The sequence below is a fragment of the Syzygium oleosum genome, unplaced genomic scaffold (genome assembly GCF_021117445.2).
Source record: "Syzygium oleosum isolate NSW1041296 unplaced genomic scaffold, Sole_v2.1 Sole_v2.03, whole genome shotgun sequence".
NCBI lineage: Eukaryota > Viridiplantae > Streptophyta > Magnoliopsida > Myrtales > Myrtaceae > Syzygium > Syzygium oleosum.
Genome location: NW_026607487.1, coordinates 10,760,836 through 10,882,731, shown reverse-complemented (window position 1 = coordinate 10,882,731; position 121,896 = coordinate 10,760,836). Strand labels below are relative to the sequence as shown.

Genomic DNA, 121,896 nt, shown 5'->3' with positions numbered 1-121,896 from the left:
TACTTCTCTCTCTTTTCCTTCTTTACTTTTTTTTGGTACTATGGCCGGCAAGAGTTGCCGCTCGCCAGCCACTGGGCGAGGGTTGCACGGCCCTTGCTCGGCCTTGCCCAGATCTGGGCGAGGCCATCATGCCGGCGAGGCTAGGGCAAGGCTACCTCGCCCAAATTTGGATGAGGCTGCGCGAGATCCTCGCCCGCAACCGGTGAGGGCGTCCTGGCCTCTCACAATAAGAAAAAAGTAAAGAAGGAAAAGAGAGTGAAAACAAAAAAATCGAAAATATATTAAAATATTATAAAAAACTATTAACGTCATCGTCAGCCATGTCACATAGAACGGTCGGCGTCCACTTCAACGATTTCTAGATAAAATTGGTCGGATTGACTCAATTGGCACAATTAAAAGTTTTAGGGCCGAATTGGTAAAAGTGCAATAGGTTTAGGATTTTTCTGGACAATTTTCCCGGACTAGGCATAACTGGCAGTGAAATAATAAGTGGGATGCAAGTTGGGTGCTTTTTTCAACCTGACCATATGTCGGGGTGGTAGCGATATGTTCATGTGCTGAGGGTCTCGTGTGGTGCCTGTCACAAGAGAGAGAGCAGCATGAGTCTCGAGGGACGCTCGGAGCAATAGCGACGGCCCATGAACTCCTTTTTATCCTTTCGCCTGTTGTTTTCTCTTCTCTCTCGTTTCGTTTTCTCCCATGAAACACCATCTCCTTTTGACCCTCTCTCCCCCTCTCTCTCTCTCTGCTTCAAAGACAATCACTACACAAGCTGGTGTGCTGTGTGTTCTGCAGTTGATGTTAAATCTTCTGTGAGGCGAACACTTCAGCTAATGTGACGTTTCAGCACCGGCATGGCAATGTCGCCAAGCCAAGCCCCATGAAATTTGAACCCCCCCCCTCGTGACCTTACACGTGTGTACAGATCGTGATGCCAAATGAAGCGGAGGAAAAAAGATCGTGAGAACAGGAAATACGAAAAGAAATTTTCGCATCTAAATTCATAAGTCGTAACATTAGAACTACTTATGGTGTGAATGGGGTCTTGAAATTGTCAAACTACGGAACGGGTTTTGGTGGCTAAACCAATGCCTGAATCCCTTCCCCGTTTTGATCACGGAGCTATAAGCACGGCTAAAAGTTTATTTCCAAACTGATTTTTCATATAGACAGTGCGTGCAATCACTTTATTAGATAATAATAAACAGATTCTGTAAAATGCTCTCTTCTCATTCTCTAGATGTTTGATAAAACTAACTTATAAGGTACCTTCACAGGGCGACCATTGTGACCTTAGTTCATGATCCTTCCTCTTCAACCAACGACCAAGATCGGTCTTTAGTGAACGTGCACTAAGAAAAATTTCTAAACATGTATTCGTCTTGGTATCCAACTTACAAACTTCACCGCCCAGGCTAACAGCTTGAAGACCCGTGTTTGTGTTCTTCTGTCGTGTAACTTTAGTCCCTCGGGAGGGGGAAGAACAGCAGAAGTGCCAAAAGTTGTGTACGGAGCTCACTTTAGTGCCAAAAGTTTCAAACGGATCACTTAAGTGCCAAAAGTTATGAAAAAAGATCACTTAAGTGCCACGTCGCCGGAAATCCGACATGGTATTTTTTTATTAATTTCTCAAGCTGATGTGGCTCGCCAGAGGCTAATGTGGCATTTCTTTTCTTTTTTTTTTTCCTTTTCTTTCTTTTTTCCTTTCTTTTCTTTTTTTTCTTTTCTTTCTTCTACCATGGCTGGTGGCCGGAGGCCAGCCACCGGCCATGGCCGGCCTCGCCGGGCGTCGCCTTCCTCCGGGCGAGGGCCGGCAAGGCCGCCGTGGCCTCGGCGAGGGCCGGCCTTGCCGGATCTGGCGAGGCAAGCCCAAGCAAGGGCTTGCCTCGCAAGATCCGGCAAGGGCCACGGCGCGCCCTCTCGGGCCTCGCCCGGAGGAAGGCGACGCCTCGGCGAGGCCGCCGTGGCCTTGGCGAGGGCTCGCCTCGCCGGATCCGACGAGGCCGGGCCTCGCCCGAAGGAAGGCGACGCCTCGGCGAGGCCGCCGTGACCTTGGCGAGGGCTCGCCTCGCCCGAAGGAAGGTGACGCCTCGGCGAGGCCGCCATGGCCTTGGCGAGGGCTCGCCTCGCCGGATCCGGCGAGGCGGCCCTCGCCGAGGCCACGGCGGCCTCGCCCGAAGGAAGGCGACGCCTCGGCGAGGCCGCCATGGCCTTGGCGAGGGCTCGCCTCGCCGGATCCGGCGAGGCGGCCCTCGCCGAGGCCACGGCGGCCTCGCCCCGAAGGAAGGCGACGCCTCGGCGAGGCCGCCGTGACCTTGGCGAGGCTCGCCTCGCCGGATCCGGCGAGGCCGCCGTGACCTTGGCGAGGGCTCGCCTCGCCGGATCCGGCAAGGCCGGCCCTCGCCCGGAGGAAGGTGACGCCTCGGCAAGGCCGCCATGGCCTTGGCCAGGGCTTGCCTCGCCAGATCCGGCGAGGCCGGCCCTCGCCGAGGCCACGACTGCCTCGCCGAGCCTCGCCCGGTGGAGGGCGACGCCCGGCAAGGCCGGTCCTGGCCGGTGGCTGGCCTCCGGCCACCGGCCATGGTAGAAGAAGAAGAAATAAAAGAAAAAAGAAAAGAAAGAAAAGAAAAAAGAAAACAAAGAAAAAAAATCAGAAAAAAATATTTAAAAAATTGAATTATACACGTAGAAATGCCACGTGTCATTAAAATTTAAATATAAAATTCACGTATTAAATTTGATCGAAATTTCTCGCCGTTGGCACTTAAGTGATCGTTTTTTCTCCGATTTGACACTTAAGTGATCGTTTTTTCTCCGATTTGGCACTTAAGTGATCGTCGGCGTAAACTTTTGGCACTTAAGTGATCCGTTTGAAACTTTTGACACCAAAGTGAGCTCCGTACACAACTTTTGGCACTTCTGCTATTCTTCCCCCGTCCCTCGGGCTACTTAACGTCAAGTTCAGAAGAAAGAACGAATTTGAAAAGACAAGGGAGAAAAACATCAAGCCGTCGACGCCCGACACTGCCTATTAATCCATACACACAGCACTTTACATAATACGGCGCATCTCGTATTCCGGATAAAACTTTCGACCTAAGGCTCCGTTCGTTTGGCAGAAAATATTCTCTCGGAAAATATTTTCCGGGTTTTCCGGTGTTCAGGGGGCGGAAAACGTTTTCCGTGGGAAAATATTTTCCTTCCCTCCCTCACAAAATAGCCTAAGTCTGCGGAAAATGACTTCCGCTTCTTCAAAAGCGGAAATCATTTTCCGGAGCTTCTTCTTCTTCTTCTTCTTCTTCACTAAGGTCGCCGACCGCTGCCGCCGCCGCCGGTCGCCGACCACAGCACCGCCGCCGCCGGTCGCCGGCACACACTGCCGCCGCGCTGCGGTCGCCGGCCGCCGGCGCCGCCGCCGCCGGCCGCCGGACGCCGCCGCCGGACGCCGCCGCTGCCGCCGATGAAAAATATTTTCCGAAACTTTTTCATATTAGTGGCCGAACACAGGAAAATTATGTTCCGGGAAAATATTTTCCAGGAAAATGACTTCTGGAAAAATATTTTTCAAAAGGAGAATATTTTTCGCCAAACGAACAGAGCCTAAGTGATGATTGAAGCATGAGCTTTCGATTCCGGGCTTCGAGATACTGAATGGACAGGAGGAGGAGGGGTAGATTAACGGAGGTGGTGGCGCATGAAATGGATGAAAGAAGGTGGGGTGGGGGGGGGGTCGATTGTGAAAAATCAAAAAGTTACGAGGGCAAAAGCACAAAAAACAGAAAAACGAGAAAAGTACGGACAGACAGGGAAAGAAGGGGGGTGGTGGGGCTTAAGATGCAGCGCCAAAGGCGCAGGCGAATTGATAGGACGGCTCGCCCACGTGACTCCCTCCCCCTCCCTCCTCGTCGCGTGCACTTCATTCACTCGTCAACGGCTCTTTTTTACCCGCCCATCTTCTTTTTACTTAGGATTAATATCACTAAAAGCTTAAAATAATTACACAAATCACAAATTTATCCTAAATTAATTTTTCGTTCGCCAAAAACCCAAAATCCGTACATTCATGATAAATTTACCCTTCGTTAATTTCCATCGAATTTTATAATCAAATTGTCGATTTTATCAGGTTAAAGTTTTTCGTAGTATTAACCATTTTACTTATTACTAATTTCTCCCTCGTTGCTCTTCTTTTTTTCTCTCATTCTTTTTTTTTTTACCTTGGATGATGCGCCGACGATGTGAAAAATCATCTCACAAGTAAGAATTAAAACCGACAGTGTATACAGCTTTGAATCTAGACATTATCCTTTGATAATAAATTTGAGGAAAAAAATATTTTATATCGTCGGTATGCCTTGAGTAAATCATGTTTTGTTTTTTTCCTTTCGGAAAAAACTCATGCGTCCATTCATTCATCAAACACGATTACGACATATGAGACACATGAGACGTAGATAAAGCACTCCGCTGGCGATAGAGCTAAGCGAATTAGTTATCATGACCCATGATAGTAAACCCAAACTAGTACATTTGTGACAAATTTACTCTCTGTTAGTTTTCATTAAAATTTACTGTCAAATTGCTGAGTTGGATGACACATGGCAGTTAACAGATGTAGCGATTTGGGGTTTTACTCCTCTATATGTCATAAGTTTATCAAATTTGTGATTTTTCGTGGTATTGATCTAATTTAACATGGGATAAATTTGTTACAAGTGTATCGGCTTGAGATTTTTAATAGTCAAAAAATTAATTTTGGATAAATTTGTTATAATTGTACCGGTTTAGGGTTTTTGGTGGTCAAAAAATTAATTCGAGGTAAATTTATCATATGTGTATCTTTTCAGGATTTTTTGTAGTATTAACCCTAAAAAAATATATCTTTACGGAAAACATTTAGACGCACGAATGTGAAAGAGATTTTTGAATAGAAGACTACAAAACAATCAAAAATGGTAAAAAGTAAAAGTACTTTACAAGGCTTTTGCGTGGAAAGCTTGTCAGGGCCTCATTACCATTCGTTTTCTTGAGGAGCGTAATCACTCCATAAACTTAACGCATTTTGTTAGCTTTATCTGAACAAGAACAAAAGCGTTTTCTTCTTAGATTCTGAGCAAATAATCACGGGATGTGTTCTTTCTTCCACTACTATATCATCCAACTTCCGGCTCCATCCATTGGCTCTTTCTTGATGTCCGACAGCTCTCTCGCTCCAGTTGATGCAGCTAATCATATTTCCGCACATAAAATATTGCTAATGCATCTTCGTTGATTAGAATACTTCCATTTGGTCATCTAACTGTGATAGTTTTACAGCTATTTCCATTTGTTAATTGCTTCAAAAGGCGTCGAGGGACATGGGAAAAACGGAGGCATCTCATTCCTTCCATTATCTTCAGATTCTTGGCCTTGTCCTGCTGACTTAGGAGCTCTCAAGGCCTCAGCTGAACGAGGTCTCTGGCCTCGAATGGGAAACACACTGAATAAGTGACTACCAATTAAGAACGAGGAGAGAGTACAGAAGATGGAAGGAGAAAGGGAGAGAGTGTGTTTCCATCAACGCGCCTGGAGGAGAGAGTGAGAATGGTATCTGTAGATATACAGAAGGAACAAAGAGTGATGAGACAAGAGATGCAAGAGAATGGACTGCTTGGGCTCTGAGTCACTGAGTCCCAACAACTAACAACACCACCCCCCTCACCCCACCTTAGTTGCTGCCAAAACCCCTCTTGACCCCACCTTTTCTTTTGTATTCAATATTAACATTTAACTCTCTCTCTCTCTCTCTCTCTCTCTGTTCTGATGTCTTGAAGCCTGGACAGAAGAGAAAAACACACAATTACCTTTATTCAAAATGGTCCATTCCTTGGACCAGTTTCTTTTTGTGGCCATTTTAAGTGGATACTTCTATGATGCCTTCTTTTGGGCTCTAAAGAATGGAGTTTCAGCTGTGGTTGGTTGGTTCCAATGCAGTTGAGGTTGTTATTTAAATGAGAGAATACTTTGAGTTCCATAAATTCCCCCAGTAGAATTAGTTATATGTGACTTTCTCCATGCTGGGAATAACTTAAGGAAAAAAAAATCTAACTTTTGTTGCATTGAACGAAAACCAACCTTTTGTTTTGCCTTTGTGGAAAGCTTAATGAGTGCAGTCACAGGAAACAATCAAAAGGGTGGGAAAAAAAACAAAAGAAAAAAGTTGTTATTGAGCATGAAAAAGGAAAAGTTAAAGCTAAGGCAACAAAGCAAAGTAGTGTGGGTTCTGTACTGTCCTGGCTTTGTCCCCCCACTGAACACAGTCTCTCTCTCTCTCTCTCTCTCTCTCTCTCTCTCTCTCTCTCACTCTCAAATTGGGCTTTTTATTTATAAATTAAAGAAATTCTTTTGGCTTTGTTTGGTGCTTCCCATAGATATGTCTGTCCGCTGCTACTTCTGCTCCCTCATAACAGTACCTGCAAATGGAGGAGGAATCCCTCTATGAGTTCCTTGTTATTATTTGCTTCACCTCCTTTTTTCCCTTCTCATCTTCCACTTACTCATCTTTGTCCAAACACTTCACTCCTCTTAATCATGATTTGAACTCATTTCCCAGTTTCACGCCCTCCTGATTGCTCAAAGGTTTCATCTTTCTTGATGTTCCTCTCTCCTCTCAGCGAAAAAGCTGGATTTTTAGTTGAGCTCGTGTTGAACATCAATTGGAAGGAAAGTGGGTGTTCATGGAAATTGATCTAAATCATGCAGTGAGTGATGTAGAGAACGGCGGCAATGCATGTTGTGATGGACATTGTGAGAAAGGCAATGGTTGTCTCCACTGTTTGTCTTCCACTTCTTCAAACTCTTCATCATCATCCTCCTCATCCACTGTGCCTTGCTCAATCTACTCTGAGCTCTGGCATGCTTGTGCTGGACGACTCACCTCACTGCCCAAGAAAGGGAATGTGGTCCTGTACTTCCCACAAGGCCACTTGGAACAAGTTGCCTCGGCTTCTCCTTATTCGCCCATGGAGATGCCCACCTTTGATCTTCCGCCACAAATCTTTTGCAGAGTTGTGAATGTTCAGCTACTGGTGAGTGCTCCTGTTTTTGAAGTTATCTGGCAGCTGCTAAACTTTGCTTCTTCATGTGCCTCTTGCCAATTGCACTTTGTGTTTCACAGGCTAATAAGGACAATGATGAGGTATACACAAAAGTCACATTGCTTCCTCAACTGGAGGTATGCGTTTCATAAGCAACCCATTGGTTAATCATCTGTCATTTACTTTTCGTATTTTTGGAGGTAGGGTATATGATGTATAGCTATACTATAGTAGGCTCTATAGTGGGCTTTCTGGGTAAAAATTTCGTTTGAGGGATTAAGAGCAAATGTATTGCTATCTTGGGTACGGCACAAATTTTGTTTCTATTGTAGATGATGACACTGTCATTTACTTTGTAGCTGGTAGGGTTAGATTCTGAAGGCAGAGCTCTTGAGGAGCTGGGGGTAGATGAGAATGATATTGGAGGATCACCTCCAAGATCAACTCCTCACATGTTCTGTAAGACACTCACAGCTTCTGATACTAGCACCCACGGAGGGTTCTCTGTCCCGCGTCGAGCAGCTGAAGATTGCTTTCCCCCTCTGGTATTACCACGATGTTCTGCTTTACCGTCTTTGTTACTAGGTTCCTCAGTGTTTTAGTAACAGCTCCTTGTACAGAAGCTAAAGCCTTTAGGTTGCAGGACTATAAGCAGCAAAGGCCTTCTCAGGAACTTGTCGCCAAGGATTTGCATGGAGTCGAATGGAGGTTTCGCCATATTTATAGAGGTAATGTCTCGAATCTCAAGGTGTAAATTTGATTTGATGTCTAAGTTGTTAAAGGTTGGTGTTTGCTTTTCCTCAGGCCAGCCAAGAAGGCATCTGCTTACCACAGGATGGAGTGTTTTTGTGAGCCAAAAGAATCTTGTTTCTGGGGATGCGGTGCTTTTCTTGAGGTGCATATGCTGATTCTCTCGTATTACTGTATTGTTTGGACAGAATACTTAGCAATAGTCATGTTACTGTCACTTGTAGAAAGTATGAAATATGCGGTACATAATTTCCAAATAAGCTAACAAAAATAATCAAGTTCCTGTCTTTTGACTATATGTCCACTGAATCATTTTAGGGGAGAAGATGGCGAACTGAGATTGGGGATAAGAAGAGCTCTCCGACCAAGAAATGGTCTTCCTGGTTCAACTGTCGGTGACCAGAATCTGTACCCTGCCGTTCTTTCAGCTGTTGCAAGTGCTGTATCCAGCAAAAGCGTTTTTCATGTATTCTACAGTCCAAGGTAATTGTAACTTAAGAGATATTGGATTTGTTAATTTTGTAGTCATGACCCTGGACCTGTTTGTATCAGACCTTCAATTGAAACTGTACAATATTTAACTCACATAAGACCAGCTTATTAAGAAAGAGAACGAAATGAATTACATGCATATACAGTCTAAAATGTTGTTGTGATGCTAAAACTGAGTACAAGCATTTGAAATTGAGAATTACTTTGTCCATCAACACAGGAAATAGATCAAAAGGGTTTCATTATTGACTGTGTGAGAATTGTATTATGGGATGTTGCTCTTTATGAAATGCTGGTTGAACAATGGGCTAGATTTTGATCCCATGAGTCTACTCCAACCTCAGCCAAAGAAAAAGATCGAGCAATGAAAAGTGAAGGAAGATTATGGAGTTTTGTACTATTCACGATTACTGGGATTGTACTTGTAACAACAGGACAGTGTAGTTTCACGTTGAGAGTCACTCAGCAGTCTTATGACACTGCTAAGATTTTACATATTATATCAACTTTTGACCATTGCAAGAACTTGATAGTGTTGCCAACATGGCAGTGGCTGATTATATATATATATATATATATATATATATATATATATATATATATATATAGAGAGAGAGAGAGAGAGAGAGAGAGAGAGAGAGAGAGAGAGAGAGAGAGAAATAGTGGCAGTCGGTGAATTTACAGCATCAACCATAGCTGTGTGTTCCACTTTTAACTGAGAATCCTGAGGGTGAGAGATCTCACGGCCTCACATGTGATCAATGCCTAAAGTCTGTGCTTGGAATAGTTCGTCATATAAGTTCCTTTGAAGTCTCATGGACACGGCTCGGGGACTGTGGTTGATCTCTTTCAGTGTAGTTGAATCACTGGATTCTAAGTACTACTTGACGAGAGTTCCATGTCTTATCATTCAAGTGACATGCCTTACTTGGCTGTAGGCCTATAACTCTGCCAATGACTGCACAAGGGTTTTATGTTCTTGAAATATCAAATGGGAACCTGTCCTCGAATTCTCTCTTCTTCATTTACACTTGACTCGTAAATGTGTTGACCTTTGAGAACACTCGACTTGTAAATAGGTGCACAACTTGAATGGTGTATACTTCCTTTCCACGCAACTATATTTGCTTTCTAATAAAATGGCAAAATGCAGGGCAAGCCATGCAGAGTTTGTTGTTCCCTATCAGAAGTATGTCAGAAGCATCAACAACGTGATATGCATCGGGACAAGGTTCAAAATGAGAGTTGACGTAGATGATGCACCGGAAAAGAGGTTTGTCTATGGCTATATCGCATGGCGGAAATAATCTCTGTTCTTCCTTTGAATGCCACCTTGTCTATCTGAATGCCTATCCTGTTTGGTTGTTTTTTTAGGTGTACCGGTGTAGTGACTAGGATAGGCGACTTGGATCCTTATAGGTGGCCCAACTCAAAATGGAGATGCCTAATGGTAAGCATTTGCTGCCAGAGATATGGTTGGCTGAAACATCAAAGTTTACTTCCTTTGTATGGATTGCCATGTCAGCTGTTCTTTCTGGTGATGTGATTTTGCCATTTTTAAGTTATCTCAACTTTCTTACTTCTGGCTCTTCTCTTCAAGTCGGACTCTTACTTTTTTCCTTTCTTTATATAGCTACTTCTGCTGCTTTATTAGTTGAAGAACATGAATAATGTGTCTGTTAAAATATCTCTCAGATAGTTTGATCCTCTCTAACCTTTTCATCTGTAGCTTTGAGGCCAATTTTTTTGTTAACAAACTTCGGTTTCTCTTGTTTGATAATGTCCATGGCAAGCTTCTGTATTAGTGCTCTACATGGAATTTGAATTGCTCGAGCATATGTGTCCTTGTATTTAAGGGGTTGACTTTCCTGGAAACTGGGTCCGAACATTATGTGCTTGCAGTAGGATATGAAAAATCTGCTGAACTTGTAGTCTCATGAGATGATAATGTTCAATGACTCAACAGGTTCGGTGGGACGATGATATCATGAATGGTCATCAAGATCGGGTCTCACCCTGGGAAATTGATCCATCCGTTTCCCTCTCACCTTTGAGCATTCAGTCCTCCCCAAGGCTTAAAAAGCTGCGGACTAGTCTGCCAACAACCCCGCCTGTCAACCCTCTCACTGGTAAAAGAAAATGAAACTTGAGATAGTAGAAAGGATATCCTATATATTTTTTCCTTACCTGTTTTCGTAATCTTTAAAGTGCTTCCAGCTGGAGGGGTCGGGCTTTTGGACTTTGAGGAGTCTTTACGATCCTCTAAGGTCTTGCAAGGTCAAGAAAAGTTACATTTGGTATCACCTGTCTATGGACGTGATGCCCTAAACTGTCAGGTTGATTTCGAGAAATCCCCTGCACATCAGGCTCTAGCATCTGTTGGAGTAGAAAAGGTCAACAATATCAATGAGTACATGAGGGCTAATGCCCCCAGTTATGCAGGCTTTGTGGAATCCGATAGATTTCCAAGGGTCTTGCAAGGTCAAGAAATATGCACACTGAAGTCCTTAACGACGAAACCCGAGTACAACCTACGAACTTGGGGAAAATCCAGTCTTTCGTGCAGCTCTTTCGGTGTGTATCAGGCACCCAAGTACCATTTCGACCCAGTGAAATCATCCGAAAGCCTTCAGAAAATATATTTTCCATATAATGACATTCTCAAATCCGGCCAAGATCGCACAAGGTGTTCCGATTCGACCAACTTCCTCCAAGAGGCTGCCTCCGTTAGGTCATTGAGGGTTCAGAATGAAGCGATTGAAAGGACCAAAGCTGACATCAGGAATCTGGAGAGCATATGCGCTTCTCCCAATTTCGGGGACAGTCAAAGAGCTCAGACAAATGGGAGTATTGACAGCCTCTTTAGTGGTTGCAAACTATTCGGTTTTCCCTTGACTGCAGAAGCGCCTACATCTACCCTGCAAAATTCTGGTAAGAGGAGTTGTACCAAGGTAAGATGTTTTTCGACATTGATTCTGTAATGTGGCTTTCAATTGTATTGTCTCTTGCTAATGACATGAATTAATTTTTAAGGTTCACAGGCAAGGAAATTTGGTGGGACGAGCCATTGATCTCTCGAGGCTGAATAGTTACGAAGACCTGCGAAACGACCTGGAGCGACTGTTCAGCATGGAGGGGCTCCTGAGAGATCCTGACAAAGGTTGGCGAATCTTGTACACCGATAGCGAGAATGATGTGATGGTTCTCGGGGATATACCATGGCAGTAAGGATACTCCTGTTAAATGTCAATTTGTGGTATAATGTTATTTAGATGCAGCACTTGCCCGCATTACGTGCCTAATGATTCAGCATTAGAAATTTTACACCTGAGAATTTTCCTGCCTCGATTGTCATCAAAAGTTTATAGAACTCTATTAAGATGCTTCAATTCCACTGCACATGTATGACTAGAGGATGTGGATTTGATTTCAAAGAATCGCTTACAAAAGAGGCTGATAGACAGTAATGAAACACGGAGGAAATTGACGAATATGAAATAATATCAACTTCCTGTCCTCTAAATCTGTCTTGTTGTAAATGTCATTCTTTTCTGTGCAGTGAGTTTTGCGATGTGGTGACCAAAATACATATCTACACCCAGGAAGAAGTGGAAAAGATGACCACAGGGATGATTAGCGACGATACTCAGAGCTGTCTGGATCAGGCACCGCTGATAATGGAAGCATCAAAGTCATCTTCCGTGGGCCAGCCAGATGGTTCACCTACTGTCGTTAGGCTTTAATGTCCAAGGTTTGCTGTCTTCCTATGTATGTCTAAAGTAGAATAAGCTTGAGATGCTGACCCTTTGCCGGCATAAGCACAATACAACGACGTCGAGTTCCGGACCAAAAACTCGATTCAGCCTCTTGACTATGTTGTGGTACTTGGAGCCATTCAGGCTCGGTATTGGTAATCGATGTTTGTGCGTGTATCTTTTGTAAAAGCAGTTCTTATTGATTATTGCACCCTCAAATTCAGCCAATGCACGATGCGCAACAAAAACCATTAGTCCCTCGTCTTACCTCATGTTCATGTAATGCAGACTGATTTAGCTCAAAGAAGGTCGTTACTGAAACTGTAATGCAGACTGATTTAGCCCAAGATAAGCCTGCTGTATAAGAACTACTAATATAAAATGAGCATTGGCATTGGTGAATCGACCGTGATTCTTGAAAAATACCATTTATTTAAAATCAATGAGCCCGTCCACAACCATGATAAACATCAAGGCAAGCTTTTCCTTTGAGAGAGAGATGTGCAACTATAAATGGGAGGGGAGAACGATCCCTCAGCCTCCACCAACCCAGGAAAAAAAAAGCGGAACAGAAACATTTTCCTCTCATTGCTCCTTGAAGAGTTCGCGGCCAATGATCATTCTTCTAATCTCGCTAGTCCCTGCGCCAATCTCATACAATTTGGCATCTCGAAGGAGACGACCTGTCGTGTACTCATTTACATACCCATTGCCACCTAGACATTGTATTGCCTGCGAAAGACATACCAATCTTTTATAGGCTTCTTTGTACCCCATCTATCCATTAAAAAAGGGATTGAGAGTATGCAACAATGTTTGTTTTGAGTTTCCCGTGAACTATAACTTTCCATAGCTTTTGAAACTTGTTAGAAGATCAGACACAAGTAAGAAAAGATGAGTGATGTGTCAAAAGAATTTCAGTTTTGTATGGACAGACATGAATGACAAATTCAGCAGCATCACTTCACCTGCAAAGCAACTTGTGTGGCTCTTTCGGCAGCCCAAAGTATGACTCCAGCACAATCCTGAAAGTATTTTTAAACAGACATTACAATTCTTATAAAGTGAGAGCATTACATGATACTAGCTTGAAAATCTTGCATTTAACTAGATTTGGCAAAGAAAGAGCAATCGATCCCCAGCACAGATAAAAGAGTTATCATACAAAGAATAGAAGTGATTGGGGCTAATAAAGGTCACAAAGTATGACAAACATAAAGAAAGGGATGCACCTTGGGATAAATTTTTCCATTGTCGCAGCTTGTTGCCACAGAATATACATAAGACCTGAGAATATAAAAATATAAAAATTGGGCCAAGAGAATATGAAATTAAATAGCGCTTTGCCACTAAAATGTACCAAAAAAGTGGACCAAAGAACCAGAATAATTACCTTGAAGATTGCAAAGAAGTATACATATCGGCAATTTTTCCCTGTAATTCCATATTTAATTCAGTGTTAAGAGAATCAGATTCCGCAAATCAGTCGGAAAAAGAATGAAACAAAACCAAACCTGTATAAACTGAAATTCCCCGATTGGACGGCCAAACTGCTCTCGCTGTCGGACATAAGGAAGAGCAACATCAAGACATGCCTGCATTATGCCTAGAGGTCCAGCTGCCAAAACAAGCCTCTCCAGATCTAGACCTGACATCATAACGTATACACCTGAAAGGATCGAGGTAAATGCCAAAATAATGCAACGTCAGTGACGTGTGAGATGAAGAAATTATTTCTACTGAACATATGAACCAAGATCCAATCATTATATAGCATTTTAAAACTGACGTTCAGAATAGACCAAAAAGAACCTACTGCTATTCTTGATCATCTCAATACTTAAGCTGGATAGTTTAGCTCGCTTTTATAGCAACAGACTTATAAATCAATCTCCTTAGTCTATCTAGAAGCAGAAGGTTCTGGTGAAGGTAAAGGAACAAAGAATATGTCAAGGTGAAACTACTAGTTCGTCTGACGTTTCAAGGTCTTCAGAAGCCATTCTCACGACACACACAGGCTAAATTTATACCATTCTAATTCTTTTAGCAAAAGCACCTCGTGCAACTCATTGACAATTTGCTCAGCTTCAGATGATGATTTCAACTAATAGTTCTTCAGATTCAGATTGCTCAATTCTGCCATTAATAACTAAAGATCTCTCACAAGAAGCATATCGGTGTCCAATCTAACTAGCTATCCACAACTAAATCCGGTCACTTTCTATCAAAGAACAATTGTTTATAACCAAGTTTAGCAACACCTTTTCCTTCCTGTCCAAGAATGTTTTCTTCTGGAACAAAGCAATTCTCAAATACAAGCTCACACCTGTTCAGAGCATCAGTGTTATGAGAAGAAGAACAAAAGAGAAGGAGAAAAAGGTACAAGCACAAGAGAAATTCCATTTCAAGAATCGCATGCTTACGTGTCACTCCCACGCATCCCAAGCTTGTCCAATTTCTGGGCTGTGCTAAACCTGCAGCAATAGATAAAAGCTTCTTAAAGAATGACGAACACAGGTCTTCTGAACCTATTCCTCCAGTACCTCCCATTCCTCAAAGCGAACAGTTAATCTAGGTAGCTTTTTCTGTTTAAAAGAATGCTATTTAACAAACTGAATGATTTTTCACCAGCTTAGTTGCATTTAACATCCTTCCCACCCTACGCAAGCAGCCAAACCAAACCGTGATGCAATTGGACCGTGCACTTGATGTTCCATGATGCATGCATCTAAACATGAAGTACTAAAGCATATTGTTTTGTCATTTCTACTAATATCATCTGCAAGAAATGTTGTACAAGCTGGAAAATTCAGACAAGAAATCAACCAACATGCAAAGTTCCATATGAATAACCATATTCTGTTGAATAATGATATTTTGTTCTTTTCATTTCCAGATTCCCTAAGGACTTCCCCATTATAATTTTGTGCCTTCTACAACTAATATGATTCAACTGATATGCTTCATCAAAAGTACCCAGGCATCCCCTTCTCGATGATAAAAGCTGTAATGCCTTTTGATCCAGCTGCAATGTCTGTTTTGGCATACACAACCTGACCAAAGGTTGACATATCAATTAATGACATATGAAAAAAAACCTAATGCACACAATATCATACAAGCACAGCCAGGAATAACCAGGCTAGAAGTGGCATTCAATGGAGACACAACGGCAAAATGGTGCAAAACAGAAGGAAAAGAAAAGGAAAAAAAGAGAATCAACAATGTATAGGTATACCAGTGTCTGAGCAACAGGACCATTCGTGCACCACATCTTATTTCCATTGATAATATAACCTCCATCCACACGATCAGCTTTGCATTTCATACTGACAACGTCTGAGCCAGCTGCAACAAACATACTAACAAGATCATGACTAATCTCAAGAAACATCATGTTTGACAAGCTTAAATACTAATGCGCATGCCAAGAGAGACATATGAGAAGATACCATTGGGTTCACTCATTGCAAGAGCTCCAACATGTTCACCGCTGATAAGCTTCACAAAAAGAAAAACTTAATCAGTGGAGATTACCGCAAAAGAAATCCGCTTACCTCTGAACAGAACTCAAGGAAACATCATTTTGAGATAGCTATAAGCAAACCGAAGAGAAGAGTACAGAGGCCAGGAGAAAGGATTGTTATCTAATTAACATAAACCAAAATTACAAGAAGGGTCTTGTTAATGAATAACCCAGAGCATTTTATTCGTAATAGGGAATGTTTCGATTTACAAAGCGTAGGTTCCACATAATACGGGATATATAATGCAGTAAAAAATTGCACACTTTCATTAAAAGGCTTCTTAACAAGGGCCCTGGGGGCACTTTTTCACCATAATCCTTATGAAAATGGTCGTTTTCCATTTCACAGTGACAGGTACAAGAAGCTCGGACCTTCGGCAGGTACTTCTGTTTCTGAGCGGGACTTCCATTCCTTACCTACAAAACCATAACCCATGGGTAAATAGTGAGCAGATTATGATGTGTTATGACAATTGCTTGGTTCCTATTCTTACCAACTGATTAAGGCACAAGTTAGAATGAGCTCCATAGGAGAGGCCAACCGACCCTGAAGCGCGGCTAATTTCTTCCATGGCTATACAATGATACAAATAACCAAGACCAAGTCCCCCGTACTCCTCTAGAAACAATCCAGAGTGAATGTTTGGACAGTGTGAGATTAACTCAGGTAATAAACAAGAATCTACAGCGAATTTAAAAGAGAGCTAGGGACTAAAAACTTACTACTCCAACAAAAAAGGACTGTACTATAGAACACAAAGAGTTAAGTGCGAAAGCTTCACGAAAAAACAAAATCTACATAAGGAATTTACCTGGTGCTGTGATCCCATGGAGATTAAAGTCTCCCATGAGCTTCCACAAGTTCACCTCCTGGAACAAGAAAGCGAAAAGCAATCACCACTACTACACTAAGAAAATATTACCAAGGAGAGAGAGAGAGAGAGAGAGAGAGCAGTGATTGATCACAACCTTTGGGAAAGAATTTGATTGGTCAATCTTCGAAGCATGAGGGGCAATGTTTTCGCGTGCAAATTGCGCTACACTCTCTTTGAACTGTCAAACATTCGAAGCACAAAGCCACCATCAGAGAAGAACAAGATGGTATTTAATCATTCAAGAACCGAATCGCAAAGAACACACCCAAAAATAAAAATAAAAAGCAATCAAAATCGGCAAACGGGGGCTAAACCACTCATTCTTCCATTTCTTGCAATCAAATACTTCAAGCAAACGAGGCCGACCCAACAAAAATCGACGCAACAGGACCCGCACCAGACAGCAGATAGACACTCCATCACGACCCACACAAGAGAGAGCGAACAACAAGATCCTTATTCGTAAAAGAAAAAGTAAAAAGAGTGACAAGCCATGGATTTGTCGAGGGTTAGTAAGGAAAGGAGGAGCAAGAACCTGGAGCTGGGTGTCGTCGAAAAGGAGGGATGTGAAGAAGCGGGCTCGCTGGCTCCGTTGTCGGAACAGAGAAGAAGAGAGGGACGTCGCTGCGAACAGTTTTTGCATGCTTTAAGCGCAGAAGAACAAGAAGATGAAGATGAAGACGATGAAGAGAATCGCGAGTAAATGAACCTGCGATTCGAGCACATGACGAGTTGCAGTTCTGTCCTTATATATGTCGCGAAGCCAAAGTGAACGCAGTAAAAATTCCGTTTGCCTCACGAAAATAAATTATTTATAAAATATTTTCCTAAATAACGATGGCTCGCACCGTAATAATTAATCAATAAAAAGTATTTTTATTTTTTATAATAATTATTTATTTATTTTAATAAGTGATATTCATTTTTCACGAAATAATAATAAATGTAATCGCTTTTTTTTATCCAGTGCGATTATTGATAAAAGGCAATTTGGTGGGAACTAAGCTTTTTGTTTGCACAACTTCACAAGTTCATCAAACATGTGTTAACAATGCTGTCATAGAAAGATGACGACAAGAGCCCACGTTTCTAAGCGTTCGATTAATGGTTTGACTTGCCAATAGAAAATTTGAGTCATTTTATAGCATATTTTTTTACCTTAGTTTCTGGACATCGTTGCATGATTTTACCCCGATAACGATAGCGGCTTGATAGAACTTTGCGCAGATTGTAATGAAACAGAAAAAAAAAAATAATGGGGAAAAATTTCCTACTACAAAAGCTTTATGTGACATGAATATCATAACATTTTTGCTCAAACCTTTCGCGTAATATATACCGAGGCTCTGAATTATTTGAAGAAAAATAGATGTCGACCTTAAGCGGATTTTGATAAATATGAATATAGTTAGCATGTCTAGTATTAATAATTAAGAATAAACATTGTTGTACTTAGTTCCCCACAAGAGATAAGCTCGGCCGATGTTTAGACAAGATCGACTAAGCAAAAGGGAAAGATTGAAAGAGTGACGAGTACCATATAAAAAATCATCGACCGTGATTATTGATAGCAGGAAATCTCGTGTTTTAGGTTGCATTTGGTTCGGCTTATGAATAATACTGAGCTGGGGAACTTGGGTAAGGATAAGTCAAATGACTTGAGGAGTCAGCATTCTCACCCATTTTGAAGAATTGGTGATTGGGTTCCCACGTGGGTGGGTGATCATGTCATGTCCTTTACGATCCATACAAGATACGATTATTCCACATATCAGTTTGGGAAGGAACCAACGCTGTCCTTCGCCCCCATCAATTACTCAGTCAAATATTCCAAGTCTTGATTTTGAAAGTCATGAGTCGCAATTTATGATTTTCATGATATATCGTCGATCTCAAAAAATCTCGATATGTCTATAAAATACGGGTTCGAACATAAATGTATCGCTAATCTCGAGCTTCGTTGCTTGCACTAAATGGGACTGCGATGACAGGTTCGTTCACAAGACAATTAATGCTTTGTTGATGCCTTAAACTGAACAATCTAGCGATAAGTACGGTGGGCACTAATCTAATTTGGGCCAAACCTTAGGTTTTATAAGAAAAAAAATAATTAATATATCTTTTCTCGTGAATTATTGACCTATACAGGTGTTGCATGATTAACTTTGAAGTCTCCCATTTTCCCATAGATATACACATAATACATACATATATGCAAGAGTAAGTAACAAAGAGGCTTACCCGTTGCATTCACGTTGCATCCCCGTGGTATGCCTACTCCAGGTCATGTTGTTGAAGAATATTTAAGAAAATCAATTGATCAAAAAAAACAAAAAACAGAGAGAATGCATTAAAATCTCTACGCGGCCAAATGTGCGAACATTATGGAACTGCTTTTTAATTGTGCTTTAATAATGGATAATGAACTTAGTCAGGAGACTATTTTCGAACTTAAACAAAAAGAAGAAAAGAGAATATAAGCAGACTTTTCTTTTTTCTTTTTCTTTTTTCTTTTTTCTTTTTTGTCGAAGAAGATAAGCAGACTTGAAGAGGATAGGAGAGACATTTTGTTTCTTGGATAGAAATGATTAGATGTGTCATGCCGAGATGCGAAGACAACAAGCCCGTCTAGCTCAGTCGGTAGAGCGCAAGGCTCTTAACCTTGTGGTCGTGGGTTCGAGCCCCACGGTGGGCGCATCCTAACCTTTTGAGCGATGATTAACCTTTTGAACCTCAGTCACCTTACCAATCCGTACATCCTATCCTCTTTTTTAATCCATCATACCGTATCCGAAGGTGGAAAAGAGCTTTGACATACGATTAATCCATCGAGCAAGATCACTGATTCAATCCCTCCAACTTCCATTCCTGTGCCCGATGCGCCAAATGATGCCGCACACGGTTAGAAACAATGAGTTCATGAATATTGAATGAATCATCGCCTTGGATGGTACGATCATTTCTCTTCTGAAGCACGTGGACACGCGACTGAACAACGACAATGCGAAAGCCAGAACCGATCGTTAGAAGCAAAAGTTACTATTGCATCGAACAACCGTGCCCCCGGCGATTTTGACCAACTCTGGGCAAAGCACGATTTTGACCAACTCAGGGCAAATCACGGTACGAGCCGGATTCATTTCGACGAATTTAAAAATGCTCTTCTGACACAAATGCTTCAACGAACATGGTTTCGCTTCCGCGACTGCTTATCACCAGGTATAAAAAGCCACCGATGCAGGGAAGAAAGAGTCGGGGTTGCCCATAACTTCAGCATCGAACATCCAATGCGATAAATAATGTGCTTGATTTACATACATCGTCGTCTTTATACTAATGTTCTGATCAAATGTGAAAACAGACACTCCATGTACACATGTACTTGTATGAGAGAGAGAGGGAATAAAAAGATTCCTCTCATTGCCATCAACTGTCATCAAGACCACCATTGCCGAACTCTTTCTTGGTCTGGCTTGCTATAATTCTACTATGATCAACTCCCCTTGTGCACCGACACAAATTTTATAGAACAAAACAAAAAACTAAGCAATCGCATCCAATTCATAAAGGACTACATATGGCCAAAAACGGATGGGCAATACAGGCAGGATAAGTCAGTTCATCATCTTTCTCTATTACTAACCGACTGGAGAAACATTTACAAAGCTAACCTGCTTTCATCACTAAATGAACGGCGAAACATTTATGCTGCGGGCTAATCCTATTAATTTCAATGGATGGTTCCAGAAAGTATCCGATTCAAATGAGTATCCACTGTACAGTTTACCCGAATATGAACTGCAGATCTCGTTGGTATATGCAAGAAACCTGTGCCACAAACAAATTTTATCACTAAAGGCTAGACCAGAAAAGAATGACTTCAAGATCAACTAAATATTCCCACAACTCACCAATTTAAAGGTACTTGTCAGGTGCCAGCAAAAATTTAGTCAGAACAGCTTCAGCTTTGCCTAGCTCTGCCGTATGCCTCAAGCCAAACCAGCAAAATACAAATACCAAACTGCTAGCACTATTCAAGTTATTGAGGACTAAATTGGACCACTAGAGATCCTTCACCACAATTCTTCAGCAAATTTTGTATGGCCGAAACTGTCCAAGAGGAGCGAGAATCCTTTGATATCCAGGATCAGTCTATCTAGTCGGAATCTGAGTCAATAGAAAGGTACAATCTTGGTCTCACAGAACGTTTTTGTCGAGGAAATGAGAAGGGGCTACCTGATCTCTGCCTACTTGCCTTCTCAGATCTACCTTCATTCATTCCCAGAAGCAAAGAAGCTACATGAGATGGAAGGACATCTTGGAAGTTAGACCAAGAAAAGATTCAACACTAGTTGTAAACAGAGATGAATACGATCTGGAACAAACTAATTTACAGACACTCTTCGGAGGCCTCCGCATTGGTGTTGGCCACGTGACGGACACACCGACACATGTCCGACATGATCCAACACGTGGTCAACGCTCCGGACACGCTTCCGACACGCGAGTCGGAGCATTTCGAAACGCCATCCGACAAGCATGGGGTCAATTTTAAACATTTTCAATAAATTAGGGGTCAAAATGTAAATCTATCAAAAAAAAGAAAGAAAAGGGAGAAAGAAGAAACCCTAGTCTTCAACGTGTGGATATGAATCAAATTAAACATTTTCATTCTAGGGTCTTTTTTTATTATTTATTTATTTGTGGATTTGAATCAAATTAATTTGATTGAAATAATCATAAAAATGATAATTTATCATGTACATACAAAAATATACATTTAATATACGTGTCCCAACGTGTCAAAATTCTCTATTTTTTGAGAAATGACATGTCGGTGTGTCGTGATGTGTCGGTGCTACTTAGACTACCAATGATGCCACATAAGTTTTCATTTGGCCTAAAAGCAAAACATAAGTTTACACCAGAGTAGGAATACAAACCTGTGTCAGCCAAAGTCTCCATGGACCCTTCTCCAGAAGGAATTTGCTGTCCTGGGGTGAATCCATTGGCAGTAGGAGGTTCACAATGACCACCAGTGGCACCATCCCCAAGTCTCAGAGATATCCAATCCTCTGTACGAAGGGCATTTGACATGTCAGATTGATCTCTTATGTTAGGCTGCAAAGACGCAGCTGAGGGCCTAGTCGGAAGGAAAATCTGGAGGGAGGGGTCATCCCGGCCAATTGCCAAGGGATTATCAACTAAATTATCATTTAAACTATCATCAGCATGACCAACTGAAGGATCTGGAACTAGAGCAGTGGATTCTGTCGTAGTCACTGGTGCCAAAGTGTAGCCATTCGTCGAAGGGGTACAACTCATTGAACCATGCTGCAAATCAGCCAGGGCATCAGAAACATCACCGTCTGAACCAAATAACTGAAAGGCAGGACATCCTTGAGTTCCTGGTGGTAATGACCAGAGGTGCATATTTTCAAAATCATCAGTGCTGTTATTAAAAAGCCCCAAACACGAATTCGCCCCAGTACCAAGAGCAGGATCTTCAAATGAATCAGAAATCCCAGTATGAGGCATGGGAAAGTTAATCCCACTAGGCTCAGACTGATCATTCTTGTAGATATTTCCAGGAGATACTAAAATGTCATTCTCTTCATCAGAATCACTAAGAACGATAATTTCTGCATCACCCATTGGAGCAGAAGGAAGATCGGCATATCCAAAAGCGGGGTCTACATTCAAAGTAATTGAATCAAGTTCAATTCCATTGTGGGCAGAGAAATCAAAATTCCCCCCACCTTCCTGGTTAACACTAGCATCTTCCCCATCCCTACCACTTCCAGTGGCACTGCTGCTCATTGGAATGACTTTCAGTTCATGGTCTCCGAATTTATCATGCAATCTGTTACTGGAAGAGTTGTTCAACTCATCAGGTTTGCTGACTTCCCAAAATCCATCGCGGTTCTTCCTAATTCCAAGTTTCAAACCAGTATGGCCGTCCGAAACACCTTCTTGCTTAATCTGCTTCAAATACTCTGCATTAGGTGGAGTACTCTCTTCTGCCGAGAGACAAAGAGTACTATCAGGAAGGTGCCATTGAATAAGATTGCCCAGCTCTCTCCGTTCACTTTCGGTTTTGGTCTTAACACGCCAAGAACCATCAGGTTTGACCTCAATTTCTGTCACGTCTTCTCCACAACACCTCATCTGAATCACATAAACATAAGATGTCAAATATACAGAAAAAAATCTGACAACTATTGAACAATGCAATTTACAAGGGCAGAAGACATACCAGATTAGTCACGCGATTAAAGTAAGGGTCAATAATGATATTCTCCAGTGAGTAATTTTTCAAACATATAGGACACTGCCACTGCAATGACAATAGTTCAAGTTTACTGACAGAAAATGATTAAAGCCAAAATAGAAATTTCCTCGACGGTTCATTACCTTCCTGGATCGCTGATTCATTTCCACAAATACCTCCAGATCAAAACATCCCATGTGAACACAAGGTTTAAACCTACCAGCAATCTTCATTCTCGAACCACTCATCTGCAGTCCATAATTAGAAAGGTAAAGTAATTAATCAAAACCAGAAATGAGTAGCTGCAGTTTCAATTAATACAAAGGAAATAATTTTCCCTCATGCAAAGCCTTTTCCTTAGAACAGCCTATGATAAAGAAAAAAAATCAAATGAGGTAATAGTATTATTCATCGGTGCAATCATTGATAGGGTTAACTTCAGATTAGCTCCTCTAACTTGTAGTCCGTCACTTCTTTTTTTGTGAAATCAAGTACTTCAATTTGCTCAATTTGTGCAATCTAAGTCGTCTAGTCACCTGCCATCGCTGACTCCATCAAATTGTTGACATGCCTTATAGAATGTGTCAAATCATCATGACAAATTCCACGTCAGCAATTTAACAGAGTTGCAGTCGGTGGCAGAAGGATTCCATTCCCAAGATTGGACAAGTTAAAGAACTTCCTTTCAAAACAAGATAGAAGACGGAAGTGGAATTACGGTTGGTTAAAGGACCAAATGTGGATGCGACCAGTTGGCTAATGGTAACCGCTTCACACACTTATTAACTGAACGAAGAGAAATCATCACAGAAAATATCTTTACCAGACTTTTCCTCACGCTTACACAGAATACAAGACTGCTTGGATTTCACAAATTCCATGACGCAACTTACAGGACATCGGAGATTAACGGCGAAGGAATCTGCTACCACTTCCAGATCACTATCACTATCAGCTTCGGTTGCTCCTCCACCCCCGACGCAGCGACAAACACGAGCAAGAGCATCTTCAAAAGGTTCACCATCAGATTCTTTTGGAATCAGATTGAGAATCTACAAAACAGAGTAATGGAGCATTAGTATAACACAAATTTGATTTCTACTATGCATCTTTTCCTCCATTTCAATGGGTGTCACCCCCCTGAAATTTAACTACAAAAGTCTTTGCAAAGCAGTCAAGCCCACGTTCTCTTAGTACAAACAAAAAAGAAAAAGATTCAGGTTTCACAACTATAAAACATACAGCGCTAACTCTGTCACAGCTAAAAGCAACTTGAACAACAGTTAAAACTGTCCCAAGTACCTCATGAAATCCTGAACAACAGTGATAAGACCAGCTGGGCAGTCACATAGACATCAAACAGAAGAAGTACATTTTAACACAAGCATTTACTCCAGCTTTCACAAGGAAAATAAGAAACCGGATGAATAATTAAACTTTGGGACAGCACTAGACTCGCTAAAGAAACTCTAATAAGAGCTACAAATAATTTGCTTAGCTACCTGTTGAACACTGCGCCTTTTAACGAGTCTGACTCCCAAACAGAAAATGCGAGCATCACACCCCGTTAAGCTGATCTTATTGATTCCATCTTTCGCGCAAGGCGTTATCTGCCACAGAAAAGCAAAAAGCTAAGAGAATATACTCGACAGCCAAGCTCACAAAATGAAAATATTTTAAGTGATATATGCATCCGGCACTTAAAAGAGTCATACAGACAAGCATTGAATATGTAAGTACTGCTAAGCAAAGAAACCGCATTCATCATAGAGGAGACAAATGTAATCTTTTGAAGGTTTAACTCACGATGGGACCATCATCACGACCATTAGCCCCTAGCAGCTGTGAGCCAGGCCTATTAATCGCACGAACGGGCATACCTGTGGAACAACAAAAAAGAAATTAACAAAAATCCATTTCCAAAACCATGGCCTGGTTATGACATGAGCATAACTGACCCTAAAAAATAACAATTTCAAAACCGTAACTGGGAAACAGCATTTCCATGATCAAAGCAAACAAGAAACAAAAAACTTTGAGTGCTTCAGTTCCCAACAAAACAAAATTTGGATGGAGGCCTTGAGAAGAAAAAAATATTTCTGATTTTACACGCTAAGTGCTTGCAATTGTTTCATAAAAGATGTGGCCTACAAAGGGTCTCCCCACCAGTATTCAAGTAGAAATATCTACGACAACTTACCATTGACCTGTAGGTCTGCATATTGTGGCCAATGCATCCTAAACGGAACCTTGTCATTCAGAAGCATACACCAAGCCTTCACGAAGACATCATCACACACAAATCATCGAGCTTGAATCAAATTAGTCCCACATCCTATTTCTTGCACATGAGGTTAAAAGTAGTTAAACTAACCTGAACATCATACTCTTGCTTCACTAAAAGGTCTTTGTCTGCCCTTGTCAGTTGAAAAGTTCTCTCAACACTCTGTACTGGATTAGTACTGCGCATGCACACATCCATTAGGACATAATAAGAATGGCAAGTAAAAAAATCCACCTCAAAATTTTTTTGCTCATTGCAAAGCATTTGACAAATGCCAATAGATTATGAAATATCGAAAATTCATCCACGCCCAGAATAATTCCAAATCACCTTGTACCAAAAAAAAAAAAACCACAACCACAAACAGGAAAGCACCATCGCATGTTAGCATAGAAACGAAATTGTACAAACAGGATACTTGCATGTTTTACAGAGATAAAAGCAATAAGATTACAAGATCCTTTTAACCGGAAAAAGAAACGCTACTAATGCACCAGGGAAAATAAACCATTCCAGGTAAACCCAGTAGAGGTAATAACAATGCAACATAGAGAAAGAATAACCATCATGTAAACTTATGCAAAGCCAAAAGAACTCACCCATCAGTTGGAATATTCGTAGTAGTCATCTTCACAGGATTCAGAGGATGTGCCATAGAAACCCAAAACCTATGAAAAAAGGTAGGATCAGAACTTAATGAGAAAAGAGCTTTTATTTTTTCCTTTTTCGAAAGTATACGAAGAATTGAATCCAATTCAAAAATTCAAATCAAGGAAACCAAAAGAAACCAATGGCAAGCTAAGAATGTATTAAACAAGATAATCGCTCCCAATACCCAGATCTATTTAGAGCTGCAATGCTCACGTCAAAGAAAACTCATACAACCAAGTTAAGAAGTGCATTTCTGCTTAGCAGTGTCATTTTCTTGTAACAGAAAGGGGGGAAGCAATTCTCGGTCCAATTGACGGACAAACAACATGGCATCAGCCGGACAAACTTCTAATTTATATGAATAAGCACCTTTTCAAAAGTAGAAACCAATTTTTGTCAGTAACAAGCAGAATAATATCTGCGCAGGTAACACTTGTCATTTGACCTAATGAAATTTTCCTTCTAATTATCTGGTATCGATCCAATTTATAAGAACGCCTTCTCTTATAAGAACACCTACTATAGCACTTCCAGTGATCAATTTAATGATCAGATGAAACTAACTAAAAGAACTTAAGAGCTAGGTTATTGTTTTGCATGCAACAATATATAAAATATCTCAAGAGGGATGTCAACATCATTATTCCATACAAAAAGCCACATCTGTAGACCAAACATCACATTTCCCAGTTGATATATTGATGAAATATGAAGGTTTGCTACTATCAGATACGTACGGATCAGCACGACTAAGACGGCATAGCTCACAATAATAAATTTCAGGAACCATTGGACTGCCCTCCCCAGGTTTTTCAGGCAACAAGACACAATTTATGTGTTGCCAGACATGGCATCTTGGGTCCTCACACTGCCAACAAAAAGAAAAAAAAAAACAAAACATAATTAGGAAAAAGAAAATAGGCAAGAGGGTATAATCAAAATGTCAACGCAAGCAGAAATGATGGTATGACATGAAACTACTCACAGTTTCTTTATTTTACAAAAATGACATCCATTACTTTCAAAAGGTACACTTGCAGGTTCTAAAAAGTCAGCGGACTACTAATGAAGAGTGACGACAGGCTTCACTTTCTAGCCACATTCAAAGCACGGGTAATTTTTCACCCAAATATCATACCACTAAAGAAGAGAGATTGGACTTTTAAAGAACCGCAAGAAACAGTTTCGACATAACAAAAGAGACTGTTTAAGGAAAATCGAAAGACAAGAAATTGGACTAAGGGTGAAGATGCAAAGGGGCAAGTGCTGGCTTCAAGGTTTCTCATAAACCAATTAACTAGTAACAATTTCAACAACTGTGATAAAACATGATTGGGTAGCTTTAGGATGCATGAAAACCAAGTAAAAAACTAACAAGCACTCTTTTCTTTTCGTCAACAGCTAGGACAGAATAAGAATGTATCCAAATGCAAACACTTGGCACAATCCATACCTTGACCATTGACTCCGTCTCCAAAGAACTTCCACAAGGACATCTGACCTTTGTATCTGACCGATATGGGTCATCAATCTCTCCTTTAATTTTGATATTACTGCAATCTGAGGCACCCTGACCATTTGAAGCTAAATCATTGGCCCCAGAAACCTGCATTTTTCTGTAAGCTCAAACCAGAAATATCTGTCAGATAAAAGGGGGAGTGCAAATCATGACCAATGATACCGATACCGATACCGAGTAATAAACAAGAAGAGACCTGTAAATGTCGTCAACTAGTTTTGCAACATCTTCCTTCCCCACATTCTTCTTTGCCCACATCTTGGACACTATAAAACAACCAAGAATTAGCATTCTAGCCCACGTTGCAGGAGAGCCACCCATTAACAAAATGCAATCCCATTCTGACCAATTAAAGCACAAGAAGCCCAACCATGAGAGATGAGCCTTTGGTAATCAGGTTATCCACTAATATTGTCCACTCTCTTTGATAGACAATTTAAGAATAACAGGAGGGAGAGAAAAACTCGAAATCAGCTTATGGTAAGAGAAGCATCGAGGCAAACAAAGATTCCGACAACTTCATACCTCTATAGACAGCAGCATATATCAGCATAAAGAATATCTTCGATAAGGGGCACAAAGTCAAAGCTATTCGCTCATGCAACTTTGGGGGACATTTCTTTAAAAAAAAGGTAAAAGAATGCACTGTCACAGGAAATCAGCAAACGACAAATAAAAGAACACTGAATAATGTAAATTCCCATAAATTCCATGAATTCCTATGTTACAACGTACAAGATTGCGCCAAAACTCAAAAGGGATGAATAAAGCCCAAACAATCACATTCGTCAATTGAAATAACTAGAATCAATTTATAATGGGAGAAGAAAATCATCATGTACCTTGATCATCTGAAAGAGCTGATAATATCCGATCTACAAGATCCTACACGAACCAGTAAAAAAATGAATCCAACAGTTTCCCCAGTCAAGTGGCAAAGCCGAGAACAACAATGAAAATAATCGAACAAGATGGATCCCAATGCATGGCAGAGAAGAGAAAACGGCCATCATTCGTAGGGGCAAGTGATTCAAAGGACTATTTGCAGAACAAATTATGAGTACAAGACAAAAGTTCTGCGTGAAGAAAAACAGTTGTGACCCAATACGCACAGTATGAGTGCATCACGAACTGCAACAGCTCTAAAAGCTCACAAACAACATTCATGCAAACAGCAACATTAAAATCAACTAAGGATCTAACCTGCTTCCTCCCCTGCTTTGAAAGCCCTAGCTGCGTCAAGACATCCTTCAGTTCCTTTATTCGAAAATACGCTAGTTTGTCCTGTGCATGACAGGATCCATCGGTTACAACAACTAGACAGCCGGGATTGACCTCAAATGGAACATTGGTTGAAATGACAATAGCAAACGTTAGACAGGCCTCCACATAGAACTTTGTGTTTCTTGCATAAGGGAGCGCAGGAATTTCGTAGAGGGACTATTACAGGGAAGGTTAGTACGCCTTCCCACAAGAGTAACCCATGATATTCATGCAAATAAGGTATGATCAATACTGTCCTACTTATTTTTTTAAATAATATTGGTATATCGGAGCAAGCAGCCGACAAGGAGAAAGAACCACCAGAATATCGATCGTGCAAGAAGAGCATCAAAATGCATGACTCTGTGCAGCACCTAGCACAGATGGAACTTACGGATTCAATTATTCTATGCACTCCTTCTCCTACCAATGAAAGACACAAAGATTGCTTAAGCAATGTGAAAGACAGGATCATTTTTCATAGCAAAGCACCGTGCTAAACACAAATAGAATTGTGGAGAGGGAAGGGAGAAGGACTAAAAAGAGCTCCAGGTCATTTCCTGAAGTAATCTGCCCATCCTTCCTCCATGACCTTCAAGCGATACGCCATGACAATTCACGAAACCAAATCTCGAAATCGAATAATACCCAATCAAGAAGACGGTCACTTATTACAAGCACAATTAAGCCAAACAGTATCATTTGTTCGTTCCTAATTTCCAGACTAGTCAATAAAAATATATAACGATGTCGGTACACATACAGCCACAATAGTCGGACCATTTGGAACTGACGTGCAAAAAATCCTAAGGATCACTCAATCACGAAAGCAGCAATAATGAGAGGACTGACGAGACCGTGCTCAAATAAAAGTTAAAACTACTTCCAAATATTTTATTTCCACCAACACCAATCGCCGAGTATACACAAACGAGGTCTCAGCAAACAGGAATTGGCCGAAACTTGATCGCATGCCACGTCCCTTTCTGACGTATAAGCAGCATTACCAAATTCGCCCAATGCATACTCGCGTCGAAGCTATCGAACGCATTCATGACGCGATCAAATGGCAACAAAAGGTCGGGGTAAGAATAGCATGTCCTCCCGGAAATGCCGACCGCGCCGAGCAATCCCGTTCCTCCATACGAATCACGACGCGACAACACCCGCCCAATGACATACAAAGACCGAGATAATTACGGTAATCGCAACTCGAGACTCCTAAGGACTGTAAAACACCAACACCGCCGCCGCCGCCGCCAGAAAATTCAGCAGTCAGCTAAAGACCGGTACCTTGCAGCTAGTTACCAAATCCATATCCACCTCCGCCAGCAGAACAGGGAGAGAGCGACCGGGAGGGAGCGTGTGCGGGACTACGCGGCCGCGAATTCCAGGGGATGATCCGATCAAAACTGCGAAGCAAAACACAATCGGCAATCGAGCTCAACCAATACCGCCAACGGACCTAAAATTAAAAGAAATGAAAAAAAAAAAAAGAAAAATTCGGCGACGACCGAGACGGTCTTCCCCCCGCGGCCGCCGCCGCCCCCCGCAAATCGAAGCGCCGAAAGCATCGACGGCGGCGGAGGAGGCGGCCGCGGGAGGTACACTCACGCGGCGATGGATCGAGGCCGATGGCGCGCGAGGGAAGAGGGAGAGGCCAATTAGGGTTTCGCGAGCGGACGCCGACTTCTTCCTCCTCCTGCTCCTCCTGTGCTCCTGCTCTCGCTCTCGTGTGATTGCGTTTGCGCTTCTTCTTTTGACCAGAGACCCACCCCCTCTCTCTCTCTCTTTCTTTCTCTCTCCCAACAAATGCCCCGAACCGGAGGAAAAAAGGGAGAAGAAGTTCGGGGGATCCTCACCCTCTAAAAATTCCACAGAAATGTCCCCCGGACGTATCGGCGATTATGGAATCCGGTTTTCTCTCGACCGGGAACAAGTCCGGGCTTCGTTCCCCTGCGCTCACGTGCACCCTTCTGCTGCGACTGGGAGGGAGGATGGGGAGGGGGAAGGAAGGGCAGGGGGCGCACGGCATCGGGAATTCGCGGCTCGGATCGTTCCACGTCACTGGAGGAGGAAAAAGGGTCAACACGATGGCGGTGCGGGGTGTGGGCGAGGCGGCTCCTTTTTTCGTTCAGTAGAAAATATTTATGTTTTAGAAAAAAGAAAGGGGATAATGACACAAACAGTCCCTGAATTTTAGCTTAATTGTAATTTGATTTCTGAATTTTTAATTTGTTTAATGTAATCCCTGAACTTTAACCCAATATTCAATATGATTCCTGAACTTTCAATTTGTTCAACTTAATCCCTAAACTTTTAATAAATGTTCAATTTAGTCCTTGAAATATATGAAAATATACAATATAGTCCATGTACTTGAATTAATGGAATGACTATATTGAACATTTTTATAAAGTTCAGGGATTATATTGAACATGTACCAAAAGTTCATGGATCACATTGAACAAATTGAAAGTTCAAGGATCATATTAAACATTGAGTTAAAGTTCAGGGACTAAATTGCATATTGAATCAAAATTCATGGACTATTTATGTCATTTTCCAAAAAGAAAAGGAACGGATTATTATACTGCGATGGTTGGGAGCTCCATCCAACCGCTTTTGCTTTGGGGGCGAGCTCGATTTCTCGTTTTTCTTCTGTTTCTCTTTTATTTGTTACTGCTGCCCCTTTTTTTTTTGGGTCAAATTCTTTATTACTGTTGCCAAAAGATAAAAGAAAAGTTCGAATTTCACCGAAATGCTAGAAATTTAAAACGTCGAGCCCTCGTCATTATGTAAACCAGAAGACATCCGTGGTCATAAGTGATGCTCGCTCCGCCTGCCACATCAGACGGATTTGCGTGTCGCGATTCGATTTGATAAGCAGAGGGTACGTATATCGGTGCTGATCATCTCTCGCGGCAAATTTATTTTCGAGCATAACTTAGATTGTCCACTAAATATGTTTTAATTTTTTCTCATGTAGTGAAACAAGGTTACGTCCTTGCTATTACGATACCACTTTTAAGACGTTTCCTTATCCTAAAAGTCCGATTTCATAGTTAGCCATCTTTCCATGCCCAATAACCATATTGGTAATAGGACAAGTGAACATGCAGTATATATATAACACAACCTACTGTCAAAATGTGATAACTGTACACATTCACCTACATAAATTACCTCTGCAAAAGAATCAATTTAGTTTCGACTTAATATTCTTTTTACCGTCCAGAAAGATGGGCACGTGTACACAGCGATGTCGGGATGACGATGATAGAAGCATCCGTGCAATTATGTTAAAATCACTAATATTAAATCCCCCGAAACAAGAGTCGAAAACTTTTTTTTAATGCTGGGTTATTCGAGAAATTTCGAAATCAATGTTTTTTTTGTTGTTGTTGTTTTGAAATGTTTGTGCACTCAAAGGGACTTTGTTCTAGAACTCAAATGATTATGAGTAATTCAAGACTCCTCCTGACTTGTTAAGCTCCTTGGGCTCATTTTTGGGCCAAGAAGGAGGATTTAAGCAGAGGTGAGGTGGGCTGGACTTTAATATTGTAGGCCGGGCAAGTTCAATGCATCTTGTCTTCCCCCCACCCCAAAATGCAAAAGCTCAATGGGTTTTTTCCTCTATTTTTTTTTTTTTTTTGATTTAGTTTTCGACTTTCACTTTTGCTTTAATTCACAGAATATAAAATATTGCATTGTAAGCATATCTATTAGGCGAATTTATAACACGTTGCATTGTAAGCATATCTGTCGATTAATGCCGGATCTACTAATTTGATATGTATATGTTGTTATTATCGGTTTTGTACTGGAATGTGGAGTATCGAAATACTAGGCCTTGTTCATCGGTGTGAATTTTTTTCATTGGTGAATAGGATGGAGTTACTAGGCGATGTTCCCTGCAGTGTTGTCCAATGTCCAGGCTTTTCATCTTTTTACTAAAATGCTACCGATGTTCCGTTTCTTAAGATGAACCTTGAGCCATCAAAGCCTTTTCTGACTCGGCTTGCCCCGGTCGCCTTACGCAACTGGCGCTTCAAGAGGCGAAACTCTTGTCGTTGTTCGGTGACTAAGGGGTGAACACCAATCGTTATCCAAGGGCAAAGACTTTGAAGTGCGTGAACACTTAAACCGTCGAGCAGACATGCGGAGCTCCGGTTGCACGCACCTGCCAATATATTTTACAAATCGCATGAAGTATGTTTCAACCCATTTCACCATGTATGCTATATTAGTAAAATATATAACAAAATTTTGTAAATTACATACCAATCGTACATAATGTGGCGGAGTTTTCAAGAAGAATAATGTGCTGCAATATCTTATGACATGTTATGCTGGACATGTACTCGAGACTAAGTTATCTCTACACCTGAACATTAAATTTACTAAAACTTGTAAGTCTACATTCTTTGTATTTACTTTAGATGTTTCTGCGTAGAAAATGCCAGTTTGATTATAGCATAATTGGAGATTTAATTCGATTCTCGATTTACAATTTATGAATTTGAGATTTTGGTTTAAGATTGCGTACTTCGATTGAACAATTATTGCTATAATTCTTTGGTAATTTATTATAAACAAGAGTGTTATTGCTCTGTGGATGAGAATGTGACTCGCAATATAGAAACAAACACTCTCGATCTATAAAGTCAAGCCAAAAGCGAAGTTGTTAACCACGCGGAAAGTTCTCCCCTTTATTTTATTTTTCCTGGTTTCTTTTAGGTCGCAAGTAGTTATCTATATCAATTATATCAATAAGTTCCGAAATAATTGTCATCGAGTTGTTGACTAAAGTAGGTTTCTTTTTATTTTTCTTTCTTCTTTTTTTATATCAATAGGCGATGAGAACTCTCTTTTCTTGTGATGGAAAAATGACATAAACAGTCCCTGAACTTTGACCCAATATGCAATGTGGTTCCTGAACTTTAACCCAATATGCAATGTGGTCCTTGATCTTTTAATTCGTTCAATGTCGCCCTGAACTTTTGGTGCATGTTCAATACAATCTCTAAACTATATAAAAATGTTAAATCTAGTCTTTTGGAGGCTACATTGAACATGTACCAAAAGTTCAAGTACCACATTAAACAAAATAAAAATTCAAGTACCATATTAAACAAATTAAAAGTTCAGGGACCACATTGAATATTGAGCTAAAATTTAGGAACTATATTGAACAAATTAAAAGTTCATGGACCATATTATTTGTGTTATTATCCCTCTCGTGATCTTGAATTCAAACTTGCAAGTAAGAATGTACCAAATCGATATGAAGAAGTTATGCCCTTAAAATCGCTCGAAAAAGCAGACCAATCGAACCATGCGAAAGCCTATCCGATATCATCTGACCGCTTAAACAAATAAACAAAAGAAAGAAAATTCAATATAACGTTGCGTCGCCCCGACAGTATGCATTGATGGTGAATCAAACAACAATACAGTACAGTACACAGCCAATAGCTGAAGCCAGTTCAGTTCTTGCCAGATGATGATGAACCCGTCAACCTGAAAACAGCTCATAACCAAATTCTTTAAAAGACCACATGGAAAAGGTGGAGCGCCGGTCGTACACATTAGTCGGCACAAGCATGAAATAATCAAATTATTTCCCACAAACAAAGAAGAAACTCTTATGTGATCCGGGTGCTCGTAAGCTCGGAGCCATCAGGATCTTTCACGTCGATCGGTCCCGGCGGAAGCCGCATGAACAAAGGAAAGGGATGTATCGGGCTCTCGTGACCCGACGCACCCGAGAACGTCTCCAGATCGACATCCTACACGCTGTGCCGGCACGCTTTAGCAGGCTTCATTCGGGATGATGCCGTCACGCCCGAAAATTGCAGAAATCATCTCTGGGGAATCGACGGGCGTGAAGATTCAGCATAGGCTCCGACAGAAAACTGCATGAATCTTCATGTCGTTCGGTCCCGGCGGAAGTCGCACGAACTAAGGAAAGGGATGTATCGGAACTCACGTGACCCGATGCACCCAAGAACGTCTCCAGATCGACATCCTACACGCTGTGCCGGCACGCTTTAGCAGGCTCCATTCGGGATGATGCCGCCACGCCCGAAAATTGCAGAAATCATCTTCGGGGAATCGACGGGCGTGAAGATTCAGCATGGGCTCCGACAGAAAATTGCACGAATCTTCATGTCGTTCGGTCCCGGCGGAAGCCGCACGAACTAAGGAAAGGGATGTATCGGAACTCACGTGACCCGATGCACCCAAGAACGTCTCCAGATCGACATCCTACACGCTGTGCCGGCACGCTTTAGCAGGCTCCATTCGGGATGATGCCGCCACGCCCGAAAATTGCAGAAATCATCTCTGGGGAATCGACGGGCGTGAAGATTCAGCATGGGCTCCGACAGAAAATTGCACGAATCTTCATGTCGTTCGGTCCCGGCGGAAGCCGCACGAACTAAGGAAAGGGATGTATCGGAACTCACGTGACCCGATGCACCCAAGAACGTCTCCAGATCGACATCCTACACGCTGTGCCGGCACGCTTTAGCAGGCTCCATTCGGGATGATGCCGCCACGCCCGAAAATTGCAGAAATCATCTTCGGGGACGGGTGTGAAGATTCAGCATGGGCTCCGACAGAAAATTGCATGAATCTTCACGTCAGCCTTCCTGGTGGATCCGTCGTTGCATGGAATGCCCGAAAGAGCTCTCGACAGCAAGAGAAAATCATTACGGATCTGGACAGCATTTCCTCATCTTAGCTCAGGCCAAAGGCCTGCTTTGAAAGCCGCTCACAGTCCCAACCTGAAACTGAGACACGAAAAGTCCATCGTCCTGAAAGGGGAACGCAGATCAATCAACACACTGACCTTTGAACTAGCCGTCGCATCTCTGCGCTGCAAATCTTCCTCGAAACCGAGCTCGTCGCTGCATGTGAACGAAGGTTTGCTGCGCGGGAGAAATGGTGCCGGCGGCCTGATCTCGTTCGCGCGAAAAGTATTACACGGAGCGACTCCATCGACAGAACAAACCCGTTTTGAATTTTCAAGAGAACTCATTCCGATATGGAACTCCTCTGTAAACACGACACATCTGTCCGGACCATCAGCCAGTTGATTTCCCGGCAGATACACACGTACATCGAACAGTTAAGGTTACGTTCAACCGGGTGGGTGACAGACGTGACTCAAAGGCAACTCCAAGTAAGAGAGAATCTGTGATCGCGGGCATTTCGAGCAAACCCTAGGAGACATGCAACGGGTATCTAAAGTTCGCGACGCCGACACCTCCCCATGGTTTGTTCTAGCACGTACACCGAAAGACTCTCCATGTAATACCCACTCACCGAATTGCAGAGGACAATCATGGCCGACGGCGCCATCCCTCTTGCGAAGCGAACCTTTGCCATGCTTCTCTGAGGAAGAAGGCGGCTTGACTGGAGATCGAGAGAGAGAGAGAGATGGAGCTCTGGGCCTGTCTCTCTCCTGCAACCTTGGGATCGTTGGCTACATAAAGGGAATCCATGTCCCCAGATTGATGCTTCTGCTTGACTTCTTGGTGGGTCGATCTTACATGTGGCTTGGATTTCCTCAAATCTTTATATCTGCTTCAGCGTCGCCGGTGATGTCATTCTCCCTTCGTCAGCCGAGTTTAACTTGACGAAATAGACAAAAGAGCTTGATGTGGACGTGTTAGTACTGTAGAGCTTTGTATGGGCATTCTTATTAGCGATATTATCCACATCCGCTCGGCTGGCAAGCCGGCGTGTCCACATATCTATGCTCCGTCGGTATCGCATCTTCGAAAAAAAAAAGAATTGATAATCTAAGTCACGAGAATTTATCTACAGTTCAATTAGTGGAAAATATATATATATATATATATACTTCGTAAGTATCGCATATCGCCCACTGGTATGACGATAAAAGTGGGTAAGACACATTGACTTGACTTAATATGTTCTTTCTCGAGTCAAATGTTTTCGATTAATCTTGAACGATCCGATAGTTGTTTACTAAGCCCTAACATTTGACAATAATTAACCAAAAGAGATGATTAAAGCAACTTTGTCTAGGATTCAACTTTGTGTCCTATCTCCTTCGGGTCTACTGTGTCATTTGTCCTGAGAATCATCAAAAAAGTTACACATCATAGCATTTTCAAGCGATTAAAGTGAAAGACGACCTTCGACCAAAAAAAAAAAAAAAAGTGAAAGACGATAATGCACGGCAGCTCTCCTGGGCAGGGGTCGCGTTCTTGGCAGCTTTAACACGTAAAATGACATTTTTTTCTTTTGTCTTAGTTATGCAACTTTCGTGGAGTTGCGATGCTGGACCAATTATTTGAGGCCGAGAACGTACGCCCCCACCACGGACCCTGATTCCGGTGTGAATGATTAAAAGATACCTGACATGTTGGAACGTTTAAATACATTGAATTTTCGACGACATCAAATTGACGACATTTCAAACAACCCTTAATTCGCGTCAGAATCTGATTAGACCCTTCTCTCCCTTCTAATTTTCTTCTCTCTCTCTCTTTTTTTTTTTTGTTGGGCAAAAGAGGAAGCCGCACACGGTATGTGTTGAAAAGACTGGGAAAATTCAACTGAAAGAAGCACATGAATTAGTAGTGGCCAGCGTTGTTTGCGCATTCTATTTCTAGCTCTTTAAGAATGACTCATTCACAGCAGCGAAAGCGCATGACAGCCGTGCGCGCGATGGCATCAGAGCTCTGAACCAGGGAAGTCGCTGGATAAGGCCATTGGTCGGGTCCTTGTCGTGGGACCCGACGTCGTGCTCACAGCTCATCATCCCTACCTTGAGTGCGTCGGTGCAGTCGGCCAAAGACTTGGATGTTTTCAGGGTTTACAAAAATCAGGTTCTGACAGAGTGAATAGAGGGAAAGCAGCTTGACTTTTCTTACCTGTACCTCACAAAAGTGCGTGATTGAGCACATGCCGGTTACGTCGCACCCGAAACAAAGGGCAAAAATACAAAGATTCCTGTCAGAAAACTCTCCAGTGGGAGAAATATCAATCTCAACCCAAAAGACGAAAGTTTGATCGTCGATGTTTTCACTTTTTCCTGTACATGTCTATGTCGCCCAAGCATATAAACAGTGTCCGGGGACTCGATATGTCTACCCCATGAGATGCAGACTCTTCAGTCAAGGTTTCTATTTATGCCATATGGACAATGGGAATGAAGAGTTGCACACGATTATGAATAAGATGCATCATAAACCAGCTGTTACCACCATACAAGGACCTTGTGCGACGCCTTTTGCTTACGCTGATTTGGAATCGAGTGGGTATATATAGATTGCATTTGTCATCCATTGTGTCTTTTGGCGTTAATCTGGACCAGTTACCAAAGCCTGCAACCTGAGCGACAAATATTGAAGCATGAACAATAAATGATAATGTATGAGGCTGAACAATTGACGATCAACGTACGGGACTGATGGTGGGTGGGGCTTACTGGTTTGACCACTTTCTAGACATGCCTGCTCCAATGATTTAAAGGCTTTTAACTCTCGGAAAGTGTAGAGAACTGGCAAGCCCAGAGACCATCTGAAAAGAACATCTCGTATTAAAATACAGATTCTGCTTGGTATCTCTTTTCACTTGCTTGGCTCAGCATGCTTCAGCTACTAAAAGCTATAAAATCACCTAAATTATTCAGCTGACGGATAAAGTCGTCGATTATAGACGCATATGAAGTATGTGACATTAACAATAAAGTGACGTACAAAAAAAAGGGAAGTTCAATACAAGGACAATTCCTCAAAACTTTTGAGCCGCCTTGGAGAACCAAAGCACCTCGACCAGCCAATCAATTCACATGCCAATGACTCAGATTATCAACAGTCTCCACCACCGCCTGTAGAGCACCCAGTGCTGCAAACTTCTGTGGCTTGAAGGTGCGTAGAGAACAACGCTATACGACACGGGATAAAGCAAACAATGAACCAACAAGAACGCAAATTTTTTAAAAAGACTGCCCCTTTAGGAATGAAAGTTCCATCTGCTATAGAACCAAGATGAGCCTGCACAGTTCATTTTCCACCTTTCTTGGCAGCAGACTTGGTCACCTTGGCTCCACTAGGATCCTTCTTCTCAACACTCTTGATGACTCCAACAGCCACGGTCTGACGCATGTCCCTAACAGCAAAACGACCCAGTGGAGGGTACTCAGAGAAAGTCTCCACAACCATAGGCTTGGTAGGAATCATCTTCACAAAACCAGCATCACCATTCTTCAAGAATTTGGGTTCCTTCTCAAGCTCCTTACCAGAACGCCTGTCTATCTTAGTCAATATCTCAGAAAATTTGACAGCAATGTGAGAAGTGTGGCAGTCGAGGACAGGGGCATAGCCATTTCCAATTTGACCTGGATGATTCATGATAATGACCTGAGAGGTGAAATTAGCAGCCTCCTTGGCAGGATCATCCTTTGAGTTAGAAGCGACAAAACCACGCTTCAGATCCTTTACCGCAACATTCTTGACATTGAAACCGACGTTGTCACCAGGCAAAGCCTCCTGGAGGGCTTCATGGTGCATCTCCACAGACTTAATTTCAGTTGTCAATCCAGAGGGGCCAAATGTGACAACCATACCAGGCTTGAGGATTCCAGTCTCAACACGTCCCACTGGGACGGTACCAATACCACCAATCTTGTAGACATCTTGTAAGGGAAGGCGGAGTGGCTTGTCTGTGGGCCTCTTGGGCTCCAGGATCAGGTCAAGGGCCTCAAGGAGTGTAGGGCCCTTATACCAGTCAAGGTTTGTGGACCTCTCAATCATGTTGTCACCCTCAAAGCCCGAAATGGGGACAAATGGAATCTTGTCAGGGTTATAACCCACCTTCTTCAGGTAGGAAGAAACTTCCTTAACGATTTCATCATACCTTGCCTTGGAATACTTAGGGGTAGTGGCATCCATCTAGACAAAAATAAAAGAAGAAACAGAGGTTAGAGTCATCGAGCAGCAAATACTTTAATGCTTAACTAGCCATAGATTGCCAGGAATTTACCTTGTTGCAGCAACAGATCATCTGCTTGACACCAAGAGTGAAAGCGAGCAAAGCATGCTCCCTAGTCTGGCCATCCTTAGAAATACCAGCTTCAAAACCACCAGTCGTAGAGTCAATGATCAGAACAGCACAGTCAGCCTGTGAGGTACCAGTGATCATATTCTTGATGAAGTCACGGTGACCGGGAGCATCAATGACGGTACAGTAGTACTTGGTGGTTTCGAACTTCCACAAGGCAATGTCAATGGTAATACCACGTTCGCGTTCTGCCTTGAGCTTGTCCAACACCCAAGCATACTTGAAAGACCTCTTGTTCATCTCAGCAGCTTCCTTCTCGAACCTCTCAATAACACGCTTGTCAATTCCTCCAAGCTTATAGATCAAGTGTCCGGTGGTGGTCGACTTCCCGGAGTCGACATGGCCAATGACCACAATGCTGATGTGCACCTTCTCCTTACCCATAGCGAAACTCCAACGAACTAACTGCAGGGAAAAGGAGAGTTTCGCTCGTTAACAAGGAGGGAGTAACACACACCAGCCGCCAACCATCAAAATTCATTCAAAGTAGTAAACGGAAAACAGAGATCGTGATTGATTAAGTGCAGGACAGGATGAAAATAGATGGACAGTCTCAAAACACGATGTTAGCGTCACGAGCAGCACTGGCATTAGAATTCACCAACCCAAAATGACTAAAACATTCCATTACCAAGAAAAATCCATTGAAACAGAGCCTAACGAATCCCGACAAGGTCAAGCAACATTTCCGCAGATACGCAAGACATGACCAAAGTCAAGATATGCCAAGCCAGTAATGGAAATGAATACCAACCCCCCACATATGAAGAGAAAGAATGAAGCAGAATCCTTTGCCAGATAAAAAAATTAACAAAATCAAGCTTCGAATAGACAAAATTCATGTCAAGTAGACACCCACGAGCACGCCAATTCATTCACAAGGCAATACAGCCGCGCTTTTCGATCAACACTAGCCGGACAAGTAATGGCGAAAAAAAGGACAGTCCTCCCCATCACCGGGCGAAAGCAATTCCGGAAACACCAGATCACGCGCACGAACTCGAAAACGAATACGCGGATTCAATCGAACCAGGCCACCCAGCGACACTCGGCTTACAAGCCGACCGAGAATTCCGGCAATCAACTACGAGTGATTACACTCCAGAAACATCACCAACAGGACACTCCAGACAATCACGCCCAGGAATTAACAAAAAAACGAGAAGCAAGCAGCACCCATCAATTCAAGCAAAACGGAAACGGAGCGCAAAGTCAGTTCACTGATCGACTGTGAAGTCGTGCAGCGATGAAATGAAAACATCAACAGAGCCGATCAAAGGATGGGACTCGCCTCGAAGAAGCGCGAGGCCTCGGGATTCAACCGAAGCCGCGAACGGGGAGATAGCGAGCCGGAGAAATGAAGAGTTGACGCTGCTGGGGAGAAGGGTTTAGGGTTTGCGCTGTCGACGAGATTCTCGTGCTTTATAGAAGACGCGCGTGCGGGTTACGCAGATTCAGGCGTCGTGATCGTACGAAGACTACCGACCGGTTTTACGTAATTATCCCCGTGCTTGCGCCTGAAATTACCGTACAGGCCCGGGAGGTTGCCCTTTGCCCAAGCGTGGACGAACTGGACGACGTCGTTTTGTTGGACGACGGTGAGAACGGGGTTGGTCTACGGAGCCACAGGTACCGTACGCCAGGCCGTTGTATCATGTTAGGAAGATCTTGGCCATTGAAAATACAAATCGCTTCAACCGGTCGCCGATCACGGGAGCCTCCACCGTCGATTTTATCATTGAAAAACATTAACAAATCGCCAACGGAGAATTTGAGAAGAAAAATATTCGGTCGTTCCTTCTCACCACGTCATCGACTGATGTGGCGAGCATTTTTTTGCTCCCACCCAATTACAGCTCGACACATATATGTTGATGTGGAATTAAACACGAAAACTAAAAACTTTGTTTCTCTCTCTTCCTCCATCATAACAACTGCCGCCCCCATCGCCCCAGCACTCCATCCTCTAAGTCCTCTGCATTGTCGTGGCTGTCACACCCGGTAGTGAGTTTTCACCCTTCGCCTTCGCTTTCGCGAATATGCTTTAGCCGACCAAATCTAGAGCCCTGGCGAGACAAAGGTGACCGGACCTGAATAGTGACCAACGAGGCGAGAAGACGAAGCAAACGCACAGAGGAAGGATAATCCGAAGATGAACATAGGAAGATGAAGCTAAATACCATATCTGAAGCCCTAGTGATGGCGAGAAGACGAAGCGACCAGATCTAGCGGTGGCCAATGGCCAAGACGAATATAAACAAATGCAAGGAAGAAGACAAAGTCGAAGATGAATAGAGGAAGATGAAGACGACTGCGAACAACCACTTCTAAATCCGGTGACGAACGAGCCTAAATGCGAGTAACCACGAAATGGTGGCTTCGCCATGGACGAACAACGACTCGAGTCGTCGCAACTAAAATGGTGGCTCAGTCGTGGACCATGGCTCTAGATTTCACCTTGTCAAGTGTGGACCAGCGGCGTCACCGGCTTGATCTGGTAGGCTCCGTCTTTCCATGGTCGCCATGACTCCGGCTAGATCTAAACCGTAGCAACGAAGGGAGAGGGGAGGAAGAGAGAGAAAAAATTATATTCATATTCGTCTAATTTTATGTCAGTGTAAGTTCTAATTGGATCTGGGTAATTGCTGATGTGGCGCTTTTAAATCACCGAATATTTTCTTGAGTTTGAGAAACAGGATCACGCCATACGGGACACGGGCCCACAAGGGAGCACTCCACCCTATCAGCGAGGTTAGGCAATCCTTTCTCAGTCACGAGGCAAGTTTAAATTTTTTTTTATTTTCCATCTCTTTAATTTTTTTTTTTAAAATTTTGTGACGTGACATTACAAAACCACGTGATTTCGTGTTAGAAGGTTTATAAAATGCTCAAAGGAAGTGTAGGAACGGAAAATTTATACAAAATCCGAGGTAAGTTTTTAATTTACTTAAAATCGACGGAGTTAATGAAATGGTTCAAGTGGAATCGATTGTTAAGTGCAACAGCATTTTTTTTTTTTGGCCGCTTAGTACAACGGTATAACTTTACATAGTACTAAAGGCCAAAATCCTAGTACGTTCTTTTTGAAAACAATACGACGTTTTATAAAGATGTACGACCTAATATCGCGTCCTAGCAAAATAGAAATTTTATTTAATGTGATTGACGTCGGTCCGGTGCTCCAAGCCAAAATCATCACGTGAAACTTTTTATTGTTGCACGACTTCTTACCACTTCAATCGTACTCGAGACCAATCATTGTAGTTCCTTTTGATATTACACGACATTTTGCCATAGAAAGTTGGTACTTATATAGTTTTCTTTGGGCTCAATTCCCAAAAAAACCTTCAACTTTACACTTTGTCCCAAATATACCCTAAACTTTTTTTTGTCTCAAGAAAAACCACCAACTTTTATCTAAGTCCCAAATCTGCCCTCCTGTTAAAAATCTGTCCAATTAACGTCAAGGAAAAAAAAAAAAAAAAAAAAAAAAAACAGAACAGAGAACCGGCAGCTGCGGCGGTGGCCAAGCCTTCGCCAGTGGCCGCTGCCACAGCCGCCGGGAAGGAGCGGCGGCCCTCGCCCGGCCTTCCCGGGGCGGCGACCCTCGCCGCCCCGGGCGAGCCGCCGGCGAGGGCGCGCGCCCCGATCTGGGGGCGAGGGTCGCGCCCTCGCCCCCAGACGGGGCGCGTGCCCTCGCCGACCCTCGCCCGGATCGGGGCCACGCGCCCTCGCCGGCGGCTCGCTCGGGGTCGGCGAGGGCCGCCGTTCCTTCCCGGCGGCTGTGGCGGCGGCCACCGGCGAAGGCTTAGCCACCGCCGCAGCTGCCGGTTCTCTGTTTTTTTTTTTTTTTTTCTTTACGTTAATTGGACGGATTTTTAACGGGAGGGCAGATTTGGGACTTAGATAAAAGTTGGTGGTTTTTCTTGAGACAAAAAAAAGTTTAGGGTATATTTGGGACAAAGTGTAAAGTTGAGGGTTTTTTTTTTAATTGGGCCGTTTTCTTTGCCAAAAGAATCGGTATGCTATCAAATCACCCGTAGCTTGTCCGTATTCGGCATTAGTTTCCACGCGCATGCTCGATTATTTTTCATTTTTCGTGCAACATCACAATTAATTAATCATGAAATAAGTAACTTTAATTCGATGGAGAAATAAAATATTTATAATAATTGCCTTTTTTTTAACCATTATACAAGGATTCTTATGTAGAAAATAAACTATAACTAATGTTTTGCTATACTTTCAAAAAGATAAGCAATTTTGGGAAAAAGAAAATGAGAGGAGGATTATTCGGAGGATAATGCGTATAAAGAAAGTGGGTGGTTACTTAATAAGTAGGTATTATTTATTAGACGATTATTTTGAAAAATAAAAAGATGAGATAAATGATGCTTTTAGCTCGATAACATAAAAAGAAGGAATATATAGTTATGGATACTTCGAGAAAAGATTGTCAATTTGTCCACATTTGTAGCCCATTTGACCAAAATGGAGGTTTATGTGCCTCCAAGATTCTATTGTTCTTTTCGAAAATGATATAGACCATGAATTTTAGCTCAATGTGTAGTATAGTCGTCCATAAACTTTAGTATAACGTGCAACGTTATCTCTGAACTTTTAAATTATTTAATGTGATTTTTGGATTTTTGATACATGCTCAATCTAGTCCCTGAATTATATGAAAATGTTCGATGTTGCCCTTTCATTAATTTAAGTTTAGGAATAATATTGAATATTTTTATATAGTCTAGAAACTAAAGTTCAAGAACCACGTTTAGGAGCAAATGAACAACAAAAAGAACCGCTCGAATTCATTGAAAACCCTGCAAACTCATCATGGATGGACGATTTTTCTCGAATTGATGAAAGAAAATCAACAAAACAAAATTTGAATCGAAGGAAACTTCACTAAGCAATATCCCGTTTGCTCTTCCATCAATCCCTTCTTATTCACCGGAGATCAAGCAAAGATTCAGAAGTCCGTGATCAGATCCCCGTCGAAGCCCTTCTCGAGATGGCCCGCCGCCTCCGGCGAGGGCAGTATCACGGACTCCCTCTGCGCGCGGAGCAACCCCTCCAACCTCTTGTCGCTCACGCCGAACGACGTGGCAAGCTCGGGCCCGCCCATGGCCCGGAGCACCGAGTTCCGGCCCGCCAGGAACTGCGGCCTATTCCTGCGGGCGGAGGTCGTGAACCCGAAGAACTCGAGGGGTCCGCTCTTGGAAGAGATTTGGCAGAAGGGGAAGTATCTCGGGATCCAGAACACGTCGCCTTCTTTCACCTTGGCGTTCATCGCCGACGACCCGTTCGGGTACCCAATCTGGACCGTGCCGGAGCCGCTCAGGACGATGCCGTACTCGGTTGCGGTCGGATTCACGTGCGGCGCCATCATGGAGCCCTACGGAAATTCGATTCCATGACCAATAAAAAAAACTCGCAAACTATGAAAACGATACAAAAAATTCAGCATCAAATTTCCCTAAGACCTTATGTCCATTTAATTACCGCGGATAAATTAACGAGATAGATGCCGATTCCGGAGTGCCTGAGAGGCTTGTAATCGGACTCATCGAGCGCGATGCTCCATCCGTAATCGTTCCTGAAATCGGGGCTCCGGTCGTAGAGATTGCACGAGTCGGGCGCGTGGTGAAGTCCCCATTCATCCCCGCTCTCCGGCCTCCTGCGTCCCAACACCGAGTCCAGCAGCTTCCTCCACGACCACTTGATCGGCTCGTCCTCGTCTTCGCCCCCGTTCTCTCGGACCACTCTCTGGAGATGCTTCAGCCTGTCTTGCTCCTCCAAGTCCATGAACTTGGACCACACGCTCGGCCGGTGCGAATCGCTCATGTGCACGATCGGACCTTCTCTTTCCCTGGACAATATCTCCTCCACTTCTCCCTTTGAAACCTGCAACGGCCACCACATTCGCAATTAGGGTCGCATTGTATCGCATAAGAACGTCGAAAAGTCGAGCAATTTCATCAACAGGAGTGGTATAATTTGTCTGCTCACATTAAATGCTGTGGCCAGTGTCTGCGGATCGAATCCAGTGAGTATCGATGCAGGTTTCGGCCCTCCGCCAAGGAAGAAAGACTGCTAAATCGCAACGACACGTTAGGAAACGCTAGTCGAACCGCATCGTTTCAATCTCTAGGAATGACTTTCGGACAAATTACCTGGAAATTCCTCATTGGCAAGTCCTCGGACGCGTCCATGTCGATGCTGCAAATGACGTGGAGCGTCTGTTTCTCTCCGGCGTTCACCAAGTAGAATGCGGAGCCGGCCGGAACTCTATACACGTCCCCGTTTCGCAGAGTTCTCTCGACTGCGTCATTTCTGTATATCGTCCCGAGTCTCGCTTCTCCTGCAAGCAATCAAACCGAGCCTTTCGAGTCATGCCCGTCACAATCCAAATTGACAGTGACCCCCACATGGCAATCTGATCAACGATCAAAGCCCAAGTTTGTTTGAAGCAAAGCGACAATTGATAATGCAGTCAGACTTGCCTTTGCGGACGAAGAGGACCAAGCTGGAATCAGTATACTGGGGGATGAAGAGAGTGCAAGGTTCCATGGTGACGAAGCCGATGCGCGTCGTCCTCTCGGCGCTCCTCCCACCCCTGAAGCTCCTCAGGACCTTCATCTCGCCGGCGTCCGTGTGCACCACGCGCTTCCAGTCCCGCAGCAGGAACATGCTCTCTCCTCTCTCCTTCCTCTCTACTCTCTCTTCCCTCTCTCCCCTCCAGTCTCCTCCTCCCTCCTCCTCCTCCTCCTTGTGGCGGTGGCGGTGCTGATGAGCAGCAGCCACGCACGTCAGGCCGTAGCATAGCACGGCGATGAGGAGCAAAAGGGTCGCTCTAGTTCCCATTGCCGAGTTGCTCTGTACACACACTCGATCAGTCTATCGCGCGCTCACGCACCAGCTCGCTCCGCCGGTTTCTTGCTGTGAAACTTTCTGGTAGCGAGCTGGACCGTATATATATATATATATATGACGCGGGGGATCGAGAAAATCAAGGTTCGGCGACGCGAGAGTTTGTTTGGTTTGCTGGGCTCCTCGGGATGGAGACACGTCCGTCGTCTGGCGAGAAATATACGACGATCGGTTTGCGACATGGACGAAGTCTTTGCTCTCCATGCGCGCATCAGTTTCCTCCTTCCATCTCTTCCGCTGCTGCCTTCGTTCCCCGGCTCCTTTCTCGTCTCCTCCTTCGCCACTCGACTTATCAATGGACGGGCCTCATGGAATTGGGCCTACGAAATCCTTACCCAAACCCGTTAATCCAAGCCTGTCCATTTTGACCATGGGGGGCCTGAGCTGCCCCGTCGAGACACTAGGCCCATCGTCCAGTCCCGAACTTTGGATCAATGTGTAATATGATCCCCGAGCTTTAAACCAATATGCAATGTGGTTCCCGAACTTTTAATTTATTCAATGTGGTTCATGAACTTTTGGTACATGTTCAATTTAAAGTCCAAAGATTACATTGTACATTGAACTAAAATTCAGGGATTATTTGTGTTATTTTCCTACACATGTAAATGTTTTTTTTGGTCGGTACTTCATAACTTATTTAGCGGATTAGCAATGGTATAGAATCCATACCCAAAATTAAAACCCTTGAATATGTAAATGTAATTTTTTTTTTTTAATGCTGAAGATGTACGTTTTGAATTTTTCGTAAAACGGTTCTCGTGCCGTGCGAGGACGGGGAAAAATGGAAAAGAACAACTGAAGCGAGTTTGACTAGACAAGCTCTAGACGAAAAGCCGAAAGAACCCCCGGGAGGTGGCGCACACAAACCGACGCCCGCTGGGGCACGACGGGAATTTCGCACATCAGGCTTCAAAACCACTGCCCCGTCCTCCTCCTCCCGCACAAGAGAAGAAGAAGCCACGATCTCACTCAACCTGTACCCCCGCGCCCCCACGAAACGCCCAACTTCCCGGCGATTCCAACGGTCAACTCCCTCCACGACGCGGGGCTCGGTCGCCCCGGTTGCGGGAAATGACCGATTCGCCACCCGAGCCCGCGCCCTATAAAGACCCCGAGCACCGCCGCATCCTCCCCCACCGCCGCGCCGCTCCTCCTCCCGAGGAGATCCCGATCGAGATCGTGAGCGACGACGAGATGGCGCTCCTCGAAACCGCCCTGGCCGCCGCCGCCGCCCGCGTCTCTCTCGCCGGAAAGGCTCTGTCCCCTCCCGGGTTCCGGAGGAGCGCGCGGTCCGTCGGGTCCGTCTCGGCCGTCTCCGGGAGGGGGCCGTCGGGCGGGTCGGAATCCGACTTCGAGGACTTTGGGAGTCATCGCGGAGGTCCGACGGGGAAGGACGGGGAAGGAGAGGCTCGGTCGTTGTTGGAACGGTTCAGGAGGAAGAAGGGCTTGTCTGTCACTGATATTACCCGCACGGTACTTTCCAGAAATTTCCGCCTTTTTCTTTCCCCGTTTCAGAGGTGACATCTCGTGTCCTGTCATCATGTTGGCGTTCTTGTAGCTTAATTTGCGCCACAGTCAAAATGCCTCGGGTTTTAATGTTTAGTTTAGACGAAAGTCGTTAATGGGCTTTGCTAACGTATCGGTCTTTGGCCCACTTCGAGTAACAGCGTTGCTGTGAGCCACAAATTTTTGAAAGAGTAAACCTTATAATAATTTTTAATTATTTATTATTCATTTTTATGTAATCAAGAACAGGCCGTTAATCTCACGGTCGATTAACGGTAGTCTAATAAGTATTTCTCTTCATTAACTGTGGTTATGTCTAGTTTGTTGTGTCCTGTTTGTGCCGGTATGAGCACTGTTCGGGCATGTTTGTGTAGTCTCTATGTCACCGCTGATGTTTAGAGGTATTCGAGGTCATGGCTGCTTGCAAATTTCAAATGTCGGCGTGTAGTTAACATGGCGACAAGTCAGTTTAGGTTGCAGGGAGATGAATACGGATATTGGGTTATCCACTCTTGACTGAAAATGGGCAGTTGCAATCATCTGCTTACTAGTTGTCTAAATACCCTGCCGTGCGATGTCGCTGTGAAAGGCTGAGTTGCTTTCTTTTATAATTCAAATAATGTATGGAATGGCTCGTTTTATAATCTATCGTCCTTACGTCTACTCAAGCTAAAAGCATGACTCTCCTAATTATGGATGTCGAACTATGTTAATTATATTTGCATAAATGGCAGGAATGGTGTGAAAAGCAGATGGAGTTTGATCTCCTTGTTGGGAAGAGGAGAACTACAAAAGCTATGAAAGCAGGTACTGCTCGCCATGAGAAGCTTGAACAAGAGGTATGCGTCTTAGGTTGCTTCCTCTATTTGCAATTTTGCATGCGGAAAAACGTGCTTGGACTTTTGGAACTCAGCCACAAACAGACACAACATCACGTCGAGTTTGTCAAACTTTTACTTGATAAACTTAAATTTATCGTGTATTTGCAGGTTGTTAAAAAGGTTAAAGTTCGCGTAAAATCTCCTGAAGATAGTTGGGCTACCAGATTAATGAACTTTATAACAGGTGTAAATCAACTGTTGTTTGAAGGGTTAACTCGTGAATTGCCAATGTGAGTCCATGTGCCTGCATATCCATTTCCCTCTCGGGCTCCTCTCTTTTTGGTGGTTTGGACAAGCATATTGCTGCTGCATCTCTAACTAACTTAGTTACGCTGAAGAACATGGTCCTCTTTTATAAAATATGTCAAGAAAACGGTTCAATAGAAGAGGTAAGCGCAATCAGTTTGTTTGCTTATTCTACTTAGGTTTTGTAAATAGAAAAGCCTAAATAAGGTCAAAGAATGTGCAAATATGTTATAGAGTAAAGTATGAGCATCAGATATATTTTGTTGACTTTTAATTGAGTGAGTAGGCAGTGCACCGCTCTGATCACCAATTTTGATGATACCGAATGTTAGAGTACTTAAAATTGGGTTAACCCAGATCACAATTCACCAAGGTTGTGATGGTAGCGACGGCTATGTGATGGCATCATTAACTGCTAGGAGGTCCAATCTTCATGCTTGAACTAATCTGCAGCTGTATAGTACATCTTTTTGCCTCGAAAGATAATATTTCATTGGGGAGAACCCAAATGGCTTTAACTTAGTTTTATTTGTTAAAATTAACTAAGAATTCTGTATTGGGTCTTTGAATTATGAGTTTGTGTATGTATATGTACTCCTTGCTAATGGGTGATTGTTGCTTATGTTTTCAGAATGTGCTTTTTACAAGATATTTGTATGGTGGGAGTGATTGATGAGGTTCGAATGCCTGTCTGTGGAACCGAGAGAAACCCAATACTGGTGGACATCAAAACTCGTGTCCGAAATTCACTTCCAGCTGAACCACAGAGAAGAAATGGACGGTTTGTAACTTGAGGAATTATGAATGAATCCATTTGAATCTTCTATGCAAGTGTGGAAAGCTCATTTGACTTGGAGTCTTGAGTTGAAGTCATTAAACACCTTTCTTTCTACTGATATTTGCAGGTTTCAGTTGATGTGCTACAAGCATATGTGGGATTTGTCAGTGGGCAAGAACTTCCCCAGTAAACAATTCTTCGATTATTTTAATTTGAACCCTCTTCGTATTTTATCTGAAGATATCAGGGAGAATGTTGCTAATGCAGGTTTTCCTGCAGAGGTGAAGAATCCTTTTACCTCGATTAGTTACTTCCAATTCGCAGAAAGTTTGTCTTGATCCTTCTTACTGATGCGTGATGTGCTTTTGTTAATGCTTTGTTTCTTAAAATGTTAAGATGGTAAGAGGTGCCTTAGGTTGTTAGGGGATTCACTGACCTTGCAAAGATGCACCTTTCTCTGAAAAGACGCGCATGCGGCATCTGGTTAGGTTTGTCTTTTGATTTGTGTTACTGGGACAATAATCACTAGGATGATATCACAAAGAACTTATTCATATTAGGAAAACTTTTCTTGCACAATGAGTTAGGAACTTTGAGTTGCTCACTTTTCCCCTTTAGAGATCATATTTGTTTTTCTGTTTGGTTTTCTTGCAGAACCTTGATGACATATTGAGATACTACAGGAACACATGTCCAATGCTACCTATGGCTAACGATCAGCTGTTACTGAGGTATGTTGGATTGTGACTTGGCATTATCTCCCTCACATGCTTGGTGATGCATGAGTTTTGAAGTTAATGCTCTAGTAAAATCTATTAGGTTGCACTGCATTGTTAGAAGTGCATAAAAGATAGCTTTCAGGACTGATAGAAAATGTGGCTGGCCTTATTCCCTGTTTAATATGATTTGAGTGTTTCTCTGAAGTTAGTGCTATCATTACTTCGATATAAACAGGCAGAATTTACTTGAATTTTCACCTTTGAATATTCTTTCTATACATGACTTTTCACACAAGCGCACCTACACATGTCCATTCAGATTGTTTTTCCACCTTATAGAGGCCTCCGAGTTTTGGATAACTGGAAAGTTTCACTTCATGCTGAAGCCTCTATAATAGTGATCCCTGAGAAGTGCCTCGCTGCGAAGTTGAGCAGCGTAGAAATGATGATCTTAGTTGTTAATTCAGCTCTAGATGCAACTAGAGTTCCCTTAATCTGCATTATCATTTTTTTCCCGCACATGGCAAAGGACTCTTATGTGACCTACATGAAGCAGGTATGAATTACAAAAAGATCATTCAGTGCTTGGCGAAGATCTGTTCGCGTACGATCCAGACTGGTTTGAGAATGAAATCGGGACTCGTCTCGAGGTCTGGCGTGGCGAACGTGAAGCGACGTACACTCCCGAGCAGGAGCGTTGGAAATGCAGCTTCTGCGAATATGCTTCGTTATGTCCCGTGCGGGACATCGATGATGCGACTTCTGGATCTGTAGATTCCCGTCAGGGCAGAACATGATGTTAAAGAGGAATGTAGTTCTGTCATGCCATGTTCCCTACAGAGAAGCTGCTTTTTTCGAGCTTCTTTGTTCCATGCCTGCTTGCTGGGTGCAGTCTTAGAGTCGCCTTCTCCGGGCTTTGTTAATTTAGCAATTACTTGTATTTATCGTGTAATGATCAGTTAATAGTTGTTGTGCAATTTTTAATTCATTTATCCAGTATTAGTTATTTTTTCGCGATATGAATGTTATTGCTCTTCTATCGATCCGATCTATTGTTTATATTTAAAAACGAAATTTCGCTTTTCTGCTCATCACGACAGACTCATGATGCGACACATGACATAACTTTATTATGTGATCCTCATTTGATCAGTAAGCGTCAATTTATTGATTAGTCATCTCTAAATTTTTTTGTCTTGTTGAGTTTAAATTTGAAAAATATGAAAAAGGAAAGAGAATATTTTCAAAGAAATAGTTTATTTTGTCACTCCAAAACTTTAAAATCTTATTAATTTAAATATTGAAAAATATATAAAGCAAAAGTAAAGTGTTTCTCAAATATAGAAAATTCTCCTGACATTGAAATTCATTTAATTTCGAACCTAGCGAAATGTAAAAAGTTAACGATAATATTTTAATTTTGATAATTTATCGCTCATTTAAAGTATGGTTCACGTACGATTCACTATATCTTTTGCTTTTAACCCCGAGGAAAGTAAACAGAATACAATATAATGCCAAATCGAAGTTTCAAGAAAAGCGAAATTGATCTATACTTGCGGTATATAATCTAAAATAAAGTATCAAAAGTTGAAAATCATTTTGGAACATAGCGCTTATGTTTATTTATTACTTGGAAAAGTAATTGAAATAATTCCAAATTACCTTGATTTGACAAAAAAAAATTGTGAAATATAATAATAAGGTCAGAGTTAATGAACTTTAGCTTTTTGAGCTACAACTTTTTCATTTTATCTCAAAATTCAAGTAAGTTTTAAATAATTGATAACAAGTTACGGTTTTTATCCGATTCTTTAATCAAACTCAGTAACGCTTAAGATGGATCTTTCCGTGTATTTTAATTTCCCTTTTAGAGTATAAAAGCAAAGTCAAAAGACATTTTATATTCATCCTCCTTTCTTTGATACAATATTTGCATAAGTCTTGCTCTTTTTATTTCCTAACTAATTGTTTAGACACCCTGTATACAATTGATTTAAAAGGCAGAACTTGAGCCAAAATATTTGAAGAAAAACTCACATACAATGATACAGTGTTTCTAGAATTTAATTTTCTGATTTATTATATTGTTATTTTCATTGCATTATTAGGTTGATACCATTTAAATAAGGGATATGTTCACTAAAAATTCTAAAACTTGTTACAAAAGTGTAATTAAGCCATAAAGCTTGCAAAAAGTGCAATCAAGTTTTAAAATTTGTCAAATTGGTTCAATCGAGTCCTAAAGTTAACATCATCTAACTTACTAGCAAAAATTACTCACGTAGCTTATTTTAATATTTTCTCTCTCATATGTAATGATGACGTGGCTAAATTATGAAACATAGATTAAACTACGTCGTTTTAGCCCAAATTTATTTTTTAATACTAATCTAATTTTTAAAAAAAGACCCACAAACCAGCGGTGGCCACCGGCAGTTGTGGCCAAGAACTTGCTGGTGGCCACCGTAAAGGGCCGACGAAGGTCGCTTGGGCCTTTTCGAAGCCCGGCGACCCTTGCCAATCCCAAGCGATGCCTCGGTGAGGGCTTGTAGGCCCCGATATGGGGGAGGGTGTGACCCTCACCCCAGATTTGAGCGAGGGCGACAAGGCCTTGCCCAGGGTCGTCCACCCCATTTGAGGGTCGCCCAGGGTGAGGATCGCGCCCTCCCGCAGATCGGGGCCTACAGCCCCTTGCCGAGGCATTGCCTTAGGCTAATGAGGGTTGCTGGGCTTTGGGAAGGCCCAAGTGACCTCCGTCAGCCCTTCCTGGCGACTGTGGCAACAGCCACCAGCGAGGTCTTAGCCATGGCCGCTGGTTTGTGGGTCTGTTTTTTATTTTTATTTTTTACTTTTAGCTTTTTCTAATTTAATTTATATTTTTTAACTTTTTTTATGTGGCGCTTATTGGACATCATATCACCGTCATGTGTCTTAAGAAAAGTAATAAAATAAGATACATCAGCAATTTCAGTTAGTAAGTTAGACGGTGTTAACTTTTGGACTCGATTGAACCAATTTGATAAGTTCTAGGATTTGATTGTAATTTTTGCAAGTTTTATGACTCAATTACATTTTCGTGATAAATTTTAGGACTTCTAGTACATATGTCCCTTTAAAATAATAATGATAATTGTGACAATAATATTTAGGGATAATGTCACAAACAGTACCCGAATTTTAGCTCAATGTGCAATTTGATCTCGAAATTTTTAATTTATTTAATGTAATCCTTGAACTTTAGCCTAATGTTCAACGTAGTTCCTAAAATTTTAATTTGTTAAATATGATCCATGAACTTTTGATACATGTTCAATTTAGTCTATGAACTATATGAAAATGTACAATATAGTCTTTAAACTTGAATTAATGGAATGACTTCATTGAACATTTTTATAAAGTTCAGGGGCTAAATTGAACATGTACCAAAAATTCAGAGACCACATTGACATTAAACATTAAATTAAAGTTCAAAAATTATATTGAATAAATTAAAAATTTAAGAATGAAATTATACGTTGAATCAAAATCCACTTAAAAACCGGTGAAGGTGGGAGGTACATTTATTACTATTGCACGATACGGCGACGCTGCTCCTCCGTCAGCAGCAATCGCTCCCGTCGGAATCGTCGATCCTCGAAACCCTTCCTCGCTCCGCCGTCGTTGAGCACGCGGTTAGGGTTCCGGCGAAGCTCCTCCTCTGTCAGGGTGAGATCCGTTCTCGTTTTACTCGCCCCAATCGGAGTCTCTCATCTCTGATTTTTTCCAGTTCCGCATTCACATTTTGCTGCTGGTTCTGTCTAATGAACAGTTGCTGAGCTTAGCTCTTTCGCTGTAATGGCTGCTTCGACATAAACTGTAGAAATGTGCTGTCGTTGTTCCTTAGTTTGTGCTTAACTTGTCCTCGGATTCTGCGCACAAGAGGCTCGGTGGCTTATGCAGTTAAGCGCGTGTTGTGCGCGACCGGTGTTCGGATGCGAGCGTTCCGTGTGTAATTTTTAAGATTGTGCTTCTTACAGAAATCCAATCCGTGGCCCCTCTGCCTAACGTTGGAGCTGGCGAACGAACTCGCCCAAATCGGCGTTCTCGTAGTCTGCCGTTCAGGGATTGAATTCATGTCCGGCGTGTGAATGAGCGACCGAGGCTTCCTCGGGTAGGAAGTGGATGGAAGATGCTCTTTTGGCCTTCCTTTTCTTGGTGTATGGTCTGAACAGTCGTTCGAGCTGTTCAATTACTGTCTTCGCGGATTTTTTTGGTGTAAACAGCCCCTCAGCATTGATGAAGGGGAGGATCATCCATGTACGACAAAGATCATTCAGTTGAGAAGGAAGCTGAATCCCATTGCTTACGCTTGCTGGTTCCTGACATTGCACTCGGTTTCCCCCTTTTCCTTTTTTAACTTGTAGGCATTACTGTGTGAGACACCGAGGTTAGATATCCGAGCCCTCCTTTCTGTGGCATCTGCAATATTGTCCCTAATTCTCTCATGACTTAAATATGACTGCTGTTGAAAAACTCTTGCGGTCGAATCTCCCTAAAACCTTGACTTACTATCTGCATCCTGTTTTGTCATCAGCTACCCAACACTATAATGCTTCCTATCATGTATCCTCTCTCTATAATTCATCTAAGTGTAGGCACAATTTGACGCAAACCGGTGCCAACCTTTGTTGGAGAAATTGTCTAAATGGTTCGCATCACACCTATGGCCAATTTTCCTTGTACTCCTTATATTCATCTAAACCCGCATCAAGATCTTTCAGAAGGAGAGCTAGTAAAAGATTAAAAGCCAACAGCAGACCTACGCTTGATGAAGCCCGATTTAGACGGGTGCTTTCCCAACTCCCACCCAGATTTTCATCTGAAGAACTTTGCAATGTCATCACTCTCCAGGAGGATCCTCTAATTTGCTTGGAGCTTTTCAACTGGGCTTCTCAACAGCCTAGGTTCAGACATGACGCTTCCACTTATCATATCACGATAAAGAAGCTCGGTGTTGCAAAAATGTACGAGGAAATGGATGGTGTCGTTAATCAAGTATTAGCTGTTCCTCATATTGGGACCGAGCCTCTTTACAACTCCATCATATACTTTTTCACTGAGGCAAGGAAGCTGACTAGAGCAGTCAATATATTTAAGCATATGAAGAACTGCATGAAGTTGGACTGTAGGCCTTCAATTAGAACTTACAATCTTCTATTTGCAGCATTTTTGAGCAGGGGAAGGAATTCTTATGTTAATCATGTGTACATGGAGACCATAAGAGGCCTCTTTAAGCAAATTGTCAGTGATGGGATTGAACCAGACATCTTTACTTTGAATTGCATGATAAAAGGTTATGTGCTTTCCCTCCACGTGAATGATGCTTTAAGAATATTTCATCAGATGGGTGTGGTTTACAAGTGTCAGCCGAACTCCTTCTCATACAATTATTTAATTCATGGGTTATGTGCCCAAGGCAGGACAATAAATGCGATTGAGCTGTGCAATGAAATGAAGGAAAAAGGGTATACCCCTAGCAGTAAGTCGTATAATTCACTAGTGAATGCTTTGTCTTTGGGTGGTGAAGTTGAGGATGCAGTGAATTATTTGTGGGAGATGATTGAAAAGCAGATGTCAGTCGATTTTATCACCTATAGGACAATCCTTGATGAGATATGCCGACGAGGAAGGGTAGAAGAGGCTATGATGTTGCTGAAGGGCCTGCAAGAGAAGGACGTTCTGGATGTAGATACTTATAGGAAGCTTCAATGTGTGTTTGAAGATGATTTTGGACATTCAGATCATAGAAATGTATTCAGGTAGGGATGTCGTTAGCTCTTCCATCCTTCTATTTCATTTCATGATATTTCTAGCACCCGTGTCATATTATCGGGGAGAAATACCTTGTCTTTCTATTGATGGTTGATGGCTGTATAGTTCCTTAAATCACTCTGTAGTCCTAAGATGAGAAGATCTCAATTCCTTTAGGTCTTTATTACCATTTTGTTGTACTTTTCCTGGACCATTTATTTAAATGGATATACTGCACAGCTGCCCGTTTACCATTGCACCATGATCCTTCTGTTTTTGATTAATAACCAGAGACAGCGCTTGGATAACCAGATCAAGATGCCAACTTAATTAAGTGCAGAATTTGCTTTTAAACTATTTCATCTGGTCAACCCTTCAAAGACTATCATAAATCCTTTTGCACTTTTCCATTGATTCAATTATTTGGTCTCATAAAGCATGGATACGATGAAGAACAAAATGAGAATACTACTTATGGTTTTCTCTGAGCCCATTTATGTGGTGCATGGTGACAGTAATTGATCAGGCAATTATCTTTAGATCAGAGCATCGCTTTCTTTCTGTATGTGCTTATCTGTGTATGTATTGATGTCTGCAGGAGTTAAATCGTATGTCCCGCTCTCTTCCTTCTCTGCTTGTTTGTTAGAAGATCAAGCTGCAATTCGCTTCCATTATCCGGGATAGGAGCGGAGTGTGCCTCTATGATCAACATGTCAATTCTTAGGCATGTGAATATTCTTGGTTCTATGAGGTGCTTCTCATCATCTGGACCCCAAATACTGAGGACCGGAGATATCTTAAGGCAAAGTAGAATATTCTCCGATGAAGACATTATTGATTATTCAAAAGTGAGCCATGATTCAAATCCTCTTCATTTTGATGCTGAAGTAGCTCGGAATTCAGGATTTGAAGAACGACTTGTCCATGGGATGCTTGTTGCTGCATTGTTCCCACGAATTATTGCCTCTCGCTTCGTAAGTTTATTTTAATACTTCTTTTTCCTTTAGTTTCTTCTTTTGATTGTTCATGATTCTTGTCGTTGGATACTAGAGGAATCTTTAGTCATGGTACCGGTACGGTATGCATATATAGTGGCAGAGTAACTGCTTCTTTAGCACTAAATAGGCGAGGCAGGTCCATGTATTCTACCCATATGTTGATATAGAAAATCTGGTAACAGGTGGTTATTGCTTCAGGTGCATCTTAGTTGATGGATGTGCCTTGTTTTTTACCAGAGCCAATGGTTAAAATGGAGCGCTCCAAAGCATTTCATAGTTGTTCTGCAAGATGACTCTATCAAAGTAATATAGCGCAGAGTACAAGGATGTCTGAATTTGATTTAAGGTTTATGTGCTCTTATCTGAGATACCTATATTTCCTTGCATGTATTGCTGATCATTAGCCTGGAGCCATCTACGTGTCCCAAAGCTTGCAATTCAAGTGGCCTGTCTATGTCGGAGATGAGGTCATGGGTGAAGTACAGGCGGTTAACATCAGAGAAAGCAAGAAAAAATATATGTATGTCAAGTTACTTTATTAAATTGCTCTATTCTTGTGAGGCCGGGAGTAATTCAGGTGAAATTATGTCCTGCAGGGTCAAGTTCTCGACAAAATGTTTCAAAAGCGGCGAGCTTCTAGTTATCGATGGGGAGGCCATAGCGATTTTGCCTTCACTTGCCTTGGGTTGATTTTCACTACTCTGGCTGCTTTGAGATGGTAGCTGAATGATATTGATTGGAGACGCGAGCTATCAGTCCGACGTTGCGACTACTTTATGCACCGCGACAAACCTGCTAAGTCTTTCTCATGGTGTTGTCCATAAAGATTATTTGCCTGGTTGTTGTTGATTTTGCAATGTTGAACAAGTCAGACTCGTGGCGAGAAAGATCAGAGTACACTCCTCCGTTTTATTTTCTTTTTGCATGTTCGCTTTCCGATCAAGACGTGTAGTTTGCTTGTATGGAAATCGCCAGCTAGAGAATGACCTACCCATTTACATTATCCATAATGATGTAATGCCGAACCTATTTAGTATGAGAAATGGATATCGATAGCTAATTAGCTATCCATTTATTAAAAGAACTTGTTACAGAAATTAAGATACGCGCACACTTGAACTGTCGCCAGAAATGAATTCAAACTATTAGGTCCGATGGCACGAGATTTGATACTGCACGAAACGGAACTATCTGAGGAAGTGCAAGTAAGCAATTTCCTTTCATTAAATTTCAGAAAGTAGACTCTCATCAAGTCGACAGATACAAAGATGCATTCTACGAGCTTACTAAACTCGTCTCAACTTGCTTCAAATTATACAAAACGAGAAAATTTACCCAACAGACCTATACAAAGTCCCTCGGGGGCGACAAAACTTTTCTGAGAATTTCCCCTCCAACACGTGCAAAAATAAGGGAAATTAACTTGCCTAAAAGAATTGGAGCGGACCAGATATGGTAACCGGAGGATCAATTTCTACTTGCGTAGCCTTCCCCTCTGAAAGCAAGGAGGGCAAAGCGTTGGCCTCCTTGGGCGGAACTCCCTCCGCTGTCCATATAGTAATATGCGGCCAATCGTTCTTGGAGGTTATGACTTCCCCGTCCACAGCACCGAGGCGAGCTTCGAATGCAGCCATTTTATCGTTGAAGAGCAAAGCCGTAAGATCCACAGGGACATCTTGATCGACGTGGAGGCCATAGCTAGCTACAGCTGTAACGCCATGGCTTCTCTTGTGAGCAAGAGTGACGTGAGCCTTTTGGAGGCTGCTGTCCAAGTGTTTGTCTCGCAGGAAGGTTTCTACGTTTGGGTGCTTCTCAGCCAACTGGTTGGAGTGAGCATAGAGTGAACATGGAGGGGACAACAAAATTGTCAGTAGCAAAAGATAAACATATTTAATATGCAAGACTTGCGTAAGGTAATGAAAGATGAGGCACAGCCAAGAGTACTTGGCAAAAATGCTTTGTCCCGCTTACATCATTAAGAAGATTTTGTATGTGTGTTACGGGTAAGCTGACAGCTGCGAAAACGATTGTTCCAAGCTTCCTCTTCTCAGTACTAGGCGCCGTATAATCACCTCCGACAACTTTCTTCAGTTGTTCCGATACTTGATTAACGGCAAAGTCAAATGGCACCTGGAGAAGTGACATCATAGGAAAAACATGTTTCACACTGTTGAGAAGTGGAATGGGGAGAGGATGTGAAGGGACAAGAGAGAGTATAATGACCTGAATAGAGTTGAGATAATCGGCATTGCTGAGTAATGTCTCTCGCAATTGCTTTTCCCAGTTAGACCACTCCTCTGCATAGGATCCTTTGTTGGACTCCAATCTACACATGCAGGACATGTAATGCACCGAATCAAAGAGAGACGAATGCATAATCAGTCAGTACACCAAAAGACAAGACACCGACTTATCTCTTGGAACAAACATTGAGAATGTTCATGCAGATGTAGAAATGCTAGTAATAAGGCTCCACTAGTTCTTTATACAATTTAGTCCACCAATGCTCAGAAATGAACATCAGAGAAGTGAGAGCTTGCTTGTTCAAAAGAAGAACTATACTATTTTGATCTACTAGATTGCAACTTCTATGACCACGAAACGACTACAAAGGAGCACAATATGAAACGAATATAGCCATCTATTGCTTAAGCAGAGCCATAGAAAGGTCTAACCTCTCGTGCCTCCTTGTATGAAGCTTGTATAGATTAAGTCCCTCCTCCAAAACTGATTTGACTGGACCAGGTAGAGGACTCCTGCATAAGCAAAGCAAAGTGCAGCATCGATTTAACTTTCTGGCAAGATCTAGAGAATGTTAGCGACCTTGACATGGCAAACATTTCTGATGTGCGAAGAACTTGTTCCCAGACTGTCTACCCCCCGCTTTCACATCTTTATCAACCAACTCCCCCACCTCTCTCTCTACTGAAGAAAAGAAAGAATCTGAACATTCAACAAAACCACACCGTTGTAATTGACCCTCAAGTGGTCTAGCATGATTACATTATCCCACATGAATCTTATGTGACTACATGATGAGTTATAACTGTTAGAAGTAGTAAAAGGGTAAAGTGGTCCTTAGGACCTTTAGGTCTTATTTTTGGTATATGTATTAGACACTACTGGTTAATACAGTATACACTTTTCCCTCTCTCTCTCTCTACTTCTCATGGTATCGAGCCTCGACCCTAGCCGCTGCCGCCGGAACAACCCGTCGCCGGCGCCGTCGCCGTCGCCGAACAACCCGTCGCCGGCGACCCCAGCTCGCGAGGGGCTCCAGCCGCGCGACCCAGCTCGCGAGGGGCTCCAGCCGCGCGACCCAGCTCGCGCGGGGCTCCAGCTCGCGCGGGGTTCAGCTCGCGCGACCCAGCAGCTCGCGGGGCTCCAGCTCGCGCGACCCAGCTCGCGCCGGGCTCCACTCGCGCGACCCGGCTCGCGGGGGCTCCAGCCGCGCGACCCAGCTCGCGCGGGGGTCCAGCTCGCGCGACCCAGCTCGCGCGGGCTCCAGCTCGCGCGATTCAGGTCGTGCAAGTCACGCGAGCCTGGTGATTGGAGGTTTCCTCGCCATTGATGTGAACTGAAGGTCTCTCCATGAACTGAAGGTCTCTGAAGGTCTCTCCTCCTCTGTTCCTCCTTTGTTCCTCTGTTCCTCCGAAATTGCTTTATGCAAGAAATTTGTGAAACCGGCCGAGTTTCAGCATGTGTTATTGTCTCTCGATGGAATGACAAGCAAATGAAAATTCTTCAAGATGGATTTCAAGTGGCAGGAAGGTGTTCTTAGCCTTTTCATAGTTGCCTGCAAGTGGTTTTGTTGCTTTGACTATGCTCTGTTGTTGCCTTGCTTGCTTTTGTCGCTCTTCAATACGGCCAGGTTAGATTGCTTGGTTGTTAGACGTTAGATTATGGATGTTTGATTAATCGGGTTATGGTTTATTGATTGGTGGAGTTGTGGAGGAAGGCTGGTAACGTTGACGAGGCTTGGGAGCCAGTATACGGTCCTACGGGATATTGAAGGATGGGTGATTCGAGAGGAATAATCTGTGATGACCGAGGTGATGTCGTCTTCATCTAATCGAATTACTCGATAAGAAGCTTGTGGGGAGTTCTAACTTCCATCAATGGAAGAAAATTGTGAAGCTTACTTTGACAAGCAGGAATCAGATTAGACACATAACTGAGCCGAAACCCGAAGATGATGCAAATTGGGATATTGTTGATGCATGCATCCTTGGTCAGATGTTAAACTCTATGGAAAATAATATAGTTGATCTAGTAACTCATATTGACACGGTCAAAGAAATGTGGGACTATTTGAATGTATTATATTCTGGCCAAAATAACCTGTCACGAGTTTATGAGTTATCGCAGGAGTTTTACCGATCCGAAAGGAAGGGACGTCCTATGACGCAATACTTTGCTTGAGTTTAAGAGAATGTATGAGGAGTTGAATGCTATTCTTCCAATTTCAGCCAATATTCAAAAATGCAACTTCAAAGAGAACAATTGGTCGTAATGGTGTATCTAGCGGGCATTGGTCCCGAATATGAAACTGTTAGGTCTCGGATTCTTGGAGGAGAGGCTGTCGCATCACTCACGGATACGTTTGCTCGGGTACTTCGGGTATCTCGTGAGTCTCCTCAAGATATTACACCTATGGCAGATAGTTCAGCTCTTGTGTTCCAATCTCGATCGGGTAGCGGTAGCAGGAGTGATGGAGGAAATCGTGGAGGATACAGTGGACGTGGTGGCCGAGGAGGAGGCCGAGGTGAAGGACCAGGGAGAGGCCAAGGCCAACAGCACATGTCTACTAACAACTCAGGGGCCATACGGACTTGTCATTACTGTGGGAAAGCTGGCCATATTCAAAAATTCTGTTATAAGTTACATGGAAGATCAGTGCAGCAACAACAGTTTGCACATACTGCTTCTGGTACTGATTCTTCTCCACAGTCTTCTGAAGGCAAGGTAGTTGTTATGTCTGATGAGGAGTTTGCACGGTACACCCAGTCTCAGATTTCACAGCCTGCTTCTTCCACTGCTACTTTGGTACAGATAGGTAATGCGACTACATGCCTTTCAGCTGCTTCTTGTCCTTGGATCATTGATTCAGGGGCTTCTGACCACATGTCGGGTCTTTCAGGTATATTTTCCTCTCTTACTTCATCTTCATCCAAGGTAACCATAGCCAATGGATCATCTACACATGTTAAGGGGTTGGCACAGCTTTATCCAACTCCTTCCTTGCCATTGTCCTCGATCCTTTATCTTCCTCAATTTCCGTTTAACCTCATGTCTCACAAAATTAACCAAAAACTTTCGGTGTTCAAGAACATTCTACCCCGATTCTTGTATTTTTCAGATCGGCTACGAAGAGGACGATTGGTAGAGGACATGAGGCAGGGGGGTTGTATGTACTTGAAGACGCTCCTCCCATTGCATGTCCTAGTGTTGCATCCTTACATCAGATCCATTGTCGACTTGGTCATCCTTCTCTACGTAGCCTTCAGAAGTTAGATTCTAGTTTTGGATCCCTTTCTAGTTTAGAGTGTGAGTCATGCCAACTGGGCAAATTACATCGTATTAGTTACCCGCCACGAGTTATTAAACGAGTAGCGTCCCCTTTTTTGTTAGTTCATTCAGATATTTGGGGTCCTTGTCATGTGGCTTCTAATCTGGGTTTCAGATATTTTGTTACTTTTGTTGATGACTATTCCAGGGTAACATGGTTATATCTAATGAAAAATCGTTCAGAATTGTTTTCTATATTTCGTGCATTTGTATATGAAATTCATACTCAGTTTGGTGTGCAGGTTAAAGTTTTGCGTTCTGATAACGCTAAAGAGTACTTTTCTGCACCTTTTTCTGACTTTATGACTCAACATGGTATGATCCATGAATCTTCCTGTCCTGATACACCACAACAGAATGGTGTTGCTGAAAGAAAGAATAGACACTTATTGGATGTTACTAGATCCATGTTGTTTGAAATGAAGGTTCCCAAAACCTTTTGGTGTGATGCTGTTCTAACTGCATGCTATCTCATCAATCGCATGCCCTCTTCTGTTTTGCGAGGTGGTATTCCTTTTTCTACTTTGTTTCCAAATGTGTCACTGTTTGTCTTACCGCCCCGTATTTTTGGTTGTGTCTGTTTTATTCGTGATCATCGACCTGGAGTATCAAAACTTGATCCCAAGGCTATCAAGTGTATGTTTTTGGGTTATTCTCGTACTCAAAAGGGATATCGTTGTTATTCTCCATTACTGAGAAAATACTTTATAACTGCTGATGTTTCATTCTTCGAATCCACGCCTTATCATGATGTTCCAATTTCTGTTTCTGAGTTTGATGAAGACTTCTATGTGACTACCCTTCGGTCACCTGCTCCAACTACTTCACAGGTCTCTACACAGGAACTACCTCCTCTCCAGGTTTATACTCGACGTCCTCGAGTAGCTACTATTTCCCCCCTTGCTCATGACACTACTACGTCATCTTCAGCTCCAGATCCGCCATTAGTTGACCCTCCTCTTGTATCTGATCTTGATCTTCCTATTGCTCATCGCAAAGGTACACGTACTTGTACTCAACACTCCATTGCAAACTTCGTCTCATATTCTTCTGTCTCTCGTTCTTTTCGATCCTTTCTATCTACTGTGGACCAATATCCTATCCCCAAATCTGTATCTGAAGCATTACAAAATTCTGGCTGGAGGACAGCAATGGAAGAAGAACTAATGGCTCTCCAGTTTAATCAGACTTGGGACTTGGTACCTCTTCCTTCAGCCAAAGCTGCTATTGGTTGTCGTTGGATATTTGCTGTGAAAGTCAATCCTGATGGTTCTCTGGCTCGTTTAAAAGCACGACTTGTTGCAAAAGGGTATGCTCAGGTTTATGGAGTTGACTATCTAGACACTTTTTCTCCTGTTGCCAAACTTACTTCTGTTCGTATTTTGATATCCCTTGCTGCCACATATAACTGGCCTTTATTTCAGCTTGATGTTAAGAATGCCTTCTTGCATGGTACTCTTCATGAGGAAGTTTATATGGAGCAACCTCCAGGGTTTGTTGCTCAGGGGGAGTCTGGGGTTATGGTTTGCAAATTAAGGAAGTCTTTATATGGTTTGAAGCAATCCCCACGAGCATGGTTTGGAAGATTTTCTGATGCTGTACTTTCTTTTGGACTGTCTAGATGTGGAAATGATCATTCTTTCTTTTATAAACAGTCACGGGGAGGCAAATTGTTCTTGATTGTGTATGTTGATGATATTATCATCACGGGAGATGATTTGACTGGTATAGCTGAACTAAAGATTTATCTTCATCAACAGTTTCAGACCAAGGATTTAGGAAAATTGAAGTATTTCCTAGGAATTGAAGTTGCTCAGTCACATAAAGGTATTGTTCTATCACAAAGAAAATATGTACTGGATTTGCTTAATGAGACAGGTATGTTGGGATCAAAACCTCTTGATTCACCCATGGAACAAGGGGTCAAACTAGTCATGGAGGAGGAGAAACTCTTGATAACCCTGGAGAGATATAGGAGACCGGTAGGAAAACCGAATTATCTCACGAGTCACTCGACCGAGATATTGCCTTTCCAAGAAGTGTGGTAAGCCGCTTTCTATCTTCTCCTCGTACATCTCATTGGAATGCGTTATTCGGATATTGAGGTACTTGAAAAAGACTCCAGAAAAGGAATTATTTACCAAAATCATGGTCATAGCAAAGTCGAAGGATTCTCCGATGCTGATTGGCGGGGTCTCCGGATGATAGAAGATCAACTACCGGCTATTGTACCTTGGTTGGAGGAAATCTAGTATCATGGAAGAGTAAGAAACAAAATGTTGTTGCACGCTCGAGTGCCGAGTCAGAATATAGAGCCATGGCACAAGTGACATGTGAATTAGTGTGGATTCAACGGTTATTGATGAGATAGGCTTCAAAGCTTCGGTACCCATGACTCATGGTGTGACAATAAAGCTGCAAAGTGCATATAGCTTCCAACCCCGTGTTTCATGAGAGAACAAAACACATTGAGGTTGATTGTCACTTTATTCGGGAAAAGTTGCAGAGTGGAATGATCATTCCCAATCATATTCGAACCGGTGAACAACTTGCAGATATTTTTACTAAACCTTTGGGTAATGGGAGGATAGAATATATTTGTAACAAGCTGGGCATGATTAATATCTATGCTCCAGCTTGAGGGGGAGTGTTAGAAGTAGTAAAAGGGTAAAGTGGTCCTTAGGACCTTTAGGTCTTATTTTTGGTATATGTATTAGACACTACTGGTTAATACAGTATACACTTTTCCCTCTCTCTCTCTCTACTTCTCAATAACAATTGCAACCCTTGTCAATGGCTTGTAACCTTATTTATGCATTCCACTGCACTAATTTTAAGTGTCAGCAAAAAAAATGGTGTTACGATAAGACAAGAAAAATGTGTCACAGTCAGTAGGGAGATTTTACCTATCAGATTTCAGCAAGGGCATCTTCACAATTGAGCCAAATCGTTCAACTAGTTCACTCTCAAACTCTTCACGACTCTGAAGCATATCAACACAGATCAGTGAATACCTCAAACAGTCTCATTGACATCACACTAAGAGAAACACCAAGAAGTTTATCTAGAAAAAAGCAGAATCATACCTTGCCCTCATAAAGGTGATAAAATATTAGAAGCACATAACCAGCATTTGGAGATGCCTTGTCAAGATTACCCTTCCAAATTGAAAAGCATAAAATAATGCATCAGTAAAAGATGATAAAGGGTAACTATTCTTCGAAGCGCTTCAACAAGTTACAAATTCTTTACCGGATGATTAACCCGCTGAAGCACACGGAACATGAACACAGCTAATGCATCGAGAGAAAATGGATTCGAATCAGTACCTGCAAAAAAACCATGATTAGTTCTTTTGGGAACAGCAGTGATAGAGAATTGAAACCAACATCAAACGATTCATATCACCCAATACATTTGAGAACAAACTAACATACAAGATTGCACGAATTACACATAGCACAATCTACATTGGCAATCATAACAGCTTACTATAGTGTGCATGCAGAAATAAATGAAGAGACGACAAGAACAAAGCAGTAGAAATTATTGAAGCCCCGCATAATTCACCAGTCAATCTAATGAAGGAAATGGAGAGCAAAAAGGACATTTAAGACTATGGTGAAAATGTTCCAATGATGCTCTAATTCTTCCTTGTAACATAAACCATGGAACTATGGGGAAGAATCACATTACTGTGATTTCCTTAATGGAAACTACAAAGTAACAAAAAAAGCATATGTATTAAGTAAAAAGCTTCAAATTCCTACGATGAGGTACGACCAACCTAAAAAAAATACAGGCACATTACTTGTGCAAATGGATTTGAAGAGAACTCCTGATTCCTAAAGAACCAAGATGATCACATGCATTTTCTAGGCCATTTTATAGGAAAATAAAAAGTCCATGAAGAACCATATTATCTTCCATTAAGGCTCCATTTGTTTCTCGGAAAATGAATGATTTGGAAAATATTTTCTTAAAAATGATCGTTTGTATCACTTGAAATAATTAGCTAATAAAAAGTGTTTTCATTATCGATAACAATTTATGTCTAAACATTTCGTGGTTGACGAAAATATTTTTCATTTATTCATTTTTGTAAGAGATATAAGCAATCATTTGTAGAATAATGTTTTCCAAATCATTCATTTTCCACGAAACAAATAGAGCATAAGTAGAAGAATAGTCTAGTAAACTTGTCTTGCATATATGGGCAACACCAAGAAAATCACCGTGCTTCAAGCGCTAAAATGAGGGGGAAAAGGCAAAAATTTCTTTTCAGCTGGTTACTTGTAGTACGGAGGTTGTGAGGAGAAACAAGAAGTCACAAGGAGCTTTACTTTAGCCAGAAGGAGGTATTTTAGAAGCTACGCTACATTTATGGATTTGGTAATAACAAAAAGTATATGTTGCTGACTCCTTATTAGGACATTCGTACTGTTGATCTGAAGAACCAATCACAACCGTTTAGAGGAGCGGATACTGCCAAGTAATATCCAGATATTTCGAACAGCTCTATGTATATTGAAGTGTTTATCTAGAGAGAAAGCACAACCTTCAGAATCAGGTATAACTGGAACTGCCGATGATTTGGTGCTCCTGCACATATCCTCAATCTGAAACAGCAAAACAAAAGGACCAAACTGAGACATGTATTTTTCCTTCGCTAATGAGGTTTTAAGAGGAAAGAAATTTAAAGCATTTGCCATCAGATTCGCAACATCATCTTTTTGAAAGTAGTAGCTTAAAGATGGAATTGCTTTAGTTGTTAAAAATCAAATTATACAATTGATCGAGCCAATTTCCAAAAGTTCAGGAACTAGATTGAATAAAAAAAAAGTTCAATGACAACATCAAAAATTGAGAAAAAGTTCAAGGTCCATCACTGTCATTACCCCTAACTTTAATCAATAATCTGGCCAAAGAGATTCATTGCTTAATCACTTGACTGACTCATATTGCCACCAGACAGAAAGAGAATTAGCTATATAGCCACATATTCCCCTGAAGGTTAGTTTAATAAAAACCACGACAATTTTTTGATGAAATTGAGCCAATTTAATTCACTTTTGATCATACCAAAAAAAAAAATTCACTTTTGCTAGCTACTGCAACCTAGATTAGCACAGATAAGTTCCTTCAGTTTTAATTGTTTCAGATTCATGGGAACACCTGCTATTAGCGATCAGGGTTGTTTGATCCTGATCACAGTACGTATGGACTTGGATCACCAGTTTTAGTTATCCTGATACCCTAGAGAGCTGCTAGAAATTAGAATGCTTCTTGGCTTAGCTATGGCTTACTCATTTGGTCTTTTGTGGTTAGAAAAAGAAGAAGAATTTCTCTCCTCAAGCTGTGCGTCCATCAATTCCCAAGGTTTTGACTTTTTGACCCCCCTTACTCAAGATAACCTCCTATAAATAAATTCTAAGCCCAAAGGATCAAATCCATATAGTCCAATGATTGAGTAAGACATGAGGTAGCCCAAATTATATCTTTTACCTAGTTGAGACTGCACGAACTTTTTTAGCCCAAGCATAAAAACATAATTTTAGAAGAAAAGAGTTAATATGATTATGTGTCAAGGTATGTGCAGTTTCTTGGATATACCACCTATGACGAACCATGATCCCAACTAACGAACCATCTAAGCCTACCCCCCAAACCGCAAACTTAAGAAATAGCGCTATGCGTACCCGAATCCATACCAAGTACCATAACGAACCATGATCTAGGTAACATTGGACTTGACTCACGTTTTGATGCTCGAAACTTGACTCTAGCAAAATCGAGTATTAAATTTCCAGCTAAAGCTCATCTCTAAATAGAAAATTGAGATATTCGAATTCGATTTGATTACAACAAAATTATAAATGAACTAGAGCAAGCCGCAGTATCTTCCCTTAAACATACGAGTGTGTGTGGATATGCTATTGTTCGAAGGATTTAGGAGTCTATTTTTACACTATTAGATATCTTTGATGAAATAATAAAAGTTCGATCAAGTTAGCGAGCTCTTGAACTGAGTTTTTGGCACTCTTGAGTTCAACTGAAATCAAACGAATCAATCTCGAGGAATCATTGAAGTAGGAAGTATTCGCCAGTAGCTTGACTCAGTTTTGACCCTAGCATAAATTCCCATGGTACCCGTAATTGCAGAGCTCGCCATTGTCAATGTAAAGGAAGTCTATTTTTTACCCTAGTTCTCTGTAGGAGCGAGCAATAAGTGAAACGACGTCAATATACTGACTCAGTAGAAACTGAAGAAAAGAACAAACTGTAGACTATAAAATCATAATCTAAAGAGAAAACAGAAAGAAAATCACCAGTCTCCAAACTTCTTCATTTGGAGCATTCTTGTCTGCTAGCATTATAGAATGGGGTTTTCTCCTGCGTTCATCAGCAACTTTCTGCCAATACTTCCCTACACATATGCCCATACAGAGAAATAAACTCTCAAAAAAAGTATAGGGAAAAAAAATTTGCATCCATAATATTGGCTTGTAGTAAGATTCTTTCATCAGGAATTGTTCTGACAAGAGCACATGAACATTTTAAGTTAAGTATGGTGTACAACAAAGATCAGAAATTCATGATGATTTGAGTTAAGTATAGTAAGCCTATACACCGCAACACATTATGCTTGAAGCTTGAACTTCTGTCAAATAAACAAATTGTCAACCAAAGTGACACCATAAATAGCGGAGTGAAGTGGACAACCAATCCAACTACCCTGAGCAGTCAATCTTCTTTCAGCTAAGTTAATTTACTATTTTCCACTTGAAAAATCCTCTCTTGCGATGCTTCACTTATTATTCTTTGTTGCCAGGCTTAGGTGAACAAGCCTAGTCCTTCGTTATATTTACAGGGCCAGATGGGCACAGATATTGAGAGGCCACTCTTTATTTTGACTCAAGGCGATGGACACATTGCGAATGGTAAACAGCCAAAATTATACCGATGAAGAGCATTGAAATCCAAATGAGGTACGGAAGCATAAGTTTGATGACATCCCAACAATGTTCAATACCTTTAACAAGGTCACCCATTAGACTATGGACTGGCCGATCATCCCCAAGACCACCTGGGGCACTCAATAGTTCCTTGCACATGGCTGACTTAGCACAACCAGGTATTCCTGAGATATGATAAATCAAAACATAATGACCACATTTGAAGTAACAAATTATCCACGAAGAATTATAAGATGAGAATTTTTGGAGACCAATTTATGTTTGCTCAAACTAATAACTAATTGATATTAGTTATTAAAAAAGAAAGAAATCATAAAGTGGTGCTGCAACTAAGACGAAAAAAAGATCTTGCAGAAACTGGACATATATAAAACTTCTGAGAACTCACAGGCTGAGATAGAATCTGATTGTTAAAGAGGCTAACATTTCATAAAATTTGCACTAAAGCAGCATGCTTTTGCTATGATAATATGCCTTAACAAAGAAGAATGAGGTATTGTTATTGAGATAAACACCAAACAGTTCTGCCAACCCATTCACAAATGAATACAGAACAATAGATGTATAACTGGCCGCAGACTCAATTCAGCTGTTGTGTGACCAAAAGTACCTAAAACTCTTGTTGCGGAGGATTCTTCGAAATTCTTAGTGAGATTCTTTCAAAATAGAGAATATAATTACCAACGGGAGCAAAATGCTGCTCAAGTGACTACACATACATAAACAAGAAAAGACAGTTCTAGCTCAAGAGGAGCTTCATGCAGCCCAAAGGCCAAGACAATTGTAGAGGGGAGACTTATCTTTAGATGAAAGAAGGAACGTCAATTTAAAATACTTAAAGAAATCATTGAACATTTATTGGCAGATTATTTAAGAACTTAAAACAAAATCATAAGGATCCCTCCCTCAAAGTACCTAACACTCTTGTTGCGGAGAATTCTTCGAAATTCTTAGTGAGATTCTTTCAAAATAGAGAATATAATTACCAACGGGAGCAAAATGCTGCTCAAGTGACTACACATACATCAACAAGAAAAGACAGTTCTAGCTCAAGAGGCGCTTCATGTAGCCCAAAGGAGACTTATCTTTAGATGAAAGAAGGAACGTCAATTTAAAATACTTAAAGAAAACATTGAACGTAAGGATCCCTCCCTCCTCTACCAACAACCCCACCAACCCCCACCCCCACCCCCCCCAACCCACCCCCCCCAAAACACACACACACACACCCATATAAGCAGCAAAGACAAACACACCTGGAAAAAATACAATTAGACCATGATCCTTCACAATAGAGTCTCTGGCAGAGGGACTAGAACTTTGTGGTGCTACTTGTCGATCAGTTTCCAGATCACCTTCTTCATCCCTGCCTCCTTCAATAATAGCAAGAAAATCTTCGGCCCTCACAAAATTTCCAGCAGATCCTATTAAAGCTTGATTGTCCAGACTGCGTTTTGCGTACTGTTCTAGAAAAGGTTCAGCCTCACTGAGGTATGTTGATGATGATAACTGTTTATTTCCACACTTTCTTCGGATATAAACAGCCCTGAAGATCACTAAATGTGAGAAATCCAAATCAAAGAGATCCTACAAAAAGTTGCTGAAATATTACCATTCATCTAACATCTTGCTGAGTTGTCTCTGTTTTCCAGGTGAAGTACCCCATATCGTCATTTGTCTGTAGTGTCAAAATAGGACATTGTTTGGTAAACATGCTTGTACAAAATCACTCAAGTCTTTACTCATTGATCTGATCATAATAAAACTACGTGCTTGATACCAACAATACTCTTGCTCACTGGGATGACACTTTCATGGAATTGCACCCTATTACACACGGTCCTTATCATACTGATAAATAATCAGTTGATTAATCAACATATTGTAATCAAATGAATGTAATTTGTCAAATGCGCACTAGCTATCGCCCTGTCCCAAGCACTTATTCTTCACTGTATGGAGCAGTGCTCTCCACATATTTTCAAGACACCATTATTCAAGAATACTGCACTTACCTTTGGTAGTAGGCCTTATATGCGGCTGGACCCTGCTTAAAAAGTATGGACAAACCATTGCGAATCAAAAAAGTCCGGAGCTGCAGAAGAAATTCGGAATGATGAGTGTGAGATTGTATTTAAGCAATTTGTGTATCGGATTACTACTCCATCACTGTGCACAAAAAACAGATAATCATCAATCTTCCCTATAAATAAGCCAAAACTAGTTTGGTCAGAATGCAATACTGAAAATATGGCCCCAGTACAAGTTCAAAGCCACCTAAGAATTCTGAATCAAATACGGAATTGACTCTGAATGGTGTCCAAAATGTTTTTATTTCAATCAAAGCAGATACTCAATTCGGAACCAGAGAAAAAATATGGGAGCATTGGACTTTGCAATCTCATAAAATTGGTGTCAACCATATCATCTATGCAGTGTAGAAGTTAGTCTAAACACCAAGTTGGAGTCAGTAGAGTGTCGAACTAATAAAATTCAAGCCTCATTGCACTCCTAGTTGAGTTTTAAAGATATTAGTGTTTCATAATAACCAAGCTTAGAAGCATAATCTTATTTTTCAATTCTGTATACATTGATATCCAAGTTCAAGTTCACTGTTTCTGGTTACCTTGAGGATAGAGTATAATTTACTTTTGGATAATGCATCTAAGTCCAGTTGAGCTTGAGCACGTAAACTCATTAAGTCAAGCCTCAAATTACTCAACTAAGTAACAAGTCGTAACAATTGAGTCAATTCTGAGATCGAGAAGTGCTGAGTAGACCAAATTCACCGACAGCTCAATCTTTACCACCCCCGCAACTCAGAGCAGCTTTCTAAATGTGAAGGTACAGAATGCCACTAAACATCTATTGCTTCAGCAGCAGACTAAGTTGTAGAACTAAAACGATAGAGGACACCACTTTGGTATAGAGATGAAACTTGAAGGCATATTGGTTTTTTGAGAAGAGTCGGAATAAAAATCATTACGCCATTGAAACCAGGGGATATCTACTAGTAAACTCGACTTGGGTTATATGCTATCTGCTGGCATATCGTAAGTTTATATGCTCCCCTAACCCTTGCACATAGGGGCCCTGCGCACTACTATTTTTTGTATGTTTCCTATATAGAAGGAAATACAAACTACAGGAAAAGAGCAAAGCCACCACCTCTTGAAAGCTACTTTAACAAAACTAACCATTTTGAATTGCAACCAGATACAACTAAAGATAAAGACAATTTTCAGTAGACTTGTGCGAAAACAACGCGTACCTTATAGGTTAGAAATTTCAGTTTTATCATTATGTTTGCATCATCATCCGCCAAACTATCCTTTGGGGATGCAGCAGTACCATTAGTATTTTCTACAATATCCAGATTGCTATTTGCAATTTCAGCAGCTCGTTCTTTATTTGCCTTGAATAAATTAATGTCGACAAAAAACCCTGCAAGATATAGCAGAATTCAAGATTAACCTCCTGTCGACAGATCTTTCTAGTGTATAATACTTACGAGTTAGGATGCATGGTAAAATAAGAAAGGTAGTGTGTGTATTGAAATAGCATGTTTTTACCTCTATAGAGTGGCCACAATCCCGGGTTGGACCTGAAGATCATTTATTCACACTATTACACACAAAATTACAAATAAAATCCATTAACCAAGAGAAGGAAGGTAGGCTTGAACTTGACCTCATCTCTTTTTGGTATCTGCGGAAAGTTGAATCGCTGTGAACATGAATGACCAATTTGTAGAAAAGATTTTCACTTGATATAGAGTTGATTTTGTGAAAATTGTGATAGCATTTAAATGCAGCTGGATAGCGTCTTTCTCTCATTAAGCGAATCATTTCCTGGTTGACAGAAGAATGAGTGTCATCAAACAAGAAAGCAAAATCCTACACAGCAAGCAGAATTTTGCTGCAGAGACAATTCATTTGACTGCAGAGTTTCACCTGCAGCTTGGTGGTAGAGTAGTCAGCAGGCCGTGATTGCAAAAATTTTGCCACAACAGATCGGTCTGCATTTCTTGAATGGTTATCGCCTGTTTCATTCCCAAGCCAGTCTAAAAGATCAGGACAAAAGGAGGTACCCACACCCTTAAGGAGTGCTTTCATTTGCTGCAATTAAATTTGGATAGTAAAAAAAATCATCAATACGCTCACATCATCAATGTCACCTAAGCGACAGTGTTCAGGAATATAAGGCTTAGAGTATACTCCCACTTGGACAAATTCAATCTCACCTGTTTCTCATCTGTCCTATTTGCCGCACAAATTTCTCTAAGGCTGGGTCCCAGATCAAGATGATCTGACATAAGAAGCAAAATAAAAATAAACTGAGAATATTATTGAAATTAGGCAATGTTCTGTTGACTTCAGCAACAACTGAAAAAAACTGCATTTGAATATAATTTGAACAAATGTGATTGCAACCCTATTCAATTATATGTCAAGAGAACAAGATTGAGTACCTCCTTCATTTGGTGGAGGAGGGAAGTCGTTCAAGACTTCTTCAATATGTTTTGAACTCTCGGGGCTTACAATTCGAGCCACGAGACCCTCTAAGATTTCACCTTGCACATTGATATGATCTATTGATCCTGCACAGAATTCCAAGTCACCGATAGTTCCCCAAGGAGAAAGACATCAACCAAAGTGATTAAATTTTAAGATGCAAATAAATGATCTCAGATAAAAGGACAATTATAACATTAGAAGTCTAATATATATAATTTCTTCTGCAGTCACAAACAAAAAAAAAATTGTAGGTGATAAAAGCTTTGCTATACCAAGAGTGGTGAAGCTTAAATAATGGACAATAGCAACATCAACCTGCTCTTCAGCATTACCTGGTACAGAAATATCTGCAACTTCATTAAGAGCCTTACAAACAGGTGTTGCTGTTCCTTCTTCACATAAAGCGTCATAGGCAGCAAAAAAGGATGTCACTGACTTCCTAAAATAGAAATAAAATTTGTTTGGCAACCCAAATTAGCAGACGAGCACTTATGACAAGGGATGCTGGAGTTTAAAGCATTGGACAACCAATCAAAAGCAGAAGAGAGAAGAAGCTAAAGAAATCACAAATTAGTCTAGTCTACCTACAAAAGTCTTTGATTGAAGAATTTGGGATTCGATTTCTTTAAATATGTACTTTTGTCTAATTTCAATGTAGATGTATTTGTGATTTGCTAGTTGATTTCTTCTGCATCATTTGCTTTTCCTTGTTTCATCAGTTCACCAATACATCAAATAGTTAGTACACAAATCATTGTTTTTTTATTCCATTTTTTTTCTCATTTATTATTTTACTTTCTCATAAAGATACATACTATTTTCTAATTTCATTAGTCCACTAATTCAATTGAGATAAGTTTGATTAAAGAATTCGAAATTCCTTTGCTTTGAGTGTGTGCTTTTTTTGACTAATTCCAATATTGAATACAACCTCTGAATCTTTCCCACGTCAATTTTTACACTTCAATTTTTTCTTTAAGTATGTATTATTTGCATAATTCCAATTTAAAATGTATTTCTGAACTTCTAATTTATTTCTTCCGCAGCATTTTCTTTTCCTTATTTCATCAGTTCACTAATCCAATTGAATAGTAAGTTCACTAATAATTTTTTTTCCTTGATTTAAAGATCTACTTGAACCTAATTGTATGCAGACTCAGTCAGTAATTCATTCCGCCTGTAGTAAAGTTTAATCAAATGAGTGCTATAAGCCACAAAATGCATATTAGCCATCAAATGGTCCACCCACTACAAATTCTCCATCTTAAGGAGCAATTCCCTCCTAATATTATGAAGACACTTTTGTTCAAAAGTAGTACACTTATGTTAGGGAGTAGGCCTTAACTTCAGTCTTGACATGTTCTAAAGTATTGATGATGTTTTCTTTTTCAAAAACTAAAAAGGAAACATTTATAAGATGTACCACTACTATATCAAAAAATTAGGGAGAAAATGAATGTAAAAAGTCTAAAAAATTCTCCAGCAGTATGTTCAGTAACCCAAAAAACCCAAAATGACAGCCCCTATTTTCTTTTTACATTGAAAGAATTAGACTTTGAAAAGCCTTGCAGTTTCTCCCCCTCCAAATAAGCCAAAAAAATTTGCTGGAGAAAAAGAACCAAGCATAGATCTTCTCTCTTTGTTGTTTACAAAACAAACTCCTTCCCAAGAGCATAGCTCTTCCCTAACAGGCGAAGCTTCAGACCAGTGAATACCTAAAAACCTGAGCTTTTCTCAGTCCGGGACAACGACTTCAGATATGGTCGACTACCTCAGGTGTGCACTTACACTGCATCTATATACAAGGTGAAAACTCTTCTTTGAAGACTATGCTGTTAGAATTGTTAGAATACTCACTCACAGTTATCCTCATGCCTTTTACATCAAGTACACAAACTAATAGTCAGATTACATACCACATAAAGAACTCCAAATTCATCCCCAAAGCCTTTATGTACTGTATATTGAGCATAGCCAAAGAAAATCCATTAAGTATAACTGCTTTGGTATGGCTTGCGTATTAGTTAGATACTAACCTTTGTCCAAGTCAAACACCATTGCTACAATGATACAGAAACATAATGTCTATTTATTTATAACACCAAATAGGATGTGAAACAACTGCTAGCATGTGCAAATCTTTTAAAGTGCATAAAAAGATGCAATGCATAAAGAAATATTCCAGATATGCATTGCGAACTTATATCCAGACAGGTTAAACTTTTAGGAAAAAAATGGATATTTCACATGATATGAAGCTTATGTCAAGAGTTTGAATCTCGCACTCCCTCCTATTGTTAGTTCATGTGTTCTAGTCTATAGCTATCTAGTGGCATATCCTATCTCTCCTGCGAAGGTCCATCTTACAAGCAAACAGGAGTGTTAAGAAATATGCTAACATTCATTGGTATCCCATATTCAAATAGTTTAAACTATGGCGGAGAACAGTCATTTCACTCTATGCAAGATGATGTAGTTTTTTCCTATAAATTTTTTACTGAGTGCAAATTATTACTACAATCAAATAGGCAAGAAGATAATATGTGTAGAAGGTAGGATAAACTGTTCAATTGATAAATCCACAATGTCTAATAATTAATCAAAGGGCAATTAGTTATGTGAACATACCTTGTTGAGAACAACCATACATGGTTGGTAGGGAGACGCCATTTTCGACAAAACGCAATAACTTCAGAAGTGGGGTAGAATTTAGGCTTGCCACTTGCCAATTCAGTGACTGCGGTAACTACAACTGTTGAAGTAACAAGAATGGTTTGACAAAATAATCAACTTTTCATACTTTTCTACTTCGATGAATGTTGAGAATAGACATAATGACCAAAACAAACTACTGAATAAAGAAAACTATCCATCGCAAAGTCAAGTTCTTCACGATGAAATGGTAAGAAAAAGTAACTCTTAATTAACCATTTCTTTTGGAGAATTCTATCGATAGGAATAGATATATATACTTCACTATTCTATCTAAAGAGCTATCCTTGCAAACACTACTTTCACACGAGGATCAACTTATTTACGGAGGCATGATGTAACAGAAAGACATGAAATGGAACTTTTCAATAAGATTTGAGACTATAGTAATGGCAGATGATGGAAAGTATGACTCATGGGCAGTCGATCTCTAAACATCAACCATAACCACAATTAAAAAGTAAAAGTTTTTCAGCCCCAAGTCATTGTATGACTCCAAGAACAGAAGGACATGCATAGTAGAAATAAGAAAAGATGCGTACAAGCAATCAACCATGTATTCATTAACAAATTTTTAAAGATCCAAATATAGAACAGATACATCCTAACAAAGAACCTCAAAGTAGAAAAGGAGTAAAAATGATACCATAATCTTCTCGGGGTCGCTGCCCGTGGTCACCCAAAACAGCTGTTACCAGCTCCATAGAAATACACATCCTCTTTTCCTGGAATTATTGAAGATAAAGCTGTTGGAAAAGGTAAAGAATACTATAAAAAATTTAACTACAGTGATCATGTCCCAATGCTGTGAACAGCAATGAACATTGCTAACTGGAAATCTCCTACATAATTGGAATGCTAATTTCCATATTACAGGTACAGGATACTCGTGAACTTGAGTGGTTGCTTGTTTACACTAGCAAAGTATTTCATTTCACTTATGTCCATATGAGCACAGCTGCATTTGTGGTGTACACAGTAGTGTGCACACGCTCTTTGTTGAGAGAGAGAGAGAGAGAGAGAGAGAGAGAGAGAGAGAGAGTTGAATCATTTCCATATTAAGGTCCATCTTTTTCAATTTCTTAACTACTTATGACGTTCCGCCAAAATGAAAATATTATTTTCAATTTAGAAAATATGTAATTTTCACGAATGAATTAAGATTCTTAAAGATTTGAAATTTTTAACATAAATAAACGAAAGTCAAGTTATAAACCCTTGAAAGTAGGAGCACCAAATTAAAAATAAAAGACCCCAATCACCTAATTGGTGAGAGTTTTAGAACTTGAATCTCTAACACTTCTTTCTCTCACTTATGCAAGTTTAAGGTCTAGGGACTAGCCAATGCAAAAGCTTGACCTGAAGATTAAGTTCCAAGCAGCCCAATTGGATAGAAAATACCCACAAAAAGAAATGGAGAGGAGAAAAAGACCTCGATCCTTATATTTAAATTTAAAAACTATGTAATTTCACGAAGATGAATTAAGATTCTTAAAGATTTGAAATTTTCAATATAAAATAAAGAAAAGTCAAATTATAAACACTTAAAAGTATAAGCACCAAATTAAAAACAAACGATCCCCTAATCACCTAATTGGTGAGAGCCTTAGCACTTGAATTTCTAACACTTCTTTCTTTCACTTATGCAAGTTTAAGGTCTAGGGACTAGCCACTACAAAAGCTCGACCTGAAGATTAAGTTCCAAGCAGCCCAATTGGATAGAAAATACCCACAAAAAGAAATCGAGAGGGGAAAAAGACCTCGCATCAATCAATGAATTTTGTCCCAAAAAACATGGTAGTCAAGACCTACACGGATTTTTATGTTCCTGTGGAAATTACATGCGAAAAGACTTAAATTTGAAATTCCAGATATTCATCTAAATATTGGTTGAACATCAAGGAGAATATAAATAATATTGACAGCTAATGTTAGAGTGAAATACCCACTCACCTCCAGAAAGGCATTGAACTCAGCTTGCATTTTTCCCGCTTCCATACCCCATGACTCCCGAAACATGCGGCCAAGGACAAAAACTCCCACAGCAGTGTATCTATAACAGGAACATCTACTAAGTACTCCATGCAATGTGCCACAGACACAGAAAGCTTTTCAGCTTACATATTTCCAAAGCTGTTCTTGGCATATGCTCCCCCCTCATGACCGGCATACATGAAGAGAGAACCTGAATGCTTGAGGGAAACCTGCATCGGTGTAACTTAACCTGGGTCAAAAAACAACATCATCTCCCTCACTCGGCAGTTATCTAAATAAATTACTTATTTAGCATATGCAATAGGGAAAGGTTGGCAAACTATGAATTTCATCAAATATCTGGTACATATAAGTTAACACTCTTTGCTGAATCCAAACGTGTATTCCTACTAGGGGAAAACATGGAGCCAGTAAGGTGGCATACCTCTAATGTTGCCAGGCCTTTCGACACCATCTCAATCATCCTTGTCCTAATCTGAATAAATGAAAACACATGACTAGATAGAAAACATGCAAAGCTTGGTTTCCATTGATAAAGATGAAGCCCCTAAAGGAGCAGAAAACTGTTGTAGACGTTCTTGTGTGCAAGATAACTTATCAGAAGTTACTAGTACCCTTCATAACTGAACAAGGCATACATCCTGATAAAGCAAAATAATAAGGGACTGTTTCGAAATAAAGATTACCTCCTGATCAGACTTCTCATTTTCAAACTTGGGGTAGAAGGTTGCTCTAATTTGGGCACTTGTATACGTATTGTTATCCACAGAGAAACCCTCCAAATAATTTGTCCTGAACAACTTACTCAAACCCAGAGAGATCTCTTGCGCCACACTTGAGCCAGAACTATTCTCTTGCACCTCCGCCACTCCTTTATCCGCAGTCTTACTCTCAGTGTCCACTTCCACGGGTCCACTAGCTGTTCCATAGGCTCTGGGATTCCAGATTGCCTTCTCACCTTGGAAAGGAGTATGATGGTTTGCCGATCGAATGCCGCCCAATTGGGGAGAATGAACATCTCCACTCGACTCCGCAATATCTAACCCTCCGAGTCTGCTGGTAACAGCTTCAAATGTCAATGCACTATTCCTTTCCGGAGCTGTTACGGAAGGGTTTTCCTCCTTCCACTCCTGCTCTCTATGCCGACCCTTTCTCTGTAAGACCGCATCAAAAAAATAAACCATTCATTTGAAGCCATAGTGCCGATAACGAGTAAATCACTCCACCTTTTCATTAACTTGCACAAATTACAAATAAAGAGTAAAGGGAATGATGAAAAATGAACATCAAAAGTCCTCTACTCGCGCCAAAGCTGATAATCGAAAATCTAGCATTAACCGACAAGCATTGCTGCACGAACATTAGAAGAAGAAAGCAAGTCAAACGAGTGAACGGAAGCACTGGTCAACCATCCGAAGCATCGGACCCGGAAACCGCAAAGCGCGCGACACAAAGTTCCGCCGAGCGCGACACAACGACGCAGCGCTCGACGACAACAGAAGGGCCACCGCCGACGGGAAAAGGGAGGCGGTCGTCGGCGCGGGGAGACGAAGTACCTGATGGCGACGCATGATCGATCGACGGGCGGTGGCGGAGGAGGAGGAGGAGGAGGAGGAGGAAGGGACGAAGGCGAGAAAGCGGGCGAGGGCTCCGCGAGGATCGAGGGAGCGACGCGAGGGGAAGGGGGAGGTCCTGGACAGCAGCGCCGCCGGCAGGGAAGAACGGCGGAGGAGCGTTGGGTTGAGAGCGCAGAGTATCCTCTGCGTCGCCGACATCCAAAGGCTCGGTAAGTCGGCGCACCCAGAAACGATCGCAGAAGGTAGAGATAGAGAGAGAGAGCTGAGAGAGAGCTGAGGACGTGGCCCCGAAGTTGTCCGTCTCGCGTCAAAGACTCCCTAATCACTGTCTTGATTCACAGTAAAATCGCCTCGGTTTCTGTTGAAATTACGAATATGCCACTGGGGCCTAGAAAGCGAAAAATCAGTAACGACGTATTTGATATAGCGGTAATCAAAAACAAGTGGCACTCACGGAGACGATGAACACCAGGGAAAACACAATTGTACAGCGGCAGCTCTAGAACACAATCCCTATGAGCTTTTTTCGGTCGACAGAAAAGCCTGAAGGGACAACCAAACATGAAAGATCCCAAAGAGGCTGAAGGGACGGGTAACCTAGAATGAGGAGAGGGAATTTCGAGCGCTGAGCCTTAGCTACCCAATCGGCTATTTGGTTTGCGCAACGGGCACGATGGGCCGAAGATTGATGCCTATAAACTTGATTGGGCCATCATCTGACATGGTATCAGCATGGCATCTTGACACTGATCACAATTTGAGAGCTTTTGGAAAATTTTAAAATTCGCATATGTAGGGGTAGATATAATTTAATCACCAGCACAAATCTTGCAAAGTGAGCATGCTGGACTCGAGCTACATTCCTGTTCAATGTAACATAACAGGGGAAAGCCCACGACAATTAGTGTAAGGCCTAAAAGGAAGAGCGACAAACCATTTGATGAAGGACCACCTTGCGCCATTGCCCCCGACAAGATCAAGCCTCCGCTTCCTGTAACATCAGAAAGCCGTTTCTGAAATCACAAACGAAAGAAGAATCCAATGAAGACGTGATGAATAATTAAACAGGTGGATAAGCATGGGCTCGCGAAGGACTTGAAGCTCGCGGACAACTGAACCTGGGAACAAAGAGACAATGGCGGAGAGCAAACGACGGACTGAAGCTCTCAAGGAGCAAGGAGGATCGGGTGAGGAGCAGCGAGGACCGAGCGTGAAGCGGCCGAGGATGGGGCAAAGGAGAGATTTGCTTGAGGAGCAGCGGGAGAGGAAGAAAGAAAAGTGAAAAGTTGAATGAAAAACTTAATTTAAATTTAATTCGGGGATTTTCTTTTTTTTTTACCCAATTGTAAATTTTGGACAAAATTACCCTTATTTTTGTAGCCGGAAAAATGTTGACCGAAGATTATTTGATCGACCGGCGATCTCGTACCCTTATCTGAAACACAAATGGTTTTAAATCTCATAATATCTTTGGAGGGAGAAAAAGGGCTGAGAGTGTGGCCCCCGATGGTCCATACATCACTGTCTGGATTCACTCTAAAATGGCCTCAATTTCTGTTGAAATTACAAAGATGCCATTAGGGCCTAGAAAGCGAAAACCATGAGGCATTAACAACGTATATGATTGCAGCAATGCTTTACTTTATTGGTTTATTACATGTCTAAATATTACGGTGTTTGCTCACAAGTAATAGCCATTACAGAGTAGCTTTTATTACAAGGTGACCCTCCATATGTTATAGTTATGTTATAGCTAGGTAGTAATTAGGCCTGTCAAACGGATGGACCGGATAAAAAATGATCCAATTCAAATAGACCCATTTAACTGGTTTTGACCCATTTCCATGTAAAAAAAATCTAATGACCCATACCCTACCCGATCCATATTGCTAAAACACTTCCAAATTTAACTCAATCTAGGAAAGATCATACCCAAACTAAGATGAGAATGCTGAGTGAGTGAGCGGGAAATTGAGTAAGGACGAGAGAAATGAGTTGAGTTTAAATAAATTGTAAACTCATTTATGACCCATTTAACACCTTATACCAATTTATAACCCATTTAGTGAATATAACTAACCCATTTATAACGCATTTAATGATATATAGGTTAAGAAATGAGTTTATGATCCATTTTGACATGTCTAGTTGTAAAAGTGGTTCCGTGAATACCTTCTCTTTTCAACTGCATTGTTGATTATCATTTGCATTGTTGAATTGGATAACCTAATTTGCTAGCCAATCCGCACATGTATTTGCCTCTCTAAAATTATAGAGAATCTCGATCTGCTAAAAATATATGAGCATACTTCTAATTTGATAAATGAGCCTCACCAAAATGAAGCAATGAAGTTGATTTTTGAAACAAAGAAATGGTTGCTTGCGAGTCCACCTTTGCAGTAAGTTTGGTGATACCTAAAGAATTGCCAATTTGAGGCCTAAGTAAATGCTCCACAGTTGTGCTTTGCGCAAAGAGCACAATCTTACTATTTGCGCGAATCCAGCAATCCAATTGTCTAAATCATCACGAATAAGTCCAACTGCTTGGTTCAAATTATATGGAAAATTTCAGGTTGTGACATTACAATTTTATTTCATTACTTCAACCAAACGGGTTATGAGATACGTTTCTGGACTTATAGAGATCTTGTACATGAATCACCCAAACTACCAAAAAAACAAAAACGTGTTTTACCATTCGAGCTTCGGCTCAGCCAGGAACATCAATTAACACTGCGAGCATTAGTAAAACTTTAAATACATACATAAGTGTTCAATTAACAAGTCTTTTTATTTATTTCGCGAAAAATAAATAATTTAAAAAATATTTTTTCTAAAAAAAACACTTGTATCACTTAAAATAATTAGTTATGAAAAATATTTTCATTATCAATAACAATTTATGTTTAAATATTTCGTAAATGATTAAAATATCTTTCGTTCATTCATTTTTATAAGCGATATAAGCGATCATTTTTAAGAAATATTTTTCGAATCATTTATTTTTCGCGAAATAAACGAAACTTTAAAGTCTTTTCTAGAAGTATCTATCAATTACTTATTATAGTAAATAACTTCTCTTATCGTGAACCGATACTTCTACAGTGACTTCTGGCTTTTTTCAACCTGTCAAATTTACTAATTTTTCGTCTGAAAAAGCAAGCACAATAAATAGATTCTCCATAACTTCTCATATAAGATAACTTTCAACACCATCAGTTGCCAAGCAAAAAGAAACCATCTTCTGTTCGTCTCCATGAACCAGCAAGTTTCCAAGCTATCTCAGAAATCTTCAATCTCTTCTTCGTTTTCTCCCTTTCTCCTTACATTCTTTTTGGCTTCCCTGCTGATTCTCTCACCGGGGTGCTCTCGAGCCTCGGCATTCATTTCAAAGCCAACCTTATCTCAAAGCAATGCAGGAAGCATATGTTTTACTCACTCATTCTTTACAATCCATATGCTTGCAAATTGAATTGCTCAATCGTTATTTCAAAGTATTTGTCCAGCAAAAGAGATGAAAAAACAGAATGCGTCCCACCTAACTATACACGTCAAGGTTTGCCAATTATGAACAGGTCATATCCCGTCTGAGAAAAGGCAAGTATTGAGAGAATAAATATTATTAGTAGCAGTTCAGAACAAATAATCCTCCTCCGAGTCAGTATACCATTCTTCATCTTCTTCATCTTCATCATCATCATCATCATCAAAATCCCGGTCATCGTCATACAAAATATTGTCTTCCTCCCACAGCGGACAAGAACAAGTAGGTTTTTTATCCTTCCACTCAGCACCACAATTGTAGCAAAACTCATAACCACATCTGCAAGGGTGAAATGCTAAGTGAGATTTTTGGAGTTTGTAAAAAAAGACTGACAAAAGATATAGAAGATAAAAAGCAAACCACAAACTTAAATTATGTTTTTGGAGCATTATCCAAACAGTATGGACACTCAAAATTTCAGTGGCAATTAATCAGAAGCTAGACATTCCAACTCCAACACAAATCTTGGAGCAATAAATTACATTGAGGTTGATATATATATCAACAGGGAGCAAAAAGAAAGTTTGAATAAAGCAGCCTGACCATTTCCAAATCACCCAAGTCAAATGTTTTGCCAATTTCAAGCACTAGGGAAATTGCATAAGCATTTACTGGTTGCTAGCAAAAAGAAAAGGATTCATTAGTGCTACCACATTGGCCTTTCTAATATCTGTAGGTACTGGCATGCAAAGCCTTAAGCCTATATCTACCTTCTCTGGCATAATCTAGCAACAGACCGTTGCAAACTTAGAATAATCTTAAGATGCATATTTCCCCCGCAACTACTATAAGCACTCTGTCAACAGCAGTTTCGTTCCAACTCAAGTAAAGACCTTGACCACGGGACCCTTGTTCTTAATATGAAATTCTAATTCAGAGGGAGAGAGAGGGGGGTTTGTTCTCTTATCTTCAAGAAGGTCAAAGATCCACTCAAACTGGTTGACCGGTCAAACCGGGTCAACATGAGGTCTGACCGGTTCTTGACCATTCTGGTCACCGGAACATAGTCCGATTCTTCATTCAACAGGTTGAACCAGCCTGTGTGGTCCAGTTTTATAAGCATCGTCTTTGATATCCATAGTCCCTACTTCTACTACTTGCGTGTAATAACAAAAGCATGAATACGACCACTGAAGCTCCAATCACATAGATTAGCGGAAAACAGATTTCACCATTAAACGATAAACCTAAGGCATTAAACTATCGAGCAGCAAAGCTTGCCATTATGCATATCGGCTAGAAGATACCCCAGGTAAAGATCAACCCAACCAGGCAGGTCACTCATGGGAATTAAGTACCTGCAAGTCATGTGGTAACAGCCTTCAGAAAGTTCGATCATGTGATTGCATTTGATACATTGACGCCATAGATTCCTGGAAGCAAGAGACTTCAGCTTTATATCTTCAGCAGGAGGATCAGGATGCAATTTTTTATAGGCCACGCATGTCAAACTACTATGCCAAGGAACCTTGCAATTGACACAGAAGAGTCTATGACATTTTATGCATTTCCTTGCTCCGGATCTTGCAACACCTAAAACGGAAGTGGTTGAGCATTCTGAAGCTTCAGTTTTTGACATCAATGCAGAGCACGTGGGATAAGGGCAATATATTTTCTCTGTAACAGGGATTGAGGCTTCCTTTAACCGCTGGGTCATCATCTCAATTAGTTTGGGTGTCAAAAATTTACTGCAGCTGCTGACACTAAGATCAGTTTTACATCCCTCGTGAGGACATCTTGGCACCGTACCATGGAGCAACTTCACCTCTACATGCTGTCTCATGCAAGAAAAGCAATACCGGTGCAAGCATCCATCAACCGCAAATATCTGACTAACATCAGTATCTTCTAAACAGATTACACAGGTCTCCTTCGGATTCTTGCTGGCAACACCGTCTGCGTGCCTCACAATCTGGGAAGTTATCGCATCTCTTGCAAGTTTAAAGGCAAACTTGAACTCATTTCGTGCTATCAACAAGAAATTGCACTGATCGAATTTTCTTCTAAGAAGAATCACTTGCTCAACTAACACCGCAACCTTGCGTTGCTTTGGCGTCCATCTACGAGTAATCTACATTGTAACGTCGACCACATTAGTGATTAGATTGTATACTTACGATGAATCGAACCAGGTACTAATGTAGGAGGTTACCATAATTATTTCTGCTTAGATTCATGGAGGCACCTTCAGTCTTTGATAAATAAATGAATAGAGAGTGAATTATAAAGCACGAAGACAGAAAAAGAAACACTAAACATCAAAAGAGATACCACAAACCACACAAACAACCAAAATGTCAATCAAAACATTTATGTCCATGAGTATTCTGGTAAAGCCATATGATTTGAACCTTCATAATTGCAAAACAAAGACTAGAATAATTTGAAGTGGGGTCAGGAGTCAGGACAATGTACCATCTTTGCCATCTGCTACACCTATAGAAATAACTCACGTGTAAAGCTTTATTTATCTCTATCATATAATCAGATATTGCTTCAGCTAAAGAAGAAGTTGGGTAGAAGATTTCCCCAAGACGCGGTATAATTATAAGCCAGATAAACACTAATTACGCCTGGAAACATACCTTTAACCTCATCAAGTAACAATCAGATCCAACAAAGCCATGCAAATGGCGCAGGTACGTTTTCAAGATTGCGCTCATCTTGATCAACGTTTCGGATTTTCAATCGATCAACAAGAGAAGGTAGACCAATACAGAACGATAAAGAAGTGAAGAATTCAACTTTGGAAATTCTCTATAAAGAAAACCAAAACAGGCACCTCCCTCGCACCGTGTGAAGATTGGGTGGCGGTCAAAACATACAATTCAAGTAAGGAAATAAGTAATTGAATGACGAGAAACGCAGAAACTAGAGACGGAGAAACTCACAAACTGGAAAAGCGGGAAGTAATCACAGTAGAACACGATCCTCTTCAACTCCAACCCCAAAGCAGCATTAAGCCCTTCGACCAGCGCCTTGGTCTCAACCACAACCTTGCTCTTGCTCGTCCCGGGCCCAACCAATGGCTTCCTCACTTCGAATATCAAATTCCCCCTGAAATCGCAAACGGCAACTCCGACCCCCGCTAAAACGGTATTGCACTTTTGCCCCTCGACCCTCTCGTCGCTCACCAAACCCTTGCAATACAATCTGAACACATCACCGTCGCTGCCGCCGCCGCCGCCGCGGCGATCCTTGGAGGAGCCCTCGCCGAAAGGCCGCTCGAACTCATCTCCCCAGTCGTCCCAGTCATCGTCGGGGATGGTCATGATCTCGGTGGCGACCTTCTGATCGTGGATCCGACGGTGGAGATCCTCCCTGACGAGCCTCGCCTCGGTCTCGCTCAGCTCGCGGTCCTTGAGCTGTCGCTGGAACTTGGAGAGCTCGTCCGACTGGAGGGAGGCGAAGGAGGGCGAGGCGACATCGACGGGCGGGGCTAGGGCTAGGGCTCGGGGCGGGGGTGCGGAGGAGGAGGAGGAGGAGGAGGGGAGGAGAGAGAGCGAAGCGGCCAAGGCCTCCTCGAGCTGGAGGCGGTAAGCGAGGTCGAGGTCCGATTCTAGGGTTTGGGCGGCCGTCAGCTCGCGGTGTTGCTCGGCGACGAGGGAGCGGAGGTGGTGGTGGTCGTCATCGGCGCCGTCGACGGAGAAGCGGGAGCCCATGTTATGGAGAAGAGGAGTGACGGTAGTGAGCGCGATCGGGTTGTGGTGGGCGTGACGGTGGCGGAGACGCGAATCTAATTGCCATCCGGGAAGTCAGATGCGATTTGTCTCTTTTGTCCCTAGGGAGACACTCTTTTGCTGTTGTGTCTCGAGGCTACTTACGTAGTCGGGATAAGATAAAGTTTAGTGTATCCTATATTTGATTTCAATTCAAGATATGACAAAGCGGGATATAAGAAGAAATAATCAGAATAAATAATATCTCATGGGAGAGTGAGATAAAGGTAAATATAATTTTTATATCTACAGAATAAAAGTTATTTTTCTCGAATAACACACTTCTTGAACTATTAAAATTACCCTCACAAAAAAATATTAAAATCTTAATTTTAATTATATATAAATTATATTTGAATTCTAATATAAAAAATAAATACTTTTATATATATTTGAATCACTTTCTATTCTATAATATATTTTTTATATGTATAATTAGTGTCTATATCTATTATATATTTTAGGTATATTAATATAGTTTATTATTTAATAAATCTTTTGTTAGAGAATGATGGAAGGGAATAAAAAATAATAAAAAAGAGAGGGAAAAAATAAGTAAATGAAAATGAAGTACAAGATCCTAAATTTTAAATCAACAAACTCAAACTTGAAAAGACCCTATAGTCTTCGTCTCCTTCTCTTTTATATCTTTAGTTCATGTTGAAACTTCAAGACTCCTCCTTATTTTTTTTATTCACGTCAAACGGCGAGAGAGTCGAAACTTCCCCTCGTCGACAGCTCTTTGGTTTATATCAAAAGTCTACGAAAGCAGCAAGAAAGTCAAAACTCATTCTCCTCCATAGTTTCGCGGTTCGCGTTGAAATTTCACGAAAGTGACGAGAGAGTCAAAACAATAAACATTTCGGAATCATGAATGTCAATGATCATATTTTATCTCTTTACTAGAGTTGGCATTCGCCGGTAGATATACCTCTTCAGTGTTGCTGTAACCCGTTTATATTTATTGTCGTAGTCAAATCTGCGACTCTAGAATGTTGCAATGAGCTTTTGCCCTATTTAAGATTTAGATAGTACAATAATCATAGATTGATTGACAGAGGTTATGTTGTTTGTGCAAATGTGGTTTTATTAGCAATGAATCACGAGAGATTCTTACAATTTTCATTTGTACATTTTTAAGTTCATTTATGCTAATATATCGTTTATACCAAACAATGGACATGATAGGATGTGAAAATATCCAGCTTTATTACTACGTTCACAAAACTGTGAATGAGATACAATATAATTCCTTAATTTTATATCTTATCCTATCAATGTCTGAAATCTCTTAGAAGTGACAATTTTTTCCTCTCTCAAGCAAATAAAAAATTAACTTGTTGCTCTTATTTGTACGAAATCGATTTTATTTATAATGATAAAGGTCAACTGAGCATTATATATATTCGTAAATTGTTCAATTAGATTCCTAAACTTTCATTCTATACGATTGAATTCTTGAATTATATATTTATTTATATGAAATTGTTCATTCGTTATAAAAGAAACGACATCGGCTGACCCATCAATGGCACGGTCCACGCTCGCACTGATCTATAATTATATACTAAGTTGATTAAAAATTAGAAATTTAAAAATTTTAAAAAAACAAAACAAAACCTAAGAGAGAAAAAGATAGAAGAAGAGGCAGAGCTAGTGGCAAGGGTAGGAAACACTCGCGAGCCGCCGTTAGGTGTGCGACCCCAGCTAGGGGTTAGAGGTCCCGTTTGGTTTGACTTTGCAAATGAGCTTGGGGGAAATGCAAATACCTTTAACTTAAAGCCCTTTAAGGAAATGCAAATTGCGTTTGATAAATTTTTTTTTGTAAAGGTACTTTGGCCAAAGTAATGTTTGAATATATTTTTATTACAATGGGCTTTGAGTTTTTTTTTTATTAAAAAAGGTAGAGCAAACCCTTCGTCGGAGCCGGCGATGGGCTATGGCCATAGGCCAGCCAAACCTAGCACCAGCGGTCGTTGCCCGAGGTCGTGCGACCCTCTTCGGGGGTCGCACGACCCTAAGCGGCCCTTGTTGGGGTCGCGCGACCCTGGGCGACGAGGCAAGATTGCGTGACCTAGGCGGCTGTCGCGTGACCCAAGTAGCCATCGCCGGTGTTGCGCGACCCCAGGTGACAAGGCTTGGGGCCGCGACGGCCGCTTGGGGTCACATGGTCGCCTAGGCTGTAATATCTGGAAATTTCGTAATAATATGTATGTGATGTTGGAAGCTTTTCATATTCGAAAATGATACTTAGATAATAAAGCTAAGTATTATTTAAGTTAGTATTCATGCGGACGCGTAGAAATCGTTGTTGGACCATAAATTGCGAGGCGCGGATTCGGGAACGTAATCGTTCCGAGCTCGATGTGTTTAAAATTTTAAACGTTGTTGTGTACGTTAATAGTAGTGCAATATTAATTAATTTACCATTAGTGGGTAATATTATTGGTTAATTTTTTGTTAAGTAGTATTAACCATTTTTTTAATATTTCTAATTGGTGTTATAAAAGGAAGGGGGGAGATATTCTGTTTTCTTCTTAATTCCTCACCAAAATATCTCTTCAGACCTTCATTCTCACGTGGCCTATGAAGGATGAAACAAGCCACTTATCCTCTTAAACCAAGCTTTTAGTTTGACACATAGCCTAAGCAATCATTTTCCTTGGCCATTACTCCTACCGAATAAGCCCTGATTTCTTATACCTGGCCGTGATGGAAAGAGAAGGTGCCACCTGTGAGTACAATGTATTTATCCACCTCAACGTCTACTCCTCTATCTCATTTTTATCTGGGGAAACACCAAAGGGAATTTTTACCCCAAGCCGTAACTCCATTCTTCACTTTCTGCTTTCACCATCACTCGATCCAAAATCTATGGGAGAGCTTTAACTTTTGGATGTTCAAATTCTACACAAGGTAAGTGAAGACTCTAGATTTAAGCTAAGTAAATCTACTTGACACTTTTTAACTTGGTTGCTTGAGAAATGCGATTATGATGTGTGATAATAGTGAGGATATGGTGATAGTTGAATATGTTTTCGCTGGTTCTGTACATGTTCAAATGGATGGGATTTGTTTCCTTAAAGTGTGGTGAAAATCAGCAAGTGAAATGGTTAAATTTGAACCTGTAAATGTTATCTTTGAGGTGCTTGTTGAATTCTTCTTACTGGTTTTATGTATGTTTAAAAGGGTAGAAAATCGCTTTACTCAGAGTGGTGTTAATTAGGCGAGTGTAAATGATGATCCTATTTACTTCTGAAATGAACGGATTTTAACCTCAAATTCTGATTCTGTTTACTTCTGAGCTGAACAGATTTTAATATCAAATTATGGTCATATACACTTTTAAAACTGCTCAAACTTCACGTTCAGATTTTACCTTCAGACTTTTTGTTCAAATTTTACTACTTAGACTTTACCTTCATACTTTACCGCTTAGACTTTACCCTCAGACTTTACGTTCAAACTTTACCGCTTAGACTTTACCTTCAGACTTTACATTCAGATTTTACCGCTCAGATTTTACTGCTCAGACTTTACTTTTAAAACTGCTCAGACTTTACAGTCAAAATTTAATTCTGTCTATTTTTAAAACTGACCAAAACTTACTTTCAAAGTCGGGGATATATATATTTTGAACCGAGTAGACTTTATTTTCAAAGTCTGGATGCATGTATTTTAAACTCGGATAGACTTTACTTTTAAAGTCTGGATAAATGTATTTTCTAAACTGAGGAAGTTTTATCTCAAAATCTGGATATGTGTACTTTCACTTTAGTCTTTTGAATCTGAATCTGTATTGCTTCATACTTATTATCTCGAATGATGCATTTCATGGCTTTAAAGGATATGTGATGTAAAAAGAAGGTGAATATATATGCATGCAAATATTTGGTTGTCATAGCTTGCATGAGAATAATATAAATTCCGTCGCCCATATAGTGAAGTGTGACGATGTCCCGTGTGTCAGGATGCTCCGATGAGTGTTTCGGGATACATCGGGAGTCGAGATGCCCCGGAGGGTGTACCGGGATGCCTCGGAGTCAAGATGCCCCGTTGGTCGGGATGCCCCGGGAGTGTTTGAGAGGATGAAATAATGAACCTAACGCATAACATGAATGTTTTACATTATATGCTTGCGTTTGAGTGAAAGTATTGTGAAATGTGGCATTGCTCATATTTTATGCCACATCCAGACGGAAAAGGTATAACATGCATTCAAGTTCTATGCATGCCGTTTGTTATGCATGCATGTTGGTTATGCCAGGTGAAGTGGCAAATGGGTTTTCCTAAATTTCATTTGCTGGGTCTCGGCTCATCCCATTATTTTTCAGACTTGTAGGATGGATGTTCCTCAGCCCCTACGTTTTGGAGTTCCCGTATATCATGAAACTGTCTATAAAAATGTGTTTGTGCCTGAGTCTACAGCAGTATATACTAAGTGTAGCTCTACTCTTTGGGTCGACGTGGGATTGGCGGAATGGGTTCCTTACCTTTTTATTACATGGTACTTTAACCTTGATGGCGAGTTAGTTGGCCCGTTGAGGGGCTTGACTTAGACGATGGTGATTCCGCTTTGGAAGGCGAAGTTATTGATCCATGACATTCTCATACTTTTTTTTAGACAGACTTTTGGAGTATAAGTCTAGTATGGAGATAGGGACCCTCGACCTACTTAAACTTTTGTTTTTTGTACTTGTATGATGTTTGATCTGGGCTTGTAAATCTAACAGGGGTTGTTAATAAGAAGCAAAAGTATTTTGGTTAAACATGTGCGATATTCATGTTTAGTACTTGTTCAGACTTTGACATCCGCTGGCAAAATTATTAATAATATTAATTGGCACGTATCACGCGTGATGTTCTGGAGCGTCACAGCCTGTTTGGTATCAGAGTAGGTTTTACCCATGGAGTATAAAAGTGCGATTAGAATTTGGAGTAGTAGACTTGACTTAGACCGCGCGAGTGTAGAAAATCAAGTGCATGTGTTTGCTCTTGATTGATTTTGCGCTACAAGTAACTTTTGTTACTTATTCGTTCATGGCTAAGTTAAGCAATACATGTAGGTATTACAAGATGAGTTCGGATAGCAATGCAGAAATTACAACAAGCTGCCTCTAACTCGGGGAATGGCAAACGTCGTTTGCAAAGTCTGATCGAGCAATTTTTGAAGCTGAAACCACCACGGTTTGCTGGAACTGGAAATCCTGAAGATGCAAAATCGTGGATCGACGGGATGGAGAAGATATTCAATCTGCTAGATTGTAATGACGTTGACAAAATAGCCCTAGCTGAATACCAATTCCAAGGTGTCGCGACCTACCCATCCCGATTGGTTAGGCCAAGAGGTATTTGTCGATGGATTTGAATAATGATTGGTTCGTTTGAAGGGTAAACCAAATGGTTCATTAATCTAATGACCGAGGCACTACCGAGTCTTATACCTCGCGCAACGAGAATTGTCTAAATTAAGCATTCAATTGGAGTCGTCACTAGCCATAATCAATGATTGGCTAGAAACCCTAATCGAGACGCGGGAGTGTCGTCTTGATACGTACGCAAAAATCAAAAATTCTAAAGCTCGGAGATTTGATTACACTAGCGATCTAACTAGTGCCCTTTTGGTACCTAAACTTGAACATTCGCAAACGAACGTACCGGGCAGCCTATCGAAAAAGCTTAAGATTCCACCTAGCCATGCTAAAATTGAAAAATAACAACCAATGTATTAAAGGTGCACAACTAAATAATCATAAAGAAAATAAATAAACAGCGACCTAGCATTGTCTCTAAAAAGAAAAGGCAATCAAAAGCTCTAAAGTAAAGCCCTCATGGCTTGTTCAAATTTTTAGGGAATTTGTAAAGCTTTTCTCAATTTTTGCAAGTTTTAAACTAAGTCTAGAATGAAATTAACGCTAAAATCAAATGAAATTAACCTAAAAACAAATTTCTGAACACTTCCTAATTTTCTGAATTTTTTGGAATTTTTCTGATTTTTTATTGAATTTTTTTATTGAATTTTTTTTTTATTTTTTTTAATTTCCTGAAATTTTTAATGTTTTTTTTTATTTTTTTCAGACTCTTTAATGTTTTTTGGATTTTTAAACATTTTGGAATTTTAATATTTTAATTAATAAAATAAAAATTCTGGACCGGGTCCCCTGACCTGATCTACCTGACTATAAGGGTGCGCATGAATACCATTATCGGGAACTATTTCGAGGAAATGATTTTTTTTATTCTCGTATAGGAAATAATTTCGAGTATTTGAAGGCGTTTGATAAACCTGTCCAAAATTTCTATTCCTAGAGTAGAAAAGAACAAGAATGCGTTTGGTAACTACACAAAATTTACTTCGTTCCCAAATAATATTTTAATAATATTTTGAATTGTTTAATTTTTTTTTTCTTTTTACCATTTTCTTCTTTGGCCATGGCCGGTCGCCGGCGACCGGCCACAGCCCAGGGCCGGCGAGGGCGTCACGGCCCTCGCCGGCGAGGGCGAGGGCTGGACCCTCGCCGCTGGGCGAGGCTCGGCCTCGCCCGGATCCGGCGAGGCCAAGCCTCACCGTCGCGACCCGTGGCGAGGTCGACCTCGCCAGTGGGCGACGGCGAGGCTCGGCCTCGCCGATCCGGGCGAGGCCGAGCCTCGCCGTCTCCGGGTGAGGCCGACCTCGCCCTCGCCTCCGCTGACGGCCGGCGAGGGCCGTGACGCTCCGCTGCCCGGAAGCCGTGCGGCCGCGGCGGCCCCGCCTGAGGAAGAACAACACAAAAATAAAAAAATAAAAAAAAGAAAAAGAAGAAAAAAGACTGATTCTCAAAATTGTGTCGAGAAACAAGAAGCAACTTTTTTTTACTTCTTGTTTCTCTTCCAAAACTGTTTCTCGGCACAAATTTTTGCAAAAATGTGCCCAGGAACAAAAAGTTTACCAAACGCATTTCTAGGATCAAAAGAACAGAAATTTTCACTGTTTGGCACGTTGCCAAACGGGCCCTAAATGACTCGGCCTCCGACCTGCCCGGGACCCCTTTTTTATTTTTTTTTTGATTTTTTTTTCTTTTTGGATTTTTCCTCTTTTATTTTTTATTTTTCTTTTGTCTTGTTTCTTTCTCTTTTCTAATTTTTCTTTTTTCCCTATTTCTGGCCTGCTCCCCTGCACGTGACCTTCTTCCCAGAACACCCCCTTTTTTCTCGAGAGCTTTCTACCCACGCTTTCACCAAGAACATCTTCACGCCTCCAGCCGAGACCACGCCGGGAACCTCACCGCCGACCATCGGCTCGGGCCGACGGCGGACCGTTGCCTTACGCCATCACCATCGACCAACATCCCGGCGACCAATTCCGACCACGGAAATGACACCGATGAGGAAAAACTCGACTCCCTGGCCTCCACACTCTCGACCCCAACAACAGACCTTAAGACTGATTGAACAAACATAAACATACGCAAAATAGAGATAGAGGGCTAACGGTTGCAGCCTCGACCGCGGGCATCGATCCGGCGACGGGAATGGCATCTCCGAGGAAGGCTTCATTGATGGCCCACTCGGACACACGACAAATATGCCACAACAAACAACAAAACAACACAGAATAAGCCACCAAAGATCAATCTCAGAACAAACAAACGTGAATCTAAGATTCTATGGGTCGACGCAGTGACTTCAGTTTCGGTGTTCATTCAGGCATTTCATTGAACATGTAACGTGCAAGTTGAGATATGTGTTCTAAAGTGACATCCAACGCACTTTTCGGCCCTATCGTGATTTGTGAAGATCTAGTTTGGCATGTTTCACTCTAGCTCCGTCTCAGTGGGCAACAAAATGCTAAAAAACAACACAATCAGATTCGACACTAAAAAGCGTAAACCGTTTGGTTTGGACATTTGATCAAACAAGTGTGGTGCAGCCCGAAAATGGAGTCGCAGATCCGATTTTAACAAAGTTTGTGGTCGATTTTCAACATATAACGTTTAGACCATCCTCACTGGGTGTCAAAAAAATGTTGCCTCGGTTGACAGGGCCAGGCAACCACCAAATAGGCTCGGTGTGCCCTGCAGCCAAGAGGCAGGGGAAGCAAAAACAGGGGAGCTGAGCTTGTACCCACCTAGTTCGTGTCCGTCCGAGACAAAGCGCGGTGGTTGGAGGCTAGACGAGACCGGCGGCAACTTGGACGGGCCACCGGCGAGTGAGCAAGGATCCCCTTTCCTCTCTGAGTCTCTTGCTTTTCACTCTCCAAAACTCTCTCTATGTTTGTGACCAACCAAGACGAAACGCGACAGCCGAGGCGACGGTGACCGGCTCACTGGGAGGACGAAGAGATTTGCCGGCGACCCTCCTAAAGAGGAATCGGAATGCTCTCCTCTTAGACCCCTCCCCCCCCTTTTTTTTTTCAAACTCTCTCTATCTCCCCCTTTTGTTCATTGAGTTCGGCTTCCTCCTTTTAGCACTGAGAGAGAGAAGAGGATAACCTCCTCTCTTTGGGGACCACGGTTGCACCTCTGAACTCTGCTCCCCCGACGTCGTGCGGCCTCTCTACTGCACGTCCACGTCCCGTTTTGCTCCTCTGCTTGTAGAGAAAAGGTGAAAGGGAAAGGTGGATCAGGCCGGGCCAAAGAGGAGAGGGGTTGGGCCGGCCCGCGCGAGAAAGGAAAAAAAAGGACATAAGACTGGGTTGGGCTGATCCGGTCCACTCGAACCGGCCCAAATTTTTTTGAATTTTTTTTTGTGACAAGAAAAATATGTCTAATAGACCCCATTACTGCCAATGCACCTAATGTCTATATGCTATGTAATTTAATGAAAATATTTTTGTTTAGGGATTAAAAAAATTAACCTCTAATTTTCTATATAATTAACCTAAAATGGATAGGCAAAAATTAGGTGTCAACACAAGGAAATGCCAGACACTGGTGGAAGGCATCCAAGGAAATTGTGTTTCCAACTTGCACTAATGGAACTTGGAGCGTTTTTGTCAAGGCAATTTTCGGGAAGTATTTCTCGGACTGTGCCTGAGATAAGAAGGTGATGGAGTTTATGCAACTGAAATAGAATGATCTGACTATGGATCAGTATAAAGCCAAGTTTGCAGAACTTTCAAGATTCACCCCCAGGTTGATTGAAGACAAGGAAGACAAAGCCAAGAGATTTCGGGATGGCTTGAGATCAAATATCAGAAGTAAGCTAGTGCCCTTGAATTTGAAAGATTACAATGAATTGTACGAACGTGCATAACTTGTGGAGAAAGATTTGGTGGAGTTAGCATAAACAACACTGACTTTCCATGCACGACCAAATCGTCAAACTTTCCAACCTAATTTTCGTCGTGACAAGAGACCCATACAAACTGGAAAGCGACCATTTGTTCCAAATAAAAGGAATAATGTTGGAGGTTTTGGATTCACATGGAACAATCCACCGACGATGCATATGCAGTCTCCTAATAATGTCTGTTGCACTTGTGGTAAGCAACATGGAGGTACGCCATGCTCAGCTTTAAGGGAGTGTTATTGGTAGGGCTGTAAATGGTTCGGTTCGGTTTGGTTTTCTTGAAAAATCGAACTGAACCGAACCGTTAAGGAAGCACCCCTAAACCGAATCGAAACTCGCTCAAACCGAATTGGAACCGAACCGAAAAACCGATTTGGTTCGGATCAGTTTTCGGTTTCTTCTTCTTCTTTTTTTTTGCTTTTTATTCATGGCTCGATTTTCTGTTTTTTCTTCTTCTTTTTTGCTTTTTATTCCTATAAAAATATTTTAGTCATTTACGCTATTCAACTATTTATAATTTCGATTACGTATTGCTGAATCGCCATTTCAAATGAGATGAAAGTTAAATAATTCTTTTTAATATTTAACGACATTTATTTCCTAGATTTGAATCTTTAATGTCAAAATGTGAACATATTCATGATATTCTACGTAAGAGAATCACCGATCTTACAAATTAAAATAAGTTGAGTGATTGTAAAAATATTACAAATTAAAAACTCATTATTTAAAATTGAAAAATGAAAAAACAAAATCACATATTTAAACTAGGTTCCGACCAAAAAAAAAGCTGTGCTCAAGATTGGCTACGATCTTATAGTAATACCAGCACTGCATAAAATAGAGGCCAAATCTCATCAATATTAGCCGAAGATATATTGCGATCCAGGCCTATTCCAAACTCCAACTGAAGGCTTTGGAGCATTTCTATTTGGGAGGAGGAGGACGTCTGAAGTTCAGAGGATTATGCGAGGGTGCATAAAAATTGAATAACTAGCGGCGGCTAGATGGTAAAGTAAAGCTTCAATGTCACTCTACATTTCTTAAGAAGTCAATATCGAATCTTTTGCATTAGAAAAAACATGGCTGACTTGTGAACAATCTCTCTCCAGGAGATCCGAGAAGACATGATCCCCAACACAATGCATCTAGTACAATCGTCCAAAGAAGCCGATGCATACTTGACAAGAAACGCGACCAAAATGACGAGCATTCACCATGAACATTATAGTGGAACGGTGAAAGCAAATAAAGGTTAAAACATCTAGTTTCTGGGAATAAGTGAAGTGTTGGGTATTCATAAATAGTAGTGACTGGATCATCTTTGGGGTCACTTAGAACAATACCAAACAGAAATCAAAATTCATCGCCCAGCCAATGAGGTGCTTCCGTATCAGAACAGATGACCACACAAATCAGCACCGAGAAATGGGCTCCGTATCAGGTCTTGGACCGGATATTTCTCAAAGGGAAGAACAATAAGAGCTGCAGAAATCACAGGTAACGGAGAAAGAGAGACGGCCGATAAAAACAAATGCTAACAGAACAAAGCCTCTAGTCCCAAGATCACTACTCAGTGCAAAAGAGTACAGCGAGATCAAGCACGGAGCTAAAAGTAAGATCTTAGAGAAACGGCATGAAGAATCTAGTTCAGCATATAGCTCGTTGATCATTACTAGCAATAAGCAGTGACAGAGCTGGGAATGTTGTCACAGCGTAAGCAGATAATTCAACAATAGAAGTACCAAATCCAATCAGCTAATGATCAGGTAAGACCAGCTGGAGTTGGCAACCTCAACTATGATAATGAAATCTCCATGTATTTACAGAAACATATTGCTGTTCAATTTGAGCAAAATTTGCTTCTACAATCGCAAGAAGCTCTTCTACATTACTGATACAGATCATGAAAATAGGAATACTCTCAGCTCATCTAACAAAAGAATAAAACCTGATGATTAGAAAACCTTTCACTGTGTCAGTGTAGATGTATTGAGTATAAAAAGTACAATGCATAAATAATCACCAGGCGATCCGCATTTGGCTCCTATCGAGCAGCAAAAGAACTTTCAAACGGACAGAAGGGCCTGATATTTTCCATGTGCATGGAAAATTGTCCAAAAACGAAAACTGCGACTGGTGAGTTTATGCCCAAAAATTTCTATCTGGCCAAAGGTTCTAGCTGAACTTCCATTCTCCCGGTTGGTTGAGCCTCCTTTTCTCCAGCATTTCCTCTTGGGCTCAAAAGATCCAAGGAATCATCTTCCTCCGGATTTCCCAACACCCAACTACTTCTTCCATATATTCTCTCCCTTTGCCGCTGCTTTTCACGGTATTCCAGGTACATGACTATCAGCGCACCAATCAAGAACCAGATAACTAAAGCCCAATCAAGTCCATGAACATTTTCACCACCGTATCTGGCTCCTAAGAGCTTCATTCCACTTATCAGGGCAGCCATACCAGCAACAATGGCCAACCTGCCAACTATCACATGAAAATATTCCCAAACGATCCTTTTCGAAGAAACCTCCTCTCCATTGGAAGGTCTTTTTGGTCTAAAATATGCATTTAATGGCTGTACACAAGCCAAAAATATAGCAGTGAAGCCAAACTTTACGTGCAATGAGTTTGTACGCAAACCACGAAGCTCAGCTACTGCGAATAGAAGCGCGAGCAAGACAATGGATAAACCTGAGTACTGCAAGTAAACATGTATCTTGTGCCATTGGTCACCTTTACATGTTTCAGGTATCTAGCGGCCAATATTCCGCCAGGAAGCAAAATACCCCAAGCGAGAAACATCATGAAACCATGAACTGCTAATACTGGCCTTAGATCCTGCTCAGCCTCAGCAGAACCACGCATAAGCATCACTCGCACAGGCCTTTGACTGGTTACATGATGCATATTTCTCTCACTTAAGCGCTCATTAGTCCATTTAGCATCACTCACACAAGGCCTTTGACTGCTAATACAGGCCTTGTGGTCGCCCACAAGGTGATATTTAAAGCCTTCTTGCGTATGGAGGGGCAAAGAGGTACCTTAAAAGAAAACATATCGCTCGGCAAAGGTCTGCATAAGCATCAAATGAGACAGAAAAAGCAGAACTAAGTCAGAGTCCAATGTGAAACCTGATTTTGTTTCTAGAGTATGATGTGCAAAAACTTCAGAAATGGTATAAGTCCATATTATCTTTTCCCTTGGGATTCTCCAAATCTGATGAAAGCAGTGTCAACGGTGGACCACGTATATCAAAATATCACCACGAAACAACAAACTACTAAGACAAGCATATATCAAAGAGTGCTATGAAGTCGAGCAACAATAATCACATGAAGGATGAGCTATTGCCAGCTTGCTAAGAGATGCTCACCCTTGTTTGTTCTTAAAATAGTTGGTCATAACCTCAACCATTTCACAAGAAGTTCAGGTTTCCAACTTCATTTCTTTCTTTTGGTCTGCTGCAAGAGGATGACGAGGTGAAATCACTGGCATGATTAACTCGCACAAAGATACCCATGCAGCAAGAAATTATTACCCGAACTTTTTCTACTAGACCAAGTTAATCACGTATAGAATTTAAAAGACATGTTTTGACGCAAATCACATGCTGTCAGTGATTCAGGTCAACACATTTTAGAATGAATCTATACTGTAGTTCTTCATGAATACAACTGTAATCAACCCAAAAGTGGCACTTCTTTCCAAATCAACCAAAAGAAATAACACTGTATGACAGGCTTGAAACTGCTGAGAGAAGCACAAAGGTAGCATGTAAACATGGCCAGCAACTTAATCCTATCCTAAATCAGCAAACTTGCATCAACCGCATTGCTTCAAAATCAATGGCATAATCACAATTCGCGATCAACGAATTGACCAACAGAAAAAGGGGGAAAAAGAAACTTACGGGAAATCAATCTCCAATCGGGTCTTGCCATCTTCGAGAGCGAAAGTGAGAGACTCCGCCGCATCGGCGACCAGAACCTCGTATGACTTGGGCTTGTGGAGGGCGACACCCCTCTTGGGGTCGGAGCTCGAAGGCGGCGGCGGCGGCGACGACGCCTCGGTAACCCCGGAGGAATGAAAGCGCCGCGACGGAGTAGGAGTTGCAGTGGCGAGGCTCGATCGCGATCTCGTCTCGGTAGGGCTCGGTCGCGCGGACCGGCAGAGGAAAACGCCCGGCTCGGGCCCGTGGTCTCGGCTGGAGCTGCGGCCGTCAGAGGCGGCGGCGGCGGGGCCGGAGGGGGGAGTCGCGAATTTCGGAGGCGGAGCGGCGAGGAGGAGAGGGAGAGGGAGAGGGAGAAAGGTTGCCTAAGGGAGATAGGGCTTTTTAGGCTAAAACCGAAGTGTTTATTTCAGTTCGGTTCGATCCGAACCGAACTGAAATAAACCGAATTGAAAAAAAATTTGATTAATTTTGATTATTCAAATCGAAACTGAAATACATGAAATTTTCGATTCGATTCGGTTTGATTTGTATCTCGATTCGATTTTTCGGTTCGGTTCTGACACTCCTAGTTATTGGTGTGGACAGAAAGGTCACATATTAAGAGAATGTCCTGTAATAAAGCAACAACGTATCACACCTCCACAACAACTGCAACAATTATCACAAAACAAGACCCCGCAACAGGGAAATTTCCAGAGGCCACCGGCTCAAGGTCGAGTTTTTGCAATCACACAGGAGGAAGCTAAAGCCTCCAAGACAATTATATCATGTATTATTTCCGTGTGCAACAAGAATGCTTACGCATTATTTGATATGGGTGCCACGCATTTATTCATATCTGCACGGTTCATGCAACTGATTGGAATGAGTCCTAGACCACTCGAAATATCCCTTTGTGTTTCTACACTGCTAAGAGATATAATTATGTCCATACTAATATGTAAAGACTGTAAGATCACTATAAGTGGACATGATCAAATAGTAGATTTGATCATACTGGCTATGTACGACTTCGACGTTATTCTGGGGATGGATTGGCTTTGTAAGCAACGAGCCAACATGGATTGCTATAAGAAGATAATCCAGTTCAATCCCCCTAATTGTCCTAGTTTCGAATTCTTCGGAAATGGAGCAAATCCTTCAATGCCGCTCATCTCTGCACTCAAGGCACATCGTCTTCTTGACAACGATTGTCAAGGATACTTGGCGTTTATAGCGGATCAGTCAAAGGGAGAAGTGAAGCTCGAAGAAATCCCCGTAGTTCAAGAATTTCCTGATGTATTCCCAGAAGAATTACCAGGATTACCACCAGAGCGTGAAATCAAATTTGTCAATGAGCTAGCCCTTGGAACAGATCCTCTTTTCAAAGCCCCCTATCGGATGTCGTTAACGGAGTTAAAGGAATTAAAAGTGCAGCTACAAGAATTACTTGACAAAGGTTTTATTCGACTTAGTGCATCACCTTGGGGTGCACCGGTATTATTTGTAAAGAAGAAAGATGGGTCAATGCGCCTTTGCATTGATTATCGACAATTAAATCAAGTCACAATTAAAATTAAGTATCCACTGCCTAGGATCGATGACTTATTTGATCAATTGCAAGGGGCGTCGGTATTCTTCAAGATTGATTTAAGGTCGGGATATCATCAATTACGGATTAAGAAGGAAGATATTCCTAAGACGGCTTGTTGAACTTGATATGAACATTACGAGTTCTTAGTTATGCCTTTTGGTTTAATTAATGCACCAGCAGCAGAAGCTTTTATTGATTTAATGAATAGAGTGTTTAAGCCGTTTTTGGATCAATTCGTGATAGTGTTCATCGATGATATCCTTATATACTCAAGGGAACAAGAGGAGCATGAGCAACACCTGAGACTTGTACTTCAAACACTTCGCGAACACAAGCTATATGCAAAGTTTAGCAAGTATGAATTCTGGCTGGATCGCGTAGTATTTTTAGGTCATGTAATAACCGGTGAGGGAATATCTGTGGACCCATTGAAGGTTGAGTCGGTAATAAATTGGCCAAGACCGACAACGATAACGGAGATTCGGAGTTTCTTGAGTCTAGCTAGATATTATCTAAGATTTGTCGAAGGATTTTCTCGCCTTGCGGCTCCATTAACTCAATTGACGAGGAAGGAAGTGAAGTTTGAATGGTTAGAAGAATGTGAGCAAAGTTTTTGAGAACTTAAAAGAAGATTGACAATAGCTCCAATATTGACGATACCGGCAGGATCTAGAGGTTTTGTAATTTATAGTGACGCATCTCATAAGGGACTTGATTGTGTTTTGATGCAACATGGAAGGGTGGTTGCTTATGCATCAAGACAATTGAAGCCGTATGAGTTGAATTATCTGACTCATGACTTAGAACTTACCGCAATTGTATTCGCTCTGAAGATATGGAGACATTACTTATATGGGTAGAAATTCGAAACCTATACAAACCACAAGAGTCTGAAATACCTATTCTCCCAAAAAGAATTGAATATGAGGCGACGTTAGATAGAATTGTTAAAGGATTATGATTGCGAGATTTTGTATCATCTCGGAAAGGCGAATAAAGTCGTGGATGCCCTTAGCCGAAAGTCTATCCAAATGGTTGCTCAGATGATGGTCAAGGAATGGACATTACTTGAAGTCGCTCGAGATTCTGAATTTAGATTTGATATGAGTAAGCTTTCAAATGTAATATCTACTCTTAGAATTGAACCTGAGATGATACAAAGAATCAAAACCCTGCAACAAACAGATCTTGAAATTTCTAAAGTCCGGGAGGAGACTTTAGAAGGAAAAAGGCCAGATTTTTAGGTATTAGAAGATGGAGTTCTAAAATTTCATGGACGACTTTGCGTGCCTAATGACATTGACTTAAGGAATGAAAGTTTGTCAGAAGCACATCGAAGTAATTACAGTGTTCATCTAAGAAGCACAAAAATGTATCAGAACCTCTATCAGCATTATTGATGAAATGGAATGAAGGTTGATATTGCCAAACATGTCTTGAGATGTTTGACATGTCAACAGGTGAAAGCAGAACATCGTAAGCCGGGTGGAATGTTGAAACTGTTAGAAATACGTGAGTGGAAATGGGAGTACGTGACGATGGACTTTGTCCAAGGTTTGCCAAGGACATCAAAAAGCCATAATTTCATCTAGGTGATAGTGGATTGTCTGACTAAGTTTGCTCATTTTCTTGCGGTGCGAGTAGACTAAACATTGGACAAGTATGCGAAGCTATATGTCCAACAAATAATTTGACTGCAAGGAGTACCTATAACTATCACGTCATATCGAGACCCAAGGTTCACTGCGAACTTTTGGCGAAGTCTCTAAACTGCATTGGGAACTAAACTCCAATAAAGTATTACTACCTTTCATCCCCAAACAGATGGTCAATCAGAAAGAACTATCCAGACATTGGAGGATATACTGTGAGCTTGCATAATTGACTTTAAAGGCAGTTGGGATGAACACTTGCATTTGGTGGAATTCGTTTACAATAATAGTTTCCAATAGAGTATCGGCATGGCTCCTTTCGAAGCATTATATGGAAGAGCCTGCAGAACTCCTATCTGTTGGAGTGAAGTCGACGAAAGGAAATTAACGGGACTGGAGTTAATACGAATCACTTCAAATGCTGTAAAAGTGATTCGAGATCAACTTAAAACTGCCCAAAGTCGACAAAAGAGTTATGCGGATAAACGTCGAAGACCATTGGAATTCAACTTTGGTGACCATGTATTCTTTAAAGTATCACCGATGAAAGGAGTATCGCGATTTGGAAAGAAAGGCAAGCTGAGTCCAAGGTTTATAGGGCCTTTTGAAATTCTTGAGAAGATTGGTGACTTAGCCTATCGATTGGCATTGCCACCCAGACTTTCCAATGTTCACAATGTTTTTCATGTGTCTATGTTGAGAAAATATGAACAAGACCCTACTCATGTATTGGATTTTGAGACAATCAAGGTAGACAAAAGAATAACTTATGTGGAGAAACCAGTACAAATCTTGGATCGAAGGGAACGAGTTCTGAGAAACAAGACTATTATGTTGGTCAAGGTTTTGTGGCAATATTATGACATGGAAGAAGCAACACGGGAGAGTGAAGAGGATATGAGACGCAAATATCCACATCTTTTTGAGTGATCATGTACTTTTGAATTTCGAGGACGAAATTTCTTAAGGGGGGAAGAGCTGTAACATCTGGAAATTTCGTAATAATATGTATGTGATGTTGGAAGCTTTTTATATTCGAAAATGATACTTAGATAATAAAGTTAAGTATTATTTAAGTTAGTATTTGTGCGGACGCATAGAAATCATTGTTGGACCGTAAATTGCAAGGCGCTGATTCGAGAACGTAATCGTTCCGAGCTCGACGTGTTTAAAATTTTAAACGTTGTTATGTACGTTAATAGTAATGCAGTATTAATTAATTTACCATTAGTGGGTAATATTATTGGTTAATTTTTTGTTAAGTAGTGTTAACCATTTTTTTAATATTTCTAATTGGTGTTATAAAAGGAAGGGGGGAAATATTGTGTGTTCTTCTTAATTCCTCACCAAAATATCTCTTCGGGCCCTCATTCTCACGTGGCCTATGAAGGATGAAACATGCCACCTATCCTCTTAAACCAAGCATTTAGTTTGACACCTAGCCTAAGCAATCATTTTCCTTGGCCATTACTCCTACCGAATGAGCCCTTGATTTCTTACACCTGGCTGTGATGGAAAGAGAATGTGTCACCTGTGAGTACAGTGTATATATCCACCTCAACGTCTATCCCTCTATCTCATTTTTATCTGGGTAAACACCGAAGGGAAATTTTACCCTAAACCATGACTCCCTTCTTCACTTTCTACTTTCACCATCACCTGATCCAAAATCTACTAGAGAGCTTTAACTTTTTGGTATTCAGATTCTGCACAAGGTAAGTGAAGACTCTAGATTTAAGTTAAGTAAATCTACTTGACACTTTTTAACTTGGTTGCTTGAGAAATGCTATTCTGATGTGTGATAATAGTGAGGATATGGTGATGGTTGAATCTGTTTTTGCTGGTTCTGTACATGTTTAAATGGATGGGATTTGTTTCCTTAAAGTGTGGTGAAAATCGTCAAGTGAAATGGTTAAATTTGAACGTGTAAATGTTATCTTTGAGGTGATCATTGTATTCTTCTTACTGGTTTTATGTATGTTTAAAAGGGTAGAAAATCGTTTTACTCAAAGTGGTGTATATTAGGTAAGTATAAATGATGCTTCTGTTTACTTCTGAAATGAACAAATTTTACCTCAAATTCTAATTTTGTTGACTTCTAAGCTGAACAGATTTTAATCTCAATTCTGATTCTGTATGCTTTTAAAACTGCTCAGACTTTACGGTCAGACTTTACGTTCAAACTTTATGTTCAGACTTTACTGCTCAGACTTTACCCTCAGACTTTACTCTCAGACTTTACCACTTAAACTTTACTTTTGAAACTGCTCAGACTTTACGGTCAAAATTTAATTATGTCTATTTTTAAAACTGACCATAACTTACTTTCAAAGTCGGGATATATATATTTTGAATTGAGTAGACATTATTTTCAAAATCTGGATGTATATATTTTTAACTCGAATAGACTTTACTTTCAAAGTCTTGATAAATGTATTTTCTAAACCGAGGAAATTTTATCTCAAAATCTGGATATGTGTACTTTTTAAACTTGAGTAGACTTTAGTTTTTTGAGTCCGAATCTGTATTGCTTCATACTTATTATCTCGAATGATGCATTTCATGGCTTTAAAGGATATGTGATGCAAAAAGAATGTGAATATATATGCATGCAAATATTTGATTGTTATGGCTTGTATGAGAATAATATATATTCCGTCGCCTATATAGTGGAGTGTGACGATGTCCCGTGTGTTGGGATGCCCCGGGGAGTGTTTCGCGATACCTCGGGCATTGAGATGCCCCGGAGGGTGTACCGGCATGCCTCGTTGGTCGGATGTCCCGGGAGTGTTCGGGAGGATGAAGTAATGAACCTAATGCATGAGTATGAATGTTTTACATCATATGTTTGCGTTTGAGTGAAAGTATTGTGAAATGTGGCATTGCTAAGATTTTGTGGCATATCCAGACAGAAAAGGTATAAAATGCATTCAAGTTCTATGCATGCATGTTGGTTATGTCAGGTGAAGTGGTAAGCTGGTTTTCCTAACTTAAAACTAGATATTTCATTTACTGGGCCTCGGCTCATTCCATTATTTTTCAAACTTATAGGATGGATGTTCCTCATTCCCTACGTTTTAGAGTTCCCATGTATCATGAAGTTGTCTACGAAAATGTGTTTGTGCCTGAGTCTGCAGCAATATATACTAAGTGTAGCTCTACTGTCTGGGTTGACGTGGGATTAGCGGAATGGGTTCCTTACCTTTTTGATGCATGGTACTTTAACCTTGATGGCGAGTTAGTTGGCTCGTTGAGGGGCTTGACTTAGACGATGGTGATCCCACATTGGAAGGTGAAGTTATCGATCCATGACTTTCTCAAACTTTTGGAGTAGTAGTCTAGTATAGAGATAGAGACCCTCGACCTACCCAGACTTTTGTTTTTTGTACTTGTATGATGTTTGATCTAGGCTTGTAAATCTGACAAGGGTTGTTAATAAGAAGCAAAAGTATTTTGACTAAACTTGTGTGATATTCATGTTTAATACTTGTTCAAACTTTGACTTTCGCTAGCAAAATTATTAATAATATTAATTGGCACGTGTCACACGTGATGTTCTGGGGCGTCACATAGGTGGCTTGGGGCCCGGGGTAGCACAACCTAGGCAACCGTCACCGGGGTTATGGGACCTCGCCGGCCCCTTGCTAGCCTCTCGTCGGCCCTTTGTCGTCTCAATCTGGCCTCATCAGCTCTGGTTGGCCACATTTGCGCAAAGAAGATGAACATTTACAACGAGGGATAAAATCGAAAAATTAAAGAATTAGTGAGGATAGTTTGGAAAAAAAAATTGGTTTCAGCATTTAGCAAACCAGCTTTAGGCCGTCAACCTTCCCAATGCTGACTTGCACTTGAAAGCCCATTAGGAAGGCTTGCCAAACACCCTAGCATTTTCCCAAGGGACTTTCAACATCCAAAGGCCCTTGGAAAGTTGAACCAAATGAGGCTAGAGTGCGTGGCATCCTCATGGCTTTTAAAAACACTTAAAAAACAAAATGAAAAATTAAAATAACACAAGATGATTAGTTAAAAAATTAAAATAAGCAAATTTTAGTACGGGTTAATACCACAAAAAACCTCAAACTGGTATACCTGTAACAAATTTACCCCAAACTAATTTTTTTACCATAAAAAATCCTAAACCGGTACATTTGTGACAAATTTACCCTTTGTCAGTCTTCGTTAAATTTTTCCGTCAAATTGCTGAGTTAGATGACACGTTGCACTTGACGGATATACTAATCTAGGATTTTACCCCTTTGTTTGTCACATGTTTACTAATTTCGTTGTATTAATACAATTTAACAGAGGGTAAATTTATCACAAGTGTACCAGTTTGGGGTTTTCTATGGTTAAAAAATTAGTTTGGGTTAAATTTGTCACATGTATACTAGTTTGGAGTAATTTGTTGTAGGTGTACAAATTTGGGGTTTTTCATGGTAATAACCATTTTAATAAAGGAGAAGAATGGATCGCTTTGGTCATGTGGATCCAATCTCGGGGTTCTGTATTATCTATTACTTTTAGTTTTTTTAATTTCACATCAGCAATTTCGTCCATAATTTTGACAGAATGACCGTGTTAACGAACAAATATAGCTTATGAACTTAATTGGATGAAAAAAAAATTAGAGACCAAATTGAAGAAATTGAAAAAATTCAAGTACCTCAAGTGCCTTTTCTCCTATTTATTATTTTTTATGTTGTAGCTTTTGAAATAAACATTTAAAAATAGAAAAAAACTTGCAAATATTAAGACTTTTATAACGTTTATATTATCTAAGAACTATTTTTCTCCCAAACAGAATAATGATCACAGGGAGTGTGCATCTTCATAGTAAGTTTTAGTTAAGTATACACATGTCAAGACGTGAATCTTGCACAGGAGAAACATTTTTTTCACTGACGGTGTTTCTTATCAAATTTCTAAATATTGAACTTTGAAATATTGAGCCACACGTGTGGAATATTGTTGAGCAAGGGCTGATGGTTTCAGTTTTGATATTTCATATCCGAAGTTGGCGTAGAACCTGTCTCATTTAATAAAAATCGAATAACAACTTTCGAAAAAATGTATTTCTTAGCGGGAGAAATTCCGACGAAACATCTTTTTGGCACGCCCGATAAGATCAGTGTGACTGATTCGAGGAAATATGACGGTGCGTACAAGGAATCAACTTGATCCTGACAATGCTGGAGATAACAACTCGTCACCACAACCTGGTAATAACAAAGTGGGATATTTTGAGTCATCGACTGCACAGTCGATGGCAGCACAAGAACAAAGTGGAGATGTCGACATCCCAAGACAACTCACTGATGAACAGAGAAGCCACGTGAGGCCAAATCCTGTGATGTTCGCCACCATGAGGAGGATTCTTGACGAACACTAGAAGAAAACGACAAACCACGTGATTAAGTACCCATCAATGTGATCAAGCCCATAATCATCAACACCTTCCATGAAGTCATGCACAGGCCAGGAACGTCGATCCATTCATTTTAAATTGCAGGTGAATCCTACCGATCCTGCACCTTCTGGGATTTTGCAAAGATCAGTGGGACGATACTTGTCGATGGAAGTGATTTGCCTAATACTATGGCTTTCGGGTATGTTCCTTAAACTCTTAATCAATTAAATAGCAGAAATAATTTAGGCTAAGTGATTCCACCACCAATGAGGATTTTACAAAGGCCTAAAAAGCACTTCTACCCTGAACCTAAGGGGTAGGAAAGTCAAGTCTATCGACCTATCTACCCTAAACCTAGAGAGTAGGAAATGTGTCGATTTTTGAATCATGATCAAGTGGCTGAACTCGTATTACAACAATTAGGTACCAATAGAGGAGTGGTCTAGTCAATGTATAGGAAGCCACATCTTGATTGGGTTGACAATATACCTTACCCAATAAAATTTGAAATTCTTGACTTTGTTGTTTTTATTGGTGAAGAGGGATAAGAACACTAGGAATGTCATAACTTTCGTACGGCGCTCACTCGAGTGCTATAACTTTTTTTCGCTCACTTAAGTGCCACATCGGAGTAAAATCGATCATATGAGTGCCATTTCCTGCAAATCATCCTACGTAGATTTTTTTATTAATTTTCCATCTGACATGGATTTTTTTAATGTTTTATTTTTTAAATTTTTTAAAATTTTTCTTTTTTATTTTTATTTTTCTTTTCCATTTTTTTTTCAAAGCTGGCGAGGGTTGCTGGTGACCCTCGCCGGAGGCTTCACCTCGGCCAAACTGGGCGAGGGCCGCCTCGCCTGCGGTCAGTGAGGCCGCAATGGCCTTCGCCTCCTCGCTGGCAGATGGCGAGGCGGCGAAGGCTCTCGCCAAATCTGGCAAGGCTGCCTCGCCCGCGGCAGCGAAAGCCCTTGGCGATAGGGGTGTGCAAAAGAACCGGGAACCGCCCGGACTGGCCGGTTCTGGGCGATTCTAAGGGATGCCAATCCGGTTCCCGGTTCCAACTTTTTGGAACCGGTGGTTTTCAGTCCGGTTTCAAGTTTCAGGGGAAACCCAATCGGACCGGACCGATACTATTCAAAATTTTAATTTTATTTCTATAAAAAGTTCAAATTTAAACATTTGATCTCTAATTACCGTACAAGGCTTGGGTTTTATGCACAACCCCTCTAATAGTCTCTCGGTTCCCATTCGATGTGAGACTCTTGGTGTGCAATGTGTATGGCTTTTCTCTATTGTGTGTCCAATCTTTCATGTGTACGCCTTCGATACAGAACTCTTGACTTGTCTCTGTTGTTGTGTATTCATGTGAATGCCGATCGTAAGAGGAGTTGTCAATAAAATCCAAGCCAAGCCCTTCTCACGTGCTGTATTCTTTTTGCAGCAAGTTGGCCACAACAAAGGGTATCACTAGTTAAGTGTGTCATTCTCACACTTTTAGTTCTTTTGCTGGTAAATAGCAAAAGGTTTCATTGGAGCACTCAGAATCGGACTGGGCCATTGGTCCAGTCCAGTTCCCGGTCCTGAAAATTGGGAACCGATCTTACCAGTCCAGCTCTCGGTTTCACTCAAGAACCGGACTGGACTGGGAACCGATCACCCCTATTTGGTGAGGCCATCGCGGCCTTGCTGGCCATGGGTGAGACGGCAAAGGCTCTTGCCAGATCTGGCGAGGCCACGAAGGCCCTTAGCAAGGCCATCGCAGCCTAGCTGACAGCAGGCGAGGCGATGAAGGCTCTCGCCAGCAACCTCGAAGGCTCTCACTAGATCTGGTGAGGCCGCCTCGCCCGTGACCGCCCAAATCTAGCGACGGCCTTGACGGCCTTCGTGGCCGAGGGCAAGGTGGCCCTCGCCAACATTGAAAAAAAATTTGCAAAAAAATTAAAAAATTATTCACATCAGCTCCAGTGAAGCCACGTAGGATGACTTGCATTCACGTCGGATTTTCTGGCGAAGCAAATTGCCGATGGCACTCAAATAATCAATTTTTCAAATTTGGGGTACTCAAGTGAGCGAAAAAAAAAATTATAGCACTTAAGTGAACGCCATATGAAGTTATGACACTCTTAGTGTTCTTATCCCTTTGTGAAAATGACCAATAAACTATCGAACACATTGGTTGATTTATCAAAAATTGTCTTTACTTGGCATACGGATTTATCTTATAATTCAATACATACTTGGGCTAAGATGGAAAGACAATTCCATTTTTAATTTTATCGAATGATACCTAAAGTATCGATTGCTAATTTGGCCGTAATGTATCAATATGATAATGAATCAATCGATTAGTTTGTTGCTCGAATTAAGAGGGATGGGAATAGATGCCTTACTTCGCTCACGGAGAAAGAATTCACAAATTTGGCTTTCAGTGGATTAATTTTATAGAAAAATTCGAATGTCAAAATTTTGCCAATTTATTACAATTGGCATTGAGAATGTCTAAGTATGAACAATTACTTAAGGACGGATATAGAGGACCACGTGAAGACTCTACACATTACGTGCATTTTTTTTGGAAAAGTATGAACAAAATGATGAATCTGAGCAAGATTAAATTCAGCAATAAAAAATCAAATTTGCCGATGACAATAGAGCACATGATGACTCTTTATAATCCAATTTAAAATAATCAAATGATTGATAAATCATTCAATATGAAAATGGTTTTATATTCTTCTTTTGTCTAATCTAATGACGGATGTTCACCATAGGCAAACACAAGATCTTCGAGTACAATGAAAGGAGCGAGAGTTGAAAGCTCATCCCCTTTCTCATCTCATTTCCTCGACTATATTACGATACAAAGAATTGCAAAAATAAAGACTCCAAAGGAAGGATCATTTATTATTATTTTCTCATTAATATGATGAAATGTGGGTTGAATATGTACGAGCCAAGATGCGGGGGGCGAAAACAAATGCGAATAGGGCAATACCACGAGCCCGTAACTTGAATTTGACCATCGAACAGCTTCGGGAAAGATAGTTCAACATGGTAAACATTAAACGCTCTTTTTATGAGGTCATTTGATTTGGTCACACATCTCTCTAGATTATATCGTGCATGATTAGCATTTGGTTCAATAACTAAGGATAATGTTGCTTGGTTTTGATGGTTTCCCCCTACCAATAATATTATTGTGTAGTTTAGGGGTTGTTTGGTGACCTGCCAAACAGTACCGGATTTTATTCTTTTGTTCACTGGAATAAAAAAAGAACAAAAATTCGTTTGGTAAATTTTTTGTTCCCGGGAATAAATTTATTCCCATAATCAGTTTTTGAACAGAATCAAGAATCAACAAGGAACTAGAATCAGAAATGGAAATGATTTTTTTTTCCTTCTTCTTCTTCTTGATTGGTCTTCTTCATTTTTCTTGGCCTGTGGCTGGTCGCCGGCCACCAGCGATTGGCCACAGGCTAGGGTCGGCGAGGGCGGTCCTCACCCAAGCCGCGAGCAGCCCTCGCCGAATTTGGTGAGTGTGGCGATGAGGGTCCAGCCCTCACTGGCCCTAGCCTGTAACCGGTCGCCGGCGCCAGCAACCTGGCCATGGGCCAAGGAAGGGGAAGAAGAAAAAAAGAAAGAAAAAAAAGGAACAAAAAAAGAGAAAGAAATATTAAGAAATTCAAAATATTATTAAAATATTATCAATAAAAAGAAATTTTGTGCAGTTACCAAACGCATTTATGTTCTTTTTCTATTCCAGGAATAGAAATTTTTGATAGTTACCAAACGCCTTCAAATGCTTAGAAATTGTTTTCGGGAATGGAATAAAAAAAATCATTTCTAAGCAGAAATTGTTTCCGGGAACAGAATGGTTACCAAATGCACCTTTAGTGAAATTTGTTTCCGATCCATTATTATCAAGGGTTAATATCATGAAAAATTCTAAACTGGTACATCTATGACAAATTTACCCCAAAACTAATTTTTTTACCATAAAAAACCCCAAATCGATACACTTGTAATAATTTTATCCCAAACTAATTTTTTGACCATCAAAAACCCAAAACCGGTATACTTGTGACAAATTTACCCTCCATTAAATTGAATTAATACCACGAAAAATCACAATCTGATAAACCCTTAAAACCCCAAATCGGTACATCCGTTAACTACCACGTGTCATTCAATTCAGAAATTTAAAGGTAAAATTTAACGGAAACAAATGGAGGGTAAAATTGTCACAGGTGTACCGGTTTGAGGTTTTTTGTGGTCAAAAAATTAGTTTGGGATAAATTTATCACGGGTGTACCGGTTTGAGATTTTTCGTGGTATTAACCTTATTATATCAATACCCAAATTTTCTCTTTCCTTTTTAATTCTATTTTGGGCCTCTGTTTTTATTCAACTATTTTGGGCCTTAAACGATGACCATTGAACGGGTTCTGCTGCGAACAGCATCCAAATCCACTGGGCCAGCAAGGGCCCATTAATCAGATATCAAAACATCCAAAAAATTCACATTGTTCCCAAATCTCAAGGCACATAAAAAGGCACCAAGACTATTTTTACCGACAAAAAGAAAAAGGGTTCAGGAGATTGAAACATCAACATCATCGATTGCCCTTCTTTCAAAAAAAGAATATATTCCTCAATTGGCTAAAATAAAATCTCTACGACTCTCCGACCGCCGACTAAAAACGTGTACAGCTCTGATTATGTTTGATCCCCATATTTACAGTAACAAGCAAATCTTGAATGCCCTGTTATCCCAAAATTCATATTTATAGATGACCCGTTTCATTTTATTTCATTACTAGAGACATGGTAATCACTGGCAAAACAAAAAGTGATCGATGCTTATGCACTTAATTTGTCAATCTCGAACGCATTAGACTCTTACGTTGTCATTTCGGATTTTTCTTTCCAGAAAAAGATGTCGACCGGAAAAAACCGGTAACTTTCATTGGATTAACATAGGGACATCAAATTCAGGATGATGTGTGTCGATTGGAATGGCCACGAGGACGACCCAACTGGTGGCTGTCGTGACAAAAACGGGACATTAGTCATGCACATGCAAAAATCCTGCTCTTCGCTACCATCCCAGCAAGAACTACTTTGCCTTGGATCTATTAGGCAAATTCAAGCCTGCTCCCATGTGCAATCCCCCCCAAAGTCGACAACGACAAAGCTCTCCTCCTCTCTTCAGTCTCGATTAGATAGTTACTAAACATACTCGTTTCATTCGAACACGGAATCTACCGCATGATCGCACGTTGCCCCCCGACTTTTCCAATCGGATAAAAAAAATGGGAAGTTGCCCGGCACTTGCACATCCGCCGCTAACTCCAAGGATCGCTCACCAAAAAAGTCGAAAATAACCGCGACGGTACCGAGGAAAATGGCGACGGCATGCGGGAAACTCCCGCCCGTCGCGAAGAACGTTCCTCTCGTGCTTTTGACCTTGGAGAAAATCACGTCTCGGCATGCTTTCCCATCTTTCACTTCACGAAGAAAGTTACCTTTTTTTCTCATAATATGGTCAAGTTCAATCGAAGTGGGTCGAGTTCAATTTCGTGTCCGAGTGTCTTTTCTCTCTAACGGTTCTAGGCCGAGCTAAATTTTCTGCCTAGGGCTTGTTATTGACCGCTCTTGACTATTCTTATACCGTCATGTTAGGTAGCTGCGCGTGGAATTTTGAGGAACGTATTTTTGTCCCAATTAACGACTTCAGTTCCGCCTTAGCCTGCTTAATCTAAATTAGCAATGATCACAACGGGTTGACGAGGAAGGAAGGCGTGCGATTGAGATCTGCGATGGCGGAAAGAGTCGGCTCGATCCGACAAGAAATCGCACCCAACTTGGGTGATCTTATCGTGTAGAGAAGTCGTGGGTTCGTCAGAGGAGAAACGCGAATTTTCCCAAGTTAAAAAAAATTAAGGATGGACGGTCAAGAAAATTGAGAAAATGGAGCAAATTTCTAACCCACTAAAAGTTCGTCTCTTCCCCCGAGCTGACTCGGTTGAAATGTTGGGGGGGGGGGGGGTGCTTTCTAGATGCGCACGGACCAAAAGCATAGAAAAGTCTAAACACATGCAACATGGTTGTGCCCAAAGAAGTACAAAACTAAGGATGCCTATCACAGTTGATTCGACGTGTATTCATAAGGGCATAAAAATCGAGAATTCCTTGTTTGAACGAGAGAGCTAGACAAGCAGATTATCAACTATTTAGAAAATTATAAGAAAAAGTTTTAAATTTATTGCACTTTTGTTAATTAAGTCGTAAACATTTTCATATTTTGTCAATTGAGTCCATCCGGCCAATTTTTGCCAGAACTCGCTGACGTGGACGCCAGCCGTCCTACGTGGTATGACCAAGACTGACGTGAACAATTTTTAATAATATCTTTTTTCAAATTTTTTTTCTTATCTTCTCTTTTCCTTCTTTACTTTTTTCCTTTTCTCTTTTTTTTCTTTTCTTTTTATCTTTTTCCCTTTTTCTCTCCGTCGGCCACCTCCAACCAAGCCACTGCCAGGCCTCATCCATTGGCCGGCGGCCTTAGGCGTGGGCCACCCTCGCCAGGGGCCGGCGATGAAAGAAGGAAAAAAAAAAAAGATTACATCAACTGTCTATATAAATGGAGCTGCATCATTTTTTCCACATCGAGATTGCGATGAAAGATACGAAAAGGAAAAATAGAATCTTTTTGGCTTTGCCGTGGCGGCTTTTCTTGGTCCGTAATACATGGTTCCCGTCCATATCGTACACGTGGATGGATGATGTTTAGGTATGGAAATTTTAGCATACGAAGTTACGCGGTATCTCGCTGGTCGGCCATTCAACATATACTAGTGTTCCAAATTCACCATAATAAGATAGAATTAGATATTTCCCTGCACATTGTGCGGATTGTCATACGACGATATAATTAAAATGGAGCATGGAACATTTTCATAAAAAAAATACGAGATTATTTTAACGTAATGTCAGCTGTAAAAGGTACGCAGAGAACTAAATTGTTACAGTACGAAACAACATAATGTAAAATATGATTTGTCGTAAAATTATACCATCCCTAAAATGCATATACACGATAAAAACAGAATTTGTCTACCAATTAATGGGGGGAACACCTTAATTTACGTTATTATGCTAAAGTGAACACTATTTCTTAAATACAAATGAATTACAATTCTGTTTATTTCACGAAAAATGTGGCAATTCTGAAAAATGTTTTCCAGGAAGTCGTTTTTCAAAAAAATGACAATATTTTTCCGATATTTTGCTGAGACTTGAAAATGAGCTGGAAAATATTGTCTGTCATTTGATAAGGAAATAGACATATACTATTCGGGCTCTAGTGGTTTGCACATGGCTAGCCAAGGAACCAAGTAAGGGCACTGGGGTCTCAAGCTCGGATCCCCCACTCCCGGGCACTGGTCTTGGATCCCCTGAAACCAGCCCGAGAACTCGGTGCCCATGCCTGGCTCCCTAGAGCCCGAGCTTCGGTAGGACCCAGTGCTTGGGATCCAAACCACGGCACCCAGGCTTGGATCAACTGAGGCCAGGCCCCAAACCCGGCTCCTGAGACCCAATCCCCTGCGCTCGGACTCTAGTCCATCAAGGTCGAGCCTGAGTCCATTGAGGTTAGGCCCTAGTCACTGACGCTCGGCCCCAAGCCCGAAATCAATGGACCGAGGCGCGAGCGTAGGGGGCTCAAGCACAGGCTCAAAAGTCGAGGACTCAGGCATGAACGATGGGATATGAGGCCGGGCCTCTATATTACTAAGCCTGGCATCTTGGGCACAAGCACCAGTGTCCCAAACCCTACCTCGATGGACCTGGGCATAGAGGCCAGGGTCTTGGGTGTGCCCTAGATGGCCTAGGCCCGTGCGCCAGGGATTTAGCCCCATTACCTAGAGTCTAAGAACGAGCGTTGGGATCTTGTGCCCAAGCGTAGATTTTCTCATCCAAGCATCGATGCCTTATTATATTTTGGAAAATAATTTTTGATTTTTTAAAGAGGAATTTATTTTCTCGAATTGAAGTTTTGATAAAAAAATATTTTCCGTTGATTCATTTACCTAAACGATTCAAATACCGGAAATTGAGAAAAAAAAAATTCGCGAAATAAACGGAGTCCCACTTTTCTGGTTTTATTATGACGAGGAGAGTCCAATCGTAGCAATGTACAATCCTAGGCGGCACACTCGGTGGTGGTAATAGTTAATGATAAGAATGATGGTGATGCATACTGGTTTTGCGTTTATTTTAATAGTGTGGCAGTCCCTCTCTTTCCACATCGATAGCCAACTTTAGATCTTTTTAATATTAACTGCATTTTCACTTTGAAAATGCCCTGAGAATTCGTTGACAATAACAATCCTTCAATCACGATAGCGAGGACGACACTGGCCGATAACAACATGTTTTAAAAAAAACACAAGCATTCGTCTTTGATGAAATCGTATCACACTTCTACACCATACAAGTAGAAACTTTCCTCCTCAATCATGGATCACTTCGATGTGTGGTACTTGTTTCGCCCAACACCCTCGCACATACACCTCGACAATACTTCGCTCCTCCACGAGCTGAAACTTTTCCTTTCGAAGACGGCCTTCTTCGGGTTGGAATCGTGTATTAAGTAACCGCTATGTCGCAAAGTATTTTCTTTCACAAGTAACTAAATAAGTGCATACATGTCGTGGTCATCAAGGGATGTGATGAAAGAAGATGACTAGATATTTCTTATGGGTATTGTAATATTCAATTTTTTACCCGTTTAAAGCAGGATTCCTAGGTAGTTAAGCTGAAGCACTAGATAAACTTTAGCTAGGCAACATCGAAGTCTGTGGGCAAAGACGAAAAGTCGATCGTTCTGGAGTCCAAAATAACGACTTGCCGTTTCATACTCGCTAATATTTTAAGTGTGATCGCTTATTGATGCTAAAGACTTTCGCAATACGAAAATCGAAGTGCATGCATGATTGTTACCGACTGCGATCAACTTTGGAATGCGCCGGATCTGATTTGATGCGTTTTGAGCTTGAGTTTTGAGTGCCAAGGTAAAAATGTGTGAGATTAAATTTGAGTATATAATAATTTGAATATTTACAACGAACAGCTTACTAAATTTTACGTGATATGTTTATCCTAGCCTTTTATTCGATAACATCAAGGTCAAAAGTTTCGACCTAAGTACATCAAATGCTCGCGTAACATAACTCGACGCTCTCATCTTGTTCCATCCCAATAGATTTATAGTCGACTCGCGTCTTAACTGACTTATAAATTTGGAGCGACAAGGCTCAAAATCGATACACGCATTTAGGCTCTATTTATTTTGCGGAAAATGAATGAATTGGAAAACATTTTCCTAAAATGGATCGCTTGACTCGCTTAACATATTTAGTTCATTATCGACAACAATTTAAGTATAAACATTTGTGTGGGCAACAAAAGAAAATTTTGTTCATTCATTTTTGTAAATAATACAAGCGATCACTTTTAGGAAAATATTTTTCAAATTATTCATTTTCTGCGAAACAAACGGAGTCTGAAGATGGACTTTTTCGCCGTGTAAAATCCGCCACCGCGTCTTACGAGACAACGGGCACTCACCAAAAACCTAACAAGTCAAAAACGGTGTACTTTTCTTGTTGTTTCAGCTGCTTTGCCAGTTAACTCATCCACCATGAAAATGAGAAAAGATCAGGTGGACAATGCAGACATATCTTCCTTTTTAACTCGTGAAGCCACGGAGGGCATCGAGAGTCGAGACAGAAAGCTAAGTAGATTTGCGCGCCTTTCTCATGCACAACCTGCATTTTCAAAAGCAGCGTGTCTCAGTTCCCATCACAGCATGTCTCTACATTGCAAGAATCTAGAATTCGTTTCATGCGCAGATACCACTTTCTCGTGTGCTATCTGCTTGCACTAAAGGCTTAAAGGGCTTCTCAAACTAATACCACTGAGGCCAGGGTGCGAACCAGTCGCCCTTCTACGGTTCTACCCACCACTTGGCACGTGGTCTGCATTGACTTCTTGTTATCTGTAACTTCCATTTACACGATCGACCATAGGCTCGACAGAATATTCAAATCAAGAGCTTTCCTTTGTTGGATTTGAATCTCATCCCCTGATAAAGCCTTTTGTTTTTGAATCGTGCCTTCCTCTCTGATAATACCTCACTGCCACGTTTATAATGTATCAGCAGTCATCCTAGGGATATCTGCTGTAGGTCTGCTAATTCCCCCACTAGGGTAAATGTTGCTATCGACCCTAGTGACTACCGAGTTGCCCTCTGCGGTCTAATCACCAACTGATGCTTGAAAAAATTCAGCACGAACGTTGAAGTCAAAGGGACAAGGTTTGTTACATATTCTCTCGTAATTTGACGATTCCAGGTCTTAGGCTGCTACAGCGGCTACGTGGATAACGTTGGCCAGCAACTCTCATTAAACAAATGTTGATCTCTCCCAAATAAAACAAAACCAATGAATTTTGGATTCAACAGCAATTAAAAGAGGATACATATGCCTTACCAAAAAAAAAAAAAAGAGGATACATATAACCCACCTGCGCATGGCCGAGTTGGTGAGCGCTTTCCTTCTCTCCTTAGAGGTTCTGGGTTCGAATCCCCGCTCGGTTCCGTAATTTAAGTGGGGGGCCCTGGCGGTGGGTTGCTGGGCTAGTCTCCCCCGAGGTATAGGCGCCCCGATTATCTGTGCGGGTTCGTCCCGGGGGAATGGTGGCAGATCCTCGGTTACCAAAAAAAAAAAAAGAGGATACATAGAGATAGACAGCATCCTCTTCTTCAAAGCATATTCTGCGCATGAACTTCCCAATCAGGAGGCCTTGCACATGCCCTTGTTTGACTGCTTTCGCGGCAGCCATAGGCACACAGATTGGAAATCAGCGAAAAATTCATGGCTTGAGATTGCTGGGATCAAATCCCTGCAAAGAAGCGTTGATTTTAGTTTCGTGATCGAAATAATCTTACGAAATCATTGTCATAGAGATCGCACGATCTTTAAGATTGTAACATGAATGAGAAGCTTTCACATTTATGGAAGACTGTAACGTACTTACCACCTAACCTGGGGCTAACTAGAAGTGTGCGTGGACATTCTTCAGTAGTGAGCCGATCAAGATCACCATAACGTCAGCAAGTTGCTTTCTTATGGGAAAGGGTAAGTTTTGCGGGAAAATTACCAAAAAAAATTTTAACCTATTGCAGTTATGCCAATTCAGTCCATGCTTTCAATTTTCGTCAACTGCCGTTGATGTGAACGCCAGCCGTCCGACCAACGCTGATATGGCAATTTTTTTAATTATTTTTTTAATTTTCCTTTTCTTCCTTCTTTTCTTTTTTTTCCCCACAATGGCCGGCGAGGGTCGCAGCCCTCGCCCAGCCTCACCCAGATCTGGGCGAGGCCAGCCTTACCATGGCCTTGTTGGCCATGGGCAAAGTCAACCTTGCCTGTGGCTGGCGAGGCCATGGCCGCCCTCACCCTCGGTCGACGAGGCCCTAGTGATGCGGGCGAAGGCGGCCATGGCCTCACCAGCCACTATGGGAAAAAAAAAAAAGGAAATAAGGAAGAAAAGAAAAGGAAATTATTAAAAATTGCCCCATTAGTGTTGGCTGGACAGCCGGCGCCAGCCAGTATCCATATCAGCACCAGCGGGCCGAAATTGGCCGGATAGACTGAATTGACATAATTGCAAAAGGTTTAGGACTGAATTGGCACAATTGCAAAAGATTTAGGACTAAATTGGCACAATTATGACTTTTTTGATAATTTTTCCTGAGTCTTGCAAGAATGCGGTCGATGTATATTGCACATGAACGGTCGCACACCATATGAGAGTCACACGACCGAACTGATGATAGTGAATAATTATTCCATCTGTAATAAATTAAAGGCAAAGTCAAATTAATCCTTTTTACCATCTTAACAGAGATAGGGCGCACTACTTCAGTCTTAGCA

The 121,896-nt window shown here is 41.2% G+C and overlaps 11 protein-coding genes, 1 long non-coding RNA gene and 1 other non-coding gene across 19 annotated transcripts; 5 read left to right on the top strand and 8 right to left on the bottom strand.

Moving 5' to 3' along the window:
• The first annotated feature begins 6,402 nt into the window (after positions 1-6,402).
• On the top strand, positions 6,403-12,304 carry LOC115670721 (auxin response factor 4). 5 transcript variants are annotated; one of them, XM_030592062.2, is made up of 12 exons: positions 6,405-7,070; positions 7,160-7,216; positions 7,439-7,624; positions 7,723-7,807; positions 7,884-7,974; positions 8,148-8,312; positions 9,475-9,594; positions 9,696-9,771; positions 10,288-10,450; positions 10,530-11,272; positions 11,355-11,545; positions 11,881-12,304. In XM_030592062.2, the coding sequence occupies exons 1-12, from the start codon at positions 6,720-6,722 to the stop codon at positions 12,062-12,064; spliced, it is 2,412 nt and encodes an 803-aa protein (XP_030447922.1). In that variant the 5' UTR covers positions 6,405-6,719; the 3' UTR covers positions 12,065-12,304. The 5 variants fall into 5 exon arrangements, with proteins under 5 accessions (XP_056165283.1, XP_030447925.1, XP_056165282.1 ...); XM_030592063.2 differs by having other exon boundaries at positions 6,406-7,070; positions 10,539-11,272; XM_056309308.1 differs by lacking the exon at positions 11,881-12,304 and having other exon boundaries at positions 6,403-7,070; positions 10,530-11,252; positions 11,363-11,512.
• A 184-nt stretch (positions 12,305-12,488) lies between these two features.
• LOC115670722 (isovaleryl-CoA dehydrogenase, mitochondrial) lies at positions 12,489-17,210 on the bottom strand. The gene is made up of 15 exons (XM_030592066.2): positions 17,013-17,210; positions 16,572-16,655; positions 16,415-16,472; positions 16,097-16,221; positions 15,975-16,019; positions 15,529-15,577; positions 15,315-15,424; positions 15,053-15,129; positions 14,500-14,550; positions 14,338-14,402; positions 13,591-13,745; positions 13,470-13,510; positions 13,309-13,363; positions 13,045-13,101; positions 12,489-12,808 (listed from the first exon to the last, which is right to left on the bottom strand). Exons 1-15 carry the CDS (start codon positions 17,118-17,120, stop codon positions 12,662-12,664), a joined length of 1,227 nt encoding a protein of 408 aa, XP_030447926.1. The 5' UTR covers positions 17,121-17,210; the 3' UTR covers positions 12,489-12,661.
• Positions 17,211-19,099: 1,889 nt separating this feature from the next.
• On the top strand, positions 19,100-19,172 carry TRNAK-CUU (transfer RNA lysine (anticodon CUU)). The gene has a single exon. It is a non-coding gene; the product is annotated as a tRNA-Lys (tRNA).
• Positions 19,173-19,746: 574 nt separating this feature from the next.
• On the bottom strand, positions 19,747-30,266 carry LOC115670720 (E3 SUMO-protein ligase SIZ1). Of its 3 annotated transcripts, XM_056309368.1 has the most exons (19): positions 30,080-30,266; positions 29,759-29,877; positions 28,406-28,486; positions 28,045-28,087; positions 27,399-27,468; positions 27,137-27,299; positions 26,421-26,551; positions 25,632-25,700; positions 25,123-25,210; positions 24,949-25,024; positions 24,555-24,628; positions 24,251-24,358; positions 23,642-23,800; positions 22,892-22,996; positions 22,734-22,814; positions 21,421-22,645; positions 20,714-20,773; positions 20,389-20,644; positions 19,747-20,305 (listed from the first exon to the last, which is right to left on the bottom strand). In XM_056309368.1, exons 2-18 carry the CDS (start codon positions 29,780-29,782, stop codon positions 20,634-20,636), a joined length of 2,568 nt encoding a protein of 855 aa, XP_056165343.1. In that variant the 5' UTR covers positions 29,783-29,877; positions 30,080-30,266; the 3' UTR covers positions 19,747-20,305; positions 20,389-20,633. The 3 variants fall into 3 exon arrangements, with proteins under 3 accessions (XP_056165343.1, XP_056165342.1, XP_030447915.1); XM_056309367.1 differs by having other exon boundaries at positions 20,389-20,746; XM_030592055.2 differs by having other exon boundaries at positions 20,389-20,773; positions 30,080-30,265.
• Positions 30,267-33,862: 3,596 nt separating this feature from the next.
• LOC115670820 (uncharacterized) lies at positions 33,863-36,242 on the bottom strand. The gene is made up of 2 exons (XR_008815970.1): positions 34,458-36,242; positions 33,863-34,383 (listed from the first exon to the last, which is right to left on the bottom strand). It is a non-coding gene; the product is annotated as an uncharacterized LOC115670820 (long non-coding RNA).
• A 1,888-nt stretch (positions 36,243-38,130) lies between these two features.
• LOC115670750 (elongation factor 1-alpha) lies at positions 38,131-40,955 on the bottom strand. Its single transcript, XM_056309776.1, has 3 exons — positions 40,798-40,955; positions 39,491-39,973; positions 38,131-39,399 (listed from the first exon to the last, which is right to left on the bottom strand). Exons 2-3 carry the CDS (start codon positions 39,950-39,952, stop codon positions 38,512-38,514), a joined length of 1,350 nt encoding a protein of 449 aa, XP_056165751.1. The 5' UTR covers positions 39,953-39,973; positions 40,798-40,955; the 3' UTR covers positions 38,131-38,511.
• A 3,572-nt stretch (positions 40,956-44,527) lies between these two features.
• Positions 44,528-45,945, bottom strand: LOC115670777 (vicilin-like seed storage protein At2g28490). Its single transcript, XM_030592140.2, has 4 exons — positions 45,748-45,945; positions 45,584-45,664; positions 45,077-45,478; positions 44,528-44,969 (listed from the first exon to the last, which is right to left on the bottom strand). Exons 1-4 carry the CDS (start codon positions 45,784-45,786, stop codon positions 44,544-44,546), a joined length of 948 nt encoding a protein of 315 aa, XP_030448000.2. The 5' UTR covers positions 45,787-45,945; the 3' UTR covers positions 44,528-44,543.
• On the bottom strand, positions 45,762-46,542 carry LOC130137810 (vicilin-like seed storage protein At2g28490). Its single transcript, XM_056310089.1, has one exon. The coding sequence runs from the start codon at positions 46,436-46,438 to the stop codon at positions 46,022-46,024; it is 417 nt and encodes a 138-aa protein (XP_056166064.1). The 5' UTR covers positions 46,439-46,542; the 3' UTR covers positions 45,762-46,021.
• Positions 46,543-47,439: 897 nt separating this feature from the next.
• On the top strand, positions 47,440-51,654 carry LOC115670601 (exonuclease V, chloroplastic). Its single transcript, XM_030591903.2, has 7 exons — positions 47,440-47,980; positions 48,748-48,852; positions 49,003-49,124; positions 49,772-49,921; positions 50,046-50,199; positions 50,573-50,649; positions 51,194-51,654. The coding sequence occupies exons 1-7, from the start codon at positions 47,579-47,581 to the stop codon at positions 51,432-51,434; spliced, it is 1,251 nt and encodes a 416-aa protein (XP_030447763.1). The 5' UTR covers positions 47,440-47,578; the 3' UTR covers positions 51,435-51,654.
• A 2,550-nt stretch (positions 51,655-54,204) lies between these two features.
• On the top strand, positions 54,205-57,237 carry LOC115670842 (pentatricopeptide repeat-containing protein At2g27800, mitochondrial-like). The gene is made up of 3 exons (XM_030592207.2): positions 54,205-54,345; positions 54,657-56,438; positions 57,029-57,237. Exons 2-3 carry the CDS (start codon positions 55,135-55,137, stop codon positions 57,033-57,035), a joined length of 1,311 nt encoding a protein of 436 aa, XP_030448067.1. The 5' UTR covers positions 54,205-54,345; positions 54,657-55,134; the 3' UTR covers positions 57,036-57,237.
• LOC115670843 (3-hydroxyacyl-[acyl-carrier-protein] dehydratase, mitochondrial) lies at positions 57,132-58,345 on the top strand. The gene is made up of 3 exons (XM_030592209.2): positions 57,132-57,404; positions 57,833-57,948; positions 58,025-58,345. The coding sequence occupies exons 1-3, from the start codon at positions 57,132-57,134 to the stop codon at positions 58,116-58,118; spliced, it is 483 nt and encodes a 160-aa protein (XP_030448069.1). The 3' UTR covers positions 58,119-58,345.
• A 289-nt stretch (positions 58,346-58,634) lies between these two features.
• Positions 58,635-81,053, bottom strand: LOC115670752 (tRNA ligase 1). Its single transcript, XM_030592108.2, has 27 exons — positions 80,754-81,053; positions 79,884-80,351; positions 79,622-79,672; positions 79,324-79,406; positions 79,156-79,255; positions 77,849-77,927; positions 77,119-77,242; positions 74,823-74,929; positions 74,445-74,573; positions 74,217-74,281; positions 73,927-74,091; positions 73,664-73,824; positions 73,546-73,577; positions 73,245-73,417; positions 71,989-72,068; positions 71,586-71,651; positions 71,230-71,519; positions 70,030-70,137; positions 69,326-69,423; positions 67,555-67,615; positions 66,249-66,325; positions 66,083-66,154; positions 65,903-65,979; positions 60,104-60,184; positions 59,652-59,754; positions 59,400-59,558; positions 58,635-59,248 (listed from the first exon to the last, which is right to left on the bottom strand). Exons 1-27 carry the CDS (start codon positions 80,970-80,972, stop codon positions 58,856-58,858), a joined length of 3,621 nt encoding a protein of 1,206 aa, XP_030447968.1. The 5' UTR covers positions 80,973-81,053; the 3' UTR covers positions 58,635-58,855.
• Positions 81,054-84,232: 3,179 nt separating this feature from the next.
• On the bottom strand, positions 84,233-88,056 carry LOC115670819 (E3 ubiquitin-protein ligase RSL1-like). The gene is made up of 3 exons (XM_030592175.2): positions 87,210-88,056; positions 85,617-86,389; positions 84,233-84,597 (listed from the first exon to the last, which is right to left on the bottom strand). Exons 1-3 carry the CDS (start codon positions 87,978-87,980, stop codon positions 84,408-84,410), a joined length of 1,734 nt encoding a protein of 577 aa, XP_030448035.1. The 5' UTR covers positions 87,981-88,056; the 3' UTR covers positions 84,233-84,407.
• Between the last annotated feature and the right edge of the window lie 33,840 nt (positions 88,057-121,896).

What these genes read in the sequence shown, in the direction of transcription:
- LOC115670721 (XM_030592062.2), top strand. Translation starts at nt 6,720, where the DNA reads ATGGAAATTGATCTAAATCATGCAGTGAGTGATGTAGAGAACGGCGGC. An exon ending in GTTTCGCCATATTTATAGAG is followed by an intron (nt 7,808 to 7,883) that starts GTAATGTCTCGA and finishes GCTTTTCCTCAG; the next exon opens with GCCAGCCAAGAAGGCATCTG. An exon ending in GATGATGCACCGGAAAAGAG is followed by an intron (nt 9,595 to 9,695) that starts GTTTGTCTATGG and finishes TTGTTTTTTTAG; the next exon opens with GTGTACCGGTGTAGTGACTA.
- LOC115670722 (XM_030592066.2), bottom strand. Translation starts at nt 17,120, where the DNA reads ATGCAAAAACTGTTCGCAGCGACGTCCCTCTCTTCTTCTCTGTTCCGA. An exon ending in CCATGGGATCACAGCACCAG is followed by an intron (nt 16,222 to 16,414) that starts GTAAATTCCTTA and finishes GATTGTTTCTAG; the next exon opens with AGGAGTACGGGGGACTTGGT. An exon ending in GGGATGCGTGGGAGTGACAC is followed by an intron (nt 14,403 to 14,499) that starts GTAAGCATGCGA and finishes TGCTCTGAACAG; the next exon opens with GTGTGAGCTTGTATTTGAGA.
- LOC115670720 (XM_030592055.2), bottom strand. Translation starts at nt 29,782, where the DNA reads ATGGATTTGGTAACTAGCTGCAAG. An exon ending in TGCAGACCTACAGGTCAATG is followed by an intron (nt 24,629 to 24,948) that starts GTAAGTTGTCGT and finishes GTTGTTCCACAG; the next exon opens with GTATGCCCGTTCGTGCGATT. An exon ending in GGAGACTTTGGCTGACACAG is followed by an intron (nt 20,774 to 21,420) that starts GTTTGTATTCCT and finishes CATCTCATGTAG; the next exon opens with CTTCTTTGCTTCTGGGAATG.
- LOC115670750 (XM_056309776.1), bottom strand. Translation starts at nt 39,952, where the DNA reads ATGGGTAAGGAGAAGGTGCACATCAGCATTGTGGTCATTGGCCATGTC. An exon ending in TGATCTGTTGCTGCAACAAG is followed by an intron (nt 39,400 to 39,490) that starts GTAAATTCCTGG and finishes ATTTTTGTCTAG; the next exon opens with ATGGATGCCACTACCCCTAA.
- LOC115670777 (XM_030592140.2), bottom strand. Translation starts at nt 45,786, where the DNA reads ATGGACGCGTCCGAGGACTTGCCAATGAGGAATTTCCAG. An exon ending in CACTGGCCACAGCATTTAAT is followed by an intron (nt 45,479 to 45,583) that starts GTGAGCAGACAA and finishes TGGCCGTTGCAG; the next exon opens with GTTTCAAAGGGAGAAGTGGA. An exon ending in ATCTCGTTAATTTATCCGCG is followed by an intron (nt 44,970 to 45,076) that starts GTAATTAAATGG and finishes GAATTTCCGTAG; the next exon opens with GGCTCCATGATGGCGCCGCA.
- LOC130137810 (XM_056310089.1), bottom strand. Translation starts at nt 46,438, where the DNA reads ATGGGAACTAGAGCGACCCTTTTGCTCCTCATCGCCGTGCTATGCTAC.
- LOC115670601 (XM_030591903.2), top strand. Translation starts at nt 47,579, where the DNA reads ATGACCGATTCGCCACCCGAGCCCGCGCCCTATAAAGACCCCGAGCAC. An exon ending in TTAACTCGTGAATTGCCAAT is followed by an intron (nt 49,125 to 49,771) that starts GTGAGTCCATGT and finishes TTATGTTTTCAG; the next exon opens with AATGTGCTTTTTACAAGATA. An exon ending in AACGATCAGCTGTTACTGAG is followed by an intron (nt 50,650 to 51,193) that starts GTATGTTGGATT and finishes TACATGAAGCAG; the next exon opens with GTATGAATTACAAAAAGATC.
- LOC115670842 (XM_030592207.2), top strand. Translation starts at nt 55,135, where the DNA reads ATGACTGCTGTTGAAAAACTCTTGCGGTCGAATCTCCCTAAAACCTTG.
- LOC115670843 (XM_030592209.2), top strand. Translation starts at nt 57,132, where the DNA reads ATGATCAACATGTCAATTCTTAGGCATGTGAATATTCTTGGTTCTATG. An exon ending in GAATTATTGCCTCTCGCTTC is followed by an intron (nt 57,405 to 57,832) that starts GTAAGTTTATTT and finishes GCTGATCATTAG; the next exon opens with CCTGGAGCCATCTACGTGTC. An exon ending in GAAAGCAAGAAAAAATATAT is followed by an intron (nt 57,949 to 58,024) that starts GTATGTCAAGTT and finishes TATGTCCTGCAG; the next exon opens with GGTCAAGTTCTCGACAAAAT.
- LOC115670752 (XM_030592108.2), bottom strand. Translation starts at nt 80,972, where the DNA reads ATGTCGGCGACGCAGAGGATACTCTGCGCTCTCAACCCAACGCTCCTC. An exon ending in AAGAACAGCTTTGGAAATAT is followed by an intron (nt 79,256 to 79,323) that starts GTAAGCTGAAAA and finishes TTCCTGTTATAG; the next exon opens with ATACACTGCTGTGGGAGTTT. An exon ending in GTATGGTTGTTCTCAACAAG is followed by an intron (nt 74,930 to 77,118) that starts GTATGTTCACAT and finishes TTTCTATTTTAG; the next exon opens with GAAGTCAGTGACATCCTTTT.
- LOC115670819 (XM_030592175.2), bottom strand. Translation starts at nt 87,980, where the DNA reads ATGGGCTCCCGCTTCTCCGTCGACGGCGCCGATGACGACCACCACCAC. An exon ending in ACTTCCCGCTTTTCCAGTTT is followed by an intron (nt 86,390 to 87,209) that starts GTGAGTTTCTCC and finishes GTTACAATGTAG; the next exon opens with ATTACTCGTAGATGGACGCC. An exon ending in TGTTACCACATGACTTGCAG is followed by an intron (nt 84,598 to 85,616) that starts GTACTTAATTCC and finishes TCACCCTTGCAG; the next exon opens with ATGTGGTTATGAGTTTTGCT.